The sequence below is a fragment of the Nelumbo nucifera genome, chromosome 7 (assembly GCF_055504915.1).
Source record: "Nelumbo nucifera cultivar China Antique chromosome 7, China Antique-T2T, whole genome shotgun sequence".
Classification (NCBI taxonomy): domain Eukaryota; kingdom Viridiplantae; phylum Streptophyta; class Magnoliopsida; order Proteales; family Nelumbonaceae; genus Nelumbo; species Nelumbo nucifera.
Genome location: NC_142655.1, coordinates 4,357,846 through 4,502,024, shown reverse-complemented (window position 1 = coordinate 4,502,024; position 144,179 = coordinate 4,357,846). Strand labels below are relative to the sequence as shown.

At 40.9% G+C, this 144,179-nt stretch overlaps 2 protein-coding genes and 1 long non-coding RNA gene across 5 annotated transcripts; 1 reads left to right on the top strand and 2 right to left on the bottom strand.

Moving 5' to 3' along the window:
* The first annotated feature begins 2,445 nt into the window (after positions 1 to 2,445).
* GTF2H2 (general transcription factor II H2) lies at positions 2,446 to 13,024 on the top strand. Its single transcript, XM_088891845.1, is given in 8 exon segments — positions 2,446 to 3,468; positions 3,539 to 4,149; positions 4,230 to 4,284; positions 7,762 to 8,108; positions 11,294 to 11,755; positions 11,837 to 12,212; positions 12,443 to 12,556; positions 12,559 to 13,024. Coding segments are annotated over 5 exon segments (1,317 nt in total). The 5' UTR covers positions 2,446 to 3,468; positions 3,539 to 4,149; positions 4,230 to 4,284; positions 7,762 to 7,775; the 3' UTR covers positions 12,591 to 13,024.
* A 2,078-nt stretch (positions 13,025 to 15,102) lies between these two features.
* Positions 15,103 to 52,963, bottom strand: LOC104597478 (uncharacterized). 2 transcript variants are annotated; one of them, XR_016078377.1, is made up of 11 exons: positions 52,699 to 52,963; positions 44,975 to 50,640; positions 37,540 to 37,784; positions 25,587 to 25,805; positions 25,418 to 25,510; positions 25,096 to 25,311; positions 24,767 to 24,999; positions 24,080 to 24,155; positions 23,703 to 23,841; positions 17,096 to 17,366; positions 15,103 to 16,079 (listed from the first exon to the last, which is right to left on the bottom strand). It is a non-coding gene; the product is annotated as an uncharacterized LOC104597478 (long non-coding RNA). The 2 variants fall into 2 exon arrangements; XR_016078378.1 differs by lacking the exons at positions 37,540 to 37,784; positions 44,975 to 50,640 and having other exon boundaries at positions 52,699 to 52,941.
* Positions 52,964 to 68,659: 15,696 nt separating this feature from the next.
* LOC104597479 (phosphatidylinositol deacylase) lies at positions 68,660 to 142,882 on the bottom strand. Of its 2 annotated transcripts, none has more exons than XM_010259045.3 (18): positions 141,895 to 142,882; positions 128,914 to 129,162; positions 103,804 to 103,994; positions 103,541 to 103,712; positions 102,960 to 103,097; positions 102,705 to 102,885; positions 91,786 to 91,925; positions 91,318 to 91,494; positions 87,186 to 87,296; positions 86,625 to 86,744; positions 86,325 to 86,481; positions 84,766 to 84,929; positions 84,557 to 84,643; positions 73,124 to 73,452; positions 71,482 to 71,557; positions 71,178 to 71,317; positions 70,096 to 70,369; positions 68,660 to 69,337 (listed from the first exon to the last, which is right to left on the bottom strand). In XM_010259045.3, exons 1-18 carry the CDS (start codon positions 142,183 to 142,185, stop codon positions 69,008 to 69,010), a joined length of 3,327 nt encoding a protein of 1,108 aa, XP_010257347.2. In that variant the 5' UTR covers positions 142,186 to 142,882; the 3' UTR covers positions 68,660 to 69,007. The 2 variants fall into 2 exon arrangements, with proteins under 2 accessions (XP_010257347.2, XP_010257348.2); XM_010259046.3 differs by having other exon boundaries at positions 70,096 to 70,345.
* Between the last annotated feature and the right edge of the window lie 1,297 nt (positions 142,883 to 144,179).

Sequence of the window (144,179 nt, the reverse complement as noted above, 5' to 3'; positions counted from 1 at the left end):
ATAAACATTCGTGTTGGAGAACAACCCCTGAGAAGTTGTGGAAAAGAGATGCTTTGAGGGAATCCAGCATTAGCACCAACCATTACTAAGATAGGTCCAGCCTCCAGATGATACAGCCAATGAAAAAACCAGAAAATGAGAGCCAAGCAAAGATTCAATTAAGAAGAAAAGATGAATTAACTTGGTTGTTAGAAGAATTCATGGTCTTTAATTTCAATTGTTCAAAGAAAATAAAAGAAAGAATTTATTATCTCTGAAGAGCAGTATCTGCATTACCAACTCTTGAAAGTTGTCCAATCCAATCCAATAAAAAGAAGAAATATTTCTTTGGATAATAATAGGCCCATAATTTCATCCCAGTGGATCAATGGAAAACCCAATCCAGATCACATACTGATGACACAAACAATCCTCTGGATTACCTGTGGAAAACAAAAATAGTTCACAAATCTAATATTTAACGCCAGAAGACACCCGTAGATGACCATATCCCAAGAACATTTGTTTCACCAAACATAATTCCAAGTCAGGCTGGTTTCCCCAAGTCTCAACTGATGGTAATCTCATTATTTTTCACTCTTAAGAAAGCCCAGTCATGAGACTATGGGCCTTACAGTCCATATTTGTGTCTCACATTCAATTGGGCGCATTCTATCAATTTTAACTAATTCAAGTGGAGCCTGTGGGAAGTTCTCTCAATCAAATCAATCAAAGATTTTGGTAAGAGATTGAGAAAAAATTTCAGATTTATATATATTTCAATATTTCATAAAAACTCTTTCTAGAATTAATGGATGAATGAAAGTTGAATTCTTATGGATGCTCCCCTCTAGAGAAACCTAATGGTGTTGATTCTATTAGGACTTATTTTTAATTTACTACAAGTAGCTCATTCATTTGTTTAAGACTTGTTTATTGAATCACTAAGTTATTATTTTAGGTTTATTTTTCTTAATCTACTATTTTTCTTTGTACATTTTTAAATTATATATCTTCAAGTTCTTCATTGCTCTTATTATCTTTCTATCCCTTTTCCTTGTCTCTCCATTCACATTTCTTACCACCAATTATGTGTAATCCTACGTAGTATACAACCATCCCCATCATCCCTCTCTATTACTCAATAAACCCCTTATGCTGTATGAAAGCTCATATGTACACCTGGCTACCCAAGGCATTAGGAGTAGGGCTATCAATGGAGCCCAAATCCGCTTCAATTATTTTAGATTATCTGTTTTCCTAATTCTATTTGAACAAATTTGCATTCAATTTTTTGCACTCTTACCAAACACGACCTAAATTGCGGGGTTTAATTGAAGATTAGGGTTTCCATATTAGGTTAACTCTTCAATCTTCATTATTTTTCCTTTTTTTAGCTTCTCTAATTTTCTTTGGAATTTAAAAGCAAAAGTAAAACTAACCTAAGTGGCTTGTTAAAAACCCAAGAAATCTGAAGGAATTCGAATTCAATTTGATACCTCATAAGTCTGATTGAATTTTGATTGAATTCAGTAGGGTTCTTTCCCTCATCATATTCAGCTCAAATATTCAAGTCTAAATCCATGTGAATTACAGCCCCTACTTGAGAGGGGTGGATTAGATTGAACCCAATTTCCTTGCAAAGAGGCTGTCTCGGACCTGAATTTATGTTCTTATGCTTGTCAGCCCAAGAATTTACTATTGGACCAAGCAATGGGCCCTCACCCCAGAACCTTAGCCCCTGCCATGGTCAGACGAAGCGTCAGACCACCTCCTGATTTTTAGATTTAAGCACTAAACCTTAGAATTAAACTCTAAACTTTTAAATCCTAAACCCTAAATCATGAAATTAGTGGCTATGGCAGAATGCATGTCATCCTAACCTGTAGGAGCCAAGTATTTGGACTCCTAGTACTAATAGATTTGAAGCCCATAAAGCCTATAACACAAGTTCAATTTTGTTTCTGTTTCTCGGCCCATATCAAAGGTCAAGCCCAACCCAAACTTAGGCCCGAGCATTATATATACCCCTGGTCCCCTACTAACAGATTGGAATCGGGTTGAACGGTCCAATAAGTTGTATTGAATTGGACCCGTCCAAATTTTTTGGTCCGATATAATTGACACTTATATGGACACGTCCAATAAACCATAAAACCAATTGAAAGTTTGAAACTATCAAATTATATTATCAAGTAAAACTTCTACTTTAGTACCCTAAACTTTGGGGTACTGTTAAGTTAATACCCAAACTTTCAAACGTGTAGTTGCATTATCCAAAATTTCAAGAAATGTCAAAACTGTTAAGGAACATTAATCATAATGTAAAAAGACAAAAATGGCCTTCATCAATTTTCTTATGATTGGTATCAATTCAATTAGTTCCCGGGAAAGAAAAATGACTCAAACCCAGTATTCCTAATCATGACCTGAGAATTGAGATTACCCGTGACTTGAGAATTGGTGCATCAGTAATGTATGCTGTCAAGGATTCCACGAAATTTTTCTTTGTTTAAATGAAAATGAGATGGGTGACGATGTGATTTATCTGACGTCTTAAGGTGGTACCACTGGGAATTTCATTCAGCAACGGGAGCGGTACTCTCTTTTCTCATTTATTACAGGAGGAAGCATGGTGGAGAGATACGGGAAAACAGGGGAATCGTGCATAGAAGATGGAGGGCCAGAAAGGTGATGGAGGAAGAAGAGATTGTGAGAAATGGAGAGAATCTTCAGAAACGGTGAGAAAAGTAAGAAGAGACATCTTCGTGGAGTCGGTCCACCACACGCTACAATGCCTGCAGAGCCCAAAGATCTCTAGGCTAGACGTCTGATTTGGTTACAGTCTTACAGAACCAGGTATTGTGACTTCGAAAATGAGTGGATCAGCCTCTGCTTGCGAAAGAACATCGAGGAGCTCCACTTTGACTTCTCGGTTGGAGCTTTCCATCGGCTTGACTTCGATCCTTTCAACGAAAGACTCTTCTATCTGTGTGGTTCCGTCCATGCAACGGGCTCCAAATCTCTACGGGTGTTGAGCTTGAGCTTCTGCAATTTGGGTTCCCCCAGTTTCCATGGATTTCCTGCTCTAAAGAACGTATCACTCGCGCGACTCGGATTACAGAAGCAACTAAGGAAGTGATCGAGAATCTGGTAAACAACTGTCTGCTTCTTGAAACTCTGAGTGGAGTGCCGATATTTGGATCACATCAAAATTTCTCACCCACGCTTGCGGCTTAGAAGGCTGATTGTGAGAGACTGCCAACCACTCGCCAAGGGGATACATCTCTATCCTCCTTGTCTTCAATATTTCGAATACTTTGGGCCTGTGGTGTTCTTCCATCTGTACAGGCTAACAAGCCTGGTCGAGGCTGTGTTGGATTTTGGGCTCCAGAGAGGATTTCACAGCATCGCTATGAAGCTAAGCGATCTTCTTCTTGTCGATCTCCACCGAGCGAAGTCTCTGACAGTGTGTGGTTATCTTCTTAGGTAGATATCTTGTTGTATGACTATATCTTTTGCAGCTTATGAAAGTATTCAGGCATGTTTTGGTATGTAGATTCTGCCCACAGAGGATGCGACGTTGTTCCACCAACTTCGTCGGCCACTCCCCCATCTTAATCACTTAACAATGGTGAGATGAGAGAACGAGAGATTGAGAAGAGATCAGGGAAGAAGGAGCTGCATCTGGCGCTGGGTTCAGTCAGTGTCTAGTTTTGACATTTTCAAAATTTTTAAGAAATTGCACATCAGATAATTGACGGTGGATTAATGGCAGGGACCAACTTAACATTTTTGAAAATTTGGGTACTGCTATGACACATTTGAAGTTCAAAGTACTAACTTGACACTACCCAAAATTTAAGGTACTAAAGTGGAGGGTACCATGGGTCGAGGGTTTCAGTAACAGTAAGGGTCTGTTCAGGGTTCGAAAGTTCAGGTCGAGGGTTTCTTCCTGCCATTCTCTGCCATTCTTCACCATTCTCAGGGTCGAAGGTTTCTCTACCATTCTCAGGGTCGGAGGTTTCTCCGCCATTATTTTTCCTCCTCTCTTCTTCGTCTTCTTCCTCCCCCTCGATTACCTTTCTCTTCAGAAAAAAAAAACAGTGCAGACCTCTACTATTGTTCTTTTTATCGGCAAAGACCCTGTATTATTTTTGTGATATTTAGGTAATTAAAAGCTCCGAACCAGGAATTCTCCAGTTAGATGTTTCATGTTTCTTTTCTGATCTAGAATGTGAATTTTGTAGGTTTTAATTTTTGCTACGCTTGGATAAATATTTCCTTCATTACAAGAATTAAGAGGTATGCGGTTTCATTACTTTTTCTACTTATGCTAGTTTTCAATCCTTTACCCTTTTGATAAACAGAGAAACAAAATTCCTGTCTCCAAATTTTTTATATGTATGATCAAGAATATGCATATTCGGTGCTGCTTCCTGGTGATGATTAATGATTTGGGAAATTGATGATCTGAATTTCTATTTACTTACAGATTCGATAATGTAGTATTATTTATTAGGTGAGAGGCATTGTTATTTAGTGAAATTATTGACGTTTGCTAACTCTGTTACATTGTGGACGCTATTCTGACTAGGAAAATAGTTTGGGAGTTCTGAGTTGCTTTTGTCAAATTTCATCATCTAGGCTTCTCTCAACCTCTCCGTTACACCTTGGCAACCATTGTGCGCCAATATACAGACTTTAAGTTAATACAGGATGGTACAAAGCACAAGTCCTTCTAACAGTATGGACAGAACCCAGCACATAGAGCCAAGAAGTTGACCTTACTCCAATGTCTCCTGCTAATACACTCCACACTCCACAGGTTATGGTTAAGTTGTGGTGGAGGTAAGTGCTTGACTATTATTGGGTGGACATCTAGATAGCTTGGGTGACTCTTGTGCTTATATGATCAGTGATTACATTAGAGAGAGCTTCCAAAGTGAATATCTTGTTTAGATGGGTTTCAAGGTTTTGCTAGTTTGTTGGCTGAAAGTCTTCCTTCCTTTTTCTTTTTTTTTTTTATTTTGAGGAATAACTCATGTTTTTAATTAATGAAATTTCCACCATTGGTAATAAAGGTCCTCCAGCTTCTTGTCAGCAAGAGGCTATACTTCCTTTTTCTTTCTTTTCCTATAATATATTTTTTTTATTTCCAATAAAGAAAAATTGGTTGCTCTTTGGAAAGTCCTGGTTCATCAATTATTTGTAAGTTATTACTTGAAAGATATAGTCACAAGGTATTATGTTTGTCCCTTTGAGGCTAGTTGGAAATCTAACCAGAGTTGCACCTAGAACCCCTTTCTAGGTGCTGACTTCACATTCAAAGCATCAATTTAGGCTTTAGCATCTTCGAGTTTAGGCTGAACATGAAAGTTGACTGATAGAATGCCATTTGGTTGAGATGTTGAGTGAACTTCTAAAGGGGGGCTTATGGAGATTAGCTAACATCTATGTCACCTGACAAGGTTTGTCAAGCATGAAACTTAATAAAATAGAAGTTCTTAACATGGATAGGAGCCTCTGTATGTGTATATATAGTAATTTCATAAAAAAACAAAAAAAGAACTTTGAGTTGTATAGAACAACAGGGAGAAATAAGACAATATGAACTTCCAACTCCCAAGAGAGTTTCATGCAGTGTCAATGTGATGAGGCAATGACTAGTTGTTTTGGCCTATGCAGACGATGCAATGACTATTTGGTGCCTTGGTGTTGTTGGTTAGTTGATGAAGTAAGTTAATTTAGACAATATCCATGCAAGAAAAGAATGATATGAATGTTTAGTTTACAGTGTTTCTTTTGCAACCTTGCCTACCAAATGCATCTGCTAGGAAAAATATACATATATCAAACTTAAAAACCTCTACATTAAGGATATTAGACCTTTGGCAATAGAAAATCAACATAACAACGTATAAATAACTATATCAGAAACACTAGTTTGAAAATGAGGGCTTACTTTTATACGAAGAATTCCATGTTCAGTTTCCAAACCAATGATCATACTCTACATGGGGATGGGATTATGGGAATCAAAAAAGGGAAAATGATCAAATCACTTCAGATCTTCAACTGAATCAGAAATCACCTGGAATCAATGGTAGTGGAAAGAATGAAGCCTAAAGAGTGTAACCCGTGATGCATAGGAAATGGAGGCTAAGGGATTTGAGACCAAAATCTATCCTTATTCCCTTTCTCAGTTATCACAACAAAAACCAAAAAATCTCACTGTGTTGCTGTATCTACTCCTTGGAGTCTGGGACTTAATGGGATTTGAGACTGAAATGAGGCTAAGGGAATGTGAAGGTTCACTTGCTTTAGACCTTATTCAGTCTCTTGAGAGTGTCTCCTTTGGCCCATCTGTTCCAGACCAACAAGTGTGGTATCCAATTTCTGTAATTTCTGAATTTTCTGCAATTTTTCTGGTATTTGAATGCATTTTCTGCTATTTTCTGCAAAATTTCTGTATTGTTTTTTTGCAAAGTTTCTGCATTTTCTGTTATTTTTTCTGCAATTTGTATAATTTTCTGCAATTTCTGTATTTTTTTGCAACATTTTTGCATTTTCTGCAATTCATTTGCAAAGTTTCTGCATTTTTGTATTTTTTCTTTTATTTTTATGCGTTTTTTACAATTTTTGGACATAGAGGTTGACCCTACCCGTATTTGTCACGTGACAGTCATGAGATCGAGATGATTATCTTAAAATTGATTTTTGAGTAACGGGTTGACCCAACCTTTATTTGTCATGTGTCGGTCTCAAGAGCGAGGCATTTCTCTTAAATTGGTTTTTACAGATATATGGGTTGACCCAACCCATTTTTTTTCACGTGGCAGTTGTGAGAGAGATGATTCTCTTAAAAAATGGTTTTCAGGTATATGGGTTTATCCAGCCCGTTTCTGTCATGTAGCAGTCTTGAGAGAGATAGTCCTCTAAAAGATTTTTTTGGGTATACGGTTTGACCCGACCCGTTTCTGCATTTATAGGTGAGGGTGGGACCGGTGGGTAAGGGTCAGTATGGATGGGTCAGGGTAGGTCTAGTGATTTAAAAGGCACACCTAGGTGCAAAGGCGAGGCGCATTTTGGGGTGTGCACCTCGCCCAGGTCCTAGGCACACCCCTTTCAAAAGGCGCACGCCTGGTGCGCCTTACGCCTCAGCCCAGGCATGCGCCTTTTTAAAATTTTGCGCTTTTTGCTTCTTTTTTTTTTGAGTCTAACGGCTAGGCCAGGGTCTCTGCCCCCGGACCCCCGACCACACCCCTTGAGGCAAGCCCGAACAAGTCTATGTTAGGGTCTGAAATTCTTATTTCTCACATAAAAAATAATGATTTTATAACTTTCATTCCCTTTTAAAAAGATTTATTGCAATGAATGAATGAACAACATTAGAAAATAGGGTAATCTCAAGTCATAGTTACAGGTGCTATAGGAGAAAAATTGCTTGTAATATGGCAGCATTCCCATGCTTTTCCAGCTTATATCCCCATTCTTAATATTATTCCTGACATCCCAAAAGGAGAACAAATCATGTCAACAATTGGGTTTCTTCTTTTTTTTTTTATTGATCATCAGTAACAGAATATTTGTTAATAAAGCATAGAGGATTGGGTTTCTTCTTCTTCATGGTTGCTATGGAAACTTAACAGTTTATTGATGGAATGTTTTCATTAGTATAACTTGGAACCCTAACCATACATCATCAGCATATTTCTGTTTGTAGAAATTCTTTCATATCAGAGAGTAGCCTAAAAAAGCTTCTTAAATTGTTATTATTAGAAGTAAAAGAAGCAATGAGCAACTTTGGTACTGGAAGTAGATATGAACCCAAGAACACCACTAATGGTGAGGAGAGACAATTGACTGGTGAAGGTGAAGAAGAAGATGAGGAGGATGAGGAGGGAAATGGAAGAGGTATGGCTGCATGGGAGAGAGCTTATGCTGACGAGAGATCATGGGAGAACTTGCAAGAAGATGAGTCTGGCATCCTTCATGCCATTGATAACAAGGTCCTCCATCATGCTCAGTACCGCCGCCGCATCCGCTCCCTCTTCTCTTCTGCTACCACTTCCAGAATTCAGAAAGGCCTCATTCGATACCTCTATATTGTCATTGATCTCTCCAGGGTAATCTCTTGATTCATCTATATCTTCTTTGCTCTTTCTACTATTAGAATTCTTATCTGCAATCTGGTTTTTGGTGGACTATTGTTAGTAGGTTGGAAGTTAGTTGCCACGAGTTTGATTAGCCATAAATTGTTTTGTAGTTTTTTTATTGGTAATAACTGTCATTCTTTGTTAATTCATAGAGAGAATGATATATTTTTAATATGCCAAAACATCTCACAGCATAAACTGAACAAACTCCACCTATCCCTCTTTAACAATAGTACAATACACATCAAACAAGCCCCCTCCCAGCAAAAAAAAGTTCTGTATTCACTCCTTTCTTTTCCAATCTATTGTCTAAAGCATTTTCTGTTCTTCAAACCCAATGGATTATTACCTCTATTTCCATTACTAGACAACTAACTTATCTCATAGCATGCCTATATTGCCATATTGCCAGCTGTTATTCTCCATCCAGCTCACCACTACTTTTGAATTTCCCTCTATCACTAGCTTCCTGAAGTTTATTGACCTTGCCAGTCTTAAACTTTGTAAAATAGCTATTATTCAGCCCTCAAGGAATTTCCATAACCAGCTGGACCTGAATATGTCACTAGTATGTTGCCATCCTCTTTTCTAAAATCTCCATCTACCTGGAAGATCTTGGATTTCTAATGCAATTACCATCAAAGTTTAGCTTAATTAGATCATTGCTAGGCAGTTCCCATTGCATACAAACCACAGTCCTAGTAATTGAGGAACCTGTCACCATTTGCCAACCTTGAGAGAGGTCATCTATAGAGTAAAGAGCAAATAAACTAGGACTTTATTCTTGAACTTTTAAAATTACACTGCAAATTTCTTTTGTTTTTTTCAAGAGCACTTGAAGGTTGACAGAGTCACAGAACTAGGACTTTATTCATAGTACTTAGTAACAGGAAGAAAAAAAGACTTATAAAGAAGCATTTTAGGTTGAAGGGCCAATACTCAGCTAACGTGAAAACCAGACTTAATTGCTATGAACATGACAAGAATGAGCTGAATATAGCATGTAGGCAAGAAAAGGAAAGCACGAGTTCATATAGGGAAGTCATAGGAATTTTCCTGTAGTATGCCTCTGGTTCTGCAACACGAGGGAAATTTAGTTCTTTCAGGTGTAATATGATGATCTTGTCATACCCCTACACGCTACATCGGGTTCTTTAGTGTAATCTAAAGCCAGATTAACCCATGTCCGATCCTTGTCCATCTACACTTTACCCATTTCCTTTGCAATTCAATTTATAAGACATAATCTACTTCGATTGGTAACTTGATGTGGAGGCAGATCAGGTAGAGATGTATTTATTCCGTTGTATCTTTTTTTCCCTCTCATCTGTAATTTGTCTTTTTAGCTCAACAGATATGATCATTAATCAATAGTACCTAAGCTTCATGGAGGCTTTAATCTGATCAATTGTCATACTTCCATGACCATCTACCATATCACAATGCTAAAGTTGTACAAGCGCTTAAGAATGAAAGGACCTATCTGATCAATATCAATAGCTTAGTAGTTGAGCAGTAAAACCTTTTCCTACAGGTTATTGTTGGTTGAACATTGAACATCACTTCTAAGTCTATGTCTATCTTGTAAAATACTAATTGGGCTCACCTCAATAATGGATGCATGGATTAATAATTGCATCCATCATTTATGCATTGTGAGGAAATCATATGCTGATATCATTTCATTCAAATTCTTTATGTAGTTTGAATGTTCAAGTTGTCATCTTTAAATGAAGTGACTACAAGAATGTTTTAGGCCCTGTTTGGATAGACTTTTATAAAGTACATTCATACTTTTGAAAGTACGATATAGTGTTTGTATTGTATACTTTGTACTTCTACTTTCATACTTCTAAGTACGAAAACCCCCAAAAGCACGAAGTCGGCTTTTTATACTTCGTGCTTTTGGCGAAATAGTACTTCCGTTTTTGTGCGAACGGGTGGTCACATGTGACCACCCTCCGGTACAACTCTTGGCCCTACCTCTGCTCGCTGCTACTGGAGTTAGACTGCTGTCGCCGGTCTCAGCCACCAAACCACTGGAAACCGTCATCAGAAGCATGAACGGACGTGCTTTTACCAAACAGGAAATAGTTCTTTTGTTTCCGAAAGCATACTTCACAAAATTTTTTACCCAAATGGTTTTCAAAGCAAAAATACCAAAGTAAAAGCATTTTATGTACTTCGTACTTTGGTACTATTAAAAGTAGAAAAGTAGAAGTCTATCCAAACAGTGCCTTATATGTGAAATATATAAAATAGCTTTTAAGCCCTGGCATGGCATCTTGCTTATTATTGAAAACCTTTTGTCCTTAAGCTTCAGTTGTCAATATTAACCGAACTGTTTGAATGGAAGTTATCTTATCTGGAATTTGGCAAAAAAAAAATCATCATAGGACTTTTTTTAATCAGTAAAAAGAAATTACAGGGGTTACAGTTTATGAGTAGCCTCGGCTACCCCACTACAATGTAATGTATCCACTATTAAATTGATTTTTACTCTTACAGTTGAGCCCAGAAAAAGAGATCCCTGTTCACCCCTTGTTTGGCTAGCTGGTCTGCAAATCCATTTGCTACTCTATGGGTCCACTGAATTGAAAGCTGCATGTCCTTGGAAAGACTTCTAATCTTCTTGATGTCATTTCTGAATATCCAGGGTGTGCTGTCATGTTGTTTTAGCCCAACTGATGGTAACTTTGGAATCCCCTTCCACAACCAGCCTTTCCATCCCCATCTCCTTATCTTTTTGTATCCCATATCCCATATACCATTGCCTTCAGTTCATCTGTAGTGGAATTTCCAATTCCAATGGGACCCAATACAGCCCCAACACATTTCCTCTATTTCCAATTTCCAAATCATCATAGGATTTCAAGAAATAAATCTATTTCTGATGTCAGCTTGGTGAGCCCTTTCTTTGACGATGAACTGTTCAAACACTTAAGAACATATATATTTAATTGGAAGTGTAATGAAGTGATTCTCCCACATGACTTTCAAAACCCATTTATGAAAATGATAAATTGGAACCTTGTAAAGTTATAATCTAATACCTGAATCAAGGTTCTTTATTTTTGAAAGGTTCACTTTCTTTTCTTTCTTTTTCCTATTTCGTCTTACTTGTAATGAATCTAGGTTTTATTGACCATGAGCAGGCAGCTTCGGAGATGGATTTCCGACCAAGTAGAATGGCTGTAGTTGCAAAACATGTGGAGGCTTTCATTAGAGAGTTCTTTGACCAGAATCCACTTAGTCATATTGGCCTTGTAACTATCAAAGATGGGGTTGCCCAATGCTTAACAGATCTAGGTGGCAGTCCCGATTCCCATATAAAGGCATTGATGGGTAAGCTGGAATGCTCAGGTGATTCCTCCCTACAGAATGCTTTAGATCTCGTTCACGGCTATCTGAACCAAATTCCGTCATACGGTCACCGTGAAGTCTTAATCTTATATTCTGCTCTCAGTACCTGTGACCCAGGAGATATAATGGAGACTATTCAGAAATGCAAGAAATCCAAAATAAGGTGTTCAGTTGTTGGTCTCTCAGCTGAAATCTATATATGTAAACATCTCTGCCAAGAAACTGGAGGATCATATACTGTAGCATTGGATGAGGTGAGCCAACTACCTACATATAGATACCTTATCTTTTGAAATATTTTTTGAATGTGTGTTTATTTTTGCTCTTCTCTGCAGTCTCATTTTAAGGAGTTATTGCTAGAGCATGCCCCCCCACCCCCAGCAATAGCAGAGTTTGCTATAGCCAATTTAATCAAAATGGGCTTCCCTCAAAGAGCAGCAGAGGGTGTTGTCTCCATTTGTTCCTGTCACAAGGAAGCTAAGGTTGGTGGTGGCTACACATGTCCAAGATGCAAAGCACGTGTGTGTGAGCTGCCTATCGAATGCCAGATCTGTGGGTTGACGCTCGTTTCTTCTCCCCATTTGGCAAGGTCGTACCATCATCTTTTCCCAATAACACCATTTGTTGAGGTCTCTTCTTCACTAGTGAATAACCCACATCACAGATTGCCAAAAACTTGCTTTGGTTGCCGGCAGACTTTTCTTGCTCCTGGTGAGTGATGATTTAGAAGCTTCAGATTGCAGTGATACATGACTATAATTCTAGGATATTGTTTTTTTAATTGTGATTCACACAGTAATGTTGTAACATCATTTGATATTTTCTATCCTAATTCTAGTTGCCAATGGCCACTATATAATTTTGAATCCACTTGTTTAATTATCTGTAGTGTTTTCTTGCCATTCTTGCTCCTCACTTGTCATTGCTGGTCCTGAACGCAGGAAACAAGTCCAGCTTTCATGTTGCATGCTCCAAGTGCAATCAGCATTTCTGCCTTGACTGTGACATTTATATTCATGAGAGTTTACACAACTGCCCTGGTTGTGAGAGCCGCCGATTTCAAAGCAAGTAAACACCACTGAAGAATGATATTGTAGCAGCAGAGATTTGAATTTGTCTTTGCCTTGGCAGTTAATTCTGAATTCTGCCATAAAAAGTCAAGGCAAGATTTGCAGGAAGGTAAAGGTTGGATGCACAAGCTCATAAAATTTATGACTGTCAGAAGAGACAAACTTCCAAATTAAGTGTGCACCCCTACATGTCTGAGACTCCTATTATTAGTACACATTTGGTCCAGACCAGAATGTAGCTCCAAGAAAGAAATGGAAAGTGAGGTGATTTTGTCTTTCGATTGATAACTTCATAGCCCCTTACATCCTGAGGTTTTGTTGCATGTTGATTTTGAGGCACTACTAATAGCTAACTGGTTTGTGTTAATGAAGTATGAAATGCTCTTTATATCCCTTTTGTGTGCTTTCTTTTGGTTTACACTACAACATTGAAAAGTGGAATTGCGTACTTGTAAATCCATTTTTTTGTTTACTGCTAAACAAAGAAGAAAATGCATACTCGTCAATTTGAAACTCATTTTCTCAGTGGTTGAAGATTCCAAAGAATTGAAATGAATACTTGAATAGGACTGGGACCTTAGCTCAAGGGAAGTATTAGTTTGGTACTTTGGTATGTTCATGTAGATACTGTTGTATGCCTAGGTAGTTGTTACTGTAGTGGCCTCCCGAGTGAAAATCATAAGCACATGATCCACAGGCATCATCAGCTATTCATGTAATGTGCTACAAAATTGGATCATCCTTCCAAGTAACATATGAGCCACAATTTATAGAATGTTTGGATGGTTATCTAACGATTTTAAAATATGTTCCGAGTGATTGTTGCAATTTTATGTGGGAAAATGGAAACCAAGAGAGCTTAGATTTTTATCCTGGTTGCAATAGTGTTCACATCTATTTGCTTACTAAGTTTTAAGATGAAATCTAATTTTGGTCATTCTTTTTTTGTTTTTTGTTGTTTATTAACTATCGATTGGAAGTCCTTTCTCAAGCTATTCTGAAAATGCTAACTAGGTCCAGACAAGGGGCTGTAAACCATTCTTTCCTATAAGTGCATTCTAGGCCTATACCCTAGGTTAGGCTCTTTTTCATCTATTCACTGTAGAAATTGAAATAGTTATTTCAAAACTTTCAGGCAACTTTCAGGCAGAGGGATGTCTGACACCTTCCGACTGTAGTTTTAACCTTTTTTTTTCTATAAAATACATATTTTATGCGTCATTTGATTTTCTTATTATGTTAGTCTTGAAAGTAGGGGTGTCCATGAAAAACCGAACCAAACCGAGAAAACTGAATCAGAAAATGTGGTGGTATTTTTGAAAAATCAAAGAATCGGTTTGGTTTTTGATTAACCTACAAACTGGTGGTTAATCGAACTGACCGATATATATATATTTATATGTATATTATATATATTTTTAATGTTACATATTTTTTATATATTATATTTATAATAATTTATTTATAAATATATTATATATGTTATATATTTTTATAATATTTATAATATATTATATATCATTTATTATTCATAATATAATCTTATACATATATTTATATAATATATAATTATAAATAAAAAAAACCAAAAAACCAAAGAACCGAACCAGTCAAAAACCAAAACCAGCAGAGCAATTAACTTGTACCAATTCGATTTGCAAAAATTGCCCAAACCCCTACTTGAAAGGGTTGAGAAATTTTTTTTTCCGTCTCGGGTCTGAGCTCGATGAACCAGAACCACATAATGAGCGGCAATATATTTACATCAAGGTCGAGGCTTATGCTGAAATGCGCTATAACTAAAATATTAGAATAGATTATGTAAGAGATCTGAGACCTTGTTGTCCATTCAAGATCATCATGCCTCTAAAAATGTCTTTTACTAATTTGATTTGAAGCATAATTTAATAATCAATTAACTTTGCATCTCGGATTTAAAGCATGGCATCTCTGCTCAACTTCATGGAGCCTAGAAAATGGTTTTGGTGGCTTCTGCTGCATTAAAAACATGGTTCTTGTCTTCTTGATTTAAAAAGCACGAAAGTGTTTGGGGTCTATTAGACACCATGCCACCATCTCTGTATATGCATATCAACGAAAAAATGTCATTAGATGTATTTGGGGCATGGTGAGCGTTGTACATGTATTTGGTATTCTGGAATGAGAAACCATTACGAGGCATTGTTTTTAAAACTACGGTTGAACTCGGGTTCCACGTTTTGAATGGTTTGAAGTTTGAACATCACTTTACGTCTTCACCCAGCAAACTACCTGGTTAAACCATTCAAGTATTCAACATGCCGCCCGAGCTGCCTTTTAGGTTATCATCTAAGTTTTTGAACCATTTTTATCAGGAACAGAACTATATCTTCAATCAGCTTCCTCGGGTAGAAGGTGCTAACCGGCTCAGTTGGTATGGTCTCTGATCGGTAATTGGTTGTTGGGGGCGACATGAGACTGATTCCCACCTTCACCATTGCAAGGATCAACCATTGCATTGCATGAGTCCAACATTTATCATAATAAAAAAATAACAGATGATCTAAAACACCTAATTTGTTCTGGAAGGTCCAAGTTGCATTGATTTGTACTACTTTTACCCAAAGGAATCTCAATTCTCAGTCACAGGTAATCCTCACATCAAGCATCGTATATTAATGTATAACAAGAGAGTATACCAAGATGATAACAAGAGAGTATCAGAGGAACAGGCAGGTCCACGAACTTCTTCCGTAGCTTTTAGTTTTAGGCTACATTGTTGCACTAGCTAGATCCACCTTGTTCCAGCCAGTAAACCATCCATGATCCAGTGCCAATGGGCAAGTTCAGATGAATCAAGGTCAAATGAGCTTTAAGGAATCAATCAAAAGTCCAGCTGCTCAGCATTTAGTACTTTATACAACATTTGATTAATTTGTTCGGCAATTGTTATAGAGATTCACCAAACTGATTAAAACAATTAAACAGCTTTTCTGCTTCCCATTTCCCTCATCAATAAACAAGAGTCTAAAATCTAAATTGTGTCAAGGACAAATCTGAGCCGCAAAACCGCTGGAAACCAGGCCATGTCCATTGTTCCCGTTACTGTATCAGCAAATAACTTGACAAAAACATGTACAAGAGAATGTTTACCCACTTCTGTTCTTCAGTGTGCATAGCTATCTGAAGGAAAGCTTCCTCAATGTTTGTGAGAGTGCTTTCGGTTGCCAAAATAGCTATCTGAGGAAAAGCCCTTCCTCTCAATGACCCTCAAAGCAAAAAGAATCACACCAACAGCAGCCATGGCATAAAATGCTCTGTAAGGAGCCAACTCAAGGCCAGAAATGTAGCAATAATACCCAGCGAGCAGATACACAAAGCTCAGACCAATGTCCGGACCAAACAAATGAAGGAATGGGAATGAAAGGGAGTTCACTCCAGGCTTTGAGCCACAAAGCCCATGTAGAATGACACCAATGCAAAGAGCAGAGTCTATGAACCATGGAAAGCTTTCACCCATCCCAATTCTCTGCATGAACAAGGAAGGTTAAGGGTATGAAGTTAATTAATGTAAAGGACTATCCAGAGGCTGTGTGATTCCGTCAAAAGCACATAGCAACATGGCACTAGAAGAATCTAGAAAAGTGAAGAAAGCAGAGAGGATAAAATTGATTATGGTTTATTAACCCCACTCTAGAGACTCCAAGAATTTTTTTTTGGGGGGGAGAGGGGGGTTATGAGTTACTAAATGTAATTGATTTTTTATAGGAAACGGTAACTTTCATTAACTAGAACAACAGAATTACAAGTGTCACCTACAGAAGGAAAAGGTGACCCCCTGAACGTTAATTTAAATTACAATACAGCCTAAAACAAAGAGTCTCTGTTCACCCCTGCTTTGGCTAGTAAGTCAGCTAAAGCATTCGCTGACCTCCTAATCCAATTAACAACCATACCAGCTCCCTTGTAAGGCTCAGAACTTCCCTTACAGCTTCTCTTAGAGGCCAAGTTCCCAAACTATTTGTTTGCAACCAACGTGCTACTAACTTTGAGTCTCCCTCCACTTCTAGCTGTTGCATACCCAATTGCTTAGCCAATCTGAGCCCCTAGAGGAGGGCAAGTACTTCTGCTCTATGCGAATCCCCCAACACCTATTGGGCCATAATACATATCTAGGATTCTTCCTCTCTCAACTTTAAAGACACCCCCAATTCCAGAAGGTCCAGGGTTCCCCAACGAGCTGCCAAGTAAAAATTACAACGGCATATTGGTTTCAATAGGCATGTCCGAGTCATTCATCACCAATTAAAATGTAAGTTTATTCTAAGAAAAATAAACATCATATGATATAAGTACTGGTATTTTACATTCCCCAAGGATGCCACTGTTCTAATATAAACAATTTTATATCCCCAATTTTAAAGTCCACTAGATTTTCTTTGTTTCATGGTAATCCATAATGTCCTTAACCATGCAGGCAAGTACTTTGCTTGGATTATCATTACTATAGTCTTTCCTTTTAGACAAAGAAAGAGAAATTCATACCTGTAAACAAGCCACAAGTGATGGAAAGAACATGAAAGCAGCAAGAAGATGCAATATTAGCATGCCATGGCGGAAATGAAACATTTCCAATTGTGTCAGAAAATCTTTTCCCTGAATTCGAGGTATTAGGACAATTTTCATACACAGGAAGAATTTAATTGAATCCACCACCAGGTTGAGATTGGACAAGTCAGATCCATCCTCACACTCCATTCACAATCAAGTAACTCCTTTTTTCCACACAGGGCCGCGAAATGAAGCCACCAAAAAACTGTTACAGAAAGCAGGAGTGGCATGATTGTTAGGATCAATGCAGTACACTGGAATAAATATTTCACATGATTATTTAATATCCAAACCTCAAATATTAAGGTATGTTTGTAAAACTTCTTTCAGAAGACAATACAATCAAGAATGCTATACATAATTTGTCTTTTGATGAAAGAAGAAAGGCAGTGGAAACATTTATACGTCATTTTCATCAAGTTAACCGGATAAACTAATATTTTCAACATTAATCTATTTCATTTAGATAAAAGTGCAGAGACAAGGGTCAGAATACCACCCCTCATTCTTCATATTTCTTTTTCTTTTTCCATTATTCATTCCTCTGAAGTTTTCTATTTAATAATAGTTTTTCAATTATTAAATTTGGCACCATATGTGGACAAAAAAAAGATGTCATCTGCTCAAATTTAATCCTCAGAATCACCAGGCTTTACAAATTATGTCAACCATAAGCCTTTTCACATGCCTATTTTTGATAAACCATTAGATCCATCTATATAAAACATGACCTAAAGCCGCACCTTGTAAAAGTAAAAAATTACAAATGTATTTGAAAATTTCAGCCTACAAATTCCAGCTTTGTATTAGTCATTGGCACAAGTAGACTTCCATCTCGAGAACGACTGGAAATGGCAAAATAGACAGAAGGGAAAGCTGACATTTTCCTTGCAACATTTTCTTAAAATGAGTCTTGTTAGTGGTGTTAGTGAAGGGGTATTTCAGTCTTTGTACTTGTTGAGTGTGCTGATGTGTACTGTTATGTTAGTTCGAGTGCCTCTTACTTAAAGAAGGGCACTCAAGTCTTTTTCAATAAGTCAATAATATAATAATAGGTCTGGCCGAATCAAGGGATTAACTTTTTTCCCTAATTCGAACCAGCCTTTCTCTCTTTTCTCTCTTCTCTCTTTTCTTCTTTCCTCTCCTACTTCTTGCTGTCTACTTTACTCTACAGTCAACGAACAAGACAGAATTCTATGGCAGGTCAAACTTCAACATGGTATCAGAGCTAGGTTCACCAAATCAGACTTGCTAGAATTCTGCCTTCTGCGCATTCGAATTAGGGTTTCACTTGGGGTTCTCAGTTGTGAGTTGGAGACTGGGAAAAGGGCTGAAAAGGAGTGATCGCCCTCTTCCCTAGGAGGTCTCTATGCCTCCGATTGTGTCGTTGGTGATTGGTTGCTGTGGTTTCTAAGCCCTAGTTAGGGCTGGTACGTGTGGTGCAGTGGTGTCTCAGCCCTTCGTATGGTTGGCCTTCAGGCGATGAGGTAAAGTTTTTTTTTATATATTTTTTTTTTTGTTATGGAATACATGAGAGGTGTAGTACAGTTCGCATGATGGGTTCTCAGATTGCAGTATGCTAGGGTTTATTCTGGTTTGTGTGTGATTCGAATGGCAATAGTGTCTACTTAATGGTGAAGCTTCCTATAGTTGTGGATTAATGTTGGTGGTGTTACAAGTGTGGTTTTCAGCTTTTGATATCGCTGAAATCAGTGTGTAGACCTCGGTGAGTAGGGGTTGTGGTGTTGTAGTTTTCAACATTTAATACTGCTGAAATCAGTGTACAGACTTCGGTGAGTAGGGTTTGTGGTGTTGCAGTTCTCAGCTGTTGAAATCAGTGTGCAGATTTCGATGAAGTGTCTGTGTGTAGTGTGCAGTGTGTAGTGCTCCTAATTCAGTGCTCAGAATTAAGGGAGTTCGGCAATGGCAGATAACAGTGATAGTAAACCTAGTGTCATGATATCTACTGACTACCTGAATGTCCAAATGACCTCCATTAAACTGAATGGAGAGAATTATGTCCCTTGGGCCAAGTCTGTAGAGGTTTTTCTGAAGGCGAAGAAGAAAGTGAAGCATATAAGAGAGGAGAAACCCCCCGCTAATTCTCAGGAGTATGAAGACTGGGAACAGGAAGATGCACAGATCATTACATGGTTGTGGAACAGTATGGAACCCAAAATCAGTGTGAACTTCATGTTTCTTGACACAGCCAAAGAGGTGTGGGATCATGCCAAGAAACTGTATTCAGGTCAGGATAATACCACTAGGGTATATCAACTGTATCAGGAATACTTCAATCTGCAACAAGGAAATCAGAGCCTTGAGGAGTACTATGCCAATGTGAGGAATATCCGTAATGAGTTAAATGTCTATCATCCTCTCACTTCAGATGTCAAAGTTCAACAGCAACAGCGAGAGCAGCTTGATGTAACACGGTTTCTGGTGGGGCTGAAGTCTGAGTATGAACCAGTACGAGCCCAGATACTAGGGGGATCTGCTCTTCCATCTTTAGAGGAGGTGTTTGCTCGTCTTCGGAGGGCTTCCATTGGATCTATGGACTCTAATGTCTCCGATAAATCAGCATTTGCAGTGTCAAGAGGCCGAGGTGGCAGAAGTGGGACTCGAGGAACCCAGCCTGGCAGGAGTGGTAGTGGTGGATCTACACATATCCGTGGTGGTGGTCGTACTGGAGGCAGAGATTCAGGGGGAGCTCGTGGTAGAGGACGTGGCTCGGGTCCACGGAAGTGTACTCACTGTGGTTTGGATGGACATACCATTAACTACTGCTATGACTTACATGGTCCTCCCTCGACGTGGGCCAACCATGCCATGACTAGTGACACCAGTTTCAGCCCTACACAGGAGAAACGGTCAGCTGACCCGATGCCTTCTACTCCCTCAGATGGTCCAGGCAAGGAGATGGTGAGTGTTCCTCGTGATGAGTATGAGAGGTTTGTTCAATCCAAGTCGCAGCAGAACACAGCTTCCTTTGCACACTCAGGTATGGCTTGTTTGGCATCCACACCCAACCCCTGGATTATTGACTCTGGAGCCTCCGATCACATGACGGGAACTCCAGGTGTGTTTTCATCTCTCACTCATTGCTCAACATCACAATCTGTTACCCTTGCTAATGGCTCCACGTCATCTATCTGTGGTGTTGGTAATGTTGACCTAGACCCTGTATCCCTATCCTCTGTTTTATATGTACCTAAGCTTCCATTTAATCTTATGTCTGTTAGTAAGCTGACCAAGTCACTTAAGTGCTCCATCACTTTTTACCCTTCTATGTGTGTTTTTCAGGATCTCAAGACGGGGATGAAGATTGGTGGAGGGCATGAAGCCGGTGGACTGTATTATCTTGATGGTGGTGGACGAACGTCAACGGCTCTTCAGTCATCCATTTCTCCTCTCCAGTGGCACTGTAGATTTGGTCATCCTTCGCTGAAAGTGTTGCAGTCCTTAGTCCCTTCATTGAGTCAACTTTCTGTTTTAGATTGTGAGTCTTGTCAATTTGGGAAACACCATCGTGTTCCCTTTCGTTCTAGGGTCGATAACCGTGTGTCGAGTCTTTTTTCTTTAATTCATTCAGATGTTTGGGGTCCTTATAAAGTGATGTCATATAATGGATACCGATATTTTGTTATTTTTGTTGATGACTGTTCAAGAATGACGTGGCTCTATTTAATGAAAGAAAGAAGTGAATTATTTTCCATCTTCCAGAAATTTTATGCTGAGATCCGCAATCAATTTGGTGTTCACATCAAAATTTTCCGTTCTGATAATGGTCGTGAATACTTGTCTTCATCTTTTCGAGAATACTTGGACCAACATGGCATTATACACCAAACTTCATGTACCTATACTCCGCAACAAAATGGGGTTGCTGAGAGAAAGAACCGCCATCTTGTAGAAACGGCACGCTCCCTCATGCACCACATGAATGTTCCCAAAACTTTTTGGAGCGATGCAATGCTCACCTCTTGTTTCTTAATTAATCGGATGCCCACGTCTATCCTTGATGGTCGTTCTCCTTTTAGTGTCTTATTCCCCAACATGTCTCCGTTTCCGCTTTCTCCTCGGGTATTTGGGTGTGTCTGCTTCGTTCATAATCTGAGTCCCGGGACTGACAAGTTAGATGCACGTTCCATGAAGTGTATCTTCCTTGGTTATTCCCGAACTCAGAAAGGGTACAAGTGTTATCATCCTAGTTCTCGTCGTTCCTTGGTATGTGCTGATGTTACATTCTTTGAGTCTACTCCGTTCTTCGTGGGGTCCGGTGCTGCTGCTTCCCCCACATCACCACCTCCTCTTCCTCTTCCTGTGGCTGATCCACCTCCTTTGGTTCCAGTCATGCCTACGTCCTTGCCTCCGGTGCCACCATTGGTTGACCGTCCACCCATCCGTCACGTGTATACACATCGCCCACGTGTACCGGCTGCAGCTCCTCCAGCTTCATCACCGTCGACAGATCCAGCTCCAGCTTCGACACCAGCCTCCGACCTAGATCTTCCTATTGCCTTACGGAAAGGTAAGCGTACTTGCACCCTTCACCCTATTTCCAATTTTGTTTCACTTACCCACCTCTCCGCTTCCCATCGCCAGTTCATATCTTTGTTATCCTCCGTGGTTGTTCCTAAGGATGTCCAGGAAGCCCTTACCTCTCCAGAGTGGTGCCGTGCTATGGAAGAAGAGCTCTCTGCTTTGCATCATAATCACACTTGGGATCTCACCGCTCTTCCTCCTGGGAAGCAGGCTGTCGGTTGTAAGTGGGTGTATAGTGTTAAGTACTTGCCAGATGGTCGTGTTGAGCGCCTGAAGGCGCGGCTGGTTGCCAAAGGGTACTCCCAAACCTATGGCATTGACTACACGGAGACGTTCTCCCCGGTTGCTAAGATAGGGTCAGTTCGTGTCATCATCTCTCTTGCAGCTATGTCTGGTTGGCCTCTCCATCAGCTCGATATCAAAAATGCCTTTTTGCATGGGGATTTGCTCGAGGAGGTCTACATGGAGCAACCACCTGGGTTTGTTGCTCAGGGGGAGGATGGTAAGGTATGTAGACTTAAGAAGGCTATTTATGGACTTAAACAGTCCCCTCGAGCATGGTTTGGTAGGTTCAGTGAGGTGGTCAAGAAGTTTGGTCTGAAACAGTGCCAAGTTGATCACTCTGTCTTCAGTCTTGACTCTTCGGCAGGTAAAATAATATTGGTGGTGTATGTGGATGATATCGTTGTGACTGGGAATGATAAAATGGGCATTGACAGATTGAAGGCATTCCTACAGGAACACTTTCAGACAAAGGACCTTGGCAAGTTGAAATACTTTTTGGGCATAGAGGTAGCAAGATCTAAGCATGGCATTAATTTGTGCCAGAGGAAATATGTGCTTGATTTACTGGAAGAAACAGGATTGTTGGGTACTAAACCGGCTGAGACACCTATGGAAACAAATACGAGGCTGAGCAGTGATATAGGTGAAGTGTTTGAAGAGCCTGGCAGATACCGACGACTTGTAGGCAAACTAAACTATCTAACCATTACTCGGCCAGATATTTCATTTGCGGTTAGTGTGGTGAGTCAGTTCATGCAGAAACCTTTGGTCCCACATTGGAATGCAGTGCTAAGGATTGTGAGGTATCTGAAAGGAGCTCCTGGTCGTGGTTTGCTGTACAGAAGTGGTGGAAAACTGGTAGTAGAAGGATACACCGATGCTGATTGGGCAGGTTCTATGTCTGATAGACGATCTACCACAGGCTATTGCACCTTTCTGGGGGGTAACCTGGTAACATGGAAAAGTAAGAAGCAAACAGTTGTGGCAAGAAGCAGTGCAGAAGCGGAATATAGGGCCATGGCACATACTGCTTGTGAACTAGTGTGGCTGAGGAACCTTCTACAGGAGATAGGATATGACATCAGTACTCCAATGAAGCTCTACTGTGACAATCAGGCAGCGGTTCATATCTCTTCCAATCCAGTGTTTCATGAAAGAACCAAGCACATCGAAGTTGACTGTCATTTTGTGAGAGAGAAGGTGCTGAATGGGGTGATAGAAACTGCATATGTTAGTACGGGAAACCAGTGGGCAAACTTGTTTACAAAAGGCTTGAGTCGGGGGAGAGTGGACTACATATGTAACAAGCTGGGATTATATGATATATACTCACCAGCTTGAGGGGGAGTGTTAGTGGTGTTAGTGAAGGGGTATTTCAGTCTTTGTACTTGTTGAGTGTGCTGATGTGTACTGTTATGTTAGTTCGAGTGCCTCTTACTTAAAGAAGGGCACTCAAGTCTTTTTCAATAAGTCAATAATATAATAATAGGTCTGGCCGAATCAAGGGATTAACTTTTTTCCCTAATTCGAACCAGCCTTTCTCTCTTTTCTCTCTTCTCTCTTTTCTTCTTTCCTCTCCTACTTCTTGCTGTCTACTTTACTCTACAGTCAACGAACAAGACAGAATTCTATGGCAGGTCAAACTTCAACAAGTCTCTAACTAGTCGAAAGGGAAAAAAGCCTGGAAGAAAGCAGGAATATTAATACGAACCTGCAGAGAGCAGTATGACAGCATAAAGCATGAGATAGGAGCAGTACAAAGAGACCTTGTGCTCGATGAACAAAACACACCAAATTAATGCAACAAATGCGGTAGCAAGAGTTGAATTGCCTCTGAGAATCTTTGGTGCCTGTTTCATGAATGGATCGAGTTAGAGTGAAATCAAGCTGTACACACACACACATACAGATGTGCAAAAGAGAGGGAAGATGAGGAGCAGGAGATTTTGAAGAAGAAACCATCTGGAAAGAAATGCATAAATGTTAGAGTTCAAGATGAGCAGAAAAAATATTATAACTTTAGTTTTTTTTTTTTTGTGGGAAAACTGAGGTAAGTTTTGCTCAAGAGCATCTTAACGGAGAGTTTACCTTAAATGAAAATAAACTGGAGAAAATATCAATGAACCAATGGATAAAGCAAAAATTTTCCACCCACAATTGCCACCTGCAAAAAATTACCCCCCATCAATACTTTTTACTGAATTTCTGCCAATAAATATGAAGAATAAAATCATCCCCAGCTTTAGATTCTGAAGCAGCTGAGTGATCAAGCAAATTTTGAAAGAAGATAGGATTTCAAAAGCCCATTTATGAAAATGATAAAATGCAACCATGTAAAGTTATTATAATCTAATTAAAATTTGCCATTGCTGGTACTGAACAGGAAACAAGTCCACAGCTTCCATGTTGCATGTCCCAAGAGCAATCAGCACTTCTGCCTTGACTTTGACATTTATATTCATGAGAGTTTACACAACTGCCCTGGTTGTGAGAGCCACCAATTTTCACAGCCAGTAAACACCACTGAAGAATGATTCTGTATAAAGCTGGCCTGCACCGGCAGTCATGACCGCCAGCATAGGAAAACAGTTTTAAATGAAATATGCCTACAGAGATAAATTCAAGCAAATTTCAAGCAAAGAGTCAATAAAGATAATCTGTCCACAAAATTTAGCTTGAAATCTCCATAAGAATGAACTTTTTCAATTCGAAAAGAAGCAGTTAATAGATGAATTATTAAGACTGCAAGAACTCCGCTAAATTTATTCGACTAACCTCAAGATTGATGAAGCGGTTTACTGCCCCTCATATCTTTGCACCTTGCTCCATAGGGGTGCAATCACAGACTCTAGCAATCTAACTTTTTCTGTTAGCCATACAACTAATTCGCTATGGTCCATTGACTGAGATGGAGCATTAGATGTTTTGGAAGAAGAGGTATACTTTCCCGGGCAACGGACTCTTCCCTTCTTTTCTGGTCTTCTTTGTACCCCATCATTTGCTTGGGTCTAACATCATAGTGAAATCAATTAAATAATAAATTTTTCACAAAATTGCTTTAATTGAAAAAAGAGGAACAAAATAAACTTTAATGCACATATCACCTCCTCCTCAATGGACCTTCTTTGCATCTTGCTCCATAGGGCTACAAGCAAAGACTCTAGCACTCTAACTTTTTCTGTTAGCCCTACAACTAATTCGTCATGATCCATAGACTGAGATGGAGCATTAGATGTTTTGGAAGAAGAGGGATGCTTTCCCGGGCAATGGACTCTTCCCTTCTTTTCTGGTCCTCTTCGCACCCCATTATTTGCTTGGGTCTAACATCATAGTGAAATCAATTAAATAATAAATTTGTAAAATTTGTCACAAAATTGCTTTAATTAAAAAAAGAGGAACAAAATAAAGCTTTAATGCACATATCACCTCCTCCTCAATGGACCTTGGAAACGATTTTGTTCCCATGCAGTGAGGCTCGTCTAGTTTTGCCCGATTTTCCTTGTTTATCTTGCTAATTCTCTACAACAATAAAAGAAAGCAAATTAAATGAAGCAAATATAACAAGTGAAAGCACACAGTAAGATCTAGTCTATACCTTTCCTTTGTCGGAGTTTCAGTAATCAACTAAACGACCCCATTGATCTTTATCTACACGGGAATCTGGAACGTAGGCCTTTATTTCTTCTACAGAAGTGTCGGCATCATAACCTCTAGACTTAATTTCATTCTTCCACTGCCTCCACTTAGTAGACATCTCATAGTTTATTAGCTTTTTAGTCTTTTCAGCACAGGATGGCAGAAAAACAAATTTAGACTGCATTTTAAAGCATTATATTAGTATGTTGTTGTATAAAAGGTGGTGACATGTAAGTAGGATTCAAATTAAACTGGAAATAAACAATATTAAATACACTACAAGAGAAGGGGTCTCTAGAATTTTGTTCCATAAATCCAAAGTGACTTTTTGTTGTTTCATGATCTAAGCAAGCCATAATGTGATAAGTAGTAAGACAACAACATGCAAAGAGATTGAGATGGGAATGCCATTATGAGGTATGTAATTGGCTACTAGAATTCAATGTGTCATTTTAGAGATTGAAGAGTATGCTCTAGTTTATTTGCTTCTACTGCTCCTACCAAATGAACATTTCCTTTGTTTAATTATTAAGAAACCAAATCTAGTGGGTTCCTCAATGGATGATTTACTAATTTATTTAACATGTCCAATTTTAAAGGTCCCAGGAAGAACAACACCACCAGTAGCTTCATTTTCCATTGACCCAAATTCAAACCTATTAGGTTTAGTGTTTCAACATATATACATGTTCACATGCTACTGGTGGTTGTCAACAAGTTCGGCTCAGATCCTAATTGAATTTTATCTGTCAGATTCAGATCAGACTTTGATAAAAAATTGGGGATTGCAAGGGAATGCTGCTACCAGGCATTCCCCTACTTTACCAATCAGTCATTCAATTTGTAGACAATTTTGGAGCTTTGGTGGCTTGGGTACATCCCACTCATTCAAAGATGAGGAAGACAAATAGCTCCATTTCAATGAACTTCAGAAAAATCTAGAATTATATTACTTTTAATCCATATGTTGGTTCAAAACAAATCATACTATTGGGAAGGTTTTTTTCAATATATCCTTTTTTCGAAGAGTAAGCTATCCAAATATGAAGAGCAAGCTTTTGTAGACAATTTTGAAGAGTAAGCTTTTTTCAATATATCAAATATGAAAAAATAGAACCTCCAAATGAAATTTGCCAAGTGGAAGGAGACAAACAAGTGGAGTACAGATTCCTCGTCTTAGCTAGCCAAGCAACGCCCCCCCCCCCCTTTTAGATGGTCTTTAGTGTGGCTACTGTCCATTGCAGTAAGCCAAGAAAAAGCTTCAAATTCTAAGGGGAACTGGATTTCCCTGTAATTCACTTATCTGACTATCGGAGGCACAGTCCTTACTAAGGACTGGTAAAATGATTTCACTGTGAGCCTTCCATCTCTGCACTCCTTCCACCACAGACCATCTTCATTAGATGTAGAGGTTCTGGAAAGCTCCAATTTGTCTAGCAAAATGAGGCATTCCTACAACTCTTGGTCACGCAAAGGTCTTCTAAACTTAGGACTCCAGATCACCTTCTCACCGCTGACTTCATAATATTGGGCTACAGAGGCACGATTATCAGTCAGCTACAATATTGGGCACCAATCGCACAACTTCCCAATCATCCTCCCAAAACCTTACTTTGAACCCAGCTCCTACATTAAAACTAACCAGGCCTCTAAAATCCTGGTTAAAACTCATTATACCCTTCCAAACACCCACCCCATAGGAATTTGAAACTTCCCTTGGCTCCCACCCAAATCTCACCACCCCATATTTCCCTACCACCACTCTTCTCCATAATGAATACCTTTCCCTCTCTATTCCAAACCTCCATATTTATATAATGTAGATTGGAATGTGCCAATCTCAAATCATGTTGTTTGCTAATTTTAAGTTAGCTTATATGGTTAAAAAAAATAGATTTTGTAGAGGAGATGGGCCGAGTGGCCCATAGACTGTTATTTCATGTTATGTTTATGTTTCCCTCTGTAATGGGCCTTATTCTGGGCCCATACTCTGTAATGTTCTGTTTTTGTAATTTCTTGCCCTCTCAAGGGCCTCTCTGTAATATTTCAAAGATTAACTTAATAAAATGATTAGAGTGTTAGAGGGAGGTTTAGTTTTGAACCTCTCACTCTCTAACTCTCATTGCCGCCAGCTCTCTCTCTCTCTCTCAACTTCTTAATCTTCTCGTTCATTTTTCTGGTTTTGCATCTAATCTCAAGCAGTCCTATACTTCAAGAGGACTGTTTTCAACTTGGTATCAGAGAGGACCAGAGCTTGGCGTGACCCTCATGTGGTTCTAGTCCAGCCAACTGCATGAGGATGTTCTAGGGCTGGAAGTTTAAAGTCATTCACCTGGTTCTTGGAGGTCATTGGAGGGTGCCCAAGTCTCTACACACTTGGAGAATAGTTCGGTGACCAGGAAGAATCAGAGAGCAAGGTGTTCATCCTGATTTGAAATCAGAGAGAATGGTGTTCAGCCTGGTTTGAAGTTCAAATCAGAGATTCACTTACTGTAAGTTATCTCAGTTATTGCTGGGTTATTTTCGTTGCTTGGGAGGGCTATTAAAGTATTCGAAACCCTCCTCCATTCTGCCCTACTGTTCGGTTGTTGCTGGACTGATTCAACTCAGAGATTTCTGGGTTGTTTTGGAGTGCAGTTCGGCTGTTGTTGGACTGTCAAGTTGCTGAAACTGATTTGGACTCAATGGTACTAGTCCAAAAATCTGTCCAGCCTTGTTTTGGACCTATACAAAACATTATTGAAGTGGTTCCTACTAGTTAACAGTAGGGTGTTAACTACTGCAAACAGAGTGTTTGTCAAAAGGCCTCTTAAGGGCTGTGGACTGTTATTTCTTCTCTTTGGGACAACGGTTGTTGGGGACCTGAAATACTGTGTTTGGAGGTCTACTGGTTGTCTCTTGAAGGCTGAAATAGTATTTCTTACTCTAGAAAGTGTTGTCACCAAGCTGGACTGTCACGGTTATCAAGACTGAACTGTTTTTTGTGAGCTGGTTGTTGTTGCCGATTCAGCTCAAACTAAGTTCATCAAGATTCCCTGTACCTTGGAAAACTTATTAAAACCCTAATTGGAGTCTTTGCATGATGGATTCCTCGAACCTTGAAAGCAAGAGTGCTGCTGAATATGGATAGACTTTGGGAACCCCAGCCGATTCTATATTGGCTGTAATTACAGTTAAACTTGATGGGACCAACTACTTGGCATGGTCACAGTCAGTGAAAATCCATATTTGTAGCAGAGGAAAATGGGGGTTTATTTCTGAGAGCAAGAAAGCCCCCCCAGAGAATGATCCATCTTATGAGAGATGGATGCAAGAGAACTACACAGTGATTGGGTGGCTTGTGAATTCAATGCAGCCACAGATTAGTCAACACTATCTTTGGATGACCTCGGCTAAGTAAATCTAGGATAGTGTTGCAGAAACCTACTCCCAAAAATTGAATGTTACTAGAGCCTATAAACTGAAGAGTGATATGAAGAATCTAAGGTAGGGGGAGAAATCACTTGCAGCATACTTCTCAACCCTGAAATCTCTATGGCAAGAGATTGATATGATAGAGGCTGTGGCATGGGATACCCCCAATGATGCTGAAACGTACAGGAAATTAGTTGAAAGGAACAGGATCTTTGAGTTCCTAACAGGGCTGAATCCTGAATATGATATCACAAAGCAGAACATTTTGTCTAAGGAAAGTGTTTCATTGTCACAAGCATATGCTTTGGTCAGCAGTGAAGAGAGTAGAAGGCAAGTACAGGTTCAAGGAGTCAGCACCAATGATCATTTTGCAAATATGGGGGTTAAACCCAAAGGGATTATAGGAGCTCCCAGTGGTTGTGAATATTGCAAGAAGCCGAAACACACCAAAGACAAGTGCTGGAAATTGCATCCCAGTCTTGTCCCTATCCGATTCCAGAAGAAAAATGATAGTAGAAAGACAGGAAGTGCACATGCAGCCACAGGTACAGATACAGAGGTTGAGTCTGTCTGTCCACAGTTGACAGCCATGAAAGCTGAGTATGAGAAGTTTGGAAAGATGATCAACCAGCTTGAAGGTGTAACTTCATCATCCAACCTTTCTGGAAGTTCAGTCACCACCGCATTTGCTCACTCAGGTATAAGAGCTTATACTAACCATGCATCCACCTCAGGTAATCCCAAAACCCCTTGGATCATAGATTCAGGTGCTTCTGATCACATGACCAACCTTTCCACTCTGTTTGTTTCGTATGATTTTCTTCCTGGTCGTGACAAAATCACCTTAGTTGATGGTTCTCTTGCCTCTATTTCTGGCAAGGGAACTATCAAGCCTACAGACTCCTTACTCCTATCTTCCACTCTTCATGTACCTAAATTGAATACCAATTTATTATCTGTTAGTAGCTTGACCGAGTCATTGAATTGTTGTGTAACATTTTTTCCTTCTCACTGTGTGTTTCAGGATCTGGAATCTCAGAAGGTGATTGGAAGTGGTCGTGAAGCGAATGGAATATACTTGCTCGACACTCCTGGCCAATGCCTTGGTCATCCCAAGAATGCTGCCTTTGGTTCTACTTCTTCAGAGTCTGTCAGTCAAATTATGTTGAGTCATTGTCGTTTTGGTCATTTACCTTTTTCTACTTTGAGTCATTTACTTCCCGAATTGTTTAAGGGAGTCGGTGTGTCCAGTCTCAATTGTGAGTCATGTCAGTTGTCAAAGCATTGCAGAAACAATTACCCTGTAAGAAATAAAAGAGCTTCTTTTCCTTTTCATATTGTGCACTCTGATGTGTGGGGGCCTTACCACTTATCTTCTATGGGGGGCTATAGATATTTCATCCTATTTATTGATGACTTTTCTAGATTCACTTGGATATACTTAATGAAATCCCGTGATGAAGTCCCAAGACTTGTGAGGCAATTTCATGAGCTTGTTTTAACCCAATTTGATACTAGAATTAAAGTTTTCAGATCTGACAATGCAAAAGAGTACTTTGAGAAGAGCTTATCCTTGTATCTCTCTGACATGGGGGTTATTCATCAAAGCTCTTGTGTTAGAACCCCTGAACAAAATGGAGTTGCTGAAAGGAAAAATAGACATATTGTTGAAGTTGCAAGAAGCCTTTTGTTTGCCTCACATGTTCCTACAAGATTTTGGGGTGATGCTGTTCTTACCGCTACCTATCTTATAAACCATATGCCATCCAGGGTTTTAGGGTTTAAATCCCCCTTCAGTCTTCTTCATCCAGACAATGATCTTTTTCTTATTCCTCTTCGTGTGTTTGGTTGTACTTGTTATGTTCACATTCCAAGTGCCCAGAGGCATAAGTTTGAACCAAAATCCCACAAGTGCATCTTCCTTGGTTATTCCCCCACACAAAAGGGTTATTGTTGTTTTGATCCAAAGACTAGCACTCGATATGTCTCTATGGATGTTACCTTTGATGAGCTTTCTCCTTTTTATGGTTCCTCTCAGGAAGGACATTGTCAACAGGGGGAGAGTTTGTCACAAGTATTTGCTCTTCCTCTTCCTGTCCCGGTTGAGTTACTTGACAAGCCTGTATCCTCACAAAATGAATCAAAGGAGGGTCAACCACTTCATTCATCTTGCCCTAGTGCTCCTATTTCTTTACCTCCTCGTCCTACCCATAATCCCAAGGTGTATCAAAGGCAAAGATCCAAGAATGAGCAAGTTGTTTCCCTTACAACAGATGAGGCTCATACACTCCCAATCACAAATGAGATAACAAGTATTGCTTCAGCCCCTTTGGAACCATCATTCCCAGATCTTGATGTCCCCATTGCTGTTAGGAAAGGAAAGCGGAAGTGCATTGCACACTGCATTTTCAAACATCTTTCTTATGATCTACTTTCTCCTTCATACTTTGCTTACCTCTCTTCAGTTGCTTCTAACCCCATTCCTAGGTCTGTGTCATAAGTTCTTGGGATTCCAGAATGGAGAGATGCCATGAAGTCTGAAATGGATGCTTTACACAAGAATGATACTTGGGAGGTGGTGGATTTGCCTGAAGGGAAGGATCCAGTTGGGTGCAAGTGGGTCTTTACCATTATATACAGGGCTGATGGGACTATTGAGAGGTACAAGGTCAGACTTGTTGCAAAAGGCTACACACAGACATATGGGATTGACTACCTGGAGACCTTTGCCCCTGTTGCCAAGATGACATCTGTGAGGGTTCTTTTATCTCTGGAAGCTCACTTTGATCGGCCTCTTTATCAGTTAGATGTAAAGAATGCATTTCTGAATGGTGACTTACATGAGGAGGTCTACATGTGTCTTCCTCCAGGAATGTTTGAGAAAGATATGCAAGGAAAGGTATGCAAATTGAAGAAATCACTTTATGGCCTCAAACAATCTCCTAGAGCCTGGTTTGAGAGATTTAGAGCTGCACTTGTTAAATTCGGCTATGTTCAGACACAGTCAGATCATACTCTCTTTGTGAAGAAAAGTGGATCTCTAGCAGTGTATCTCATTGTGTATGTTGATGACATTATAGTGACTGGTGATGATGCCTCAGGCATTCGGGCCCTTAAGTCTTTCCTCCGTACAGAATTTGAGATTAAGGACTTGGGGGAGTTGAGATACTTCCTTGGCATAGAAGTTGCTAGATCCAAGGATGGGATTCTTATTTCCCAGAGGAAATATGTCCTTGATTTGTTGTCTGAAACTGGAAAAATGGGTGCTAGACCAGCTGTAACTCCCATTGATATGAGTCACAAACTTTCAGCTTCGGATGGAACATTATTGGAAGACAAAGGGGTCTTTCAGAGACTTCTTGGGAAGCTTCTGTACCTGTGCATGACTAGGCCAGATATTGCGTATGCTGTCAGTTGTATTAGTCAGTTCATGCATGCTCCTAGAGATACTCATATGGCAGCAACAGAACGGATTTTGTGCTATCTGAAAGGCTCTTCAGGAAAAGGAATTCTATTCACCAAGCATGGTCATCTGAAACTTGAAGCCTATACTGATGTTGATTGGACTGGAAATATTGATGATAGAAGATCTACTTTAGGGTATTGCAGTCTGGTGGCTGGTAATGTTGTCTCTTGGCACATGAAGTTTTGGAATTGTTGTGGCTAAGGTCCTTAATGGAAGAACTTGGGATTGATCATGACAAACCCATGATGTTGTACTGTGATAATCAGGAAGAACTTGGGATTGATCATGACAAACCCATGATGTTGTACTGTGATAATCAGGCTGCCATCAACATTGCTCACAACCCACTACAACATGATAGAACCAAACATATTGAGGTTGATAGACACTTTATTCGAGAAAGAGTCTCTTCTGATGAAGTGTGTCTTCCATTCATTACTTCGGAAGGACAATTGGCAGATTTCCTCACCAAGGGTATTTCCAAGGCAAGGCTTCAACATGACACTGGCAAGCTGGGCATATTTAACATCTATGCTCAGCTTGAGGGGGAGTGTAGAGGAGATAGGCCGAATGGCCCATAGACTGTTATTTCATGTTATGTTTATGTTTCCCTCTGTAATGGGCCTTATTCTGGGCTCATACTCTGTAATGTTCTGTTTTTGTAATTTCTTGCCCTCTCAAGGGCCTCTCTGTAATATTTCAAAGATTAACTTAATAAAATGTTTAGAGTGTTAGAGGGAGGTTTAGTTTTGAACCTCTCACTCTCTAACTCCCATTGCCGCCGGCTCTCTTTCTCTCTCTCAACTTCTTAATCTTCTCTTGTTCATTTTTCTGGTTTTGCATCTAATCTCAAGCAGTCCTATACTTCAAGAGGACTGTTTTCAACTGATTTGATTCCAATGCAATGTCTGTCAGCTTCAATATTTAATCTTTTTGGATTCTTGAAGAATTAAGTTTTGTTTAGCCTAACCCATAAAAAACTAATCAGCATAAAGGTCTTCAAGTTGTTACATTTCAGTGGCTCCCATTCTTCTAGATAAAGTAAATTATCTAATTATAAATTATAATTAATTTAGGTTGTGTTTAGATAAGCTTAAGGATTTGTGGTTTCAAAGCTCAAAAGCATAAAACCCCAATTTTAGGCTTTGAGATTTGAGGCTTGAAGGCGGTTGGGCTTTAGACTACAACATTTTTAAAGGCAACTCTTATCAACCCATCAAAACATTTTATGGCTCACTTTTCTTTTTCACAGCCCAAAGCTAAAAGCAAAAGCTTATCCAAACCGAGCTTGTCTCCTAAGTGAAGTAAAAAACTGAACTTGAATGCATCCAGATTTACAGATTGGATATGCATGGATCTCATAGTACAATGACATGCACTTTCCCAGTACCAAATTTGGGTTCATTAACTAGTACAAGAAATAGTTTTTATTGCTTATCATAGACTTCATAGTACATTAGCCAGCACAGGGAAACAATAATCAGATCAGACTGTCCATACAGGGACCAATTCAGTGGATAACTATACTTGATTTGCATCATTTTAAATGGTAACCTTCTCCAATATAGTTTTCTCTAATAGTTTTAAAGGTTTGGAAGTTAATCCATCTTATTCTCTCTGCTGAAAAGAATCCTCTCTCTCTCTCTCTCTCCCTCAGATATGCTTGGTTTCATGAAAGGTGTGTTTGGTTTGGAAGTTAATCCATCTTAATTTGCTTCATAAGTACTGCAATCAAACAAAATAAGCTGAAATTTGAAACAACAATAGGCCAGAATTTACACTCAAATCATTTGCACTGTCATGGTTTTGCATCAGTACAAATTTATTTGCATTGCAACCAAACACAGCCTAAACTTCAGTTGTCAAAAAAAGAAAGGAAGTTATCTTAGGGCATGTTTGATTTGAAAGAAAAGGTGCGGAAAGGAAGGGAATGGTAGGGAAACCCATACAAGTTATCTAAGGCGTTCAATAAGCAGTAGGTCCAATACAAGGTGGGGATATGCTAAGGTTCTGGAAAGATGTCCAAATGAGCTCTGCTTGGTGAAAATTTTGGACTAGTCACCAATCACCATGTCTCTCCATCTGGTTGAAAGATAAAGGAGAATACAATAGTATTCTAAAACAAAATCCTTTTGTTTATAATTTATTGGCATATGTTCCTTCTATTCATTGATTTATAGTTATCTTCAACAAATGAAATCTAGATAGAGAGTAGATAACTTTGTTTGCAAGAGGGTATCACCAGAAACTACAATCACAAGCCCAACATGCACACACAGATTTGGAGATCTAAACCAATTCAATTTTAGCCAAAAGTTGACAATTTACACTCTAAGCTGCTCAAAACATGCCTCGAGTTTTGAATCTCCAATACTAGCAGAGAGAGAGAGAGAGAGAGAGAGAGATCCCAGATGATGCTTAGCTTCTGAGCACCCGCCAAGCACTTTCTTTTCTCCTTATCCAATACCAAATGTCCAAGAACGATGCCCCATCTCATTGAGATCAAGAACCAGCCCTGAATCAAAACCATTCAATCTTTTGACTAGCTAGATTTTAATCGTAACCACCAATGGCCATGCAATGTCTGCAACTCTGCAATGTCAGAGACTTAATCCGTTATGCATGCATTGCCCAGGTGACATCATTTAACTATTTAAGGCTCCCCACAGTCACAAACCTGGAATGTGTACAAGAAGAGAGTGACAATCAAGCTCTTTCTGAATCTAAAGAAAGAACAAACGAGTGAGTCATCTGGTGTCATCAAAGTCTTCAGCCCCATTTCTATATATCCCAGATGGTCACACTTAGCCTTATCTTTGGCCTGGGTAAGGGATTCTATCGAGATTAGACCAAGAATGGTGATTGGGTAGCAAAAAAAATTGAAGTAACAATAATTAATATTTATGAGATACAATTCCAAAGCTCTTGCCTGTCTCCCTAAAGAAGTACCATTTTGGTTACACAAGAGAAAAAAAAACGAAGAGAAATGCCAGTGTTATTCCTATGCACAAGTCTAATGTTCAGCTGGTTACTAATATAAGGGTGGCTTGAAAATAAGTGTTTGATGGTTTAGTCTTTCTATTAATGGTCAAAGAGAGTAGGCTTCCCTAATTTGAAGCTTGAGGTTCTAGAACTCTGGAAAAACAACATAGTTAGAGAGTTTGCATCTAATATGCATATCATATAAGCACATAAATAAGTTCTTTTTTGAGAACAAAAAAGAATTTAGCATTTTTGTATTCCAAAAAAATGTGGAAAGAAATAAATTGTCAAATAAAAAGGTAGAAAACACAAATAATGTGGATATATTTATAATAAATAAAATTATTATTTTGGATAAATAACGCAGACATATACATAAGTGCAAGTATTCTATAAACTAAACATATTTATCTATGAAGTATGAAAGATTTTCGTTCTCGATTTTACTTAAACCTAACAAACACAAAAACGCCTTTATCCGTTCTTTTCAAGTAGGATGTTTGTTAGGCTGAACTCCTCACCATACACCAAAAGAAGCTACATCTTTCAAAAAACCACCATCAAAATTAGCTTTTAACTAGCCTGACTCCAGTGGGATCCAAAAAGATTGATGGGGACTGGAACTGCCACTAGCAGTTACTGGGGTTGTAGAAGGAATACTCCGATAAATTGCAACCCTTCAAATCTTCAGAACTAAGGGAGTCAACCCAAACCCTCCATCAGTTCCTCAAATTACCAGAGTTACTAATGTCATCCACTCTCAAACCCAAATTACTAAACCAAGAGCACCTTGCATGTTACAGAGGAAAAGCACATCATGATTGTTTCTTGCTCATAACCACATAAAACATAGGAAGGACCACCAAACACCCCCTCTGTTATATCCAACTGGGCCCAAAAAACTAAGCAAACATTATCATAAAGTCATTTGCATCTCTCACTATGCCTTCTACACCTGACTCCCCCCTGGAATCCCGAAACAGCACCCATCAAAGCTAAATTTGACCCTTCCAGCAGTTGGGAACCACTCCATCAGTCTTTTCTGTCTGGTAGCTTGAAAGCAGGATGTAAATTGCCACCCTCTTAGTAAATCATTCACTGAACCGCTTTTGATCTCCTCACATACCGTTGTCCAATGTGTCACTCTTATCAAGGTAAGCTCGTAAAACTCCTCAATCCTCTTGTACTTTTCTTCAGAAGTTTTAGCATTCCTCTCACACCACAGTCCCCATAAAACAGATCCCCTCAAATACTTCCACAATATTTTGTCTTTGAGAGAAGCACTTCAACCAATTTGGGGTGAACAGATCCAAGACAACGTTTCGGTTGGGGCTACCCAATCACTTCCTTCTAAGGAAAATGGTTTAAGCAGTGAAAATGTTATTATTAAATGTTTTTCAAAGAAAAGATAATAGACAAGGTTGAATTGCAATGAAAATGTTTGATTTTGGAAAAAAAATCATTGTATAAGGATATAGTATTAAGCATGCGATTTTGTATTCATGATTCAGGCAAATCTAATCTGGCTCCATGGTTTAATTTTTGTTCAATTGGAGATCCAACACTTACCAAGCATGGAGCATAGTTGTCAAGGCGACGCCTAGGCAACAAGGCGCCCTTTGAGGCTCGCCTCGCCTAATCGCCAAGAAGTTTTCTACTTCCTACTGTAAAATACTTTTTTATTCATTCTTTTTTGAGATTATAATTATAAAATAGACATTATTAAACTGAAATAATCATTTTATGTGTTTATATACTAATTTATTTTTATTATTTTCTTATTTATTAGGGTTTAATCTACACAAACATTGCTAAATTCTGTATTGAACCCTCAAAGTATTAAAACCTGAACTTAAAATTTTATCTAATCAGCGCATTTTCTACTACTACTACTACTACCACCTAGCCTCACCTTGGCACCTTGAAAACTATGGCACAGAGAATAGTTTTAGTGGTATTATTCATCTTCTTTCTTAAATAAACAAACTAAAATGAACATAAAAAATAGTTCAAACCAGACTTAAGCCTTGAGCATTATAACTTATCATACCTCAACAACTTTTCTCATTGCTTCCTTGTGTGCATCTGGCATATTGTACCAAGATATCTAGTTGATGGGTGTCATACACGACATCCTCACCATGGTTCCGATAAAGTGAGTGAAAGTGCTTGCTGCATCACCAATTGGTTTCCCATCTTCATTCAATTCGACAATGACTCGGTAATCTTTGGGGAAATTCCACAAATCTTCCAAACGTGTCTGACCACGAGTCTTTCGAGGTTGCATGGAACCCTCTATAAAATTGTGTATAATGTTAAAATTTTAGTAGTTTATAAGGTTAGCAAGAATATGGTAAAAAAATTATGACTGCCATCATATATACCTGGCATGGCTTCTGGTTCTGTTTGAGATTGTGATGATGTAGCAATCGGTGAGGTCACAACTGTTTGAGGCTGCTCACGTGGTTCAGGTTGGATGTGATCGGAACTAGAACTGATGTAACCGTTTCTGGTCACGTACCAATTTTTTTTGTGATGTACCAACTTTTGGGCTAAGTACCTCGTCATTTGACCTGCTCCCAGGTGGCCTATGACTCAGAGGATGATGGAGCTCCCTGGTGGCGAACTGCCTGGTGACGAGCTCCCTGGTGGAGAGTTACCTGGTGGAGAGCTACTTGGTGACGAGCCCTGGTGGAGAGCTACCTGGTGACGAGCTCCCTAGTGGAGAGCTACTTGGTGACGAGCTCCCTGGTGGAGAGCCACCTAGTGACGAGCTCCTTGGTGGAGAGCTACCTGGTGGCGAGCTCCCTGGTGGAGAGCTACTTGGTGACGAGCTCCCTGGTGGAGAGCTACCTAGTGACGAGCTCCCTGGTGGAGAGCTACCTGGTGGTGAGCTCCCTGGTGGAGAGCTACTTGGTGACGAGCTCCCTGGTGGAGAGCAACTTGGTGACGAGCTCCCTGATGGAAAGCTACTTGGTGACGAGCTCCCTGGTGGAGAGCTACCTAGTGACGAGCTCCCTGGTGGAGAGCTACCTGGTGGCGAGCTCCCTGGTGGAGAGCTACTTGGTGACAAGCTCCCTGGTGGAAAGCTACTTGGTGACAAGCTCCCTGGTGGAGAGCTACCTAGTGACGAGCTCCCTGGTGGAGAGCTACCTGGTGGCGAGCTCCCTGGTGGAGAGCTACTTAGTGACGAGCTCCCTGGTGGCCTATGACTCAGAGGATGATGGAGTTCCCTGGTGTAGCGCAACCCGATTGCCCTCTGCATGAGGTGATCTCCTCTCCTTTGTAGGCGGCGGGAGCTGAGGGACCTGCGAGAACTCCATCTTTTCCTCTTCTTTGTAGGCAGCGGGAGCTGAGGAACCTGCGAGAACTGAATCAGAGGACCCGGGGGTATTTTCCCAGTGGGGACTCTCCGATGCCTAAGTTAGCATTATGATTGTAGGGAGCTTGGAGAGAAATGAGAGAGCTAGAGAGCAAGGATTACCTCCATTTTTTCATCCTCTCCCCTTTGTCTTTGGGGGTCAAAGTCCTTATATAGTGGTGTCCTATCAAATCAGGTGTAACAGCCTCTGTCAAGTCAGGCGTAACTACCTCTGTCTATCTGCCGCAACCGTTACTGCCAGAGTTGAGGTGGCGGGTGCAGGCGGCTGCTACAGAGTACGGCTCTGCTAGTCAAGGGACAGCTCTCAGGACTAGCAGGCACTGCGCCGCCTAGTGAGAGACGTGGGCGCAGGCCTCCGGATCTGTCAGGTACGGTTGTCAGGCAGGAGATCTTCCTGCGATACGCCGAGCTGCCCCTAAGTGCCGAACTACCTATGCCGAGCTGCCCTTAAGTGGCGAGCTCTTCGTAAGACGCCAAGCTGCCTGCGGAGTGGCCAGCTGCCTGTGGCGAGCTGCCTATGCCGAGCTACCTGTAAGTGCCGAGCTGCCCCTAAGTGGCAAGCTCTCCGTAAGACGCCAGGCTGCCTGCGGAGTGGCCAGCTGCCTGTGGCGAGCTGCCTATGCCGAGTTGCCCCTAGCTATACCGAGCTCCCCGAGCTATGCCGAGTTGCCCGAGCTATGCCGAGCTGTGCCGAGTTGCCCAGTTGTCAAGAGGCTGCACTTGGTTTGCATGAGGTGCCAGGTGTCACAATTTCACTAGAGGGCCAAATCTGCCCTCATCATTTGCCCCCCACTCCCGAGCTGAGAGTAACTCAGCGAAGGGAGTAGATTTCTTCTTTTGGCCCGTAAGTCGACGAGCTAGTAAGTGTTGATCCTCCTTAGGCTTTGGGAGCTGCCTATATGTGGCAAGCTGCCTGTAAGGTGAGGAGATCTCCGCCAGTTCAGTAGTGTAGCCCTTAGGCTCTGGGGGCAACTTATAGTTCACTTTTGCTGATTTTGCTCATGCTGAGGAAGCGGCTGGGTATTTAGCAATAGTGTGGCTCATAGGCTTTGGGAGCGACTCGTAGTCCACTCTTCTTGACTTTGCCCATGCCGAAGAGGCGACTGGGTCTTAAGCAGTAATGTGGCCCGTAGGCTTTGGGAGCGACTTGTAGTCCACTCTTCTTTGACTTTGCCCGTGCCGAAGAGGCGACTGGGTCTTAAGTAGTAATGTGGCCCGTAGGCTTTGCCTGTGAGGTGCCGAACTGACCAGGCGCTAAGCTACCAGTGAGGTGCCGAGCTGACCAGGTGCTGAGCTGCATGCGAGGTGCTGAGCTGACCAGGTGCCGAGCTACCAGTGAGGTGCCGAGCTGACCAGGTGCCAAGCTACCTGTAAGGTGCCGAGCTGACCAGGTGGGTGCCTTAGAGCTATGATTGCGCTGCATCAGCTTCGTAATGCCGGTCACCCACTCCTACAAGAAGCTACTAGGAGCTCGACCTTCGGGGGCAGCACTACTAACTTTAGGTCGCCAGCTCACACGGGAGGCTTGGAATGCTCGACCGGTAAGGGCGCCTATGTAGTCTGTTGGCAGCCAACTCCTGCGAAAGCCACAAAGAGCTCATCTTTGTAGGGGGGGCCTTGCGAAGAGGACTGATGAGGCTTTATCCGAATTCAAGGTAAAGTTACTTAGTCTGTTAGCTCCCTGCATAGTCTTTGAGTTCAAAAAATGTAAACTATAGAGCGAGAGCTTCAATTTCTAAAAAGTGAGGACTTAGCTTTTTGGGAGAAGAGGACTTAGCTTTTATAAGATGAGAACTTAGGTTTTGTAGGATGAGAACTTAGCTTTCTGTAGCGTTTTCCCACAGACGGCACCAATTGATGTAACCATTTCTGGTCACGTACCAATTTTTTTTGTGATGTACCAATTTTTGGGTTTAGTACCTCGTCATTTGACCTGCTCCCAGGTGGCCTATGACTCAGAGGATGATGGAGCTCCCTAGTGGCGAATTGCCTGGTGACGAGCTCCCTGGTGGAGAGCTACTTGGTGACAAGCTCCCTGGTGGAGAGCTACCTGGTGACGAGCTCCCTGGTGGAGAGCTACTTGGTGACGAGCTCCCTGGTGGAGAGCTACTTGGTGACGAGCTCCCTGGTGGAGAGCTACCTGGTGGCGAGCCCCCTGGTGGAGAGCTACTTGGTGACGAGCTCCCTGGTGGAGAGCTACTTGGTGACAAGCTCCCTGGTGCTACCTGGTGACGAGCTCCCTGGAGAGCTACCTGGTGGCGAGCTCCCTAGTGGAGAGCTACCTGGTGACGAGCTCCCTGGTGGAGAGCTACCTAGTGACGAGCTCCCTGGTGGAGAGCTACTTGGTGACGAGCTCCCTGGTGGAGAGCTACCTAGTGACGAGCTCCCTGGTGGAGAGCTACCTGGTGGCGAGCTCCCTGGTGGAGAGCTACTTGGTGGCGAGCTCCCTGGTGGAGAGCTACTTGGTGACGAGCTCCCTGGTGGAGAGCTCCCTGGTGGAGAGCTACCTGGTGGCGAGCTCCCTGGTGGAGAGCTACCTAGTGACGAGCTCCCTGGTGGAGAGCTACCTGGTGACGAGCTCCCTGGTGGAGAGCTACCTGGTGGCGAGCTCCCTAGTGGAGAGCTACCTGGTGACGAGCTCCCTGGTGGAGAGCTACCTAGTGACGAGCTCCCTGGTGGAGAGCTACCTGGTGGCGAGCTCCCTGGTGGAGAGCTACTTGGTGACAAGCTCCCTGGTGGAGAGCTACTTGGTGATGAGCTCCCTGGTGAAGAGCTACCTTGTGACGAGCTCCCTGGTGGAGAGCTACCTGGTGGTGAGCTCCCTGGTGGAGAGCTACTTGGTGACAAGCTCCCTGGTGGAGAGCTACTTGGTGACGAGCTCCCTGGTGGCCTATGACTCAAAGGATGATGGAGCTCCCTGGTGTAGCGCAACCCGACTGCCCTCTGCATGAGGTGATCTCCTCTCCTTTGTAGGCGGCGGGAGCTGAGGGACCTGCGAGAACTCCATCTTTTCCTCTTCTTTGTAGGCGGCGGGAGCTGAGGAACCTGCGAGAACTGAATCAGAGGACCCGAGGGTATTTTCTCGGCGAGGACTCTCCGATGCCTAAATTAGCATTATGATTGTAGGGAGCTTGGAGAGAAATGAGAGAGCTAGAGAGCAAGGATTACCTCCATTTTTTCATCCTCTCTCCCCTTTGTCTTTGGGGGTCGGAGTCCTTATATAGTGGTGTCCTGTCAAATCAGGTGTAACAGCCTCTGTCAAGTCAGGCGTAATTGCCTTTGTCTATGTGCCGCAGCCGTTACTGCCAGAGCTGAGGTGGCGGCTGCTGTAGAGTACGGCTCTGCCAGTCAAGGGACAACTCTCAAGACTAGCAGGCACTGCGCCGACTAGCGAGAGACGTGGGCGCAGGCCTCCGAATCTGTCAGGTACGGTTGTCAGGCAGGAGATCTTCCTGCGATACGCCGAGCTGCCCCTAAGTGTCGAACTACCTATGCCGAGCTACCTGTAAGTGCCGAGCTGCCCCTAAGTGGCGAGCTCTTCGTAAGACGCCAGGCTGCCTGCGGAGTGGCCAGCTGCCTGTGGCGAGCTGCCTATGCCGAGCTACCTGTAAGTGCCGAGCTGCCCCTAAGTGGCAAGCTCTTCGTAAGACGCCAAGCTGCCTGTGGAGTGGCCAGCTGCTTGTGGCGAGTTGCCTATGCCGAGCTCCCCGAGCTATGCCGAGCTGCCCGAGCTGTGCCGAGCTGCCCGAGCTACCCAGTTGTCAAGAGGCTGCACTTGGTTTGCATGAGGTGCCAGGTGTCACAATTTCACTGGAGGGCCAAATCCGCCCTCATCAAGAACGAATGTTAATTCGTTTAGGTCTCGCCATTATACGGACAAAAAAGTTATTATTGCAATAAGAAAAAGAATTTAATTTAATATAACTTTAAAATAACCTAGCAATCAAAAATAAAATCAAATTTCAGCCAAGACCTATATACAAAATGGTGAAAGAGGCAAACAATTGTTCTACAACTTAATTAAAATTACCTTGTATCTCAACAAATGAACCAACAGAAATTAATTTTTTTTCTCCCTACTTGCTACAAATGAACAAGCAACAATAAAATCCTCAAAAGATACTTGAATAAGGGGGAAAATCAATTAACCACTATAAGCATATAAATGGAAAAAACACACAAACTGGAAACTATAGATACACAAAAGGCAATTACCATTAACTTTAATTATTTAGAACTGAACAACATTTATTAGCCATTAAGCACCAAAAGTAGTTTTAATACATAACTAGTGGAGACCTGGAACTAATTTTCTGGAGTTACACATCAAATATAGATAATTAAAACATTTCTTCCTCAATTTCAGCATCTTGGTTTTGCCTGATAAACTTTTGTAGGATAGACCAACACTTTGTACCTTCACTGATGGTAGGTAGGTCTTTCATTCATTTGGCTAGATCCATATGACTAGTTAGATGCCAAAAATTTTGCTATCATTTAAGGGCAGCACAATGTAAAATAGTTGTCCTTCACAGAGCTGTGGATTAGAAAAGGTTCAAGCTTATTATAATGGGGTTAAATAATTGGTGTACAAATTGTAGATAATAGGTCATGATTGTCCATGACTAGGCCCAAGGAGAAAGGGAATTAAGAATAGTAGCCAGTAGTATCAGAAAGTAAAATCTGACATCACAATACACCTTTACACTCCATGCATATTAAGAACAAAGAAAATATTAAACAAAGGAAAAGAAATGATAAAATAAAGCATGGTTTATAAGAACTATCTAGGAAAGCATTAGAATTCAAAGTGTGTTAGCTGGAAGTAATAGAACTTTTGCCAAACTCTTTATGGTCATGGATCCTATGGCAAAACAGGATTCATGTAGCTAACCCCATATAGTTGGGTTAAGGGTTAGATGATGATGATGGATTCTGTAAATGCAGTAACCATGACAATTTAAAGTTATCAAAAATTATTTAACTGAACTGAACAATTGAATTCCATCTTAGTAGGTGAACCAGATGCAGAGAGTGTTAGTGCAGTTTCCATGCTGTTGAAGTCACACAAGAGTATCAAGATACAAAGCAACAACCAAAGAAGAGATGGGTTCAAGTCCAAAAGAATGGAGCAAAACCATAGACTGGAAATGGATATGGAATTCTTAGAGCTCTGAAAACAGATTGTTTCGCAAAACGAAAACACAAAAAGTGATCATTGAACTGTGGTGATCATTGAGAGGGTGATGGAGACCTGATCGACAAAGAGTGACAGTGAGGAGGGGAGAGATTTGGAGATAGATGGTGCTGAAAAAGTTGTCTCAAGGGGAGGAGGAAAAAGATGGGGGACAGTAAGGAGGAGGAAGACTTGAGAACCATCACCCCCACCCAGGCCACCAGAAAGAAACCAAAGTGAGGAAAAGGAGAAACGCTGATTTTTCCAACAACGGAAAAAGTGGGAATGAAGACAAGAAAGCTCGAGAGAATGGAGTAATCATTACTCTTGGACCTAATAGGACTTCTACGGGAAGCGCAACAATGCAGAAAATTTCAAATACGCCAGATGATGTGATGGTCAAAGATCTATCCACAGAAAGAGCCTCCCGTTCAGCTCCCGCCCAAAGGGTAACAAAGAAAAAACTCATTGGAATCCAAATGGCAACACAGTGGAGAAAGTCGAGAGAGGTGTAATCTCAAGGACTAAAAGGAATGAGAATGCAGAAGAGTATTTAAACTCAGATTCAAATTTAAATTGCCCCCTGAAAGTCATGAATGCAACGAAGGGAAAAAAAAGTCCATCAAAAGCCTACAGCTATTGAAGGAGGGAATATCAAAATTCCGGCGAGAAGTTATTACCATCCAAGAAAAGAAGATACTTCAGACGATCAATTCAAACACACCTCACCTACCAATCTCTGGAAAAGGGCAAGAAGGGGTATAAATATGCACAGATGCGAGAAGACAACATACAAGCCTGGTGTTTACAAAATACGAAGAAAGAAAGAGGGAAGATGAGAGGAGAACAACGTAAATCCAGGAAATCACTATTGAGTCCTTCAATAGGGAAAAAGATGGGAGAAAGAAGGAGGTTTTCATAGACAACCTGAAAAGGGATTGGAGGTGCACTGCTGAAAGGGGATCTTGAAGGTCAACAATGATCTGAGCAAATGGGCCCTGTGCTTGCAAACGAAAGTGCTTGGAGAAAAAGTGGCGATAAATGACATCACCCAGAGAGCCAAGAACTCGTGGAATATCACCAGTAGACTATGCATTAAAACCCTAGGTAATGGATTTTTTTTACTTGCTTTTGCTGAGAAAGAGGACTATGAGTACGCCCTAAATGGGAATTACTTAATTCTCGCAAAATGGAAAGTGGGCCTTAATCCCTACACTTCCCAACAAAGTTTGGCCACCATCACACTGACAGGTCAACAATAAAGTGCGGAGAAAGAAACACTAAATTCTTTCACACTACTACATTAACAAGAAGCAGGAATCGAATATGGGGTCTGAAAGACAAGAACAATAACTGGATTATAGACCCCGACAGCGTTAAAAAAAAATGCTAACTGAAAGCTTCTCTGAAAGACTATATACTGGAGGAACCCAAGAACGTAGTTTGTTTTTAAGCACTATAAACCCTTCAATTTCAGAAGAAGACAAATGTACCCTCATAAAAGATATTGAGGATAAAGAAATTTGGGATGCCCTCACCTCCACTGGAGACTTAAAAGCTCCTGGACCTAATGGCTTAAACGCAGGCTTTTTCAAAAAATCTGGAGAATTACCAGAGAATGAACCATAAATACAGTCAAAGCCTTCTTTCATGATAGCAGAATGACTAAGGAACTGAATAAGATTTTTCTAGCTCTCATCCCCCAAAAGAAAGGAATGTTTGACTTCTCTGGTAATTCTACAGATGGTGCACCGACAAACAGCTTACATGGATTGGATGGGTGATGGAATGTTTGACTTCTGTAAGTTACCAAATCCTAGTAAATGGTGTGACAACAAACAGCTTCAAGCCAAGTAAAGGACTCATTCAGGGAGACCTCCTGTCCCCCTGTCATTTTGTAATTTGCAATGAGGCCAGATATCTATAGAGAAAAGCACATGAAAAAACCTCTCATCTAGGAATTAACATAACAAGAGAAGGCCCTAAAATTCCTAGATTACATCTTGCAGATGACTGCCTAATTTTTGCGAAAGAAAACCTTGACACTTGCTATGAAATTAAAGATATGCTGGGAAAATTCACACTGGCCTCAGGGAAAAAGCCAAACTTCCAAAAATCCTCGATGATCTTCTCAAAAAATGTGCCCCAATGATTTCAAAGATTACTAGCTCGAGCGGCGAGGATACCTTGACAATAGAAAGGAAACCTACCTGAGTGCCCCTATCATTAATAAAAGGGTCACAAAGAGCACCTTCAAAGATCTTCTGGAAAGAATTAAGAAAAAGTTGGAGAGGTGGAAGAGCAAAATGTTATCCTTAGGAGGAAAAGTTACACTCCTCAAATCGGTAGTGGGCAGTATGGCCCAATACCAGCTGACCATGTTCAGGATCCCCTTATAAACTACAAAAGAGATGGACAAAGCCCAAAGAAATTTCCTATGGGGAACAAAACAAAACAACAAACTTTTGCTATAATAAATTGGGACTCGGTATGTGCAAAAAAGAATAATAGAGGGCTAGGAATTAGAAAGTTTAAACAAATAAATCAAGCCAACTGCCAACCGAATGAAATTGACATGGACAATTCTAGCCAACCAAGACAACCTCTGGGTCCAAGTAGTTAAAAACAAATACCTAAGACAAACGGACTTCCTAAATCACAAAGCCCCAAAAGCAAGCTGTTGGGTTTGGAAAAAAATTAACCAAGCTAAAGAACCAGTGAAGAAGGGGACCAGATGGATCATAGGAAATGGATCGCGTTGCAATTTTTTGTCAGACAACTGGGTATTGGACAAACCTCTAAGAGATGTAATCCTAAATAGGGACTGGACTGAAGAGAACTTTAACCTAAAAGTAGGGGAAGTCATAAACCTAATCACTAAGCAATGGCACATAAATAAGATACCGAGACCAGTGCCCTTGGAAATAATGGAAAAAATTAAGGCAATGCATATTCCAACTCGTAAGTAGAAGATAGAATGATATGGGGAAATAGCCCGAATGTAAAGATCAGCATACAATCTCATGAGAAACAACATGATTCCCAACCAAACAACATTAAAGATAATAAAAAAAAACAAGAAATATGATGTCTGGAAAAGATCAAAATATTCATGTGGCTTCTGGTGAGAAACAATATCCCAACTAGGAAAAATCTTAACAAAAGAGGTAGAAATACCCCCTGGACTGTGCTTTCTGTGGGGAGGAGGACAGAGATCATATTTTTACAAGATGCCAATTGGCACACGAGGTCTGGACCTTATGGGATTCGAATAACTCATTTAAGTTAAGGGATAACCAATGGAATTTAATTGACTGGTGGAAGGACATGATGGAGGAAAAAGTAGAGGAAAGAGTACTTTGGTTTTGGGAGAAGGTCTTGACCATCTTCTAGCACTTACGGAAAAACAGAATGACAAAATACTTAACAATAAATTCCTTCCTCCATTGGAAATATTAAAAATAATTTGGGCCTATACGAAGGAGTTCATCAATGCAAATGTCAACCCAACCGACCAATCGAAAGGATGACAAAAACAATAAGTTGGATCACATGTGTGAGCATCGGAAAACCGGCTCACTTGCCACTTGGGTTGGGAATGGAGTCGCCACCCATCAGCTATGGAAATGGAGGTGAAGGGACCTCTGAGAATGGCGTCAAAAATATTTTGGTTCGATAGTGACTACAAGACCCAAGGCACTAACTACACCAATCCAAGTAAGACTCGGATGGGAGAGGGAAGGGGTTAGGCACCCCTCTCCCGGGTCCAATAGGTGGGGCCCACATGAAAAACCCAAACAAGCATAAAGCGAAAAGGCAAATAATCAATCAACAATCAGGATAATGATAGAGAAAGCAACCAATCAACAAAAGAAAACCACATATTTTATTTATTATTATTCTTTTAATGTCTTGTATCCATCAACATTTTTTTATTTCATCCCGCTGTTTATTTATTTATTTTGATTATATAATTTACTTTTTATTCTTTATATTTTCTATTTTTTTGTTTTTATTTATTTATTTATATATTTTTTTGTTATTTTTCTTATGCAACCCAATTTGTTTATTTGCTTTATTATTATTTTTTAGTATATTTTTTTAATCTTTTATATTTCCATATATTTTTATTCTATTTTATTGTTTATTATTATTATTATTATTATTTTGACTTTTCCCTTTTCTTTTTGCTTTTTTATGACTCTTTTTTTACCTTATTTTATTATTATCTTCATTCCAAATATACTCTAATCTATCATGCCCAAACACCAAGTTCTGTAGCATCCCCCTTAATTTTCTCGATCAGCATAGAGATCTAATCCCCTCTAACGTCTTCCTTGTTCTTCTCCATCTTTTTTATTCTTTCTTATAACCCTTTTTTTATTTCTTTTAATGACAAATCATTTATTCACTTAACCCTTAACTTTCGACTAAACACTATCCACCCAAGGGTTCAGATTAGTCACATTCTCCAACTCCGGTGTCCTAGCATTTACCAACTAAACAACCACCTCTCAGGGTGCAAAAACAAATAATTACCATTCCAAATAACTAAATAATAAAAACCGAACTACCCAGCAATCACTTCATCAAATTAGAGTCAAAGCAACACCATCGACAATATTCATCAAATCGGAGATTCAAATTAGAGATTCAGAAGTTGATTTCACGAAATAGCGATGGTTCTATCTCCAAGAAAATATAATTTAACTTCTTTGTACATTGGCCTGAATTCAATGGACGACACAGGGGAAACACCGAGTTGTTGTAATTTGTAACCAATAGCTTAAATGAGGAATGCGTCAAGAGGAGGGACACAGGCAGTGGAAGGAATTGAGATAGGCGACGAGGATGATGCCAAGATCCGTGAAAATGATGAGAAAATCACAAAATATTTGATGGGAGGTTGATTCAGATGCTGCTGGTATGAGAAACTTCAACTAATCGATCTACCGCCGCCGCTGGAAATTTAAATACAAATTAGAAGATTCAAAACTCAGAACAGCAAGAGAAGCCAACAGCAAATACCAGAAGAGCAAGAGGCAGAAATCTGGACAGAAATGAAAAACATTGCTACTAAATTGTTTTCGGATCTGTTCAAAGAAAGTTGGGTTACAAGACCTGTACCAGAAGATATTAATTAAGAGACTTTCAGCTGATCATCAAAGGGAGCTGGAAGCCCCCTTCTCAGAGGATGAAATCTGGCAAGTGGTAAAAAATCTGGGAATAGATAAATCTCCAGGTCTGGATGGACTCAACAACATTTTATACAAACAATGTTTGGAGGTAGTGAAAGGGGATTTACTGAAGGTTTTCCAAGATTTCCATCAAAGTTCCTCGATGGAAAGACGTCTGAATAACAAATTTATCTCCCTCATCCCAAAGGTGGAAGGTGCAACCAACATTAAGGGTTTCAGACCAATCAGTTTACTAAGTAGTTTCTACAAAATCCTAGAAAGGTCCTAGAAGAGAGGCTCAAGAAGGTGCTAAATGTTGTAATAGAAAAGAATGGGTTTGCATTTTTGTCAGGTAGGCAAATGCTAGACAGTGTGCTAGCAGCAAATGAATTGATAGACTCTAGGCAAAGGTAAGGCAGGCCAGGGCTATTATGTAAGCTTAACTTGGAAAAGGCTTACGGTCATGTTAACCGGAAATGTTTGGATTTCTTTTTGAGAAAGAATGAATTTCGGCCAAAAATGGAGAAATTGGATAAAGGTTTGTATCACTTCCCCAAAATTCTCAGTCTTTATGAATGGACAATCGGTGGGCTTCTTCAAAAGTTTCAAAGGATTAAGACAAGGGGACCCCCTTTCCCCTCTTCTTTTCATCTATGTGATAGAAATTTTAACCCTTTTTATCCATAGAGTGGATGAAGAGGGCTTGTGGAATGGATTTGAAGTCACTACTGGTGGGAAGGGGCCCAGCTCCTTCAATTTGCCAATGATAGCCTTTGCTTCATTGATGCTGATGTGGATCAGCTTGGTGTGCTGCTAGGGTTCTTAGCTGGTTTGAAGTAGTGTCGGGTTTGAAAGTTAATTGGTCGAAAAGCAGATTAATCCCCATGGGAAGGGTCGAGAATTTAGAAGAACTAGCAGAGGTGTTAGCCTACCGGATTGGTTTTCCACCTACTATTTATTTAGGTCTCCCTCTGGGAGCTAAATGTACATCCTCTTTGGTGTGAGATCCTGTCGTGGAGCGTGTGAAAAGGAAGCTTACTTCTTGGAAAGCCAAATATCTTTCCCTGGTGGGAAAATTCACCCTCCTAAAGAGTTTCCTAGCCAACCTTCCCCCCTGCTTCCTCTCATTGACCCCAATTCCGTCAAAGGTGGCTCACAGAATTGAAATGTTACAAAGACACTTCCTTTGGAGAGGGTGGGAGGAGGAGAAAGAGATCCACCATGTCCATTGGAACTAAGTTTGTGCTCCCAAGGAGAACAGGCGCAAGGGGTCAAGAAATTGAAGTTATTTAATGTGGATCTTTTGGGAAAGTGGAACTGGAGGTTTGAAAAAGTTCATCATCAACCAGTCCTTTTTGTTTCTTCTGTTTCTTCATGGAATGATGGAAATTAATTAGCTAATTTGAAGAGCGGTACCTACAACATTTGATCAAAATTATAGGTGCAATTACAGTATAATTTTTGTTGCTAAAACAAAAGTAAAGGAATGTCATGTCTACAGACAGCACCAACTGCAGATGCTTCTTCTGGTTTCTTTAACAAGTTAGGCTTTTCCTTTCTAGGTTCATACAATTACCTTATAATCTGTTGTCATAGTTGAAAAGAACACTTTGAGTTCAAAAAGAAAAAAAAAAATACTGTGTGGAAGCTTCACAATATTTATAAGTTTTGAGTTAAAAAAATAACATATGAAATCTTCACAATATTTATAAGCTTTTAATTAAAAAAAAATAGCATATGAAAGCTTCACAATATTTATAACCTTCTGCTCAAAATATGGAACACAAAACTATTAGTAAGTAGGTTACAAAACTTCTAATAAACTCTGCTTCTCTGCGCAAACTCTTAATAAACTCAGCACTAACCTTGCATTTTATCATTATTATTTTTCTCTTTTCTCTTTTTTTTTATATACTTTTTTACTTCATTCATTTTTTATATATTATTATATTATTTCTCCTTTCAATTGCTTTTCTTCCTCTCTTACTCCTAGTTCTATTGCTGCACCCTATTTGCAAAATGTGTACATATTTATTTATTATATTTTTTTGATCAAACAATTCAACCCTGTTCTGTCCTCTCTCATTTCGGATCTGTAATGGGAGAAACTCCTGAGCTCTTCCCGGACTTCTTCATAGTCACCCTTCCCTCCCACTTTCTTTTACTGTGTTAATTTCATTTAGAAACCTGCAACTTATTGATGAAAAAGGGATCCAGTGACTAGGATAGAATAACATACATCTCCAATTCCGGTTTTATTTAATAAGTGAATGATGGATCCAATTTCAGATAAACCCCAGCACAGACACAAAAGGAAGCAAATGCGCTCGGTACAGCCGAGACAAGAAGAGTCAAAATGTATAAATAGATTACTAGTACCGAAACATAAGAGTTTTCATGCCCACCAATCTTAAATTCAAAGAACGGAAAACAAACCCAAATAAACACATCGATACCGAAGGATAACAGCAATAAGAGAAGAGATAACAATCATATTACAAAAATAACTACTAAACGAGCATCAACAAAAACCGGGAAATGGGGTCACTGTAACTTTGGAGGAGAAGCTTTGAGGCGCGTCTGAAGACACTGTCTTTAGAATGTTATTTGCCCCCACTCAGTTTCACTGAGTTTGCTGTTGGGTTACAGGCAAATTCGTTCCCAAGATATAATAGAACCTTGGGCAAGAATCTACAACCAACAAAGATGAAGAATCTCCAAAGAAACCTTCTGTGAGACTGTAGCAAACCGGACTGAGAGAGAGAGAAAGTGAATTTCAAAAATGTGTGTTTTTTAAGTCTGATTCATGCTCCTTAAATAGTTTATGAAAAGGTATGAAGAAAAGGTAGGTGCTGGTTCAGAGAAGGCACCTTGAACAGTCACAATGTTTGAAATTGTGACTGTTCAGAGAAGGCACCAAAGCCGTCCTTCACGAGCCATGTGGGTGCGAGCAAAGTGCGCCTCATTGCACCGCACACGCACATGCTTTGCGCGGTATCAAACCCCATACTCTCCTGAGTAGTGTAAAAAGCTCCTATTAAAATAGTGAAAACAAAGCTTATAATTTTCTAAAGTGGGACAAACCGACGGTGATCAACGGTCAACATCGCACCAAAACCAAAGCCGTTCACGAGCCACGCGAGTGCGAGCAAAGTGCGTCTCATTGCGCCGCACATGCGTGCTTTGCGCGGTATCAAACCCCATACAAAGATTACAAGTTCAAAACTGGGTTTTGTAAGAGAAAAGCTAATTTTACAATCAAGTGTGTAGCAGATGCAATTTCTCATGTAATTAACCAATCAAACCCATTATCCAACAAAAGCAATGACAAGTCATGACGGAGACGAGATCATCCAAAAACCTGCTCAGAGAGCGATTCTGTAGTAGATCGTCTCTACCTCCACCGATAGTAGTAGAGAAGAAAGAAAAATAAAATAGACTAAAAACAGAGATGTAAATTAGAAAGAAACTTACCTGGGTTATTTTATAGCATGCAATAGCAAATTCACTTCGTTTCGAATTGACCTCTCGGACAGCAACGATGAGATTCGATCTTGCTCAACCGGACTGTGGGAACAGGGAGGTTTCAGATGCTATCGTCGGGAGTTTGAACGTTCGAAGCTCCTAGTCTGGCCCTGACTGATGCCGGTGAACAGAATTTCAGCTCGCCTGGGTGGGGGTTTTGTACGAGACTGGGGAAGAAGGCGGCTGTTAGGAAAGACAAAAATTTGTAACTGATTTTGCCCACGTGACAATCAAATTGACATGTTATCATACCACCGACCGTGTAATGAAAGAGACCGAATCTGCTCCTCACCCTTGGCGCCTCACCGGCTCCTCACACTCACATCCTACCGCATGGTGAATGTGCATGTGAGGCACCCATTTGTGAGGAGAAGATCCCATCTCGCATCGGGAACGTCTCACTTATAAATTATATTATTCACGCCTAATGTACGGTGGATGTGCCTATGAGGTGCCCATGTGTGAGGAGTAGATCCAGTTCTCGATGCCGGTAAACATAGTTTCAGCACAAAACAACCATCTCTTGGGTGGAGACGGGATCTGCTCGAGTGCCTCACATGCACATCCACCGTGCATTTGGAACATCTCCCATAAATAATAACTAATAAGTGCGGGAAATGTTCCCAATGCATGGTAGGGTGTGCGTGTGAGGCGCCAGGTGTGAGGAGCAAATTCGGTCTCGCCTGGGTGGAGTTTGGTGTGATTGGGAAGAAGGCAGCCGCAAGGATCGGGTATTGATATGATTTCTACTTAGCCAATGCAGAGAACAAGGGGGGTTCGTTGATTGTTTATGGAAAGCCTTGAATGATGGAGAGGGGAAGAGAAGTGGCACAAGAAGATGGAATTGGGCTACGGTTGAGATATAGGCCAAAGTTGAGTGAGAATGCTCGGAGAGTACCACCACTGGAAATTCCTTGTTCTCATTGAGAAGGCAATGAACAGGACTGGCCAAAGGTGGAAGAAGAAGAAGGAGAGGAAAAAGGGAGAGAGAGAGAAAGAAAGACAGAGATAGATAGATAGAGAGAGAGATCTGTGTAGGGAGGGTTTGTTGCCAAATTGCCGCCAGTCTGATTTTGCGCTCAAAGGAAGAAGATGTTGGAATGGAATCTTTGTTTGATGGAAGGACAAATGGGGGAATCCAGGGTTGAAACTTTATTGGCAGGTGTTTTGATGTATCTAGAGTTTAATGGTGTGGTTTGATTGGTTCGGATGTGTTAATATAAAGGGGATCTGGGTTCTAAATGTTTAGACTAACGAGAGGCGTTGGAATGAAATCTTCGCTTATGAAGGGGTAAACGGGGGGATTTTGGGTTGAAATTTCATGGGTAGGTGTTTTGGAGGTCTTGGGTCTGATAGTTGTATCGGATCTAGTGATCGAGGTGTTGATAGGGATTGACCAAGGCCACCGAACCAGTTTCGGGCAGGTTTAATAGTGGATATGAAGGCCCTCTAGGCAAAATTCGGGCTTTTTGGGTTTCCGAGTGTTTCAGAGAAATCGGGAGCAGCCGATCAGGAATCTGGGGGAATTGGGGTTTAGATGATGTATCGGACAAAATTCAGGTGCTGACATTAGGGAACCCCAAATTAGCTCCTTTGGTTGTGCAGTAGGTTTCAAGGCCAAATCGTCTGATTGTCCCAGTCAATGATGGTTTGCAAAACCATGCTACCCCTCCCCTACCCTGATTCTTGTTAGGGAAAAAAATTTAACCTCCATCCTTGGTCCGCGATGAAGATGGGTTCTCTATCTCTATCCTCGTCCTAAGGGCCGAATGGTACATTGTCTAATTATTTCTGCCAACAATTTTTTTTGTCCTACCCCTAAATGCTACATTGCGTTCTTTAATGTAATCTAAAGCCAGATTAACCCATGTCTGATCCTTGTCCATCTACACTTCCCCGTTTCCTTTGCAATTTAATTTATAAGACATAATCCACTTCAATTACTAATTTGACGTGGAGGCAGATCAGGTAGTTATTCCGTTGTATCGTTTTTGCCCTTCCATTTGTAATTTGTCATCTTAGCTCGAAAGATATGATCATTAATCAATATTACCTATGCTTCATGGGAGTGTAAATGTAAAAAAAGTAAATTCTCGTTTAATTTCGTCTTTGATTTTACTTTATTCTGCTTCATGTCTTAATTTAATTCATTTATACTGAAATTAAATAAAATAAGTTAAAATTTAAAACAAAAATAGATCAGAATTTACACTCAAATCATTTGTACTACCATAATTTTGCATCAGTGCAAATTTATTTGCATTGCAACCAAACACAGCCTAGTTGTCAAAATTAAATAATTAACTGAACCGTTTGAATGGAAGTTATATGGAATGTGGCAAAAAAAGAAAAAAATAATTATCATAGGATTTCAAGAGCCCATTTATGAAAATGATAAATTGGGACCATGTAAAGTTGCATGCCCCAAATGTAATCAGCATTTCTGCCTTGATTGTGACATTTATATTCATGAGAGTTTACACAACTGCCTGGTTGTGAGAGCCGCCGGTTTCAAAGCCAATAAACACCATTGAAGAATGATAATTTGAGCCACAAAGCCCATGTAGAATGACACCAATGCAAAGAGCAGAGTCTATGAACCATGGAAAGCTTTCACCCATCCCAATTCTCTGCATGAACAAGGAAGATTGAGGGTGTGGAATTAATTAATACAAAGGACTATCCAGAGGCTGTGTGCTTCCATCAAAAGCACATATCAACATGGCACTAGAATAATTTAAAAAAGTGAAGAAAGCAGAGAGGAGAAAAATGATTATGGTTTACTAACCCTGCTTTAGAGACTCAAAGCTTATTTTATTTCTTTTTTTTTGTGTGTGTGGGGTGGGGGGTCATGAGTTACATTTTGCCAAGTAAAGATGCATGAACAAGAGGGGAGAACATGAATCAAAATTTCCACATGATATATGATTGATGTATGTATGGAATGCACAGATGAGCAAAGAAACGGATACAAAGCCCCAAACATAAAGAATTCACTTAGTTATTATTAAATGTAGGCTGCGTTTGGCAAGTCTTTCCACATGGGTTTCGGGCTGTTTAGAAGCCTAGAAGCCTGAATTCTTGACTTTTTTCATTTGGCAATAGAATGATTTATTCGGGAAAAACTACAGCCCACAAAAGACGTCGGAAGTCCAAATTTGAGCTTTTTCATGAAGCTTCAAATGAAGTTTTACAATCTTTTAGCGCCCCGTCTTCTTCAAACATGTGGTACGATGCATATGCTTGGAAGAAAATGAGTTATCTTTCCAAAAAAACTATTTGAATGTGTAAGTGGGACCTACCAATGGTACGTGGGGCCCATCTTGAAAATGTATGTGGGGCCCACATTAGGTATTATGTGGGACCCACCTTGTAAAATGTATGTGGGGCCTACATAAATGTCCACACATGGACCCACATGCATATCCACCAATGGCATGTGGGCCCCACATACATGTCCACACATGGACCTACATGCATATCCACCGATGGCATGTGGGGCCCACCTTGAAAAATGTATGTGGGCTCCACATACATGTCCACACATGGACCCACATGCATGTCCACCAATGGCATGTCGGGCCCACCTTGTAAAATGTATGTGGGCCCCACATACATGTCGACACATAGACCCCACATGCATGTCCAGCAATGGTATGTCAGGGCCACCTTGTAAAATGTACGTGGGCTCCACATACATGTCCACCAATGGTATATGGGTCTCACCTTAGAAAATGTGTGTAGGTCCACATTTTAAATGAAAGGTTTATTGGCCCATACAGAAGACATTCACATTACCAAACGGTCTTCTAGTTTTTATGATCTTTTGTGAGATCTATGTAAAATATTTCAAACAAAATCTTTGATCTTTCAAGATCTATTTGCAAAAGCTCACTCTGTCTTTTAACCATCAGATATTGTAACAGATCTTTTGGAAAAGACTTGCCAAACAGGCACGTATAAAAGTGAAGAAAGCTCGTTGTAAAGGTTTTTTTGTCAATAATTATTAGATCTGATTACTGCGCTGATACTCTGAATGGTCTTCACTCGGATGTTTTGTGGAAATGTTTTGAGATTGTAGACAAAATTCTCTTTCTAAGAAAAACCTTAAATCACGTTTCTTTTGTTTTTGTAAATAGAACTTTATTCATGTCTGCTCATGTTATGGCTAGGGAGGCCAAGTCTTTTCGTAGAGATTTGTGTTGGACCTTTTATGTATTAGTGGTTTTAGATAATGAATTGTTTTCTTAGCTATAAAAAGAAAATTCTTAATGTTGTGAAAACCACTACATCCCAAGTGCTATCCCCATCTCCACCTAGATTCTATTATTACAAAACTCCCGTATGTTTATTCGCACCTCTACAACAATACTACAATTCTTTTCCATCTCAATCCAGATCAAAATTTTAAATTTAAAATCTAGGGTGATGGGGCTAAGCTTGAAATTACACCTCAAGCCTGAAAATGCACGCATTTGCATTGAAAATGCTAGAATCTCATCCAAAGTCACATGTTCCTCATTCACATTCCAAATCCCTATTGCAAATCTCTTTTCTTACTGTACTCATTGTAATTGCCATAGATTTTAATGCAACAATGGCATGAGAAACACTTGACCTAGCACCTTGTTTATTCCTCCCATGGATGATTGCTAAAGCAGTGTCTTGAAAAGCTACATGTTCTGCAGTTTTACCATTCAATTCATCCATTTGCATTAAATATAAGGTTTTAAAGCTTGGTTCATCAACACCAATAGTTGCCATTTTGTAAAATACATCAAACCTGATCAAGGGAAATTTGGCCCGACCTCGCGATCGCCCAACACGTGGCAAAGGCAAGCAGCTCAGGACAGTAGAGCACCCAAAGCGAACATCGGAAGCAAATCCAAACTCACTACCGAGCCCGAACTCCAGACCGCTGTACTTAGTCCGAGCTCCTTGTTAAGAGCGAGCTCCCTGTCAAAGGTCCGAGCTCCCTAAGTCCGAGCTCGGTACTAGGAGCCCAAGCTCTCTAAGAACCCGAGCTCCCTAAATCCGAGCTCCCTACTAGGAGCCTGAGCTCCCTATCAAAGGTCCGAGCTCCCTAAAACCTAAGCTCCCCAAGTCCGAGCTCGGTACTAGGAGCCCGAGCTCCCTAAGAACCCGAGCTCCCTAAATCCGAGCTCCCTACTAGGAGCCCGAGCTCCCTGTTAAGAGCAAGCTCCCTGTTAAGGGTCCGAGCTCCCCAAGTAAGAACCCGAGCTCCCTAAAAACCGAGCTCCCTATTAAGAACAAACTCCCTACTGGGAGTCCGAGCTCGCTATTAAGAGCGAGCTCCCTACTGAGAACCCGAGCTCCCTGCAAGGAGCACGAACCATACTGGGCCCCAAGCCTCACAAAGCTGACCCGAGCTGACCCGTGGCAGCTCGGAACACTCCAAATCGAACTCAAGGCACCTCGCTCGCCACTCCACTTCACTTCCAAAGCACCAGGCCAGCCAAACGTACCCGACACCAAGGACGTCTTTATCCAAGGGCGACGTACCTGACTGACTTGGGATCTGACGCCTGACAGCCGCATTTCAAACGGCTTCCTGCCACCGCCACTTGCAACCGTCGTCACTAGCCGCAGAGACGGCTCCGACAAAAGGAACAGTGGCGGTTCTGTCCGACCAGAGGAAATGACACCCGAACTGGCAGGAGTTCAGAAGTAATCATGCCCGACCTGACGGAGGCCTGGAAGTGAGTGCGCGAGGTGGTTATAAAAGGCTTCTACTCCCCCCAGGGACGAGGTATGCTAACTTTCGCGCTATCTGGTTATTCTTGCCTTTGAAGGATTCTAACTTGAGCTTCGGAGCCCTTACGCCGGGTTCTCCCCGGAGCTTTTCCTCTCCTCCCGTTTCAGGTCCCTGTTACTCAGTTCAGAGGCAAGATCATCGACAGCTAAGACCGGCCAGATTGTGCATCATCAATTGGCGCCGTCTGTGGGAATCGCTTCAAAAAGCCTCCCTCCAAAACTTTCATACCCTTTCCTTCTCTGAAAAACTCATTACTCATGGCCTCATCCAGCAACGCCGGACGCGGCACAGAGACAAACACCACCGGGGAACAGCTCCAAGTTCCCGTGGTGTGTGTTGGGCAGTTCACCATCCCCCTCACGGTGGATGGGATCCCCAATCTGACTACGCCACAAGCAGTGGCACCTGTAAGCCTACCTTCCGCAAGCATCCCCTTCCCTCTTCCCATCGAGACTACCTTCACTGAACCAACCGCCGTCCCCCTGGCAGCTAGCCAAAATCGGTTGGACGACTTAATGCAATGCATGCGGGCAATGCAAGCCCAGATGCAGCAGTTCCAGCAACACCAGCTTCACCAGCACCAAGTGTTGCACAACCTCTCCCAATACCACTATCAGCAGCAGTTTCCCCAACTGACACCGAACCAACCACTACTTCCACCTCGCCACCCTGCCCCGAAGCCAGTAAAGGCCTCTCCGCAGGATGGGCGCCTCCACCAAGGAAAGGCCTCCAGGCCCCAGAATCCCCCAAACAGCCAGGCCTCGTCCCCAGGCCGGAGAGAAAGAAAAGTCATCCCCGCCTCGCGGCTCGCAGGCGGATCAGGAACCTCGCCCGCGAGGTCAGCACCTCGGGTCTCCAAACCGGAGTCCCCACTGGTGGGAAACCGATTCGGCGCACTGGCAGCAGCGGACTACCAGCACTCCGAGCCCATCGAGCTCGGCAACACAGAGGCCAGCAGCGCCAACACAAGGCCCACTCAGCAGCGAAGACGCCGTCGAAGTCGACGAACCGCCACCCGCGTCTTATCCGAGCTCAGAGGCAAAGGCGAGACGAGCTTGGACGAGGTAGGAGTCGCCCCGATTCTCTCAGTTCCTTCCCCCCTAGCCTCAGAACTCCTGGCAATCCCCTTGCCTAGAGATTTCAAGCTCCCGCCCCTAGACGAGTACGACGGATCCTTCGACCCCAATGACCACGTGGACGCTTTCCAGTCCCAAATGCACCTCGCCAGGGCCAGCGAATCATGCATGTGCGTGGCCTTCACCACCACCCTCAAGGGGGTAGCCCGCACTTGGTACATGAACCTGGCTCCCGGATCAATAAAGTGTTGGGCTCAGTTCGTGCAGGTCTTCACTGCACACTTTGTCACTAGCAAACGGTGCCCCAGAGCAGAGGAAAGCATCTTCGGAGTAGTCCAAAGGGAAGGAGAACCCATACGGGGCTACATCAAACGATTCAACGAGGCATGCTTACAGATACCTCGGTTAGACCCCGCGGTACAGCTCGCCGCAGCAAAAAGAGGGGTGACGCACAAGGAATTCAAGTGGCACATGGTAGCTAACTAGCCCGCGACCGTGGCCGAGTTCCTCAAGCTCGCGGACAAGTTCATGAGGACGGAGGAGGAAATCAACCAAAGAACCGAGGGCGGAAACGAGAAAAGAAAGAGGGACGGCGAGCCCTCTAGCTCGGCCGACCGAAAAACCCGGCCCGGGACCCAAAACCGAACCAATCGTTCCGAGCTCCCCTGCCAGCTCGGACGGATTACACGCCACTGAACACGAGGCAGACCGAGATCCTAATGACGATCAAGGACGCCCCCTTCGTGAAATGGCCACCTCGCCTAAAGGGAAATCCGAACGAAAGAAACAAGAATTTGTATTGTAGTTTCCATAGGGACCACGGTCACAGTACTGAGCAATGTAATAACCTCCGAGACGAGATAGAGGGGCTCATCCGTCGCGGATACTTAAGAAACTTTGTACAGCACAACAATAATAGCAATAAAGCGGATTAGCCGGGCGAACACTTAGTAAATGGGAATTAGTCAGAACTTCACATCGGTCGCACACCCGCAGGCAAATGGCCAAACAGAAGTAATGAACAGAGCCATCCTCCGCGGACTGAAAGCGCGATTGGACCGAGCCAAAGGTTTGTGGGCAGACAAACTACCAAGTGTTTTATGGGCACACCGAACCACGGAAAAGACCGCTACGGGTGAGACCCCCTTTAACCTCACCTATGGCACCGAAGCAGTGATCCCGGCGGAAATCGAAGTGCCTACGTTGCGACTAGAAGCATACGACGAACGGACAAACGAGGGCGAGTTACGCACCAACCTCGACCTACTGGACGAAGTGAGAGACCTCGCGCACATCCGAACTACGACTTACCAACAAAAGGTAGCTCGGTACTACAACGCGCGAGTAAAAAAGAGGAATTTCCGCATCGGCGACCTGGTTCTCCGTAAGGTCATGGTGCCCGAACCCGGCGTAGGGAAACTTGGACCGAACTGGGAAGGACCCTACAGAGTAATGAAAACACTCGGTGGGGGAGCATACGAGCTCGGAACCCTAGAAGGGAAACAAGTACCCCGAGCATGGAACGTTGTCAACTTGAGAAGGTACTATCTATAGGCCACCAAGGCAAGTACGCCGAAGTCATTTCATAAAACGAACTGAAGGACCGAAATGGTCAGTTCTGCAAAAGAATATAGCTCGAAGACACCAGTACATGAACAAAAAGACATTTCATTTCAAAATAGGTGTGTACATTTAAAAAAAAAAGTGTACATTCACAAGCCCGGGGCTACTTCATCGTTATCAGAAGCCTCTCCGACAACGCCCGAAGGACCTGCCTCCCCCTCGGAGTCTGGTTCAGCATCCGCAGCATTAGCCATCTCCGGAGTGATGCGTGAAGTGGATATGGCGCTGGTATCGAGGTCGGGGTACGTATTCCGGATCATCCACCGACTTAGCTTGAAACCCCTCCTGTATGAGTCTACCATCAGGTCATCGAAATCTGGCGAAGCAATGTAATCGTTGCCAGCCTTCTTCTTCGCATCTTCGATGCCTTGAGAGAAGATCTAAGTCCTCTCCCTGATATCCTCCTGAAGATACTCGACCTGGTGCTCCAAGTCCAGCTTCATTTCCGCCATGCGCTGCACCACCACTCCCATGGCCTCGGCATCCCTCTGAGACCTCGCCTGCCTAGACCGCGCACGGCGAGCAGCAGCATCAGCAGCACGAGCATTCTCCTCGGCAGCTCGCGCCTGCCGCGAGCATTTCTCCACCTGGTTCGCCAAGGCGTGAATGGAGGAGTTCACCTATCAAAGGAAAACGAGATTAGAGAAACGAATAAAAGAATAGAAGCCGAGCTCTAAAGAAGGGATCACTTACCACCATGGCATGAGTAACGGCACGGCAGGCCACTTGGTGCAGAGGGAGCTCGGTCCACGCCGCAACATCCTCAGGAAACATCGCCTCCTTACTCCGTTGAAGAGCATGCACAGGCGACAGCACGCTCCTAAAGTCCCCCGGGGCCTCCGAGCCCGACGGCCCAGCTCGCATATGAGCGGACTCGGAATAGGCGGGAGCCCCCGTGTGTGTGGTTTCGGCATAAGGAGCCCCCGCCGGATCCTGCATAGGAGGAACCATCTCGGGCTCCTCTGCCGGATAATCCGGCACCTCGGGCTCCGCAGCTCGGGATGGCTCGGCGCGAGCTCGCTTGGCCACCCGCTTTCTCCTCTTCATCCCCTCGAACAAGTGCGCACCTCGGGACCCTCGAGAATCCATTGTACCTGCGAAAAGGAGTTTGGCATCAGTAAGACGTAAAAGAAGAGCAAGATAAGATCACTAGGGAAAGAACCTACCCGAACTCAGGCCCGCAGCAATAAGCTTGGCCTCCGTCAGATACCATTGGCAATCCAGCCCAAGCCGCGCCCATTGCCGGAGGCCCTTCGCCGTCTCCTCATCAAGTGTGATGCCGGAATCAGGAGCGGCCACCCCCCAGCCGGTCTGAAACGGCCACCCCATCGCACTTCGCACCCCGAAATAGTCCCGCTTCCACGCCGGGACCTTATTGGGGAGTCCGCGTAAGAGCTTGAAGCCCGGACGAGGGGACAGGTAGTATGCCCGCCTACGCCCAGGAAGGGGACCCACTTGCTTTTTCAGCATTAAGATAGAAAAAATCTCCAGATCCAGAGGGAAGTTCTCGTCGCAAAATAAAGAGATCGTTCCCACTAAGTTCCTAATAGAATTCGGATGAAGCTGGCCAACCGTCACACCGAAGTGGTTTAGGACCTCGACAAGAAGAGGGTGGAAGGGCAGTCGCAGCCCCGCCGCGAGCTGTTCCCGGAAAATCACCATCTCATCAGGACCGTGTTCCCAAGGAAAGCTGCCCGAAGGAATAAAGTACCCGTACTCACTGGGCAAGTTGTAGTAGTCTACGAGGGTTTGAAGTTCCTCAAGCGTCATAGTCGAAGGGCCGAACTGATCTACAACCCGGCCACGACAGGAGGTGGATGCCGACCTACCCGAAGCACCTCGGGTGGTAGGCCCGACCCCTTCCTCAGGACCTACATCGGGCTCACTTGAACTACCGTGAGACGCAAACTGGTTCGTAGAACCCACATCAGACTCGCTTGAACAGTCTGAACCCCCCAAACCAGACATCGTGAAACGGAACGGGATTCCAAAAACACTCACCCAGGAAGAAGACTGAAGCAGACCGCGAGAACTCGAACAAGCAAGAAGACCTGGGACGCGAGCTGAAAAGCCTGGACGCGAGCTGAAACTTAAGGCGCGAGCTCAAGATGTACAACAGTAGCAAGGACGGGTCCCCCCCCCCCGCGCACTATTTATATCCACAGCGTACGGAAAGCGACGGCCCAGATCGAAGCCAATCCAACGGCCCGCAGCCGCGCTAAGCCGCACGTCTTCCAGGACCAATCAGCGCACGTCTTTCCGAAACTGACGGAACGTTGCGCACGTCTTGTCAAAGGACAGGTGTCGGCACGCGTCTTCCCGAAACTGACGGGGTAACGGTGCACGTCTCCTCGCAATAAAAGCGTCTGCAGCGCAACTCCCGAACAACCGCCGTCACGACTTCCAAATGCACGCCCTTTTTTGAAAATCAAATTAGAGCAAGCGCGCTCAGCACGGACCAAAACCCTCCTGCTACCTTGCAAACTCCCCGCGCCAAGACGGAACCGTTGTCACAGGGAGTGGGGGGCAATTGATGAAGGGAAATTTAGCCCGACCTCGTGATTGCTCGACACGTGGCAAAGGCAAGCAGCTCGGGACAGTAGAGCACCCAAAGCGAACATCGGAAGCAAGTCCAAACTCACTACCGAGCCCGAACTCCAGACCGCTGTACTTAGTCTGAGCTCCTTGTTAAGAGCGAGCTCCCTAAAACCCAAGCTCCCTAAGTCCGAGCTCGGTACTAGGAGCCCGAGCTCTCTAAGAACCCGAGCTCCCTAAATCCGAGCTCCCTACTAGGAGCCTGAGCTCCCTGATTGATAGCGAGCTCCCTATCAAAGGTCCGAGCTCCCTAAAACCTGAGCTCCCCAAGTCCGAGCTCGGTACTAGGAGCCCGAGCTCCCTAAGAACCCGAGCTCCCTAAATCCGAGCTCCCTACTAGGAGCCCGAGCTCCCTGTTAAGGGTCCGAGCTCCCCAAGTAAGAACCCGAGCTCCCTAAAAACCGAGCTCCCTATTAAGAACAAACTCCCTACTGGGAGTCCGAGCTCGCTATTAAGAGCGAGCTCCCTACTGAGAACCCGAGCTCCCTGCAAGGAGCACGAACCATACTGGGCCCCAAGCCTCACAAAGCTGACCCGAGCTGACCCGTGGCAGCTCAGAACACTCCAAACCGAACTCAAGGCACCTCGCTCGCCACTCCAACACTTCACTTCCAAAGCACCAGGCCAGCCAAACGTACCCGACACCAAGGACATCTTTATCCAAGGGCGACGTACCTGACTGACTTGGGATCTGATGCCTGACAGCCGCATTTCAAACGGCTTCCTGCCACCGCCACCGCCACCTGCAACCGTCGTCACTAGCCGCAGAGACGGCTCCGACAAAAGGAACAGTGGCGGTTCTGTCCGACCAGAGGAAATGACACCCGAACTGGCAGGAGTTCAGAAGTAATCATGCCCGACCTAACGGAGGCCTGGAAGTGAGTGCGCGAGGTGGTTATAAAAGGCTTCTACCCCCCCAGGGACGAGGTATGCTAACTTTCGCGCTATCTGGTTATTCTTGCCTTTGAAGGATTCTAACTTGAGCTTCGGAGCCCTTACGCCGGGTTCTCCCCGGAGCTTCTCCTCTCCTCCCGTTTCAGGTCCCTGTTACTCAGTTTAGAGGCAAGATCATCGACAGCTAAGACCGGCCAGATTGTGCATCATCAAAACCCACTCAAGGATTTCCGTGAGGGAAGAATCATTGGTTTTGAGATCTGCATTGCAAGTTTTGGGTTTTTTTTTCTTGAGACTTCAATGTATAGAGGGTTCAAGACAGCTAAGTAACCACTATCTCTTATTGTCAACACTCAATTTTTGCTCGGTTCACTACATGAAGCTCCAATTTACGCCAAACACCTGATCAGACCCATCCAACATCTCTGAAACGCCCCAAAACCCAACTTTCAGCCCAAAAGCCCTTGAATCCACCATTAAACGTATATGATACTAATCCAATGGCTTCGACCAACTCCTCGTTTACACCTCGACCATTACATCAGGCACAATTGTCAGACCCAAAAGGCCAAAACCTTCTAAATTACCTACTAGAAAATCTCAAATCAAAATTCCTCTGTTTACCCTATCATCAAGCAAAGATTCCATTTTGACCCATTCCTCAGCCTAAAACACCTACAATCCAAATCCTCTTGATACAAACACATCTGATCCAATCAAACCATATAATTGAGCCATAGACACACCAAAACACCTGCCCATAATGTTTCAATCCAAGATTCTCCCGTTTACCCTTCCATCAAACCAAGATTTTGTTCCTAATCCTATAATTGACTAAAATTCTCACAATCTTGACACCTCCAAACCGATTAGACATTACTACCAAATCACCAATACTCTAAAATACCCACCTGTAAAACTTCATCTCAAAATACCCATATTTACCACTATATCACAACAAGATTCTATTTCAAAGCTTTAGATTGACTGAATTAAGACCTTTCCAAATCCACTTAATATGGGTCCAATTGGGCCAATCTAACCCCACCTTTCAACCTAGAATGCTCATAAACTCACCCTGTCAAATTTCAACAAAAAATACCCTTGTTTACCCATCCATCTAAAAAGATTTCATTTTGGTTAATCTCGTTAGCCCACACATGCAAAACCACCCTATGCACTCAGATCCATCTCAACCCTTCACATTTTGACCCAAAATCTCAATCATCCGTCTAGAATCTTGGTTTGACCTCCCTTAGACCCTGTTTGGCCAAACTTTCTCGAAAATACAAAAATGCCCTTAGATTTCCCTAAATTTACCAAAATACCATTAACCCTACATATAAAACCCAACCTAACTCTTATTCGGATACATTATTCTATGTTAAACAATCTGGTTGCCAATAGGGTTATCTTTACGTGTCATGTTACTTCACCCAACAATACATTAAGTATGACCAATAATTTCGTTACCTGATGAGAACTTTGTCACGGCCCGTAAGAGAAGTGAAGGAAAGGTTGGAGCCTCATTATGACTGTCGTTCTTCCCTTGTGGAGAAACCAGTGGTAGTTCTGATAAATCTTATTTGTCATCATCTTTTACCCTTTGCACAGGCCAACTTCGTGGGTTTGCTTGTGGTCGACCCATTTTAAGCAACAACCAATCCGACGATGAGGAGGATGATGACTATTACAGAAGTTATCTTCTATAACTTCGGTTGAGAAAACATTTTCCAACAGGAGAAGCGAAGGATGGTGGGAAGAAAAGAAAAGAAAGAAAAAAAAGAAGACTAAAATGTGGGTTTGACACATGAAGGTAGGTTTAAGAGAAAAGGGCAATGAAAAGAAAATAAAGAATGTTTAAATGGGTATTTTGGTAATTTAACACATTCCGTTATCTGACTTAACGACTAAGGGGTCTTTGTCTAACGACCAAGGTTTATGGGGGTCTTTATCACAAAAAAAAGTATAGAGGGGGGGGGGTTCTTTATCACTGACCCCGTAGTACAAGGGAAAACAGTCAAAACTATTGTTCTGGTTGAACGAGGTCAGCAGTTTGACTATCTGGGTTAGCAGGTCATTGACCATGCCAACAATTTTTGGAAAAACAATGGTTATGGGGTAAGACGGAACTGGTTGCGTGGTAGGTTTCGAGGCCGAATGGTCTGATTGTCCCAATCAATGATGGTTTGCAAAGCCATGCTCCCCCTCCCTTACCCTGATTCTTGTTAGGGAAAAAAAAATTTAACCTCCATCCCCGGTCTGCGACAAAGATGGGTTCTCTATCTCCATCCTCATCTCAAGGGCCGAAAGGTACATTGTCTCATTATTTTTGCCAAAATAACTTTTTCGTCCTACCCCTAAATGCTACATTGCGTTCTTTAGTGTAATCTAAAGCCAGATTAATCCATGTCTGATCCCTGTCCATCTACACTTTCCCCGTTTCCTTTGCATTTTAATTTATAAGACCTAATCCACTTCAATTCAATCGATAACTTGGCATGGAGGCAGATCAGGTAGTTATTCCATTGTATCGTTTTTGCCCTCTCATTTGTAATTTGTCATTTTAGCTCGACACATGATCATTAATCAGTAGTGCCAATGCTTCATGGAGGCTTTAGTCTGATCAATTGTCATACTTCCATGACCATCTAACATATCACATTCTGAAAGCGCTTAAAACCTTTTCTTATAGATTATTGTTGGTTGAACATTGAGCATCACTTGTAAGTCTGTCTATCTTGTCAAATACTAATAGGGATCACCTCAAATAGATGCATGGCTCAACAATTGCATCCATCATTTCATTCAAGTTAAGCTAAAATTGTCATCTTTAAATGAAATGACTAAAAGAATGTTTCATATGTGAAATAAATAATATAACTTTTAATCCCTGGCATGGCATCCTTTTATAATTGTTGTCCTTAAAACTTCAGTTGTCAAAATTAAGTAATTAACTGAACCGTTTGAATGGAAGCTATCTTATCTGGAATGTGGCAAAAAAAAAAGAAAAAAATAATTATCATAGGATTTCAAGAGCCCATTTATGAAAATGATAAATTAGAACCATGTAAAGTTATAAAATAATTACAACTTGTCATTGCTGGTCCTGAACGCAGGAAACAAGTCCAGCTTTCAAGTTGCATGCCCCAAATGCAATCAGCATTTCTGCCTTGACCGTGACATTTATATTCATGAGAATTTACACAACTGCCCTGGTTGTGAGAGCCAACGGTTTCAAAGCCAGTAAACACCACTGAAGAATGATTTTGTAGCAGCAGAGATTTGAATGTCATTGCCATGGCAGTTAATTCTGATTACCGCCATCAAAAGTCAAAGCAAGATTTTCAGGAAGGTAAAGGTTGGGTGGTTTGAACATTTCACTTTACGTCTTGGCCCTGCAAACTGCCTGGTCAACATGCCGCCCGAGCTGCCTTTTAGGTTATCATCTAAGTTTCTGAAACATTTTTATCAGGAACAGAACTATATCTTCAATCAGCTTCCTCGGGTAGAAGGTGCTAACCGGCTCAGTTGGTATGGTCTCTGATCGGTAATTGGTTGTTGGGGGAGACATGAGACTGATTCCCACCTTCACCATTGCAAGGATCAACCATTGCATTGCATGAGTCCATTTATCATAATAAAAAAATAACAGATGATCTAAAACACCTAATTTGTTCTGGAAGGTCCAAGTTGCATTGATTTGTACTACTTTTACCCAAAGGAATCTCAATTCTCAGTCACAGGTAATCCTCACATCAAGCATCGTATATTAATGTATAACAAGAGAGTATACCAAGATGATAACGAGAGTATCAGAGGAACAGGCAGGTCCACGAACTTCTTCCGTAGCTTTTAGTTTTAGGCTACATTGTTGCACTAGCTAGATCCACCTTGTTCCAGCCAGCAAACCATCCATGATCCAGTGCCAATGGGCAAGTTCAGATGAATCAAGGTCAAATGAGCTTTAAGGAATCAATCAAAAGTCCAGCTGCTCAGCATTTAGTACTTTATACAACATTTGATTAATTTGTTCGGCAATTGTTATAGAGATTCACCAAACTGATTAAAACAATTAAACAGCTTTTCTGCTTCCCATTTCCCTCATCAATAAACAAGAGTCTAAAATCTAAATTGTGTCAAGGACAAATCTGAGCCGCAAAACCGCTGGAAACCAGGCCATGTCCATTGTTCCCGTTACTGTATCAGCAAATAACTTGACAAAAACATGTACAAGAGAATGTTTACCCACTTCTGTTCTTCAGTGTGCATAGCTATCTGAAGGAAAGCTTCCTCAATGTTTGTGAGAGTGCTTTCGGTTGCCAAAATAGCTATCTGAGGAAAAGCCCTTCCTCTCAATGACCCTCAAAGCAAAAAGAACCACACCAACAGCAGCCATGGCATAAAATGCTCTGTAAGGAGCCAACTCAAGGCCAGAAATGTAGCAATAATACCCAGCGAGCAGATACACAAAGCTCAGACCAATGTCCGGACCAAACAAATGAAGGAATGGGAATGAAAGGGAGTTCACTCCAGGCTTTGAGCCACAAAGCCCATGTAGAATGACACCAATGCAAAGAGCAGAGTCTATGAACCATGGAAAGCTTTCACCCATCCCAATTCTCTGCATGAACAAGGAAGGTTAAGGGTATGAAGTTAATTAATGTAAAGGACTATCCAGAGGCTGTGTGATTCCGTCAAAAGCACATAGCAACATGGCACTAGAAGAATCTAGAAAAGTGAAGAAAGCAGAGAGGATAAAATTGATTATGGTTTATTAACCCTGCTTTAGACACTCCAAGATTTTTTTATTTTTTTGGAGGGGGTGGGGGGGGGGGGGGCGGTCATGAGTTACAATTTGCCAAGTAAAGATGCATGAGCAAGAGAAGGGAGAACATGAATCAAATTTTCCACTTGATATACGATTGATGTATGCATGGAATGCACAGATGAGCAAAAAAATGGATACAAAGCCAAAAACATAAAGAATTCGCCTAGTTATTACTAAATGTAATTGAATTTATCAAAGAAAACCAGAATATACCTCATCAAATCATACGCTAAGAGGACAAAGAACTCATATCCAATCTTACAAGAGCTAAACAATCAGCCAAGTAAAATTACAAAGGCAAACTGGTTTCAATAGGGTTGTCTGAGTCATCCACCACCAATTAAAATGTAAGTTTATTCTAAGAAAAATAAACAAAATTATATGATATTCATCTACCTTAATATAAACAATTTTATATCCACAATTGTCAAGTCCACTAAATTCTCTTTGTTTCATGGTATTCCATTGTCCTTAATCATGCAGGCAAGTACTTTGCTTGGATTATCATTACTAAAATATTTCCTTTTAGACAAAGAAAGAGAAATCCATACCTGCAACCAAGCTACAAGTGATGGAAAGAACATGAAAGCCGCAAGAAGATGCAATATTAGCATGCCATGGCGGTAATGAAACATTTCCAATTGTGTGTCAGAAAAGCTTTTCCCTGAATTCGGGGTATTAGGACAATTTTCATCCACAGGAAGAATTTGATTGAATCCACCACCAGATTTGAATTTGGACTCATCAGATCCATCCTCACCCTCCCGTTTGCAATCAACTAACTCCTTTTTCCATGCATGACTGCGAAATGAAGCCGCCAAAAAACTGTTACAGAAAGCAGGAGTGGCACTTAGGATTGATGCAGTACACTGGAATAAACGCTTCACATGATTATTTAATATCCAAGCATCAAATATTAAGGTAAATTTGTAAAACTTCTTTCAGAAGATAATGCAACCAATAATGTAGATAATTTGCCTTTTCATGAAAGAAGAAATGCAGAGGAAACATTTATGAGTCATATGGTCCAATAATCACAGATAGAAAAGGAAAAATGCTTTCAGACTTTTAATCAAGTTAACCGGATGAACTAATATTTTCAGCATTCATCTTTTTCATTTAGATAAAGTGCACAGATAAGGGTCAGAAGACTACCCTTCATTCTTCATATTTGTTTTTCTTTTTCCATTATTTTTTCCTCTGCAGTTTTCTCTTTAGTCAGAGTTTCTAGTTCTCTAATTATTAAATTTGGCACCAGATGTGAACAAAATAAAAGATGTCATCTGCTCAAATTTAATCCTCAGAATCACCAGTCTGTACAAATTATATCAACCATAAGCCTTTTCACATGCTTATCTTTCATACACCATTAGATCCATCTATATAAAACATGACCTAGAGGCATGCCTTGTAAAAGTAAAACATTACAAATATATATGAAAAATTCAGCCTACAAACTCAAGCTTTGTATTACTTAATGGCACAAGTAAGCTTCCATCTGGAGAACCACTGGAAATGGAAAAATAGACAGATGGGGAAGCAGACATTTCCCTGACAGCATTTTCTTAAAATGAGTCTCTAACTAGTGGAAAGGGAAAAAAGCCTGGAAGAAAGCAGGAATATTAAGACAAACCTGCAGAGAGCAGTATGACAGCATAAAGAATGAGATAGCAGCAGTATAAAGAGACCTAACGCTGGATGAACAAAACACACCAAAATAACTGCTACAAATGCTATAACAAAAGTTGAATTGCCTCTGAGAATCCTTAGTGCCTGTTTCATGAATGGATCAAGTTAGAGTGGAATCAAGCTGTATACACACACAGACGTGCATAAGATGGTACATAGGTTTTGAGCAGAAAAATATTATAACTTAACTTTTTTTGTGGGAAAGCTGAGGTAAGTTTTACTCAAGAACATCTTAACTGAGACTTTACCTTAAATGAAAACAAACTGGAGAAAAGATCAAGGAACCAATGGATGAAGCGTAACTTTTCCTCCCACAATTGCCACCTGTAAAAAATTACCCGACATGAATACTTTTTACTGAAAATTTCTGCCAATGAAAGTTATCCCCGGTTTTAGATTCTGAAGCAGCTGAGTGATCAAGCACATTTTGAAAGATTCTAGCCAGAGTCTCTTTCTTGTTGCCTCTGAAGCTTCTGTTCATTTAAGTTGAATGGCAAGGGTTTGGAGTCTAGTGATGAGAGTTTTGTTGTCATTTTGTTAGCAGTGTGATGAGATATATTGTGTAGTATTTATTTGTGTTTTTTTTTTTATTTTCCATTTCAGTTTAATGGGTGTTGCCAATGTGTTTTATGTTGAGCTTTCGTAGGAGTGCTTGGGGGTGTCATTGGTTGAAGAGGTTGTATTTGTTTCATGGGTGATATCTTATAATCTGTTTGTATCCTTCTTCATTCTTTTGATTTTTGATGAATGATCTCCTTCTTCATTCTTTCTTAATAAATTTTCATTTTTATTTATTACCCAAAAAAATCTGCCAATGAATTAAGTGTGCACACTAGCTGCAAACCCAGACTAAGCTCAATTTTGCTTCATGAACCATCTCTAAGCACTTTTACCAAAAAAAATACCATCTCTAAGTCAGTTCCCTTGGGGTAAGTAGAAGCTCAAGACTGTAATCAGTCTTGAATCCTAATAGATTTTAGGTTTACAAAAGTAGAAGAAAAAAGAGAGAAAGGAGAAGGAAGAGAAGAGAAACAGGAGAACACAAGGAGTTGAAAGGAGGGACAGATTCTAACACATCTGCCGCCGCCACTCTCTTAGCATTTATAGGTTATGTTCAGTACATAATGGAAAGGACAGATCTGCCCTTAGTACTTACATGATAAATAAAGTAAATAAAAACTGAAATAAATAATAGCTGAATTAACAAACTGACCCAAACTGACACTACTATAACTGAAAGCAAATAACTACACATGCTGTCCTATGAACACAGTGGGGACCACTGATGTGGGGCCCACATCAGTGTTCTCTACAGGGTACATTTGGTTTGGTTGTACACCTATTTTACTAATAAAACAGATGTTTTGGGGAAGTTGGTGATGCATACCTAACTTTGTATAAATTGATGAGGAACATAGGGTAAGATAGCAATGCCTAGCAATCTAAGGACATATAGGGTGCTTAGAACATTAACATTGTAAATATGCCACATTTATTTTTTCCATCAACCAATAAAATAGAAGAGAAAAAGTAATTATATAGCACAACATAGATTAGGTAGCAAGGGGTAGCCTATCAAAAGGAGTGCTTAGCATTTATTGTGTTTTGTACATTCTTTTTAAACAAATCAATGAAATTCCATTCTAGGTCCAAATGCAATTGAAACTAAAAACAAGATGACTCAATTTCACATTGAGGCACATGAAGAAATTCCAATAGCTGCTAAAAAGGAAAACCTGAGATTTCAGAGATAATCTTTTGGCAACACAATGCATATCTTTCACTTTCTTCTTTCATTGTTTCTTTTCTGTGTGTGTGGGGGGGGGGGGGGGGGGGTTGGACTAGAAACAAATAAAATTTGCCATAATGAAAAAGAACACTCTAACTAACCGTGTCTTGATGAAAACATGTACAATAGCAGCCACATAGAAGATGAATTGGGTGATCAAAATCAGAACAATCACCGATCCATTTGCAAATGAATAGCAAACTATGGAAATGATAATGAAGCTGGCAAGTGGAGGAAATTTCTGGGATGTTAGCAAAGAAAGGACCAAAGACACCAAAATGGGTACTACAGATAGAAGGAGATATGGCAGAGGCATTCTCAAATTGGATTCCACAGCTGCCAGCATGGAAGGTAGAGGCAGATCAAGCTCCCAAGCACGTGCTTGTCGCATCAAAGCAAATAAGATGACCGCTAAGGAGAAACCAATTATCTGCACAAAAGCAATCAAATAGCATGAAAAGACTGGAAAGAATCTCATAAATATTCAAGAATCATCTAATCACATCTGAAATAAGCAATCAAAGTACAAATATGCAAACAAAAATAACCTAAGCCAAGTTGCTATTCAACCAAAATGGCATCATCTAAAACTTTACAGCAAAAGCTGAACATGCCTTGTGGTTAAACTTTCCCATCAATCACAAGGCCACAAATGCACCAAGTACCACCACAATGAACAGACCACCACCTACCATAGAAAATACAAAAGTTTCCCCTCCCTTGCAAAACACAACTAAGAAGGTGATATAAAAGAAATATACAAGGAAGTCCACCAATTCCATCTTACAAATAGTCAACACAATCCCCACCCAAATAACACAAAAAGTTGCCACAACCCCATGCAAACAAAAGGATGCAGCCACTCTTCAAAATTCCATCTCCTCAAAGGCATCCTATAATGACTCAACCCAGAAGCGGGCTACCAACTTTTTGTTGAAGCTCTACATCTCTAATAGCACTTTTCCCCCCAAAAGGAAGTCCATTAAATTGCCACAAATTCTTACTGATCAACAATTTTGTATCCACATCTATTTTCTATAAGCAAAGAGGTGGCTTTGTTTGTTTTTTTGTTTTTGTTTTTTTTAAGGATCAAAAGGAAACTTTATTAAAATTGAAAAAGAAAGCAGTACATCTCCGAAAAATGGTTGTCTAGATGACAAACCGACTACTTAAGAAATTACATTGTAAATGACTCCAAATTACAGGTATTCAACTCTATGGTACTCCAGAAATTCTCTATCAGATCTGACTTGTTCACTTGGTCGAGCTCTGGAAGACTGAGAACCCAGGCTGCAAACGAATTGCTCACCCCAGCTAAAAAGTATTCGACATTCTGGTTTTTCTTCTTGAAGTAATACCCCACTGGTTTGATACTTCTAAAAAAAAATTCTATCTCCCTTCTTCTTCTTCCTTCCTTCACTCCCCTCACTTTCCATCTAAGGATCCTCATCTTCCCCCCTCCTCCCCCTGTCTCCCCCGACCCCTAAATTTCACTCAATCTCGTCCAGCCCCTCCTCCTCTCCCCCTTCCTCGTCCCACCTCTTATATTTTTCAAGGTATTCTTCCCTTTTTTTCCTCTTCTCTTTTCTTTTTTTTTTCAAATTTCTCAAAAGCTATTCTTGCAAAATCTTCCCCTCCCCAGAAGACTAAGCCTAGAGACTAACCTATCTCGACCTCCCTCTTCACGAGTTTGTTAATATTCACCTTCACGTTCTGTACTATCTCCGAAGCTTCTTGATCCCCTTGGGTCTGATCAGCTCTTCCTCTTTCTCTATTCTTGTCCCCCGACTCCAAGGCCTCTCCCTCTTCCCCTTGCTTCTCTCCTTCTGGCCTCTGATTGGAAATTAAAAGCCTTCCCTTTCTATTATATACCTTATCTCAGATTCCACTTTCCCCCTCCTCCTCCCAAGACTTTCTTTCTTTCTTTTTGTTATCTTCTCCCCCGCCTCTTCCTCTGAGCTCCTTTCTTCCCCTCTCTCCCTGTTTGTGACTTCCAAGGCAAAACCACTTGGTGAACAAGATTGACTCACCTCATCATTTCTGTACGGAGGTACCAGGATATCCTCATCGCGTCTTACTTGTGTTTCTTTCTTGTTTCCTTCTAGTAACACTGTTGTTTTTTCTATGGTGCTTGAAATCTGGTTGCCAAAACATCTCTTCTCCTCTGGAACAATCAGCCTCCCGGGCAACCCTTCTCTTCTGTGCCCCTTTCCGCCCCTGACCGTAACTCCCTTTCTTTCAGCCTATTTGAGAATTCTCTGTTTCTCTGGTTTATTGTTCTTTTGCTTCTTATTGAATCTCCAGACACTTCTTCTGCTACAGATTTCTGTGAATCTACTTCCACCATCAAACTTGTAAATCTCTTCTCTTTTACCTCACCTCCCAAGAAATTGATCTTTTTTTCTGTTTTCATACTTGGTCACCACCCAAATCCAGCTATCTTCTTCCTTTTTCTTGTGATCTCTGCGAATGGTTTTCCTGGAACTCGAACGGTCGGACCTGGTCTTCTTAAAAAATAAAGTTCTTTTTCAGTTTTTCCATGTCTGCCCCTCCCGGTCACTGACTTTTTAACTCTCAAAACCTTTTTGCAGTTTATCGCTAACTTACTAAAGTGGTAAACCTTTTTTAGGCCTACCTTCTTATTACCAGCTATCACCTTTTCCTCTCCCCTTCTATTAACCTCCTCCTTTTTAAAACCATCTCCCCCTAAAGGCCCAGGCCCATCAACCTCCATTTCTCCCCCTTCTCAATCTGCCATCTCACTCCCTCCTCAAAATGCCACAAACTCATCATCATCATCTTCTTCTCCCCTTCGTCTCTTCAACTCCCTCTTCTTCTCCAACTCCTCTCCCCTGTGTTTCCACCTGCCCCTTCTCCTTCCTCCATCCTCCTTCCTCCTTCCTCTTTACTCTTCTCATTCAAGTTCTTCTTTGCTCATTCTTCCTTATCTGCACTGTGATATGTGCCATCTGTTCCCTCAACAAACAGCCTCAAAACATATTGTTCTCCTGCAAATAACAGACTCATCTGCTTTGGTTTACCTGGCATATGTTTTACTTTGGCTAGTAACCTCACCATGTCCATTTTCTCCCATTTTCGATTCCTATCATCCAATCGAATGAGTCTTCAATAAGATGCTGCTATTTCCTCGAACGTATTGATGCACCATGCCTGCAATGGAATCCCCACTATATCTATCCATGCCGCACAAGTCTGTCTGCCTTCTACCAGTTCTCTGACTGTCAGCAACCACCAATCCAGCCTTAAGTCGAAATCTCTTTCCTTTGATTTCTCCTCCTCCAGAACCTGTTCTGCAAATTCTCTATTCTGGAACATTATTAGTAAAAGCTCTGCTTGCAGTTTCCTTACTCCCAGGACCTTTTCTCTTCCCCATTCTAAGATCGTCCAACTTTCTAACTCCTTTATTTCAACTTCTCTCCCAACTATTCTGCCTATCAAACTTGCTCAAAGAACATTCAATCTCTCCTCCAACTTCCCTGCTTTTCTTACTTCCACTAAAGGCATTTTCTTCTACAGATCTACTCCGCCATTAGAAGATTTCTTACTTCCACTAAAGGACAAATCTGCTAATGTGATGTTAAACATTATGCATTCCCGATTCTACAAGCCACCTTTGTACCAAGCCCCTCAAGACAAGCCCAAACAAGAAGGAGATACGAACTACATCCTTAAGAAGTAGTTCATATTTTTTGTTTCCCTCTAGGAGAAGTTTATACTACATTCTTAAGAAATTTCTCAAATGACCATCTTTCTATATTGATATCAAAGCCAAAATATTTTGGGGTGCCATTACTTTCACCGTTTGTTAGGGGATATAAAGAGAGAACAGAAGGATCTTTTAGACTTCTGCCTGCAAATGTAGGTTATTCTTGACTGAATTTGGTCCTTCCAGAATTTGAAGATGTAGATAGAATATCCTTAGGAGGGATTTTTTTTTAGCACCTGAGATTTTGTCAACGATGTTTCATAATAAATTTGTCTATATGTATAAACATTTGCTAGCAATGTCTTGAGGGACATCTTTCAGTAAACCTTGGTTTCATATCAACACCTCATACCATGTACATTCTTTAGATGAGATGACATCACATAACCCTCTACAGCACTTGGGATTAGCCCTTGATGACCAGAGCTTGCTCCACTCATTGCTAAGCATAACTACTAGTTTAAAAAGTGAAGACAAAAAAAGAATCAACCAGAAGCAGCAGTTGGAGGGATTTCTGAATTGGTGGAATTACTAGGCACCCTTATCAGGTTCTCGGAGGGTGATAAAGACTGTTAAGGAGAATGGAACGGGAGGAGAGAAACTTCCGGTCGGTGGGGAAGTGGAGGTTGGAGCTGGGCATTGAAGCTAAACACTTTCTGTTTGAACAGGGAGGGACAAGAGGTAAGGCTTATCTGAAAATCAGGGAAGGTTGTAGGGCCACGCTACTATTACCAGAGGAGGCTTGCTAATGACCGAAAGGCTTTGTTGATGGAACAGTAAACTCTATCAAGGTAGAAGGGTGGAAAAACTCAGTGGTATGTTGTGGGAAAAGTTATGAATCGGTTCTGAGAAGGAATGAGAGAGGATGGTTTATCATGGTAACAGAATACTTTGGTACTAACAAGAAACAAGTATTATGCATACCGGAAGGTCTGAGGGGTCAAGGCTGGACTTCCTTCGCCAATAATATCCAGGCCTTTCTCTTGGAATTTGAAAGGAAGGCTGTAGGAGGATTGGATAACAGATCGGTTGAAGATGCTCCTTTAAGCTGTGGTACCCCGGAGCAGAGCAAGAAGCAAAGTCCCTGCTGTCAAGAGACTTTGATAGCAAGTTCATTTGGTATCCGAAAGTTAGCACTTGAAGAAGGGAGAGGCAAATGGGAATACAGAATGGTGTTAATGGCTGATAGGGTTGTAAGGGATTGGACGAAAGTGCTAGATGCAGTTGCAGAAAGACTGGGTTTAGAAGGTGATGCAGTAGTTCTACCGTTTGATGAGAAGAAAGCCATCCTCCATACAGGTGATGAAAAACTGATTTTCAATCAGTCCAAGTAGATGGAGGACTGATACAAATACAAAAATGGGTTCGGTTATGCAACGAAGTTGTGCTAAAGGACTGCAACTTCTGGATCAAATTCTTAGGACTCCCTTTTAATCTCTGGAATGAACAGACCTTAGGAAGAATCGTTAGATTCCTAGGGGGTGTTCTTCTGGAGCTGAACTTGAGAAACTTGTGTGCTGCGGAGATCAGAGTTGCAGGGCTGAAGCCGGAGAGCTTGCCTCGTGCTCTCGAAATTCTTTCAGATGGAGCCTGGTATAAGATTTGGCTGGCGACGGAAGTTGAGGCGTCTCTTTGGGGGAGACGACCAGAGGTAGGGGATGATGACGTGGCAGCGGGATGGAGCACACGTGGCACCCAAGGAGTAGAGAAGCAACCTTCTGCGCGTGACAGAGTAATTAGAGAAAATGAACAGTCGCAGGGTTTTTTTTCCACCTCTCGCAGCCTTCCTTTAAAAGCAATTAATTCAAATTTTTTTGAATTAAATTCAAGAGTTTTAGGTAGCCCTTCCTATGCTGACGTGGCCAGAAGAGATTGTAACTCGGCAGGTCTTAACAGGGCCACCACTTCTGAACCGGGTGTAAGATTGGCCGAGCCATCTTTTGTTCCACTCACCACTTGTAGCGGGCCACGTGACGACTTAAGTCATCACGTGGGGCGGGACAAGCTCTATTCGACTGTAGACGGAAACGTCCGTCTATCTTCTTCCAGAAAAGAGGAGCCCGATCTGTTTGCTTCTCGAGGCTATCAGAAATCGCGAACAGGCGGAGGAAGGTGCCCCCTAAGCTGGAATCTTCGTCCAGACTGTGGCGAGCAGGCTTCCAGTGTAGAAGGTCGCCCAAACCCACACTACAGTAGGGGTAAAATAGAAGAGAGAGGAGGAAGATAGAGGTTGGATAAGTTGCAGCACGGAGAGTGATGAAGAGGGGATTTCAGATGACTGTGCAAGTTTGGATGGCTCTACACAGGAAGATTCCCAGGCAGGACAGATCAGAGATGAGTTAGAGCAGCTCTTTCTTGAAAATCCGATGGGTGTACAGAAGACAAATTTGGAGACTCCGGTAAACTTGAACAGGGTAGACCAAAGCTCAATTTCGGAGAAGCCTCTACCAAGGTTCGGCCCCTTGCAAGTAGCCGTTAAGGTGGTAGGTCATGCTTACCCAGATCTGAACAAGAGTACGTCACAGAGCGGTGGACAACTGGGTAGACAAAAAGGTATTTGTGTAAACCAGTTGACGGGGAATAGTTCCCTCCAACCCGAGGAGAAAAAAAGCTCCAATTGTTCTTTACAGGGTTTGAAAACCAACCACCCTCCTCTGCCCCTTTCCTACAACCCTCAGTTGGAACCAGGTAACTCTGTCAATTCAGTTTGTGCTACTGATGAGTGTTCTATGTCCATTGTTCCAGATTCCTTTCCAACCAAGAGTCAAAGGCCCATGGACAGGAAGCCGCAATGAGATTACAAGGGGAGGAGGGGGAGACAATAGTAGGATTACAGGGCAGGGATAAAAAGATATGGGGTATCATTGAGAGGATAATGGGTGAAGTGGAGAGGAATGATTTGCAAAGGGAGGGTAGAAATGGGACAGAAAGATTGCCTAGTGGAGAGAAAGAGAAAAGGAATGAGGAGAGGGGTAGACGTTCCAACTAGATAAAAAGGAGAATTGTAGGGAAGATTCAGTGGCAGAATTTGTGGGAAAGCTAGGGTGTAAACTAAAAAACCCAAATGATTTAAAAGCATTTCTACGAAAAAAGGAGGATAGAAAGTTCAAAAAAAGAAAATTGAGTGAGGTTGAGAGATTAAAAAGAGATATTGAGGTGGATAAGAAGTTTGGGGCCAGAGGGGACAGAAGGAAAGGGCCCAAGTAGATTTTGGTGGTGATAGGGTAGATTCTTGCAAAATTGTGATGAGAATCATAAGTTGGAATGTGAGGGGGCTAGGTAGTGTTAGAAAGAGAGCAACAATCAAAGAGGCGTTTAAGAAGTTCAATCCAGATGTGGTATTACTTCAGGAATCCAAAAGAATGGATTTTGACTATAGGTGGACGAGAAGTGTCTGGAGAGCTAATGGGATTAAGCGGGCGGCTGCTCCGTCGTGGGGGTCCTCAGGTGGTATTGTGACTTTGTGGAAAGAAGATGTGCTTACAGGACCGGAGGAGTTGATAGGGGATCATTCTGTTTCTTTGAAGTTTAGGCAGGTGGAAGATGGTTTCGAATGGGTTCTAACAAATGTTTATGGGCCCAATACTATAGGCAGAGAAAGAAACTGTGGGAAGAGTTGAGTGATATTAGGGGCCTTTGGGAAGGACCATGGTGTCTGGGAGGGGATTTTAATGTAGTGAGACTCACAGAGGAAACCAACAACCCTAGACAGAGAGTCACAACAAGTATGAGGAGCTTCAATCAGTTTGTGGATTCGTTTGAGCTTAAAGAACTCCCAATGCTTAACAATACCTTCACCTGGTCCAACCTCCAATCAAGCCCAATTTGCTTTAAGCTGGACAGGTTTCTCTTTTCTACAGATTGGGAGGCACATTGGGGTAACTTAACATCTAGGGTGCTCCCGAGGCTTACCTCAAACCACTGGCCTATAGTAATGTGTAAGGAGGATTTGAGAGGTGATGGTCCTGCCCCGTTTAGGTTTGAAAACATGTGGTTGACCCACCCGGGCTTCATTGAGAAAATCAAGGAATGGTGGCAGCACTATAATCCGCCAATACAATGGGAAGGAATGAGGTTCCATAAAAAGCTTCAGTTCTTAAAATCCCAAATAAAGGAGTGGAACAGGTTGGAGTTTGGGAGAGTTGAGGAAAGGAAACAGGTGTTGGTAGAGCATATAGAAGAGCTGGATATGAAGGAAGGAAGGGGTCTTTTTGGTGAAGAAGACAGAGAAAGGAGATGGAGTGTAAAGAAGCAATTGGAGGATCTTTTGATTAAAGAGGAAATAAGCTGGAGGCAGAAATCTAGGTGCAAGTGGTTGAAGGAGGGGGATAGAAACACCGGGTTCTTTCACTCAGTGGAAAACGGTAGAAGAAGGAAGAATTTCATTTCAAAGTTGGAAGTCGAAGGAACAATTATTTCCCACCCGGTAGAAATAGCAGAAACCTTTGTTGGTCATTTCAAATCTATTTTCAGAAGACCTTTAAATGAAGGGATCCGGTTAGAGGGTTTAGATTGGCCGACTCTAAGTCCAGAAAACAGAGAGTGGTTAGAAAGGAGATTTGATTTGGAGGAGATAAAGGAAGCAATCTTTTCAATGGATAGAACAAAAGCTCCAGGTCCAGACGGGTTCACAATGGCTTTTTATCAAGATTGTTGGGGTATTGTGGAGGAAGATATTGAGTCAGTGTTCGAGGAGTTCCACAGAAGGGGAATAATCAACCTGGGCTTGAACTCCACTTTCATTGCTCTGGTTCCTAAGAAGAAAGAGGCTTCACTGGACTTCAGACCTATTAGTTTAGTGAACAGTTTGTACAAAATAATCGCAAAAGTGTTGTCTCTAAGGTTAAAGAAGGTTCTTCCTTCTATAATTGCACCTAACCAAGGTGCTTTTGTGATGGGAAGACAAATTACTGATCAAATCTTGATTGCAAATAAGAGTCTGGAGAGTTTTAGGAAATCCAAGAAGAAAGGAGTGGTGTGTAAACTAGACTTGGAGAAGACTTATGACTTAGTTGATTGGTCCTTCTTGTTGGAGGTGTTGAAAAGTTTTGGCTTTGGAGACAGTTGGTGTAATTGGATTTGGGGTTGTATTAGAAGTTGCCACTACTCAAACTTGGTGAATGGAACTGTGGTGGATTTCTTCCCTGCCTCGAGAGGAATAAGACAAGGTGATCCACTATCCCCTTTCCTATTCACTCTGATTGCTGATGTACTTGGGAGATTGATTCAGAGAGCAGATTCAAGGAATTTAATAAAAGGATGGAGAGTAGGAAGGGAGGAGATACCTCTTACTCATCTACAGTTCGCAGATGACACTATCCTTTTCTGTGAAGGTGGGGACATTGAGTGGATTCGGAACCTAAAGTTGGCAATACAACTCTTTGAGCGGGTATCCAATCTCAAGGTGAATTTGGATAAAAGTAGTTTAGCGGGTGTGAATCTGGAGGAAAGGGAGCTTAGAGAGTATGCAGATGTCTTAGGGTGTGCAACCTCGAATTGGCCGATGGCTTACTTAGGCCGCCCCCTGGGGGATAACCCTAAGAAGGTAAGCTTTTGGAACCCGGTGGTGGAGAGATTTGGGAAAAGGTTTGCCTCTTGGAGGAAAAATTATCTTTCCTTGGGGGGGAGAATCACTTTGATTAGATCAACCCTAGCTAATCTTCCTGTGTACTTCCTATCTGTGTTTAAGATCCCCACAAAGGTCTCTAACACTTTGGAAAAGCTTATGAGGGATTTCTTGTGGGAGCCTGGAGAGGAGTAGCGGGACCATAGGGTGAGTTGGGAGGTGGTAACTAGAGGTAAAAAGCTAGGAGGTCTTGGGGTTGGGAATCTTAGGAAGAGGAACATGGCATTGTTGGGGAAATGGCTATGGAGGTTTCCGTTGGAAAGAGACAAGTTGTGGACAAAGATTGCGGCTAGTATACATGGGTTGGAAGACAATGGTTGGGAACCTGGAATCTTGGCAAGGACTACAGCCGCTTCTCCTTGGTCAGCCATACACAAACTGCTTCCGGTATTCTCCCCTTGTATCAGGTATGGTCTTAACTCCGGTAATAAAATAAAATTTTGGGAACAACTTTGGGTCAGGGACTCACCTCTAATGGACCAATTCCCCTTTTTGTATGCTCTTTCTAATTTGAAAAATGAACCCATTTCTTCCTTCTTAACCCCCTCAGACTCTCCTTCAGGGTTTGGGTGGAACCTAGGGCTGAGAAGGGCAATTAGGGACATAGACTTGGACCACATTTTGTCTTTGTTAGCCATCCTTGAAAATGTTTTCTTGGATCCCATTAAGGAGGACACCAGATTTTGGGTTCCCTCCTCTTCAGGTGTTTTCTCTTGTGCCTCATTTTTTGAGACTTTAACTCAACCTTATGATCCCATTGGGTTGTCTTTCCCGGTTAAAAAAATTTGGAGTAGGTCCATTCCTCCTCGGGTTGGTAGTTTTTGTTGGGAAACCTTCTTGGAAAGAATTCACACAAATGACCTACTTCAGAAAAAGAGACCCAACTATTGTTTACTTCCTAATAGATGTACTCTCTGTAAAGCTGATGAGGAAACTGGTTACCACCTTATGGTCACTTGTTCGGTTGCTAAATCAGTTTGGGAGTGAGTCTTTTCCCTTTTGGGGTGTGTTCGGATTCCCCCTAGGAGTGTCCAAAGCTTGTTCTCTCCATCTTTTTTCAGATGGCCGAAGAAGAGAGGGAAGACTATGTGGAGAAGCATTAGGGCTGCAGTGCGTTGGTCTCTATGGGAAGAAAGAAACTCACGAATATTTTTAGATAAGGAAAGAACCATTGGAAACTTATTAGATCTAATCTTGTTAAGGGTGGCACATTGGTTGAAAACTATGGAATTGTTCTCAGATTATTCTGTGGATGATGTGGTGAGAAATTGGTAGGAGATAGCCTCCTCTGCCCTCTGTAAGAGGACCTGTAGTCCTTCGTGATCCCCTCCTCCTTCTGGGTTCATAAAATTGAATTTTGATGGTAGCTGTATAAGGAACCCAGGGCCTTCTGGGATTGGGGGAGTATTCAGGAATGAGGCGGGAGCTATTATTGCTATGTTCTCAGGCCCAATTGGGGAAGGAGACTCTTAGGGCTGAGATCCTCGCAGCCCTAGAAGGTATCCAAAGAGCAAGGGAGTTGAACATCAGATGTTTGGTTCTTGAAGGTGACTCAAAGGTGGTGATTAGGTGGCTAAAGGGGGGAGGCAGCGGATTATGGAGTTATAACAATGAGAAGAATAAATTTAACTGGCTGAGTAGGGATATTGTGGTTCATTACAACTGGGTGAAAAGGACTGCTAATTCTTTTGTTGATGGGTTAGCAAAGCAAGGGGTGGATAGGGTTTCGACTTTTTGGGCTAATTTTTTTAATTTTCCTTGTATTCTTTGGTGGGGAGATAAGTCTTTTTACCTCCCCTTTGTACCTAAGCTTCACACAGTTTCATATCTTTAATAAAGTTTCTTGTTATTGATAAAAAAAAAAAAGAAGCAGTTGGAGGGCATGAGTCAATGAATCTCAAACAAGGATATTTGTGCACTAATTGCCAATCACTTAAGGGAATGAACATGTGTTAGCATGCATCATCATCATCACCAATGTTGCATGCAATAAATATGTTTGAACAGATAATGAAAATCACATTTTCCTCTCCCAGTCAATAGCATGACTCTGAGTCCACATAGATGATTGCTCACTGGAAAGAAAATTGTAAGTTACGAAAATCTAACAGTTTTTGAAAACCTACCAGTTCAAAATAAAAGAAACCCTCAGTATACACAACAAACCCTATAAATGATCACCTGTGAACAGTATAAGAGAAAAAATCTACTGGCAGCAGCAGTGACAGAGACAATAGCACTAATCTTATACGAGCAATGTGGATCTACCTGCACAAGAACACAAAATTTAAAGAATTTAATGGACTGAAATTGCAAAGACATTGATAGAATCCCTATTGATTTGATACAAGTACATAGTCTGATGAATAACCAATAACTTGGCATCATACCAGTAACAAAAGTGTGGTCTTATCTGACCCTTGAGTTGAATCCCAAAGTGCTGGTGCAGAATCAACCATAATTGTTTCAGAATACAAATTTGGAATTATTTGAAGGCCTGATATAGTATCCCAAGCAATGGCAACAGGTGGGAAACAACGCAGTTTGCAAAGCCCTGAGATACAAGATGTGAAGTAAATAGGTAAAGAAAACGAGCATTGTCCAATCTTTTGAAAGGTAAGCATCAGTTGGTGAAAATAAAATCAGCATTTTTTTTAGGAAAAATTCAATCCTTCATAAAAACTAAAGAAAAAATTAAATTAATTAAACAAGTCCTATATGAGAATGATACAGAAGACAAGAAACCATCTAGGAAGATGGAATTTCAGTTGTTTAGCAATATGAATCAACACTTACTTTATGAGTGAAAAGTACCACAACTAACATGCCTTTGGTACATAAAAATGAGGTGAAGGAACATCTAATTATCATCAATCAAAACAAAAACATCTAATTATAAATGAATCCAAATGGAAGATAGGAAAAACCACTTGATCCTTCTTTATGTGGACTTTTTTAAATGGACAATTCTTAAGGGTCCATTTAGAAAGCCTTTCCCTGTAAATGGACCACAATGGCGCATAGAATTCTTCCCTAGATGATCTCACTTACAACAACCATGTGGAGGGATGATATGGCAAATTCAAACAATTCATCAGATAGAAAGCCCTCTGGATTGGCCTTTTCTTCACCTTCCCAGTTTACATCGGTTTATGACTCCATTATTAGGTCATTGTCTAATAGGATAATAGACCCAAATTTCTAATTTTAATAAAAAAATGTCCATAGAAAGAAGGACCTTTTGTCACATGATAGATCTGCTCAAGCAAAACCATGGTTTAAAATGTCCATATATTTCTTAATATTTCCACGACATATTTCCAATTCCATGGGTACCAACACTTAATTTTACTAGAATCAATATACTCCCCAGTTAAAATTAATGTGGAGAACAAGAGATGGTACTACAACATAAGTTGGGTACAATACTGTGGATATGTGGACTAGGCGACTAGCAGTCTTATTGCCCACCTTATTGGAATATCGTTGGATACATAGACAATTCCAAGGTTGCCAAGATTTCTCTAATCTTTACTAGATAACTCCTTTAGAAAACCCACCCCCTTACAATTCTTTCAATCATACATTAACTTATGGATAAGTTAGCATGAGATTATGAGCATTGAAATTAAAAACAAGAAAAAGTGATAGGTTCTAGCATTGCTTGATCACTGCAGTTTCCACACAAAAAAAAAAAAAAAAAAAAAGATCTTTGGAAATAAAATTACTCTGGCCTTAATTGATCAAGGAGATACTAGCATTGCTTATTAATGTATGATCAGGAATTTCCAAAATAATGCTATGAACTTATAGTCCAATGAGATACTTCCAGTGCCCCAATTCTCCCATTTCAACTTCAAGTATGAGAATATACATGCCTTTTGGTTAATTTTGATAGTTGTCCATGAAACAGATAAGCAGAAAAGAAAAATAAACAAGAAATTCTTACTGCTATGCTCCACATCTCCAGCTTCTTCAACAGGGAGCCCAGAATTTTTGATTCCACAGCCTGCTGTTTTTACAGACAAAGTAATAGGCAAAAGGCCTAAGCTTATAGAGAACGATAGATTCAACACAAGAGGATGATCCTCCTTCAATAGTATTTCCTGCATGAAATCCAAAGCATGCAATGAGGAAAATATGGTCCTCATATGGGTAACAAGTGAAACTAAAACATACTGATTACATCGTATGCTTACAAAATTTTACATCCCAGCAAACAAACTGATTAGTTCTTGAAAATATTAACCTCTTGAGCATAAGGTGAAAGTAGCAATGACAAAGGAGAGAATTCTATCTCCCCTTCCTCTGGATTAAAGAACTGTCCAACTCCCATTGAAGCTGCTGGCGGGGGCCTACCTGAGACAGTCTGAGCAGAAAAAGGCCATGTCACATGTACATTCCTCAACTTAAATCACTTCTAAAAAGGCAAGATGATGATCATCACATTCACCAAGAAAATAGCAACATTAAATAATTCTAGGGAAGGCAGGTTGACATGTAAATAATAAAGTCTATAAAAGAGATGAATCAATTTTTCATCGATCCAAATTTCAACAAATTTTAGTAAGGAAATGTGCCAGAAATTTCCATAATCATTGAGGGCTCTACCATGAATGTCAACAATAAATCACTAAGTATACAAAGTGAGATGTTTCTTTCAATCAGATCAGAATAGAAAATTGAGGAACAAATTCACAATCTTCAAAAAGTTTACAACAAAAGGCTTATAAGTGCTGGCACACACTACTTACTACAATGACAAAGATTAATATCAAAGACTCATAAAGAATATTAAAGAAAACTGTACCGGACGAGGTGCAACTGAGATGGTCAGGAATCTGAAACCACGCATATCCTCAGGACCTAACCAAAATACAGCAGATGGAGGTGCTTGTTCAGTTTGGCTACCTGGTTCAATCTGGTCAATAAGCAGAATACCAAGAAGATCAGCAATAAGCACAAGCAATGAGAGAATCTTTTTTTTTTTGAAGGATAAAGAAAAAAAATAAATACAACAGAGAGGTGATAAGGCATCACCAGAAGAAAACAGCCTCAAGACCCCCAAACAGACCCGCAAACCTCACACTTTACAAACATGAGGTAACCCCTCCCAATCCAAGCTAAGATCAAAGCAAAGTCCCCCAACAAGAGAAACAGACCCCAAACAGACCCGCAAGCCTCACGCTTTACAAGCATGAGGTAACCCCTCCCAATCCAAGCTAAGATCAAAGCAAAGTCTCCCAACAAGAGAAACCCAAAAATACAAAGGCCCTTAACCCAACCACTGACCCTGATCTAAACCCCTGCCCAACCAAGCCTTCAGTCTTCATCTGTGAATGGATCTTCCTGGTCTGAAAATCCCTCATCCAACGACTTAGCTCCTTCCCAACAGGCTTTCTTGAACTTCTCTTCCTTTTTTTTCTTTCGAATTCCTCAAAGCACTTCTCGCAAACTCCTCACCACACCAAAAGCACAAACCCAGGATTTTACCAATGGTAACCTCTCTTTCCTTTAGTTTTTGGATACTCACTTCACCTAAATCCCCCTTATTTTCACCATTATTTTTCTGCAAACAGTTCATATCAGGCTCAGGACCCACACCACTTAACTTGTCTTCCTGTTGTTCTTTCTCTGAGAGAGAAAGACCGAAGGCTGCACTTGCGTCAATGTCCCCCTACGATCAGAGGCAGGTGTCCTGTTTCCTCTAAAAACTTTTCCTCCTGTAGATCCATTTGTAATTTTTTTGTAGGTCCTACCCTTGCCAAGCCGAGTTTAAGCCTAGAGAAAATCTTTATGACGTGCACAATATTTTGATTTCTTGAGCTGCACAGTTTCCTACTGCCTGTCCCAGCAATTTGTTCCCCTTCTATCTCTTCAGGGTTATTTCTATGACCCAAATCTACACCCAACCTTTCCGATCCTCACCTCTTCGAAGCGTGGTACATTCCCTACGTAGTCAGCCTGTTCACCGGTGACTTTCCTGGCACCTGAAGCCTCCTTGTCTTTATTTGCAACCTCAGCCTCGTCACTGCTACTCCTTTTTCCAACTTCCTCCCCCCCCCCCCCCGCCTTCCATCCTCTCTGGACCAACTGAAACATCCTTGTCCAAAGTCAGAAGCCCTGCGTTTTCACTACCACAGTTGGCAGTAACAGAGTCCACAGACTTGGAGGAGACGTAAATCCCATCCGTGCTATTTCTTTCTTGCCCTTCACCTAAAACACCCCCAGTCTCCAAAGCAGGCAAGCAAATGTCGAAGCTCACTCCTGAACTACCAACAATCCTCTTCTTGCCACCATTATCAAACTATGCATTCACTTCATCGCCCATATCCATCTATCTCCCTTTCTATCCCTAATCTCCGTCAAGGCACTCCTACCTACAGTTCCGCTTCTCTTAAAATCAAAAGGTAGATTTTAAATTCTTTTTAAATATTATGTCCTTCTATTTCACAAGGTTCTTTATGCAATAGTGTTGTTGTCTTAACATGCACTTGAATTTTGTTTCAAGTTTACCTGATATGTCATTTTCTTTCATTGAATGTATGGAACACTGCACTCCATAAATGAAGGTCCAAGATCTCTTTAAGAGTTTATAAACTATTCAACATGTAGGGAGGGGGGAAAAAGGCTGAATCTTTGTTGCTAACCAGCCTAACTTATTATCCACCTATGCTAAAACTTTCTTCTGCATCATTTCCATTTGGCACTTAGGAGCCTGAGGCTCTGATGTCCATTCGAAGTTCATAGATCCTAAATTCCATCCAAAGATTCCTATTGATAAGAACCATCAAGAATTAAAAGAACCCCTATTTCCAATTTCATATCCTTTACAATTTTGATCTCCTATTTTCTCTCCATTTACTTTTTCCTCTTTATATTTGTATTATTTCCTTCTCATCTTTGGTCTGTACCAAGTCGAGAGTGGGCATCCCTTGTTGATTACATCAGAGCCATGTATACATCTATCTGCAGCCAAATTAGGAGGAATTTTACATGCAATCATTCATTTATTAGGACAAGTCAGATTACTTTCTTAGGCCCATATGATCTGATATGGATTTCTTACACTATACAACGAAGGTATTAGTATGTTCACCAAAAATTACATCTATAGTTAAATCCATTAAATCATAGGAACAGTTTATGGCCTTAGACTATATTTTATAGATAAAAATTACTTCTCATCTAAGTTATAATATACGATAACTTTTTTTATTAGTAACTGTAAATTTTATGCATTCTCAAAAAGAACATACCATACAAAATGCCATAGCATCCCTTTAGGGGCCAACTAGAACCCAACCCTCTAATTTCTTTTACCATAGTGCCGAGTACAATTGTACCCTATGGACCCATGTTTGGCCAATGCATCAGCCAAACCATTAGATTATCTTTTAACCCACTGAAACATCACATTCATCTCCCTTAACTGCCTGATTTCCCACATAGCATGTCTGTATTTCCACAACGTTTCACTGTTATTGGTACTATTTTTTTGAAAAGTAAATATAAAATTTTATTAATAAGAAAAACGGATACAAGCTGTTCAGGTGTCAAGATGACACCTATCTCAAAGCAAAAACATACATCAAGAGTTTCAGTTTAGACTAAACTGATTCATATTACAGCTTTGAAATTGAATCTCTAAGGTATTCCAGAAATTATCCACAAAATCTGAGGGAGTAGATTGTTCAAATTCTGGGAGACAAAACCCAGCTCGTGATGAGTTTGCCAACTGAAGCCACAATCACTTCAGTGCTCCTTTCCTTTCCTTCAAACAGCATCCTATTTCTTTCCCCCCACAGAGTCCAACATGCTGCAAAAGGAATGCAGCTCCAGACAATTTTAGCCTTCAATCTTCCTCTGAATTTTGGCCATAAGGAAAAGATTTCTGCTGAGGATGAAGACTGAAAAATGGGCATCCCAAACAGGAAGCAATAGAAACCCCAAATGAAGTTTGCTAAGTGGCAGGAAAAAAACAAATGGTGAACAGTTTCCTCCTCCAGCTTGCACATGTAGCAGTAGCTAGCCAAGCAAAACCCTCTTCTTTTTAGGTGATCTGATGTGAGGATACTATCCATTGCAACCAACCATGCAAAAGCTTCAATTCTTGGTGGAACTGGATTTCCCCAAACTCCACACAGTCGATCACTAACTACCCAATCCTTAACAAGGGCCATGTAAAATGATTTCACTGTAAATTTCCCATTCCTGCACTCCTTCCACCACTGGCCATCTTCACACGCAGTAGAAATATTGATCTGCTCCAATCTATTCAATAACATAACACATTCCTCCAGCTCTTGATCCCGCAAAGGTCTTCTAAACTTGGGGCTCCAAACCACCTTGTCACCTCTAACTTCATAGCATTGAACCACTGTAACCTGATGATCTGTCAGCCTGTACAATCTTGGGCACACATCACATAACTTCCCAACCCCGCTCCATTCATTTTCCCAAAACCTCACTCTAGATCCAGCCCCTACATTAAAGATGACCAGCCCTCTGAAATCCTGGTTAAAGCTCATTATCCCCTTCCACACACCCACCCCATAGGAATTGGATACCTCCCTTGGTTCCCACCCTAATCTCACCACCCTGTACTTCCCTGCCACCACTCTTCTCCATAATGATTCTCTTTCCTTTTCTAGCCCAAACCTCCATAACCACTTCCCCATCAAAGCTTTATTGAATAATTTTATCCTTTTGAAACCCAAACCCCCTAAAGCTTTCGGCCTACAAACCTTCACTGTTATTGGTACTATAACAGCATGGTATAAGATACTATAACTTAATACCATTTCATATAAAGAAAAAATAGAATAAACCAGCAAAAGAAGTTGTACAGATAGGAATATATGTTAAAAGCAATTCATATTAAGCTTAGTGCCTGACCACCTTTTACGAACAACAAACTAATTTACAACAATGTCTAGTACCTGCCTTGGTGCTGGTCCTGCAGGAATATTCACCATCTTGGATGTCACCTCTAAAACTCTTTCACTTGGTGGCACGTCAGAAGCACTTTTTCCCTTCTCAGGCCAGAGATGAAGTCTAACACCAGAACATGGAGCAAGATTTGTAACAAACATAAAATGGCTTTTTCCATTTGACCCCTAAAACACACAGGTCAAACTGTTAACTACAAAATATTGGCTAGCAGTCCATACACAAAAGCATTACAAACAAATATATCAGAAATCAGATTGTATGCACATTTGATGCAAAATCCTGAATAGCTGACCAAGCAGTGAATTAAACATGAAGGAAATATCTTAAGAGCAATAACTGACAAAAGAGAAATTAATGGTGTTTTAAGCATCCATAATAACAACGATAATGATAAGATAATATAATACAATAGAACTATAGAATGAAGATGATGATAACAGATTCAGCAAGCCTACCAGTTTATGTATGTCCATCCACCGCCTTCTACCATCCATTGCTAAAACAGAAACAGTATTAGTCTGAATGTACAGGTCCCTCTCAAGGGTATCATCACTCCAATGAACATATCGGGGGCAAGGCTTCTGTACAGAAGATTCTGCAAGCATTACATAAAGAGTTTGAATGTTACCTTAACTTTTCCAGTTCAAAAGGTAATAAAAGACAATTAATTTCATGTGGAGAGCTGGACTGAAAAGACTGAAGATATTCCTATTCTTCTATGTTTCATATTGAATGCTAGTGGAACTGAATTGAACAAATTTCCATGTTTCAAAAGGTAATAAAAGACAGCTAATTTCATGCGGAGAGCTGGACTGAAAAGACTGAAGATATTTCCATTCTATGTTTCATACAGAATGTTTGTGGAACTGAATAGAAGAAATTCCATGTTTCATACTGAAGCCAGCTAACTTCATGTGGAGAAACTGTAAATTCTGAAAAGGTCAATGCAATTGCTATTGCAACTTGAGATAGCCAATTCTAGCAAAATAGTTTTTCTTCCAGGTCACAAATGCAGGTAATAAAGGTCAAAGCAATTGCAACTTCAAATTTTTGCAAGCAATGGATTCTTTTATAGTAAAATAAAATTTTTTGTTAACAAAACAAAAACGTATGCAAAGTATACATATCCAAATTGTGTGGTCAATGGCTCAGGTCAGGTCAGGTCAGGGTAGACCAGGTCCCAACCTGATAAGTAAATGTGCAAAACCAGTTTTGAACCAAACCCTATAGTCTGTTGTTGGGACTGTCAGGTCGGACCTGATAAGACTAATTGACTATACTCTTAACCTGTAATTTGGCAATAAACCTACTTATTATTAAATTGACACATTTGGACATTCTAACATGATAATATTACAAGTATATCATGAGAAAAATAGGTATTAGACTGGGGGTATCTTTGTAATATGCCAATATATATATATATATATACACACACACACATATTATTGATATGTGTAATTATAAATACAATTATACAGATAGTCAGTTTGAGCCCTAATTGGTTTGGAGCAACCAAAGCTAATAAAGATCCAATTGTAATCCGGACATGTAATGCATAACCATAATAGGGTCAGGTCAGCTTTAGTTTGTCAGGTCTGCCCCCTAGGTCCAAAGACCCAATAGCAATTTCATGTGTATTAATCAGTGTTTTAAAAGGTGTGGGTGGCATACACCTGGAGGTGTGCCTCCAGGCGAGCCTCCTCCTTCCACCTCATCCCCATCCTCTTAAGGTGTGTTCGGGAGGTACGTTCTGAACGCGCCTCTAGGTAGTGGAACGCCTCACGTCACACGTCCATATTTTAAAACATTGGTATTAATGCATCCTCTCATATTACTTGTGCTTTGTTTTAGGATTTTAATATAGAAACATAAAAGACAAAAGTGTTCCCAGAAGAGAAAAAGAATGAGTGAATGATAAAAAAATTGTTTCTACTTTTTTCTATAATTACCCTCTTGCATTAAATAGAAAAGAGGCTCCAACCCTTCTTTTTCTCTTTCAGTTACACTCTTACCAAAAATTTTTATTAATATAAAATTATAACCCTCTTTTTGTAGTTAATAATCACTTTACATGCAATTGTTCTAACCCTCATTGGATCACAAGTTAGACATTAATTCTCTTCTTTTTGTATTTTAGCCATTTCCATCATTAATAACTATAACTTTTATTTCCTATACATAATTTTGTTAAATATGAAAAATATATTATACTCGAGACATGCCCAATTTTCTACAAATTTTATGGAATTTTCTATATTTTCTATATGTTCTCTATTTTTATTATTTAATTTATGACATCACAGTTTTGACTTGTTTGACCCAGATGGCTGAATAGCTAACCTGCCACCTAGGGAAATGTAGATCCAATTATTTTTTAAACATTGTTTTTTATGTCATTTCAACCCATGATCAAATCAAATGATCAGACTGGACGACTTGTCACCAACTAGGATCTAGGTCCATTTCACCACCAAACAGCTTGCTCTACAAAAATATGTTGATTTGGTCAACAACTTAATGATGAACTGTTTAACCCAATTGGCAAGGTTAGGTTAGATATTAATTCTTTTTTTAAAGATAAGGTAATTATCATTTATCACACTTTGTTTAATATAGTGAGTATATAAATTAGATTAGCACCAAAATTTTCTATAACTTGTTTATATTTTTTATGTTTGTATTTTATCTATTTTAATTTATAGTATTTAATTATGACATCATGGGTTGATTCATTTGACTCAAATGGTTGGACTGCTGACCCACCACCCGGACTGAAAAACAACTTCACTTCTGGGTTGGTTTTTATACCATTAAATTTATAGGATATAGAGTTTCTTAGTGGAATTTAATGGTGAGAAAAATAAAAGCTTTAAATATAGGAGTTAATGAGAAAGAATGGGAATTAACACATTAAATATAAGAGTTATGAGAGAGAGGGTAGGATGAATTGAAAAGTAGTAGTTCAAAATAGAGAAGAGCCAAATTCAGAAATAAGAGTATTTTGGTCAAGCAAAAGTCTAAAAACACTTAAGGTCCATTCCCACTTCTTATAGTGGAATAGATATGGATTATAATGTTTTATTTGAAATGCTAAAAGTAACAGATTTGAACTACCATTTTCTCCTTAGGAATGATAACTTTCATTAAATTAACATAAAAAGCACAACGATCAACCACCCAATGAAAGGATGTTGATCCCTCAAAGTATCTCAAAATTACAACCAGGCCCAGAACAGTTCCACCCTGGTAACCCCTCGCTTTGCTAGAGATACCCCAATCTCCCTTGCCAGGCACCTGATTTCTCCTATAACCTAAGGGTCCAGATTCCCAAGTTGTTTGTTTGCATCCACCCTATTATCAACTTGGAACCCCCTCCACCTAAATTTGTTGTACACCTACCTGCTTAGCCAATCTCAATCCTTGGAGTAGGGCCAATGCTTTGGCTCTTAGTGAATCACTCACCCCTATTGGTCCTGAAAATAGAGCCAATATTCTTCCTTCTTCACGTCTTAACACACCCCTAAGACCAGAAGGACTTGGATTTCCAACGGAACTTCCATCAATATTTAATTTCACCCTTTGCCATTCCAATGGGAGACAAAGACAACTTTCTTGAAAAGCAGGTTTTGAGGACGACAAGCCAGCAACTGCAGTCCAACCTCTAGTTATGTAATCAACTGAAAAATCCTTGAATAAATCAAGTGTTTTCAACCAATGTACAACCTTGATGGTCATGCCTTCAATAACTACCTTTGGATTTTTCCTGTCCTTGAAAAATTCTGTTTTTTCTTTCTTCCCAAACTGACCACAAAATAGCTGCTCTTGTAATTCTCCACATTATTCTTCCCCTCTTCTTCAGTTGTCTAAAGAAGCTTGAGTCAAAAAGCTCACCATATCTATGAGATGTGTCCATCTACAACCAAAGAAAGAGGAGAACTAATCCCAAAAATAAGACACAAAAAAACAGGAGATTAATAGGTATATTCCTGTTTCACCACAACCCAAGCAAAGGTTACAAATATGAGGTGAAAGCAGTGTTTTAAAAGTGCAAGGCGCAAAAAAAGCGCAAGGTCCAATTTGCACCTGAGGCGCAAGGCGAGGTGTGCGCCTTTTTAAGAAAGGCGCAAAATTACAAAAAAAAAAAAGGTAAACAATAAAAAAATGTCAGAAAATCCAAAAACAAAACTGCCAAAAATTTTTAAAAATGCAAAAATTCAAAAAATATTAAGCATAATGTTAATAAAAACAGAAACTTAAATTTTAAAATAAATGTTTTAAAAAACCTATTATCTAAAATTAAAATACATAAACATAACATGTAAAGCCTATTCAAATGAAAATTCAAAAATAAAAGCAAACATATAAAGCATTTTCAAGTATGTAAAACCCACAATCTCTTTTTCTCCTTAATTGCATTGCTTCAAGTAGCTAATGTGATGTAAAAAATATTGCATTCTTGATTCTATGAGTCGCCTTTGTACCACGCCCCTCGAGGCAAGCCCGAACAAGTCTAAGTTAGGGTCTGAAATTCTTATTTCTCACATAAAAAAATAATGACTTTATAACTTTCATTGCCTTTTAAGAAGATATTTTATTGCAATGAATGAATGAACAACATTAGCAAAAAAGCACAAAAATTTAAAAAGGCACACACCTGGGCTGAGGCGCAAGGCGCATCAGGCGCACGCCTAGGCACACCAGGCATGCGCCTTTGGAAAGGGGTGTGCCTAGGACCTGGGTGAGGCGCATACTCCAAAATGCTTCTCGCCTGTGCACCTAGGCGCGCCTTTTAAATCATTGGGTGAAAGACACCAATTTCGCCTTCTTTTTTGAAGCACATCCATGATGTTGATTTTTTAAAGAGCCACCTCCTAGCAGAAGGCCCAAATCTTTGGAGGCACAAGATTGCACCACACTTCATTCACTGGAAAGGACCCTACTAGGTTACCTAAAAGAAGAACATTGAGGAAAGAACAAGTCAAAGAACTTGAAGGGGGACTGGCCAAATTCTATTATCCAACTAAGAATAATCCAAAAACACTGTGTTTAGTAGAGAAATGAGTTCATCAGCAGCACTCATTTCAGTTTCCCTCAGTCCTCTCAGCCCCAAGTCTCAAGAATCCCCATTAACACAGATAGAGGAAATGACTTTGAACTTATTTAATAAATGGGGAATAGATAGTCCTTAACAGAGGTTTCCCCAAGCCAAACATCATCCCAAAAAAGCACTTTGTTACCCAAACAGCTTTCCAAGGAGAGGGCCAATACATCCTAGGGTTGAGACCAGCATCCCATTCATTAGCTGCCAAACCATGTATGTTAACTATCACCTTGTACCACAAACTATCCTACTCCAGAGGTAGAGGTAGTATCCATAACCACTTCCCCTACAAGGCTAAGTTTCTTACTTTTATATTTCCAATGCCCAGTCCCCCTTGATCTCTAGTTCTCTACTCCCACCAAATGAGACTCTGTACATTAGGCTTCATGTTTGCAAAGGAAAATTATTTTTTTACCAATAACTGCACATTTCATTAATACTAAAGACAGATTACATAAAAATCAAAGAACAAAAGAGGAAAATCTCTTAACTCGCCTCAAAGTCTAAAAGAAGTAACAATTGAACCCAAAATAATTGATTTCTACCCACCCCTTGCTTTGCTAAAGCAACGGCAGAGGCATTTGCAGTTCCTTAATCAAATTTAATCTCACATCCGTGCCTCATGTCAACCATTTGAATTTCTTTCCTTCACTATTGTAATTCCAAAATCCAATTTCTTCCTTTTGCATTCATCCCACTGCCAGCTTTGAGACACCCTTTATGACCAACTTCCTAATGTTCATGTCCTTGCCCTTTGCACATCTTCCATTACAGCCATAATTTCAGCCCTCAAAGGATCCCCTTCACCTATTGTCCCTAAAAATAAACCAATAATTCTGCCTTCCTCATTACTGAAAACATCTCTAATACCTGATGGACCTTCATTAATCATTACTTGCACTATTGCCATCAAAATTAATCTTAATGAAGCCAAGAACTGGTGAAGACCATATGAGGCTTGTATTAGACTTAATGTCAATTTGAACAAGCCACCTCCTTCCAATTTCTCATAATGTCACATGTTGAAAAATTAGCAAAGAACTCCAAAAGATTAATCCACTGAACCACCCTAACCGTAATGGTCTCAATAATTGCCTCTCCTTTCCTTATCTAAGAATATTATTGAGTTCCTACCCTCCCAAATGGTCCAACTCAAAGCAGCCCTTAGGCATCTCCACATTGTTCTTCCCTTCTTTTTTAACCAACTAAAAAATGTAGAGGCAAACAAGCTTTACACATTTGGCAGTGTATTCCACCTATGATTACCAATTAAACTTTTTCTTTGGAATAAATCACAAGCATTTATTTTTTCCAGGAACACCTCCCAGTAGAAACCTCCAATCATGGGAGGGATAGGTTTACTCCAAACCACCTTAGCAGGGAAAGGTTGCCCCAAAGGCCCAAACTATTGGACAGTTGAATTAAGGCCTTAAAGAAAGCCCCTTCAAGGATATAAAGGAACAAGGAACAAGAAAACCCCTTGAAAGGATCCAATTTGTCTGTCAGACTTTGAAGGTACCAGTGGGGGAAAGAGTTCAAATTGAATATCAAACTTGGAAGGGTCCAAGAAAACCCCTTCAAGGATATGAAACAAAGCCAAGACATTGTTTAGTTCTGAATACCTTAGTCCCCTTCTTAAACCCAAACCCCAATCAAAACCAATTCTTGAACTAGAAGGAACAAGGAAAGTGTAGATGGGCTCATCTTTATACCTTGAGAGGGCAAACAAAGAAGGGGATTGATCTTTCAAAGCAAGGTCACCCACCCAGACATGTTCCCAAAATCTTTCAAATTTCTAGACCACAAGCCATACCTAATAAACTATAGGAAAGAGGGTAAAATAGCACGGATGGCCTTCCAATTAAAATCTCTTCTAGCCCTAGTCAATACTCCAGCATCCCAACCATTCGCTGCAAGCCCTTGAATACTTACAACTACCTTTGCCCATAATTTGTCTCCACCTGCAGGTAGTCTCCAAAGCAATTTGCCCAATAAAGCCACATTTCTCTCCTGCAAATCCTTGCTTCTGCTAACTACCTCCCAAATAACTCTATGATCGCTTTTCTCCTCACTTTTTTTATCAATAACAATAAACTTTATTAATGATGTTGAAGCTTTGTTAAACTTTAATTACAAAAGGGGGAGGTAAAATGTCTTAACTCCCCACCAACAGAATACAATGGAAGAAAATTAAAAATTGGCCCAAAACAGAGATTCCCTATTCACCCCTTGCTTGGTTAACCCATCTACAAAGGAGTTAGCAATCCTCTTCACCCAGCTGTATTGCACCTCAATGTCCCTACTCAGCCAATTGAATTTTTTCCTTTCATTGTTGTAGCTCCACAAACCAATGTTATCTTCCTTTAGCCATCTAACCACCACCTCCGAGTCACCTTCAAGGACCAAACGTCTAATGTTCAGTTCTCTTGCTCTTTGGATTCCTTCTAGAACAGCAAAAATCTCAGCCTCAGCCCTAAGAGAGTCTCCTTCTCCAATTGGGCCTGAAAACATGGCAGTAATAACCCCATCCTCATTCCTGAACACTCCCCCATTCCCAGAAGGCCCTGGATTCCATAAGCTACTACCATCAAAACTGAGTTTTATGAATCCAGAGGGAGGAGGGGACCAAGAGGGGCTAAGAGTCCTCATACATTGGACAGAGGTAGAGCTATCTCTTTCCAATTTCTTAACAAGTCAGCCATGGAATAAACTGAGAACAGCTCCATAGATTTCAGCCAGCAGGCTACCGTTAGGAGTATCAGATCTAATAAGTTTTCCAGGGTTCTTTCCTTGTCTGAAAAAATTCGTGAGTTTCTTTCTTCCCACAGGGACCAACACACTGCTGCCCTAATGCTTCTCCACATAGTCTTCCCTCTCTTCTTAGGCCATCTAAAAAACGGAGAGAGCAAACTTTGCACACTCACGGGGGGATTCCAAATACACCCAAAAAGGGAGAAAGCCCACTCTCATACAGTTTTAGCAACCGAACATGTAACCATAAGGTGGTAACCAGTTTCCCCATCAACTTTTTAGAGAGTACACCTACTAGGAAGTAAACAAGAATTGGGTCTCTTTTTCTGAAGCAGATCATTTGTGTTAATTCTTTCTAGGAAAGTTTCCCAACAAAAACTACCACCCAAGGAGGAATGGGCTTGCTCCAAATTTCTTTAACCAGGAAGGACAACCCAAGAGGAATATGATGCTGAATTAAAGTTTCAAAAAACGAAGCACAAGCGAAAGTACATGAGGAAGGGGTCCAAAATCTAGTGTCCTCCTTATTAGGGTACAAGAAAACATTTTCAAGGATAGCTAACAGAGACAAAATATAGACCAAGTTAGTATCCCTAATTGCCCTTCTCAGGCCTAGGTTCCACCCAAAACTAGAAGTAGATTCTAAAGGACCAAAGAAAGATGAGATAGGTTCATTTTTTAGTCTAACAAAGCATACAATGAGGGAACTTGGTCCATCAGAGGTGAGTCTCCAACCCAATGTTGTTCCCGAAACTTTATTCTATTACCTGAGTTAAGGCCATACTTGATCCAAGGGGAGAAAACTGGAAGCAGATCATGAATGGCTTTCCAAGGAGAAGCAGTTGTAGCCCTTGCCATAATTCCAAGATCCCAACTGTTGTCTTCCAGCCCATGTATGCTAGCCACAATCTTTGTCCACAATTTGTCTCTTTCTAAGGGAAACCTCCACAACCATTTCCCCAGCAATGCCATGTTCCTTTTCCTGATATTCCCAATCCCAAGACCTCCTAGCTTCTTACATCTAGTTACCAACTCCCAACTAACCCTATGATCCCTCTTCTCCTCTCTTGGCTCCCACAAAAAATCCCTCATTAACTTTCCCAAAATGTTAGAGACCTTTGTGGGGATCTTAAACACTGACAGGAAGTAAATAGGTAGGTTAGCTAGGGTAGACCTAATCAAAGTGACTTTCCCCCCCAAGGAAAGATAATTTTTCCTCCAAGAAGCAAGCCTTTTCTCAAATCTCTCCATTACCGGGTCCATAAGCTTTCATTCTTGGGATTATCTCCTAAGGGCAGGCCTAAGTAAATCAACCGCCAATCCGAGATTGCACAGCCCAACACACCTGCATATTTACTTAATTCCCTCTCCTCCAAATTCACTCCCACCATATAACTCTTATCAAAGTTCACCTTGAGGTTAGACATCTGCTCAAAGAGTTGTTTTTCCAATTTTAAATTCCCGATCCAATTTATGTCCCCACCTTCACAGAACAGGATTGTGTCATCTGCAAACTACAGATGTGTAAGTGGTACCTCCTCCCTTCCTACTCCCCACCCTTTTATTAAATTCCTCGAATCAGCTCTATGGATCAATCTCCCAAGGACATCTACAATCAGAGTGAATAGAAAGGGGAAAAGTGGGCCTCCTTGTCTTATTCCTCTCAAGGTGGGAAAGAAGTCAACCACAATTCCATTCACCAAGATAGAATAGTGGCAACTCCTAACATAGCCCCAAATCCATTTACACCAACTGTCTCCAAAGCCAAAACTTCTCAACAACTCCAACAAGAAAGACCAATCAACTAGGTCATAAGCCCTCTCTAAGTCTAGTTTGCATACCACTCCCTTCTTGAATTTCCTAAAGCTCTCCAAACTCTCATTTGCAATCAAGATTTGATCGGTGATCTATCTACCCTTCACAAAAGCTCCTTGGTTGGGTGCAATAATGGTAGGAAGAACCTTCATTATCCTTAGAGACAACACTTTTGCAATTATTTTATACAAACTATTCCCCATGCTAATAAGTTTAAAATCCCTTGGTTGTGATGCCTCTTTCTTCTTTGGGACCAAAGCAATGAATGTGGAGTTCAAACCTAGATTAACTATTCCCCTTCTATGAAACTCCTCAAAACTGACCCAAGATCCTTCTCCATTGTGAAACTGACCCAATGAATGTGAAACTATTCCCCATTGTGAAGACTACTTCCTTTATCTCCTCCAGATCAAATCTCTTTTCTAACCACTCTCTGTTCATTGCACTTAGAGTTGGCCACTCCAAACCCTCTCATTTAAAGGCCTTCTAAAAATAGATTTGAAATGATTTACAAAGGCCTCTGCTATTTCTATTGGATGGGATATGACTGCTCCTACTTCCAATTTTGATACGAAATTCTTTTTTCTCCTACCATTTGCCACTGGATGGAAAAACCTAGTGTTTTTATCTCCCTCCTTTGACCATTCACACCTAGATTTCGGTCTCCAGCTTATTTCCTCCTTACGCAAGAGATCCTCCATCTGCCTCCTCAAACTCCATCTCGTCTCCCTATCTTCCTCTCCAAAGGATCCCCTTTCTTCCTTCAAATCTAATTCCTCTATCTACTCAGCAAGATTTGTTTTCTTTCCTCCACTCTTCCAAACTCCAACCTGCTCCAATCCTTTATTTGGGATTTTAGGAATTGAAGCTTCTTGTAGAATCTCATACCCTCCCACTCTACTGACGGGTTAAATTGCTCCCACCACTCTGATTTTCTCAATAAAGCATGGATGGATCAACCACATGTTCTCAAACCTGAAAGGGGCAGGTCCATCACCTCTCATTTCCACCTTACACGTCACTATAGGCTACTGATCTGAAGTAAGTCTAGGAAGTCCCCTAGATGTTAGATTACCCCAATGTTCCTCCCAATCTGTTGGAAACAAAAACATGTCCAACTTAGAGCATATTGGACTTGATTGAAGTTTGGACCAGGTGGAGTTATTATTTAGGAGTGGAAATTCTTTAAGCTCAAAAGTATCCACAAACTGGTTGAATTTTCTCATACTGGTTGTCACTCTCTGTCTAGGGTTGTTGGTTTCCTCTGTGAATCTCACTACATTGAAATCCCCTTTTCTCCTCACTTGACTCCTGTAAGAAATCCCTCATCATCTTTTTCATATTCTTTCCCACCCCCTCTGACATCTTAAATACAGATATATATAAATAATACACAAGTAGGTTAGCTAGGGCGGATCTGATCAAAGTAATCCTACCTCGTAAGGAGAGGTAACTTTTCTTACCTTTGCAAAGGAAAATTAATGTAATTAGTAAACAGCATACCTATTTTTTCAATTTATATCCATATTGTTTGGTAATATAAAAATAGAGAGCTAAACAAGAATTTAGTTTTTTTTTTCTTTGTAAGTTTGTATTGCCTAGCGCACCTAGGCAACCAGGCATTTAGCCTAGAATTTCCTATATGCCTTGACAGCCATGATAGTTAATCCAAGCAGCAAAGGGAAAAGGGAAAACAGAAAATACCTGAAGCAATTTTTCCATTTTCACTTGTCGAAATCTTAGATGGTTGTAACTGCCCCACCCATTTAAAACTCTGTGGTATTCCACTTCGAAGCATTTTGGTGAATACAGCTAGTCTTTTTCCTGTGCTATGAAAAGGATAACCCGTTTCGGAATCTATCAAGCTAAGAAGAGTATGGGACACCTGCAAAAGGAATGTAAGCAATTCACCAGCATCTCCACTAAACTAAAGCATAGATTAGGAAACCTTTTGCCAACCTGTACAACTAATTGATTACACCATAAAATTGCCTGGTGTTCCATTGAAACCCACACATTCTTCATACTTGAGCTCCCTATCATAAAGCCATGAGTTGGGGGCACGATACCATCAAGGGTTTCCAACTTTGACCGAACCTGGAATTGAAAAAAATTGAGTCAACATACACAAAATACATTTGTTTTAGTTTGCAAAAGAAACCAATCAGGAAATGTAACATCTATGATCTACTGACACAGCTCTAGAAAATTGACTTTGTGAAGTTAAAATATAAAATATATACATCACTGGTCAATGTTTGCTACATCAACTACGTTTTATTTTAAGTTCTATACAGATGGGGAGAATTCTCAGACTCTGATTAATTGGACTAATAGTATGGTTAAAGGGTTGTGAGGTCTTCACATCATCTTAGAAACACTTGGGACTTTGGCTTCCATGGGGAACATCTCATTCTAATGGGTCCCTAGTTAAGCTAATGGACTAGCTCAATCCTTGGCTAAAGGTGTAAGGAGGAGCAAATTGTTTTGGGTTTGGCCCTTCCAGAAAATAATTGTAGTGCAGACCAAACAAAATTAACCTGATAATCACGGATGCCGCCAGAAATGGAGATAACAGCAACATGAGATAGTGTTGGACTAGAAACCAAGCGACCTGTGTTGGTGGTTTGGACCTCATATCCCTTCCTCCAATCTTCATTTACACGTGAGAAGTAATGACCTAAGGATGGTTGCAATGCCACAGGAGGGGACCTGCATGAAGTAGTTCAATGTCATCAAGCAATAGATAGATGCATAATAGTTGAGAATTACAAAGTTTTGTTCAAGAAACAAAAATGCTTACTGATGTGGGCTTGAAAGAGTTACTACAGTTTCAATGGCTGACTTCCTCAAATTTGGGTGGACAACTGCAGCTCTGGCAACAAAACCACCCATGGAGTGTCCAACCAATATGACACTTCTAGGCAAACTTCGAGAGCTTTCTGCACCTTCTTTCAACCGGGCATCACGAGATTCTTTATATTGATCTAAAACCTACAAGAACAATAACATAAGCAACAAATTTGATGAATAGAAGGAAGAACAATTAAAAAAATATATGGAACAAGAAATCAACAAGGTGAGACAGATAAAACATTGTAGAGAATATAGCATCAAGAGATAAGTGGTTCAGTATTGATAAATTGTAAGAAAAATTCATATTCAAATATTCAGCATCTTATCAAAGGATGAAGTACCATGTTCTTTATAAATCTTTAGATTTGTAAAAGTAATGAAAGGGCAGAAGCACAAATTACAAAAAGATGTACATGGTTAATAAGAGCAAGTACTATGCACAAACATATACAACAATTCCTTTCATACATAAAAACAAGAATCAATCAGTGTATTCCCCCATTGGTTCCTAATTGCTCATGAGAGAACTGAGAAGCCTTTAAAAGATACAGCGACTGGTCTGAGGACGAAGGAAGTGATGTATCAGGCTCTGATGACACAGTCGGTTTGGGTAGTGTTGATCTGCATCAAAAAGTGAAGTTCATGGAAAAGGAAAGCTTTAATACAGAAACTTTATTTCTGGAAGAAGATAAAGGGGATGGAGATAGAGAGTGTGGATCGATTGCCTGGGTCTGATGCTGCGCACTCCATTTCTCCTTCCATCGAGGGGGCTGTTCCAACCTCTCAGTTTTGTCAAGAAGTTAGCAAAGGGGAGAAGGACACTACAAAGGAAATCTGCAAGGATAGCCCAGAAAGGACAATACAGGGACAGACGTTTTCAGCAAATAGACTAGCCAAGGGAGACTACTTGTCCTATCAAACGAGGGGAATAGCAGCTACGTCCTCTTGTTCTAATCCCCATCTAAAAAGCTTCTGTACTCCTCAGTCAGCCCCTGCCTCTCCAGGTATTATTTTCCCTTTGGTTTTTGGTACTGACATGCGTGTTGAGCCTGTTGCAGATACTCCAGCATCCCATTTTGTAAGGGGTAGAGGTGGTATGTGGAAAAGGAAAGTGGGGGGATCTGAAAAGGTTAAAGAAAAGAATGGAGCAGCAGTATGCAAGGAGCAGGAAGAGGAGGTGGAAAGGTTCTGGAGATTGATTTGTGAAGAATTGGAGGAGCTTAGGAGAAGGGAAGGATGTGGGGAAGATAATGTTCAGAGGGAGGACTTGAGTAGTAAACAGGAAGAGGAGGTGGAAAAAGGAGATAGTGAGGGGACTGGTCTACTTCCAAAACCTGAAGGTAGAAACCGAACTGATGGATTAGGTAAAGAAGAGGGTGGAGAGGAAATGTTTCAGAGGAAGGTGGAGGAAAAAAAGAAAAAGAAAAAGAAAAGAAGTCTGAAGTGGAAAGGTTAATCTTTGACATTGAGGGTGATCTAGAGTTCAGTGGGAGGGGAGAGAGGAGGAAGAACATCAGGTAAGAAATGGTAAGGGCAGGCATAGGGGGTGTGATTAGAAATCATCAGGGTGTGGTGGTGGCACTCTTCTCAGGACCAATAGGTATTGGTGACTCAATACAGGCTGAATCTCTAGCCCTACTTCAAGGTCTAAAGATGGCTGAGCAGATAGGAATAACAGACTTAGAAATAGAAGGAGACTCACTACTGGTCATTTCTTGGGCTAAAAACATCGCTTCAGTACCTTGGAAGCTCAAATTTATCTTTAGAGAAATTGACATACTTACAAGGAGGATCAACTCTCAGTTTGGTTGGGTCAAACGGAGCGCAAATGGGATGGCGGATACCCTAGTAATACAAGGGGCAAATAGATCTACATTGTACTGGGCAGAACTGTAACTGATTCTGATTGTTTGTGGGTGCATATTAGATTAATGCTTTTCTGCTACCTATAACTTTTGTAACTGATTGTAACCTTTGCTAGTTTATTAATAAAATTTCTTGCTGATCAAAAAATAAAAAAAAAACATCAGTTAAGAAATAGGGTCAAGTAGGGTCATTGATTGAAATGTATCTATGAAAAAAATTATAAGTTGGAATGTGAGAGGGTTGGGGAGTGCAAGAAAGAGGAGAACTATAAAGGACTTACTGAAGAGGGAAAAACCTGAAATTGTGATGTTGCAAGAGACAAAATTGTCAGAAATGGAGGGAAGTTGGGTTAGAAGTTTTTGGAGATCAAGGGGAGTAAGCTGGTCTTCAGCTCCATCACGGGGAGCATCAGGGGGTATTGTCACAGTGTGGAATGATGAGGTAGTGGAACCAGTGGAACAAATGATAGGTAGGTTCTCGGTCTCAATCAAATTTAAGAATATGAAGGATGGATTCATTTGGATGTTAACTAATGTTTATGGCCCTAACAATTATAGAGAAAGAAATGAACAGTGGGAGGAGTTGTCTGCTATACAAGGTTTATGGGATGGTCCTTGGTGCCTGGGAGGGGATTTTAATGTCATAAGATTCTCTGAGGAAACAAGTAACCCTTCTCAGTCAACTACAACAAGCATGAGGAAGTTCAATGATCTTGTAGAAGAGTGTGAACTAAAGGATATCCCTCTGTTGCAAGCTAGGTTCACTTGGTCTAACTTTCAAGAAAACCCCTTATGCTTAAAATTGGACAGATTCCTTTTCAACCTAGCTTGGGAAGGTCACTGGGGAACCTTGGTGTCCAGAGCCCTGCCTAGGGTCACTTCTGACCATTGCCCTATTAAGATAGGTGTGGAGTCATTTGTTAATGGGCCTAGACCATTTAGATTTGAAAACATGTGGTTAAGATTTCATAAGAAGCTACAAAGGTTAAGATCCAAGCTGGAGTGGAATAGGGACCATTTTGGTAGAATTGAGGAACAGAAATTGAGTTTAATATCTCGGATTGACAAATTGGATGAGAAGGAAGCTCAAAGGATAATGAATGCACATGGCAGGGAGATAAGAAGTCAATTGAAGTTGGAATTAGAGGTTGTCTTGCTTAGAGAGGAAATTTGTTGGAGGCAAAAGTCAAGACACCGGTGGATTAAGGAAGGTGATGGAAACACTAGATTCTTCCATGATCTGGCAAGTGGAAGAATGCGGAAAAACTTTGTGGCCAAATTAGAGGTAGAAGGGGAGGTGATTACAAATCAGGACGAAATAGTCAGAACCTTTGTGACCCACTTTAAGTCCATTAATAAAAGGCCTTTGAATGAAAGATTGTCTATGGAAGGGTTGGATTGGCCATGTTTGGGAGAAGAGAAGGTGAGGTGATTGGAAAGAAGCTTTGAAGAAGCTGAAATGAAGAAGGCAGTGTTCCTGATGGATAGATCTAAGGCACCTGGACCAGATGGATTTACTATGGCATTTTACCAAGATTATTGGGAAGTACTAAAGGATGATTTGGTTGAGGTTTTTAAGGAATTTGCAGATAATCACATAGTGAGCAGGGGTGTCAATGCCACGTTTTTGGCCCTAGTCCCTAAGAAACCTGATGCTATTCATCCGAAGGATTTCAGACCAATTAGCTTGGTGATGAGCATTTACAAAATTCTAGCTAAGGTTCTATCTCTGAGGCTTAAAGAAGTTACCCCCTCCTTAGTCAGCCAAACCCAAGGGCCTATTAAAAAACTGCTAATTCTTTAAGTATAGTACCGCAGGGGTACTATTGTAACTTTCTCCTTTTATTTTTTATATTCTATCGCCCTAGTATAAATACTAATAGTTGGCGCCGCCAACAACACTTTTGGCTCTCAAATATCTCTTCTTTCTTCTTCTTCTCTCTCTCTCTCTCCTCTCTTCCTCCCTTCTTCTCTCCTGCGTAACATGGTATCAGAGCGGAACTATCAAATCTGAAAGGAGAGATCGAGTGAACTGTTTCCTTCGCACCAGATTTCTAGATCTGCCGTCCTCATCTACTGTTCGGGTGACTGAAGATCCAGTTTTCTCATGCACTGAAGTAATCTCTCTCCTTCTCTTTCTTTCTGGTCATGCGCCAGAGCAGAACCTGTACTAGGTCTGCTAGTTGGATGTGAGGTGATCAGCACCTCTTTCTTTCATTTTTTGTGGGGTCAACTGATCCCTGTAAAAAACTGTAGGTCAGTGAAGACCTTTTGTGTGCTGCAATAGCAGCTTTTATGGTGAACCTGAAGGTCAGAGAGTGACCTGTACATGCTTTAACAGCATCTCTGTTTGATGTGTAGGTCACGAGGTGACCTGTATGCACTGTGACAGCAACCAGTTTTGATTCTGTAGGTCAAGGGATGACCTGTTAGTGCTGTAACAGCACCTGTGTTTAACAAAAAAAAAGGGGTTCCTTTCTCCCTAGGTATTAGACTTTTTTAAAGGCTTTGTGCCCACTTTAAGAGCCTTTTGAATCCCGTAACCATGAGCGGTGAAGATTCTGCTACATCTGATGTTTTTTCAAAGCAGAATGGAATGAGTGGGGGTGTGGACCTATCCTTTCCCATGGCTGTTATTCCCCTCAATGGCTTAAATTATTTACAGTGGTCAAGAGGGATCAAGTTATACATTACTGCAAGGGGAAAGATAGGATATATAAATGGGAGAATCAAAGAACCCAAATCTGGGAGTGCTGAATATGACAAATGGAACCAAGAAAACAGCATGGTCATGTCCTGGCTTTTAGTGTCTATGCAACCTCAAATAAGAAGGAATTTTATGTGGGCTGAAACGGCAAATGAGATATGGGAACAAGCAAAATCAACCTATTATGAGTTGCGTCACTATGCAAAAATTTACCAGTTACAGGCAGAATCGTCCACTTGTAAACAAGGGGAGAGATGCTTTTCTGTGTACTATTCAGACTTGACCTCTATCCAGAAGGAGTTAGATCATTATCAGAGTGTGGACTGGAAGTGTGATGAAGATGCAAAATTGTACAAGAAACTTGTTTCCCAGCAAAGAGTGTTTGCTTTCCTCCATAGCTTGAATCCTACATATGAATCTATCAGAGTCCAAATCCTAGGTAGCAAGGATCTTCCATTTGTCCAGCAAGTTTATGCTCTACTACAATCAGAAGAAAGTAGAAGGAATTTGATGAACAATTCTGGAGGGGATGCAGTTGTGTTGGCAGTGAAATGAAGTGTTACTACAAGTGGGGGAAATACCTTTAAGAATGGGGACTTTCAGAAAAGGGTGGATGACAAAGACAAACTGTGGTGTACTCATTGCTAGAAACCCCAACACACCCGAGATAATATGCTGGGATCTTCATGGGAAGACGAAATGGGCTCAATATTTGAGTAAGAAGCAAGGTTCAGATCTAAATAAAAAGTCAGGACAGCAAGGTACAAGAAAGCACACTATGGCAAACATGACTACTCAAGAGGATCGGCCCCCCATTACTACTGTGACTCAGATACATGTCTCTGGATCTCACCCAAGGGAGGATATTATTAATTCCTTCCATGACCATTTAGAGCTCTATGGTAGAGCAATTCGTTAGATGGACGCTCCTCCCTCAACTTCATTTGCGTCTACATCAAGTAACTCTACCAAAGCTTTCCATGTAGCATCCCATTCCCCTGACACTCCTTGGATCATTGATTCTGGAGCGTCTAAACACATGACTGGTAAGTCCTTTTACTTTCAAACCTATCACCTCCTTTTTGAAAGAGACAAGGTGAGACTAGCTGATGGATCATATTCTACCCTAGCTGGTCAAGGAACCATTTCTCTTCCTTTTGGCCTTACCCTGTCTAACGTTTGCATGTCCTGAAATTTTCCATTAATTTGCTCTCTGTTAATAATATTACTAATTCCTTAAACTGCTCAGTGACCTTTTTCCCTTCTTACTATGTGATCTAGGATCTGGCCTCAGGGAAGACAATTGGTAGAGGAAGTATGGTGGATGGGCTTTACATGCTAGAGAATAAGACTGGTCTTACAACCACTGAGTCTAAGAGTTAGTCTTGAAAGATTTTGGTCTATTTATAGCATAGTCGTCTTGGTCATTTATCTTTTGAGTCTTTAAAAATGGTGTTTCCAAAGTTGTTTAAGTCAGTGTCAATATCAGAATTTACTTGTCAAACTTGTCAATTGAGTAAGCAGTGTAGAACTCACTTTTCTTCAAAGAATAATAAATCTGAATTTCCTTTCCACATTGTTCATTCTGATGTTTGGGGCCCTGTTATTTTACCAACTGAGAGTGGCTACAAGTATTTTATTACCATTATCGATGATTACTCCAGATATACATGGATATATCCTATGTGAACCAGGGATGAAGTACCCAAAATTATTCAAGATTTTTAGCAGATGATCTTCATCCGATTTCAAACTAAAATCCAAATTTTTCAATTAGATAATGCCAAAGAATATTTTCATAGTGATCTCACGGAGTTTTTTGCTTTGCATGGTTCACTTCACCATAGCTCTTGTGCCCGAACACCACAACAAAATGGTGTTGTTGAAAGAAAGAACTGACACCTCCTTGAAGTGGACCGAGGGTTAATAATTCATATGAATGTCTTGAAACGTTTTTGGCTTGAGATTGTCCTTTGTGCTACCTATCTCATCAATCATATGCCCTCTCGTTGGTTAGAGTGCAAAGCCCCACATCAGCTTCTTTTTCCTAAGGCTCCCCTTCTTTCCATTCCTCCTCGTGTGTTTGGTTGTCGTTGTTTTGCTCAAAATCTGTCACCCACTCGTGGAAAATTGGATCCCCGTGCTATTCCTTACATCTTCATGGGGTACTCTTTCACTCAAAAGGGATACTAGTGCTTTGATCCTGTCTCTCGGAGGTTTTATGTTTCTATGGATGTCTCTTTTTTTGAGAGTGAGCCTTTCTTCCCTGTTTCTCCTCAGGGGGAGTATAGGAATGAGGAGAAACTAGTGGTTCAACTCCCTCCTCTTTCTGATCCTCCTCCCTTTCGTATCTTCTTTCATCGTCACAAAGGACAACCATGTTCAAGAGCTGTGGAGCACCTAAAAGCTATACCACCAATGCCATCAAACTCTCCGGGGGCAGATCATACCCAATCAGGTACCTTGGTTCCTGTTGATGTTTGACCCTATTGCTATTGACACTCCTATTGCTAATGACCTTGACCTTCCTATTGCTCACCGGAAAGGTGTTAGATCTTGCACCACTAAACACCCCATTTCCCACTTTGTTTCCTATGAAAACATTTCACCCTCCTTTCGGGCCTTTCTCTCTTCCATTGACAGTGTTCCTATCCCTAAGAATGTGGTAGCTCTTTCGGTGCCTGAATGGACAAATGCTATGAAGGAAGAAATTAATGATTTACATAAAAATGGTACATGGGGGCTAGTAGATCTTCCTGAAGGGAAATATCCAATGGGATGTAAATGGGTTTTCATAGTAAAACATCGGGTTGATGGCACGGCGGAGCGGTATAAAGCTTGTTTAGTGGCAAAGGGGTTTACACAAGTGTATGGAGTAGATTATGCAAAAACTTTTGCACCGGTTGCTAAGATGAACTCTATTAGGGTCCTTTTCTCCCTAGCTACTAATCTTGATTGGGATCTTCATCAGCTTGACATCAAGAATTCCTTTCTAAATGGTGACCTTGAAGAGGAAGTATACATGGTACAACCCCCTGGTTTCCAGGCTCAACGTAATGAACAGAAAGTGTGCAAGTTAAAGAAATCATTATACGGGCTGAAACAATCACCGAGAGCCTGGTTCAGTAGGTTCCATGTAGCAATTCAACAAAGAGGATACAAGTGGTGTCAATCTGATCACACATTGTTTGTGAAAAGAGGGGAAGGAAAAATTGCAGCACTGATAGTATATGTTGATGATATAGTTATCACTAGTGATTGGAAGGAAGAAATTCAAAAGTTGAAGAATTGTCTTGCTACCCAGTTTGAAGGATTTAGGTCCTCGACGGTACTTCCTTGGGATTGAAGTGACCCGCTCACAAAAGGGTATCTTCATTTCCCAAAGAAAGTATGTCCTAGATCTACTCCAGGATACAGGAAAATTGGGAGTGAAACCAGTTGTCAAGGTGAACCCATCAAGGATGTGAAACAATTTCAGAGACTTGTAGGAAGATTGTTATATCTTTCTATGACTCGACCAGACATTGCTTATGCAGTGGGTGTTCTTAGCCAGTTCATGCATGCCCCTAAGACCACCCACCTTGAAGCAACAAAAAGAGTTCTCAGATATCTTAAGTTCTCAGGTGCAGGCTTGTTGTCTCAAAAGAGCAGGCATTTGAAAGTTGGGCAGGATCCCTGAATGATAGAAAGTCAACTAGCGGCTACTGTACCTTTGTAGGAGGGAATCTAGTTACCTGGAGAAGTAAAAAGCAGAATGTGGTAGCTAGATCTAGTGTTGAAGCTGAATATCGAGCTATGTCTCATAGAGTGGCTGAAATTATGTGGCTAAAAAGTTTGTTGAGTGAGTTGGGCATTCCAGTTGACGGACCCATGACCCTATTCTGTGATAACAAAGCAGCCACAAACATTGCTGCTAATCTAGTGCTGCATGATAGAACTAAACACATCAAAGTCGACAAACACTTTATCAAAGAAAAGGTCGCCACAGGGGAAGTGTGTACTCCTTATGTTAGCTCTGAAGATCAACTTGCAGACATCTTAACAAAAGGGTTACATCACTCACGACATCATGATTTATGTGGCAAGTTGGGCATGATTGACATCTATGTCCCAACTTGAAGGGGAGTGTTAAAAAACTGTTAATTCTTTAAGTATAGTACCGCAGGGGTACTATTGTAACTTTCTCCTTTTATTTTTTATATTTTGTCGCCCTAGTATAAATACTAATAGTTGGCACCGCCAGCAACACTTTTGGCTCTCAAATATCTCTTCTTTCTTTTTCTCTCCCTTCTCTCTTCCTCTCTTCTTCTCTCCTGCATAATAGGGCCTTTGTACAAGGAAGACAAATAACTGACCAAATATTGATTGCCAATGAAAGTGTGAAGGATTTGCGGAGATCTAATAGGAAAGGCTTTGTGTGTAAGTTGGATGTTGAAAAGGCTTACGACATGGTGGACTGGAAGTTCCTTAGTGAAGTCTTAAGAAACTATGGTTTTGGTGAAAAGTGGTGTAATTGGATCCTAGGTTGTGTTAGTTCCTATCGCTATTCAATCCTGGTGAACGGGAGTGGTGAAGGATTTTTTCTCAGCTAGCAAGGGGACCCTCTCTCACCTTTTCTGTTCACCTTAGTTGCTGATGTGCTTAGTCATTTAATCTCTAAGGCTGATAGAGAAAGTGTAGTTAGAGGGTGGAGAGTGGGTAGAAATGAGACCCAGTTACCCATCTCCAGTTCACGGATGACATATTAATCTTTTGTGAGGGGGCTGAGATTGAGAGGATGAGAAGTTTAAAGGTGCTGATTAGAAAATTTAAAAGTATTTCCAACTTGAAAATAAACTTTGAAAAGAGTTGTGTTGCAGGGGTTAATTTGGAGTCAAGAGAAGTGGAGGCTATTGCTGAGTGCTTAGAGTGTTCTATCTCTACTTGGCCTTTGACCTATTTGGGGCTTCCTTTAGGAGAAAATCCTCGGGAGAGTAGATTCTGGTGCCCAGTTGTGGAGAAGTTTGAGAAGAGATTGGCTTCATAGAAAAAGAACTACATCTCTCTAGGGGAAAGAATCACCTTAATAAGAGCTACACTTGCAAACCTTCCAACTTACTATCTCTTTGTCTTTAGGATCCCAACTAGGAAAGCTAAGAAATTGGAAAAATTAATGAGAGACTTTCTTTGGGAGCCAGGGAAAATAGGAAAGGCCATTTAATTAAGTGGAAGGTGGTGTGTAGGAGTAAAGAGGAAGGGGGCTTGGGACTAGGGAACTTAATTCAGAAAAATACAGCCTTACTAGGGAAGTGATTGTGGAGGTGGCTGTTAGAGAGAGTCATATTGTGGCATGAGGTGATCGGAAGCATACATGGATGTTCAAGGAATAGATGGGGTGCTGGTGTATCAAGGCAGGCAACTTCGGCAACTCCTTGGAAGGCAGTGCACAATATTCTCCCTCAGTTCCTCAGCCATATCAGGTATGATGTGTGTGATGGCAACTCCGTCCACTTTTGGGAGGACATTTGGGTTGGAGATGTTCCCCTGAAACCCCATTTTCCCCTCCCTGTTCTCAGTTTCTCGATACAAAAAAGAGGTTGTTTCCAAATTTTGCTCCTCATTGGAAACCCCTTGGGCTCCTACTTGGGATTTTGGATTACGTAGAGGCTTAAGGGATGAGGAGATTGAGTGCTTAGTCAGTTTACTCTGCCTCCTTGAAAAAGTTTGTTTGAACCCCTTTGAACCTGACAAAAGAATTTGGATACCTCGATCGGAAGGATCTTTCTCTTGTGCTTCTTTTTTCAAATCCCTTTGCTGTTCTAATCCTCAGCAGGCTTTTCCCTGTTAAAGAAGTTTGGTGCAGACCTGTTCCCCCTAGGATTTTGGCATTCTGTTGGGAAGTGTACTATGGGAAAGTAAATACCTTGGATAATCTACAAAAGAGAAGACCTCTTCTCTGCATTTCCCCCAACTGGTGCATCCTGGGCAGATCTCAGAGTGAGGACTGCTATCATTTGTTAATTTCTTGCTCATTAACTGCAGAGTTATGGGATTGGCTTCTCTCTTTGTTTGGGAGCAATTGGAACTTGCCAGCAGATTTAAGACTGCTTTTTGATCCATCTACTTTTGTTTGGCAATAGAAAAGGGATAAAACCATGTGGAGGTGTGCAAGAGCTGCATTGATATGGACAATCTGGAAGAAAGGAATGCTGGAACTTTTTTGGAGAAGGAAAGGAACCTTCAAGAGATAAAGGACTGCGTCTTGGTTAGGGTGATTCATTGGCTGAAATCTTTGGACTTGTTCCACCAATTCTCCTTTAATGACATTTGGAGGAATTGGGCAGTAGTGGCAAGTTGTTCCTTTTCCAAGACTAAAGTGGGAACAAACTGGTCATCACCTCCTGCAGGCTTCTTGAAGTTGAATTTTGACAGAAGCAGTCTAGGAAACCCAGGTCCTTCTGGGTTAAGTGGGGTATTGAGGAACGAAGTCGGGAATGTGATACATATCTTCTCTGGTCCTATAGGAGTGGGAGACTCTACTAGAGCAGAAATGTTTGCTGTCCTGCAAGGCGTACAGTTTGCAGCTCAATTAGGGGTGAACCAGCTAATAGTTGAAGGTGACTCAAAGGTTGTAATAAGCTGGTTGCAGGACCCAGACTCAGTAGTGTGGTGCTTCAGGAATGAAATTAAAAAGTTTAAGGTTCTGACAAGAAACATGGACCTAAGAATACAATGGGTGGGGAGATCAGCAAATGATATGGCGGACTGTCTAGCCAAGCAAGGGGCAGCTAGGGAAGTTTTGTATTGGGCACAACTGTAACTTATTACTTTTGTTTTCTTCTTTAGTGGAGAAATCGCAGCTCGCGCCTCTCCAAGGGTTGCTTGTATGTGCTAATAATATTTCCAAATTAATAAAAAGTTCATTTATTTATCAAAGAAATGTTTAAAAGATACAAAGGCCAACCCTTTTTAACAAGGGATTTCAACCCCAACAGTATACAATTACAATTCAGACCAAAACAATTCTCTCCTGTTTGTCCCTTGTTTCGCTAGAGAGTCAACCAAACCATTTGCTGATCTTCTAGCCCATCAAGCCCATCACACAAATCTCTCTTAAAAGGCTTGTAATCTCCCTCATGCTGTCTATGAGTCCAAATCCCCAAGTTACCTGTTTGCAACCACCCTATCACCAATTTCGAGTCCCCTTCCACTTCAATCTGTTGAAACCCCAACTGTTTCACCAGTCTCAGCCCTTGAAGGAGGGTTAATACTTCTGCCCTTAGGGAGTCTCCCATTCCTATTGGTCAAAAGAACATTGCCACAACCTTTCCTTCTCCATCTCTCACCACCCCACCTATGTTTTTCTCCTTTTTCTTTACTACATAAATATTGTTTTTAAGCAAATGCCCTAGAACTTTTATTAGCAAGTGTACTGTGTACTGTGATTTAAAAAAAAAAGGAAAAAAGAAAAATCTAGCGGCAAGTATTTTCCGTCCATCTACTTAAAAAAAAAAAAAAAGAAAAAAAAAACTCCAATACTTAAACCTTGAACAGAACAAAATTCCACAATAGTAGAGGTCTTTGGGATATCCCATCATGTTTTAGTGGCGATTTTGATGTAATGTAGTTTTCTGAAGAGAACAAAAGGGGCAATTCCAGAATTACCATAAGCATGAGGAAATTTAGCAAAATTGTGAATGACCTTCTGTTGCTTAGTGTGAATTCCACATGGTCAAAAATGCAGCAAACCCAATTTGCTCAAGATCGGACAGATTCCTTATTACAACAAGCTAGGAAGATCACCTTAGAGGGGTCAATCAAATTCTGAAATTCTGATAATTATCAAAAGAAGATCACTTTATAGGGACCCATCAAACAACTTTAGTCAAGTCTTATCTGACTACTACTCAGTGATTTAAAAGGCGCGCCTGAGCGCACAGGCGAGGCACATTTCAGGGTATGCACCTCGCCTAGGTCCTAGGCGCAGCCCTTTCAAAAGGAACAGGCCCGATGCGCCTTGCGCCTCAGCCCAGGCATGCACCTTTTGAAAATTTGACGCTTTTTTGCTTTTTTTGAACATAGCAGCTGGGCCGGGGGCGGAGCCCCCAGACCCCATGCCACGCCCCTCAAGGCAAGCCCAAACAAGTCCACATTAGGTCTTAAATTTCACTCGCTTTGCTTTCTCACCGAAGCTCCAAGAACCCCCAATTTGGTAATGTTGTTCATTCATTCATCCTAATAAAATGTCTTCTTAAAAAGCAATTAAAACTATAAAATCATTGTTTTTTGTGTGAAGAGTAAGAACTTAAGACCTAATGTGGACTCGTTTGGGCTTTCCTCGAGGGGCGTGGCACAAAAGCGACTCATAGAATCAGGAATGTAATATGTTTTACATTACATTAGCTACTTGAAGTAATGCAATCGAGTGAAAAAAGATATTAGAGGTTTTACATGCTTGAAAATGTTTTATATGTTTGATTTTATTTTTAAATTCTCATTTGAATATGCTTTACATCTTATGTTTATGTATTTGAATTTTAGATAATAGGTTTTTTAAAACATTATTTTAAATTTTAAGTTTCTTTTTTTTTTGAATTTTTGGCATTTTTTGAATTTTCTGACTTTTTTTATTTTTTTAGCATTTTTTTTGTATTTTTGCGCCTTGCTTCAAAAAGGCGCACGCCTCACCTTGCGCCTCAGGTGCAAATTGACCCATGCGCCTTGCGCTTTTAAAACACTGCTACTACTCAGTACTTTTTTTTGATAATTGAATTGAATTTATTAATCAGCAAAGATAAATAGTACAAGGTCACCAAGGAGAGGCACGAGATGCAACCTCTCCAAGCTAATTAAGTACAGCTTTCCAATTTACTAGAACAAGTTACAATGTAGCACAAAAAAGACCTTCCCTGGAAACCCCCTGTTTGGCCAAAGAATCAGCCATAGTATTAGCCACCAGATTACCCATTTAACCTCAACTCTCATATTACTAGTTAACCACTTCACTTTTTTGAGGAGGTCTTTGTAGCCCCAAATGGCAGCATCCAGTCCTTATTCTAAGGACTGGTGGGAGTGGGGGACTCTACAAGGGCAGAAATACTAGCTGCTGTACAAGGGATCCAGATTACCAACCAGCTTCAGGTGGAACATCTCCTAATTGAAGGACTACTACTCAGTACTTCTTAACATAGAATACTTTAGAAGTAACTGACCCACCCACCCACCCTTTTTTTGATGAATGAATATAATTTATTAAAACAGAAATATGAGGCAATACAGGAGACCCAAGAGAAGGCACGAATTGTTACCTCTTCTAGCAAGTATTACATCAAATTAAAAAACAGAAATAGCCAGAAATAAAATTACAGAGCAGCCCAAAATAAATGTTCCCTTGAAGCCCCTTGCTTAGCTAACCCATCCGCTAAGGTATTTGCTGATCTTCCCACCCAAAGAGAGGTAACAGTCATGTTTCTTGTGAGCCAGTTGACTTTCCTTAACAGGTCTCTGTGTCGCCACATAGCTGAAGCTAGGTCTATCAGCCATCCCACAACAATCTTAGAGTCCCCTTCAACTACCAAGTGCTGAACTCCTAATTGTTCTGCAATCTGAATACCTTGTACCGCCGCTAACATCTCAGCTCTATTGGAGTCTCCTATTCCCATGGGGCCTTAAAACAATGTTAATATGTTGCTCTTCTTATCTCTCAGCACCCCCTCCTATCCCCGATGGGCCTGGGTTTCCTTGGCTGCTTCCATCAAAGTTCAGCTTTACCCATCCTTTAGGTGGAGGCATCCACACTACAGATTCCCTATCATTCCTTGTATGGCTGTTAGCCACCGCTATCCATTTTCTCCAAATATCATCAAAGGAGAATGTGTGAAATAAGTCCATAGTTCTTAACCAATGAATAGCCCTAGTCAAGATACAGTCCTCAACAGCCTGAATGCTTCTTTCCTTTTCCTTGAATACCCTTGCATTCCTTTCTTCCCAAATTCTCCACAAGGCGGCTGCTCTAATACATCTCCACATCATTTTTCTTTTTTTTGTAGGCCACACAAAAAAGGAAGGATCGAACAGGTGACTTAAATCTGTGGACAGATTCCACCTGCACCCAAACAAAGAAAAAATCCAACTCCAAATAGCACTAGAAAAGGAACAAGATACAAGTAAGTGAGAGCAATCGTCACCACTAGCCCTGCAGTGTACACACCAGTTAGATGACAAATACAAAGAAGGCATTTTCTTCTGCAAGCAGTCCATGGTATTAATCTTTCTATAAAACACCTCCCAGCAGAAAATAATAACTTTAGGTGGAACCGGTCTAGGCCATATCTCCTTGGTTGGAAAACCCCACAGTCCCTGGGAAGAGCAAAGGGATTTAAAAAAGGAAGCACAAGTGAAGTAGCCTTTTGAGTGAGGGGACCATAATCTCATATCCAAACTAAGAGGATCCAAAAAGACACTGCCAAGAAGGAACAACAGATCTGAAACACTGTTAAGTTCATCATCCCTCAAACCTCTCCAAAAGCCAAAGTCCCAACTTAAGGAGGGGGGTGAATTAGGAAATGGGAGAAAATGAAAGATAGCATTTTCCTTATAAAGGGAAATAGAATAGAGAGACGGGAATTGGTCCTTAAGAGCAACGATACCCACCCAAGTGTCTTCCCAGAATAAAACAAAGATACCGGAATTGACATCATACCTGACAAAGTTGAGAAACTGAGGGAGGATACTCTGGATTACTTTCCAATGAGATGCCAACTAGGGGTGTAAATGGAGCGAATTCAAATCGGATCAGGCAATATCCGAATTCGAATCCGATTAATCTTTGAATATTCGATTCAAATTCGATTAATTAATTATTTTAGATAATTAATGAATATATAAAATAAATAATTTATTGATATAAAGTATATAAATATATAAATTATCTATATAACTTAATTATTATATATAAATTATATAAAATGTTTTATATATTATATATAAGAATTAAATAATCGGTTGAATTCAGATATTTATCGAATCGAATCAGGTCATATCCGAATTCGAATCCGATTAACTATTCGGTAAGAATAGGATATCCGAATTCGATCAATTATATATTCAAATTATCTGAATTCGATTCGATTATGTCGAATATTGAATTTGAAATCGGATTTTCGAATACCGCTGACACCCCTAATGCCAACATAGTTTGACGTGATACACCCGCATCCCATCCATTTTCCAGTCTACCATGTATACTAGCTATCACTTCATGCCACAACCTCTCCCTTTCTCTAGGCCATCACCACAACCATTTTCCTAAGAGAGCTTTATTCTTGAGAGTTAACCTTCCTAATCCCAAGCCACCTTCCTCTTTACTCCTACAAACTATTTCCCAGTTGATTTGGTGGTCTTTCTTTTCCTCCCTTGGCTCCCAAAGGAAATTTCACATTAATCTCTCAAACTTCTTAGCTTCCCTATTAGGAATCCTATAAACGGAGAGAAAATAGACCGGTAGGTTTGCTAGGATAGCTCTCAACAAAGTCACTCTATCCCCTATAGAAATGTAGTTCTTTTTCCAATAAATTAATCTTTTCTCAAACTTCTCCAAAACTGGGGTCCAAAAACTACTCTCTTTTGGGTTAGGCCCTAGAAGGAGACCTAGGTACTACAATGGCCAAGAAGAGACGGAACAACCTAAACAATCTACCACAGACTGAATAATCCCCTCATTCATATTAACACCTACCACACAACTCTTATCCAGGTTTATCTTCAAATTGGAGACCTCAAAGTGTTGTAGCAATGCTCTGAGATTCCCCACTTTTTGTCTGTCACCCCCTTCACAAAATATTATGATATCATCAGCAAACTATAGGTGGGTTACCTAAATATTGTTCCTTCCTGTCCTCCAGCCACTCACTTCCACTTCCCTATCTGCCTTAGAGATTAATCTACTGAAGACGTCTACAACTAAGGTGAAAAGAAACGGGAAGGGTGGGTCACCTTGTCTAAGGACTCTACAAGCTGGGAAAAAATCTTTGACCACCCCATTCACCAAGACTGTGTAATGATAGGAGCTAATACAGCCCTTTACCCAGTTGCACCATCTATCTCCAAAACCACAGCACCCAAGGACCTCTAGTAAAAAACTCCAATCCACAAGATCATAAGCCTTCTCTAAGTCTAACTTACATACAAAACCTTGATTCCCCGACTTTCTAATGTCCTCCACACACTCATTTGCTATTAGGATCTGATCTGTTATTTGCCTTCTTTGCACGAAAGCACCTTCTGCTTGACTAATGATGGATCTGACCCACCCCCTTTTTAAGTGTTTGTAGTTGACACATCCTTCATTCCAAAATAATATGGCTAAGTTGACCCAGGTCAATGAACAGGAAGCTAAATTACTTGTGAATTGTGATCAGCTAAGTAATAAGAGAGGGAGAAAATACAGCTGTGTAGGGACATTGAGATACAATACAGTTGGGTGAAGAGGAGTGCCAACTCATTTGCGGATGGGTTGTCCAAGCAAGGAGTGAATAGGAAGTCGATCTTTTGGGCTAATTTGTAATTTTTTCACTTTGTATTCTGTTAATGGGGAGCTAAGATATTTTATCTCCCCTCTTGTATTCATAATCTCTTTTTTCTCTTAATATTAATGAAGCTGTTGTTATTGATCGAAAAAAAATAAGAGGGAGAAAAGATGAAGGAGAAGAAAGAAGTGGGGGAGAATTGGTTGTCAACTAGAAAATTTTGCCTTAGTCAACTAGTTGTCCTCTTTTGTATAAATAACAGTAGAAAATTTGTTATGCCCTTGGTTATATAGAAAACATGTAATTGACCCCCCCCCCTCAAGCTCACCATATATGTTAGCCATGCCCAACTTGAAAAATACACCCATAAGCTCCATCTTAGAAACTCTCATTGTAAATACATCACCAAGTTAAAACTTAGACTTTAGAAAAGGAAAACAAACTTCTCCCAACAAGACCTTTTTTCCTTGCCAATGTCCATCCACTTCTATATATTTAATGTGGCCAAGTTTGACAGGATCATGTGCTATATTAGTAACTGCTTGATTATCAAAATAGAATTTCAAAGGTCCTTCAAACTGTACTCCAAGATCATACAGAACAATCTTCATACGAAGTAGCTTGGACACTCCATATTCCATGACACCATATTATGCCTCAATACTAGAACATGCTACGATAAATTGTTTCTTGCTCCCCTAGGGTATTAGATTACCTCCCATAAAGGTACAACACCCTAAAGATTAGCATATAGTATACCTTTTCCGATATATATTTATTTGATTATACCCACCAATTGCTGCTAAGCGAGGAGTACAAGGTTGGTGCATGTACTAATTCAGAACACTCACTACATATGAAATATACAGCCTAGTCAATCACAAATAGAATAGCTTCCCTATCAATCTTTGGAACATACCTTTGTCCTCTAAGAATTAACCATCATTTGCTATTAGACAATGATTAGGATCAATTGGAGTATCCATTGGCCTGACACCTAACTTTCATGTTTCCTTCTGTTAGCGTAGGGGTGTTTCTGTCTTTATACCTTGATTAATGTTGCTGATCTGTAATGTTGTGTTGGAACAAGTGCTCTTAACTTAAGTAAGGGCACATAGGTCTTTTCAGTTATGTTTTAATAATAATATAAATACTTACTGGCCGACTGGGAGAAGTCAAGTTGACTCTTTCAGTTCGAACCAGAATTCTCTCTCTCTCTCTCTCTCTCTCTCTCTATCACCTTTTCTTCTTCTACATAACTGAACTCAGTCAGGCCGAATTCTAAGGCAGACCTGAATTCAATCATGGTATCAGAGCTTCTTGAATCTGCCTAGATTTCTGCTTGCCTAGAGTTCATTCTCTGCGCACCCTATCTAGGGTTTTCTTTTTTTTTCTGTGTTCGATTAGAGATAAGGGAAAGGGCTGAAAAGGAGTGATCGCCCTCTTCCCTTGGAGGTCTCTATGCCTCCAGTCAGGTCGTATGTGGTCGGTTGCTGTGATTTCTGAGATCGCCCTCTCCTAGTAGAGGAAGAATAGAGGGCCGAACTGTGTGGGCAGTGGCTGTTGTGTGTGCAGCGGCTGTTGTGTGTGGACTGCTTTCCTGCTCGTATGGGTGTTACTTCAGCGACAAGGTAAGAGATTTCAGTGCATGATATCTGTTATGGATTAACTAGGAGGTGTGTTTCAGACCATATGCTAGGGTTTCGGCCAGTAAGTGCTAGGGTTTATGCTGGTTTCTTTGTGCATTTTGAAGGAAGAGATAATGATCATATAGTGGTGAGATTTCAGATAGTTGTAGGAGTAGGGTTTGTGGTGTGAGCACACTTTTCAGCAACAACAAGTGCTGAAATCAATGTGACAGGTGTGACCTAGTGGTGTGTAGTGTGCAGATCTCAGTGATAATAGAATTCAGCAAGTGTGCAGAATCGGTGATAACATAATGGGAGACAATAATGATTATAAACCTAGTGTGATGGTGCCTATAGACTACCTGAATGTTCAGATGACCTCCTTTAAATTAAATGGAGAGAATTATGTGCCTTGGGCTAAATCCGTTGAAGTCTTTCTGAAGGCAAAGAAGGTAAAACACATCAGAGAGGAGAAACCCTCCTCTGACTCTCACGAGTATGAAGACTGGGAGCAAGAGGATGCTCAGATCATCACATGGTTGTGGAACAGTATGGAACCCAGGATTAATGTGAACTTCATGTTCCTTGATACTGCCAAAGATGTGTGGGACCATGCGAAGAAATTGTATTTGGGGCAGGACAATACAACCAGAGTTTATCAGCTTTATCAAGAGTACTTTAACCTGCAACAGGGCAATCAGAGTCTTGAGGAGTACTATGCCAACATGAGGAACATACGTAATGAGTTGAATGTCTATCATCCTCTCACTTCTGATGTCAAGATTCAGTAACAACAGAGAGAGCAGCTTGATGTGACTAGATTTTTGGTGGGACTAAAGTCTGAATATGAACCAGTACGGGCTCAGATATTAGGGGGATCAGCTCTTCCATCCCTAGAAGAGGTATTTGCTCGACTCCGGAGGATTTCTATTAGATCTACTGAGAACTCTAATATCTCAGATAGATCTGCCTTTGCTGCATCGAGAGGCCGTGGTGTTAGAGGTGGAGCTCGGGGAGCTCAGTCTAGCTGTGGTGGTGGTAGTGGTTCTGCATATGGCCGAAGTGGCAATGGTTGGTCTACTCATAATCGTGGTGGTGGTCGTACTGGGAGCAGAGATTTAGGGGGAGCCCGTGGTAGAGGACGTAGCTCAGGCCCGAGGAAGTGCACTCATTGTGGTATGGATGGACATACCATCAACTATTGTTATGATCTACATGGTCCTCCCTCAACCTGGGCCAATCATGCCGCGACTGGTGACTCAAGTTCCAACTTTAGACAGGAGAATCGTTCATCTGACCAAATGCCTCCTACATCCACAGATGGTCCCATGAAGGAGATGGTGAGTGTTCCCCGTGATGAATATGAGAGGTTTATCCAATCACAGTAGAATACGGCGACTTTTGCTCACTCAGGTATGGCTTGTCTGGCATCTACACCCAATCCCTAGATCATTGACTCTGGAGCCTCCGATCATATGACTGGAACTCCAGGTGTGTTTTCCTCCTTATCTCATTGCTCAACATCACAATCTGTCACCCTTGCTAATGGTTTCACATCCTCAATTTGTGGTGTTGGTAATGTTGACCTAGATCCTGTATCCCTCTCATCAGTTCTATATGTTCCTAAATTGCCTTATAACCTTATGTCTGTTAGTAAGCTGACCAAATCACTTAACTGCCCTATTACCTTTTATCCTTCTATGTGTGTTTTTCAGGATCTCAAGGCGGGGATGAAGATTGGTGGAGGGCATGAAGCAGGTGGACTGTATTATCTTGACAGTGGTGGTGGTAGAACTTCAACAGCTCTCCAGTCATCTCTTTCTCCTCTCCAGTGACACTGCCGATTTGGTCATCCGTCGCTAAAAGTCTTGAAGTCCTTGGTTCCATCCTTGAGTCAGCTTTCTGTTTTGGATTGTGAGTCGTGTCAGTTTGGGAAACACCATCGTGTTCCCTTTAATTCTAGGGTTGATAACCGTGTGTCGAGTCCTTTTTCTTTAGTTCATTCAGATGTTTGGGGTCCTTATAAAGTGATGTCATATAATGGATACAAATATTTTGTCATTTTTGTGGATGATTTTTCAAGGATGATGTGGCTCTATTTAATGAAAGAAAGAAGTGAATTGTTTACCATTTTTCAAAAATTTTATGCTGAGATTCGTAACCAATTTGGTACCCACATCAAAGTTTTTCGTTCTGATAATGGCCGCGAATATTTATCCTCATCATTTCAGGAATACCTGGACCAACACGGCATTATACATCAGACCTCGTGTACCTACACCCCACAACAAAACGAGGTGGCTGAGAGAAAGAATCGCCATCTCCTTGAAACAGCAAGATCCCTAATGCATCACATGCATGTTCCCAAACCTTTTTGGAGTGATGCAGTGCTTACCTCTTGTTTTCTGATTAATCGGATGCCCACGTTCATCCTTGATGGTCATTCTCCGTTTTAGGCCTTGTTTCCCACTTTGTCTTCGTTCCCTCTTACGCCAAGAGTTTTTGGGTGTGTCTACTTCGTCCATAATCTAGGTCCCGGGAACGACAAGTTCGATGCCCGTTCTCTCAAGTGCATCTTCCTTGGTTATTCTCGGACCTAGAAAGGGTATAGATGTTACTATCCTGGTTCTCGACGGTCCTTTGTGTGTGCTAATGTCAGTTTCTTTGAGTCTACTCCGTTCTTTTTGGGGTCTGGTGATGCTTCTTCCTCCTCATCACCTCCTCCTCTTCCACTTCCCGTTGTCGATCCTCCTTCCTTTGTTCCAGTCGTGACCAAATCCTTGCCTCCGGTGCCACCACCTATTGAACACCCACCTATCCGTCATGTGTATACACATCGCCCACGTGCACCAGCTACTACTCCTCCGGCTAAATCTTCGTCGACGGATCTGGCACCAGACCCGCACTTAGCATCTGAGATTGATCTACCCATTGCTTTGCGGAAAGGTAAACGGACTTGCACCCTTCATCCCATTTCTAATTATGTTTCTCTTACTCACCTTTCCGCTTCCCATCGCCAGTTTGTTACCTTGTTATCATCAGTTATTGTTCCTAAAGATGTCCAGGAAGCCCTTGCCTCTCCAGGGTGGTGCCGTGCCATGGAAGAACTCTCATCCCTTCATCATAATCATACTTGGGACATCACTGCTCTCCCTCCTGGGAAGCAAGCTGTTGGTTGTAAATGGGTTTATACGGTTAAGTATCTGCCTGATGGTAGTGTTGAACGCCTGAAAGCGCGATTAGTTGCAAAAGGGTACTCCCAAACCTATGGTATTGACTACACAGAGACCTTCTCACCGGTTGCTAAGATAGGGTCAGTTCGTGTTGTGATCTCTCTTGCAGCCATGTATGAGTAGCCACTATATCAGCTTGATATCAAGAATGCCTTTTTGCATGGTGACTTACTCGAGGAGGTCTACATGGAGCAACCTCCAGGGTTTGTTGTTCAGGGGGAGGATGGTAAGGTGTGCAGACTAAGGAAGGCTATATATGGGCTTAAACAGTCTCCTCGAGCATGGTTTGGAAGGTTCAGTGAGGTGGTAAAAAAGTTTGGTATGAAACAGTGCAAAGTTAACCATTCTGTATTTAGTCATGACTCTCCGAGATAAAAAATATTGTTGGTGGTGTATGTAGATGATATTGTTATTACTGGGAATGATAACACTGGTATTGACAGGCTGAAGACTTATCTGCAAGATCACTTTCAGACAAAGGATCTGGATAAACTGAAATACTTCTTGGGGATAGAGGTAGCGAGATCCAAGTATGGGATTAACCTGTGCCAGAGGAAGTATATGCTTGATTTGCTGGAAGAAACAGACCAGTTGGGTGCCAAACCAGCTGAAACACCCATGGACACAAATACCAAGCTAAGCAGTGATATGGGTGAAGTGTTTGAAGACCCTGGCAGATACCGACGACTTGTGGCCAAACTGAACTACCTAACCATTACCAGACCAGACATCTCATTTGCAGTTAGTGTGGTAAGCCAGTTCATGCAAAAACCTCTGATTCCTCATTGGAATGCAGTTCTGAGAATTGTGAAGTATCTAAAAGGGGCTCCAGGTCGCGGTCTGATATACAAGAGTGGGGGAAAACTTGAAATAGAAGGGTATTCTGATGCTAATTGGGCCGGTTCTATGTCTGATAGGCAATCTACTACAGGCTATTGCACGTTTCTAGGAGGTAACCTGGTGACATGGAAAAGTAAGAAGCAGACGGTTGTGGCAAGAAGCAGTGCAGAAGCAGAATATAGAGCTATGGCGCACACCGCTTGTGAATTAGTGTGGCTAAGGAACCTTCTACAGGAAGTAGGGTACAACATTAACACTCCAATGAAGCTCTATTGTGATAATCAGGCTGCAATTCATATCTCCTCTAATCCAGTGTTTCATGAAAGAACTAAGCACATTGAGGTTGACTGTCACTTTGTGAGGGAGAAGGTGCTGAATGGAGAGCTAGACACTACACATGTTAATACGGGAAATCAGTGGGCTGACTTATTTACAAAAGGCTTGAGTCGGGGAAAAGTGGACTACATATGTAACAAGCTGGGAGTATATGATATATACTCACCAGCTTGAGGGGGAGTGTTAGCGTAGGGGTATTTATGTCTTTATACCTTGATTAATGTTGTTGATCTGTAATGTTGTGTTGGAACAAGTGCTCTTAACTTAAGTAATGCCTGAGTTAGAGAATGCAAATCACTTATTCCTTTATTGCTCATTCACATCTAAGGTATGGAACCAGTATTCCCCTCTTCTTGGTTTTGTTTAGAATGTATCATTGAATAAATTGATTTATTTCCCTCTCAATTGATTCTTTGCTCACTAAGAGAGGGAAGACCATGTGGGAATGCACCAGAGCAGCTATATTTTGGAGTATTTGGTGCCAGAGGGGCTAGATGTTAACATTCTCATAGATAGTGAGAGTAGCAAATTGAGTGTTGACAAAAGAAAGTTTCAAAGGGGTCTTAATGGATTCTATATTGAGAGGATGGCTTATGGTGATTGGCCATCTCAATGGGCCATTACTTGGTGTAAGGGTAAAATTCGAGGCTGCCAAGTGTGAGAACACAGGTTCAATCATGAGAGGTGCCACTTTGTGTGGAAAAAAAAAATCCCAAATATTAGGAACATATCCAGTCTACCCCTCCCAAGACCCCCAAGGTAGCTGGGACCAACATTGGATAATGGCCTTTTAGTGGCCTATAGTGACTAGCGCCACCCCATTAAAACAGCAGGCCAATAGCATTATGGACAGCACAAGCCATAGGAAGGAATACAACTTAATTCTGATGGTGTGGACTTTCAGGGATTAGAGCATCTTTAAAAACCGGGCTGGAAGCACCATACTTTGCTACTATGGTTCAGCAGGTGAGGGAACCTCTTTGAGGGTTGAAATGATTTTTATGATCAAAAACTGGCCTATTCATTAGACAAACAATTGATTTTGAAGGGTGATTGCCAGGTTGTTATGGAAGCACCATACTTTGCTACTATGGTTCAGCAGGTGAAGAAACCTCATTGATTTTGAAGGATAGTCATCCTCAAGCTACTTGATAAAGGAAGCAAAGGCATTGGCAGCCAACATGAACTGTTCATTCAATTGGGCCCTTAAACCTGCCAATAGCATTGCAAATTCTCCAGCAAGGGCAGAGGTGAATAGCAATGAATTGGTTTGGAGGACAACAGAACTGGGAAAGAACACTTCAGTTATACGATAATATGACTGTTTATGCATGTTTGTGTGAGCCATTGGCTGTTCTCCATTAGTCTCCTTTCCAACTTTCCTGGAATGGAGGACTTTATCTCTATTTTACTAAAATCCTCACACTTGATGTTGCCGATAAAGAAACTCTTGAACAAAATATAACCAAGACAAAAATACTTACAGTAAATTGCCCAGCCCCGTAGAGATGACAAGACCATCTTCAAAATAGATCCACCATACTTAGTAAACGAAGACAGGAAGTTGCAAGATGGACAGGGATTCTTCTCTTTAAGATAACTTTTGCAAGTAGATTTAAAATTCATGGTAAGTTGTAGAGATTGAAACTATTACTGGAGTTACAAGACCCTCCCACCACTGGTTGCAGAGCTGAAGCCTGAAACTCATTTTCAAGCAGCCCAGCAGGAAAATAAAACGAAAAGGAATATTGTTCTCTGTGGTTGTGGTTTCATAGAAAGGGAGAAAAAACAAATAAAGACTCATTAGTCAATGTCCTAATGTTAAAAGGTTTTTTTAAGCTACAAACAAAATTTATTTCTATGGAATATTTCCAAGTAACGTAAGAGGAGTAAAGATATATCAAACCCCATTTATTGATCAAAAAAAAAAGATATACCATACCCTATGAATAGCATATACAACATAGTCAGTATGTTCTTCAAGAATCCGGCCATCCATCGCAGAGTGTTCCCCCTCAAGATCCACAGCAAACCAGTCCAACATGTAAGTGTACTGATTTGGTACTTTAAATCCATCCACATCCATATTCCCCCCTCCCTCCTCAGGAGTGAGAAAAGCATCCTGATAAAACATACGCTCAAGTGGACCTCCTTGATATGCCCTATCAGATTCTGCTGCCAAGGAGCGTACCTGAAGGGGACAACAGAAAAGAATATACGGCAGGAAAGAAATAAGAGACTTTAAGATATTGCAGATTATCAGCTATACTGGATAAAATTTACATCAGATATTACAAGGCATACAAGTTAATTGGTTTAAAAAGTATATTCTTGTGAGCAACAGTCCAAATTATTGATTTAAGGGAAAATGAATAGTATATGATGGTATATTTACAAGCATTACAATCAGGAAATCCTTTTTCTGTTAGGCTAGCATCTGCTACCTACTAGTTACAACTTACAATTTCAGCCTTCATACCTGTTCACCCCCCTGCTTAGCCAAGGCATCAGCCAAGCTGTTTGCTTATCTGTAAACCCACTTGAAGCCAGTCTTTACCTCTCTTATCAATTGTCTACAGTGTGTGTTTTAAAAACACAAGGTGCAAGGGACAAGGCAAGGCTCTTTTTTTTTTTTTTGAAGCAAGGTGCAAAATGTTTAAAAAGTTCAAAAAATAGAAATGTAAAAAAACAAAATAAATCAAGAAAATATTAAAAATAATGATAATTGAAAAATGCAAACTTTAATTTTAAATTAAATGTTTTGAAAAGCCTATTAGCCCAAATTAAAATACATAAACATAACATATAAAACATATTCAAAGTGAAAATGCAAAAACAAAACCAAACACTAGCATATAAACATATCCAAGCATTCAAACTTTCAATTTTCTTTATTTCTTTCTCAATCGCATTATTTCAAATAGCTAATGTGATGTTAAACATCTTTCATTTCTAAGTCCACGAGCCCCCTTTGTACCAAGCCCCTTGAGGCAAACCTAAACAAGTCCATTTTAGGGTCTTAAATTCTTAATCCCTACAAAAAATGGTTTTATAATTAAATTATCTTTTCAAAACTGTCTTGTATTAAGAAGAATGAATGAACAACATTAGCAAATAGTCTCTATATGTTATGCTTCATATGCTATGTTTTCATATATTGATCTAGCAAAATACAACAATAGTATTGACTGTAAAGTTTTCCTGTTTATTTTTTTGAAACTGCAAGTAATTCATTAATCAAAAGGTCAAAATGCAAAAGAGCCCCTTTACAATGAGAAACTGAACAGAGGATGTACAATCTGCCTAATACAGCCAAACCCACAAACAAAAGGAAAAACTCTCTGCTCCTTACAAAAAGGAAATCAAAATCAAAAAAAGAACAAGTATGTCTTTTTTCTGAATAAAGGGTGATTTTCCAACCATGAGTGAACCATCCCCAGAATTCTGCTAGGGACCTCTTCCTTTGAAGTTTGACTCCCTTCGAAAATTCTACTATTTCTTTCACACCATATCGCCCAGAAGATTGCTGAGGGGAGGATGCTCCACACTACCTTTCCAGCCCTGCTTAAGCCTCCTAGGAACCATGCCCCTATGAATCCCTTCACATCAGATGGGATGCATAGTTTAACACCAAACAAGCCCAACAGTCTTGCCAAAACCCAGTAAGTAAACTCACAGTGTATCAGCAAATAGCTAGATGACTCCACATTTCCATTACATAAAGGACAAGCCATATCCGCCACCTCTAAGCTTCTTTTGGTTAGATTGACCTTGGTTAGGATCTTGTCCAGCACCGCTGACCAGACAAAAAAAAAGCCAGTCTGATCCATATCCTGTCACTTGGAAAGGGAGAGGTATCCTCCCTTGACAAGCATATAAAGAAAGATTTCACAGAAAAAGAACCCGGTTTCTCAATTAGCCATGTACTCAGGTCCTATTCAGCATGGTGATGAGGTGAGATCAGAACTGATGGCAGCAGTGTGTGGTGTTGAAAAAGTTAAAGAAATGGGGATAAACAGGCTGATTATTGAAGGGGACTCAAAGGTTGTTGTAAACTGGCTAAAGAAGGGGAAAGGAGTAATATGGAAGCTAAGGAATGAGCTCAGGCACTTCAAGCAGATATCTAAAGACTTTTTTTTTATGAATGAATAGGTAGTTTTATTAAAGAGAACAAAAGAGAGTACTATCAGCATTGGAGGAGGCGTGAGGTGCTACCTCCCCTTTAGGGAGAGTATAGACCCAAGTCTTAACAAAAACAGAACAGAACTATAGATAAGCTGGAGACAAAAATCAAAATGCAAGTGATAATACAAGATTTTTCCATAGCTTGGCAAATGGAAGAAAGAGAACATAATGGAAAGTTTGGAAAGGAATGGGGCAAAGTTGACAAGAGAGGAAGAGATAGCAAAAGCTTTTGTGGAGCATTTTAAATCCATTTATGACAGCCCCAGTAGAGTAAGAGAGACTCTAACCAACTTTGAGTGGCATGTTGGAGAAAGGGAATTGTTGGAACCCCTGGAAAGACCATTTGAGGCTCAAGAAATAAAAGAGGTAGTTTTCTCTATAGAAAGATCAAAAGCCCCGGGTTGGAACCCCTGGAAAGACCATTTGAGGCTCAAGAAATAAAGGAGGTAGTTTTCTCTATAGAAAGATCAAAAGCCCCGGGCCCGAATGGATTCACTATGGCTTTTTATCAAGACTGTTGGGACATCTTAGGTGATGACCTAGTGGAGGTCTTCTTGGAATTCTTTGAAAGAGGAAAAATAAATGTGGGTGCAAATGCTACTTTCATAGCTTTGATCCCTAAGAAGGTGCCTGCAGTTCAGCCCAAGGATTTTAGACCGATCAGTCTGATTGGGAGTCTATATAAGATCATTTCTAAAGTTCTTGCACTAAGACTCAAGAAGGTCCTTCCTTAATCTCACCGAATCAAGGGGCCTTTGTGAAAGGGAGACAAATTATTGATCAGATTTTAATAGCCAATGAATGTGTGGATTACAAAAAAAAAAAAAAAAAAGAAAGAAAAGGAGAAAAGGGTTTGACCTGTAATTTGACTTAGAAAAGGCTTATGATTTAGTGGATTGGGATTTCTTGCTAGAAGTTTTGAAGAATAGAGGCTTTGGGGAGAGATGGTGTAAGTGGATGAAGGGTTGTATTACCTCTTGTCACTTCTCAATCTTAGTGAATGGAGTAGCTAGGGACTTCTTTCCTGCAAAGAGGGGCCTTAGACAAGGAGACCCTTTGTAACCTTTCCTCTCACCGTAGTAGTGGATGTCCTAAGTGTCTTGATTTCTAGGGCTGATTCAAGAAATCCACTGAAAGGTTGGAGAGTTGGGAGGCAACAAGTGATTGTCACTTACCTACAATTTGCGGATGATATCATTCTCTTTTATGAAGGGGGAATTGAGGAGACCGATAATTTGAGATTGGTGGTGATGCATTTTGAGAGAGTCTTCAATCTAAAAATCAATTAGAACAAGAGTTGTGTAGCGGGGGTGAATTTACGGGATGATGAAGTGCAGTTGGTGGCTAGGGCTTTAGGTTAGTTTTAGAAAGATTCACTAAGAAGCTAGCAGGGTGGAAGAGAAATTATATCTCACTAGGGGGTAGAATCACTTTAATCAAGTCCACTCTGGCCAACCTTCCGGTGTATTTTCTGTCTACCTTTAAGCTTCCTGCCAAGGTTGCCAGCTCATGAGAGATTTTCTATGGGAACCGGGTGACTCAAAAAAGGACCATTTAGTGAAGTGGGAAGTAGTTTCTAGGAAAAAGGAAACGAGGGGTCTAGGATTGGCAATATCAGATTAAGAAATGTAGCTTTGTTAGGAAAGTGGTTGTGGAGATTTTCTTTGGAGCAGGACAGCTTGTGGCACTTGGTGGTGGAAAGTATTCATGGGATGGCAGCTAATGGATGGGATGTTGGCATCAACCCTAGGGCTTCTCATTTCTCCCCTTGGAAAGCAATTCTTGGAGTCTTGTCTTCCTTTCAGCCTTTCATCAGATTTGATGTGTGCTCAGGTAATAAAATTTTGTTTTGTGAGGACCTTTGGCTTGGGAACACCCCCCTTAAGGATAGATTCTCGGCAATGTATTCTCTTTCCCTAAATAAATTCAAAATCATCTCCTCACTTCGTGTATCTGAGGGGACTTGGGATTTGGGTTTGAGAAGAGGGTTGAGAGATTCAGAATTGACTTCTGTAGATGAGTTATTCACTGTGTTGAATTCATTTTTCTTGCTCAGATAGTAGAATTTGGAAAGAGACCTCTTCAGAGACTTCCTCTTGTTCATCTTTTTTCAATGCCTTAGTTCAGTCTTCTTCTATGTCTGTCTCTTTTCCCACTAAAGAAATCTGGTATTCTCCTATGCCAGACTATGGATGTACTTAAAAGAAAAAGGCCAGACTAGAGCCTTTCCCCACGTCTGTTACCTTTGCTTAAGAAATGGTGAGATGACAACTCATCTTTTGATTTCTTGTCCTTTTGCCTATTATTTGTGGGATTGGTTCTCTTCTTTGTTTGGTTACAGATGGAACCCCCCTTGGGTGTCCTGAACCTTTTTGACTCTAGCTTCTTTCGACAACCAAGGAAAAGGGGCAGGGTAATGTGGAGAATAACAAGAGCTGCCATCCTATGGTCAATTTGGGAAGAGAGAAACAATAGGATCTTCCTAGGGCAAGAAAAATCTAAGGAAGCACTTGTGGAGGTTGTCACCATCAAGGTTATGCCGTTATGCACTAGCTGAAAGTACATCATCTCTTCAAGGATTTCTCCTTAGTGGACTTAATTAGAAATTGGAGTGCTATAACTATTTCCTCGCCTTCCTCCCTTGTGGTACAAGATTGTTGGGTACCACCGCCTCAGTTCAAGGTGAAGCTAAACTTTGATGGAAGCTCCTTGGGTAATCCAGGTCAGTCGAGAGTTGGGGGTGTGTATAGAAACGAGGGAGGAAAAGTCTTGGCCCTTTACTCGGGCCCAATTGGGGTGGGAGATTCATTAAGGACAGAAGTAATGGCCTTACTTCAAGGTTTGAAAGTGGCGAAACAATGGGGAATACAGCAATTAGAAGTGGAAGGAGACTCCAAACTCGTAATAGGGTGGATGCATACTAGAAACCTGGGAGTGTGGTCTCTTAGACAGCATCTAAGAGAGATTATTAGCTTAGCAAAGGAGATTGGGGTGCATTTTAATTGGGTAAGAAGGTCAGCAAATGGAATGGCTGACACTTTAGCTAAGCAAGGAGTTACTAGGGGGGGCTTTGTTTCGGGCCTATTTGTAAGTTTTTTATTTTCTTTTCCATCCATTTTGTGGGTGGTAAGCCTGTAATCTTTTCAATTATCTAACAAAAGTTACCGTTTCCTATCAAAAAAAAAAGAAGCCTGAGAAACCCCTTTTTTGACTAGAGAGTCTGCCAAAGCATTTGCTGATCTGCCAGGAAATTGACTGACATATTCCTTGTGACCCATTTTACTTGTTTCAGGAGATCTCTGTAGCCCCAAACAGCACTAATCGGATTCAGCAGCCAGCCCACTACCGCCTTGGAGTCATCTTCTACCAATAGGTTCTGCACCCCAAGTTGGTTAGCAATTTATAGGCCTTGTACAGCTGCAAGTATTTCAGCCCTTGTTGAATCTCCAATTCCCACTGGACCTGAGAATAAAGAGATAATGTTTTTTTTTTAAAGAAGGTAAGGTAACTTTTATTGATGAAAGAACAGCATACAAATTACAAAGGGCCTTTCCACTGAAGCCCAAAACCAAGAGTACAAAGAAAGTTAGATCTCCCCAACCAGCAGCTGGGCTCCTAAAGCCCTTGGTTGAAGACCTTTTCACAGCAGCAATCCAAGATATTAGTTTTCCAAACGTATAGGAGATAAGCTGGTCCACTTCATTATATTTGTTTTGGAAAATTCTGTTGTTCCTTTCAGCCCAAATAGTGCTTAAAACCGCAGCTGGGATGGAAGACCAAACACTCTTTGTGATCTTGGACTGTCCCTTAAGCTCCCAACACCATAAAAGATCACACAGTCACTGGCATGACCCAGTGGAGCTGCCAAACAGACAAGAAATGGCTCCAGATCGCATAAGACACAGAGCAGTGCAGAAAAAGGTGGTTGTTCTCCTCTTCCACTTGATTGCAAGTTCTGGAGCTGGATTCCTCTCCTTACCAGATTCTTTTTGGTGAAACATTTGTCTAAAGCCACAGCCCAGAGTAGATTGTTTATCTTTGAAGGGAGAACCTGATTCCAGACTTTCTCTGCAGGAAAATCAGCTTGAGGGCCTGTAGCTAACTTACTAGCAAAAGAACTCACAGAGAAAACTCCAGCTCCATGTGTCCTCATCCAGTAAATCCAGGTTTTGATTAGACAACAGCTCCAATAGATTAGAAATCAATTCTATTTCCCAGTCCTGAAAATGTCTCCTGAAAGAAGGGCACCAAATCTGTAAATTGTCTCAAAACTCACAGCAGTTAGCCACCATGGCCTCTTGATTCTCTGCAATCTGATAAAGCTGAGGGAATAACTCTGCTAAAGGCAAGTTGCTGCACCAAATATCTTTCCACAAACTTACCCTTTGACCATTTCCAAATTACACCAAAAGGCCCCTCATTATCAGAGGGAAAATCTCCATGATTTTCTTCCAGATAGAGCATCCCAATGAGGTAACAGAAGTGGTTGTCACCCCTACCAGTGTTGTATTTGGCTGCAATCAAGCTTCTCCACCAGTTACCTCTCTCTTTGCCAAATCTCCAGATCCATTTCCCCAGGAGAACCTTACTAAAGTTTCTCATTTTCCTGACCCCAAGGCCTCCCTTTTGTTTAGGAGCACAAACTTGATCCCAGCTAACCAAGTGAATCTTCTTCTCTTCTTCCCATCCTCTCCACAAGAAATCTCTTTGCAGTTTTTCCACTTTTAGAGCCACTTTCCTAGGCATTGGGAATAGTGACAGGAAGTAGGACGGCAGACTCGATAAGGAACTTTTTAACAGAGTAATTCTGCCTCCAAAGGAAAGATATTTTGACTTCCGGGAAGCCAACTTCTTTTCTAACCTCTCCATTACCGAATCCCATATTGCTGAATAAGTACATCTAGCTCCCAAAGAGAGACCCAGATAGATGGTTGGTAGGAAACCAACTTGACAGGCCAAATTTTCAGCTAAATCATCTATATTCTCTACTTTTCCCACAGGAATTAATCTGTTTTTAGCCCAATTGACTTTCAGCCCTGTAACTATCTCAAACCAGCAAAGGACCCCAAAAAGCACTTCCAATTGATTTCTATCAGCATTAATGAAACAAATTGTAACATCAGTAAATTGTAGCAATTGGACTTTTTCTCCCCCCGGAGTGGTTTCAAAGCATTGCCATATACCTTCACTTCCTACCCTATTCACAAAGGCTGTTAATAACTCAATTACACAGATGAAGAGGAGAAGAGAGAGGGGGTCGCCTTGCCAGAGACCTCTAGAGCTCTTGAAGAAACCAGCCGATTGTCCATTTACTAGGACTGAGAATTTAGGAGAAGTACAGACCTTTATCCAGTTCCTCCATCTTTGCCCAAAATCCATTCTATATAAGACAAAGTTCAAGCATCTCCAGTTAATATGGTCATAGGCCTTTTCCAAGTCCAGTTTACAGATCAGCCCAGGTTTTCCTTCCGTCTGCCTTGAATCAATCAGTTCATTCTCCACCAAAACACTATTTAACATTTGTCTGTTCGGCACAAAAGCAAACTGATTTTTTGCAATCACTGAACTCAGGACCTTCTTCATTCTCTCTGTTAAGACCTTGGCAAGGATCTTGTAGAAGCTATTTAGCAGACTTATTGGTCTGAAATCTCTTATATTTGTTGCTCCCTCGACCTTAGGAATTAAAGAGATGAATGTAGCATTTAGACTTCTTTCAAGGGCAGAAATAGAGTGGAAATCCTGAAACACCTTCATCAGATCCACCTTGATCACCTCCCAGCACTTTTTATAGAAGATGTTTGTGAGTCCATTTGGCCCTGGGATTTGTCCATTTCCAAGTTTTTTATCACATGCCACACCTCTTCCTCAATGAAAGGGGCTTCTAGATCTCTTTGTTGGGCCTCTGAATTCCTCTTCAACTCCAAGTTAATAGGGAGGGGTCTCCTCTTCCACCTCTCCTTGAACAGATTGGAAAAGTATTGGGTTGCTATGCTTTTCAAATCAGTCCAAGTGTCACCCACCTGGCCATCAAGCTCCAATCTTTCTATTTGATTCACCCTTCTTCTAGCATTTGCCATCCTGTGAAAAAAGCCAGAGTTTTTGTCACCTACTTTCAACCAATTTACTTTTGCTCTTTGTCTCCATTCTAGTCCATCCCTATAGGCTAGCTTATCTAGAATCAGCTTAGCTTCCAGCCTCTTTTTCCTCTCTTCTTCTGAAATAGAACCAACCTCTTCGGCCAAGTCACTTTCTTTAATTAAATTCAGACAGTTCCTTTTTTCTAATTCTGGCTGTTCTTTAAAACCTTGCTTCCAAGATTTTATGAAATCTTTGAACAAACTAAGTTTCTTATCAAGGATATGAGAGCTAGAACCCAGAAAATCAGATTCTGACCACACTGAAGATAACAACGGTCCCAGGCTGTCTTCATCAAGCCAGGCATTCTCCATTTTGAATGGGCATTTTCTTGATTCCTGCATCCCACACAAGAGCTGAATAGGGGCACGATCTGAAACAGGTATTGGGAGAATGACCTGCTTCACTTGTTGGAAGGCTTCTTCCCAATGCCTAAGGGCCCTGGGTTGCCTTGGTTGCTACCATCAAAGTTCAGCTTTACAACCCCTTCTAGAGGGGGTGACCACCTTATTTGTGTCGTAATCTTCTTAGAGACTACAGAAACCACCATTACCCAACCCCTCCAAAAAATGGTCCTTGTTAAAATACTCTCCTTAACTTCCTCAAGACTCCTTTCTTTTCCTTAGAATATTCTGGCATTCCATTCTTCCCAAATAGTCCATACCGTAGCTGCTCTTATGCATTTCTACATCAGTTTTTCTCTCTTCGTTGGCCACCGAAAAGTTAACGGATCAAAGAGTATTTTTACTTCAGAAAGCAAGTTCCACCTACACCCAAGTAAAGAGAAGGCTCAAGTTCAAATATCTGCAGCAAGAAAACAAGATAGTAGCAAATGGTAACAGTCCTCATTTTGCACTTTACACATTGGGCACCAGTTTGGGAATATACACAAATAAGGTCTCTTCTTTTGCAGGTTATCCAAAGTATCAATCTTCCCATGATAAATCTCCCAACAAAAGGGAGCTATTGTGGTGGGGTAGGCCTAGACCAAATTTCTTTCACCGGGAAAACCCAATGAGAAGAAAAAAAGCAAAGGAACTTAAAAAAAGAAGCACAAATAAAGGATTCATTCGATACCATGATCCAAATTCTTTTATCTGGATTGAGGGGATCCAAGCAAGCAGAATCCAACAATAATAAAAGCTTAGAGACACAAGCAAATTCCTCATCATTTAGGCCTCTATGGAACCTGAGATCCCAGGCAAGAGACAAAGGGAGAGCTTGGGGATGAAGAAACCTCGAAACAAGCTCCTTCTTAAAGAGGGAGATAGAATAAAGAGAGGGAAAAAGATCTTTTAGAGGTTGATTACCCACCCAAACATCTTCCCAAAAAATAACAGAGTTACTTGAGCAAACATCATACCTTACAAACTTGAGGAATTTAGGGAGAATGCTAGAAATTGCTTTCCAAGGAGTAATGAGTCGAGCCCGTTGAGATATCCCAGCATCCCATCCAGTTTCAGAGAAGCCATGGACACTAGCCACCAGTTCATGCCAAGCCTCTCTCTTTCCACAGGCCACCTCCAGAGCCATTTGCCTAAAAGAGCTTCTTTCTGTTAACTAATTTCCCTAATCCTAATCCCCCTTCTTCCTTACAACAGAGATGGATTGGGATATCAGCTAATAGCATGGCTGATAGACTGGATAAACAAGGGATTCAAAGACAAACTATGTTCTGGGCTGGTTTGTAATTAGTGGGATATTTCTTTTGGGCTTCTTTTCTGCCCACAACTTCTTGTTGTATATGCTTCTTTAATCCAGTGAATAAGTTCTGGGTTGCTGATCAAAAAAAAAAACCTCAAAAAGCCATTTCCTTTTATCCTTCCCTACTCCAGTTGTCTTTAAGTCATATAGAATCTGAAGCAAGCTGATTAAAGAAGCCACCTCCCAGTCATTTAAGTTCCTCCTGAATTGAGGGTTCCAAATACAATGTCCATTTTGCCTTTCCAAACAATCAGCCACTGTTGCATTCTTGTTTATGGCAATTTCAAATAGATCAGGGAATAAGGTCATCAGAGGACCCTCCCCACACCAGTTGTCCTTCCAAATAAACACCCTCTGACCATTGCCCACTTCATATATTATGCCCTTCAAAAATTGAGGCTGTATTTTCTGAATTGCCTTCCGATTTGAACACCCGTAGGAATACTTCTTCTGTTTCCCACTCCCTGCTGCTGGATCCATATTTTGCTAATGGCCTCCATAGGTTCTTTTGCACTTTCCCTGCCAATGGTGCCTGTGAATGTTCTTCTTTCTTTCTCATGTTTCTCTAGCATGTTCATATCTATTGATAAAAATAAAAAAGGCTAGATAGCACCAATTCTGCAAATAAGACCAAAAAGGAGTAAAAGTTCAATTTTCTTTTCATACTTCTCTGGTTAGTTAATTGACCAATTTAAAGGGCATCAGCAACCCCACTACAAAAATTTGAGATGGAATCTGAATACTTGAAGAGTAGAAATCTGCTGAATTAAAAAATATGAAAGAAAAGTAGTTTCTTGAAGAGAGAAGGAGAAGAAGAGAAGTTGAAAAGAAAAGAGAGCAATAATCTGGACACCCCCTTCACTTATTATTTATACTAAAAATAATAGAGCAGTACAAAGACAACTATGCCCTTATGGGGTGGCAAAACATAAAATAGCATATATAAGACTCGAAAACATAATAAAATTTGGACTCATATAACTACTGTGGTCCCCACCTCCTATCTAACAACTAACATAAAACATCTACTCAGAAAAACATCATAAAACTGATTAATCTTCAACAGGAAGAACCACACTAAGTATTCAGATGTGCAACTTTATCCTTTCTTTCTTTTTAGTTTCTCATGTTAATCGTGTTTTTCTTTATAGTTCCATAATGCTTCAACCTGACAGTACATGGCTTCCCCAGACACAATAAAGATCATGGGAGAGCGAACACATCTCAAAACTAAAAATACTCCAACAATCTTCCAACTCCTAGCTTCCCATTTAAAAGGAGTTGGCACACCTATGGTTCTGTAACAACACACAGGAACGATGCCAAATGGGGCCTTATATGACTTACCTTTCCTGCCTAGGACTGAGAAGCACGGTTGAGGTGCTTCAATTTCGAGTACACCTTCAAACTCCAATGCTATACAGTCTAAAATTTCTAGTGGAACATCTATCAAAACTAAGTTTGATTTTGTTGTCAGGAAGATCACTGCTCACAACCTCATATATAGACAGCTGACTTACTAAGATCCATCTTTTTTTTGGAGGATAACAATGAAAATTTTATTAAAATATAAAAAAAAAAAGTAAATCTCAACAAATGGTTGTCAAGTTGACAAACCACATACAGATCAGATCAAACTGAAAAAGAATCAAAGCTATATGGATTCAGCTCCAAAGTGCCCCAGAAATTCTCAATCAAATCAGATTCAAATTCCTCACTAACTCCCTCCTCCTCCCTTCCCTCAAACCCCTCACGTTCCAGCTAAGTATCCTCATCTTCTCCCCCTCCCCCTCGCTTTACCCAACCCCCAAAAATCACTCAATATCGTCCAGACTCTCCTCTTCTTCCCCTTCCCCGTCCCACCCCTTATTTTTCTCTCGAATTTCTTCCCTTCTCTTCTTCTCTTCTCTTCTCTTTTTCTCAAACTTAGCTATTTCGCAAAGCCTTCCCCTTCCCATCTCTAGGAAAGTAATCAAAAGAAAAGCCCCTGGAAATCGCAAAGATGAACACTGATCTGTCATTTATTTATCCTCCTTTCCAGGCCTCCTACTAACTACCGTCTATCTGTCTTCTAGCAGGGGTACGATGGAAAAATCTCATGATCTTAAACTCCTAACTTAGCACAAAAAAAAAGGCTTTTTATAGATACCTTTCAAAAGAAAATAGTTTATACCAGTGAATTTTTCCCAATCTAGCAATTTACTGTTTTGAGTTTTCTCTGCTGCTTAGATGACCATTATTGTTTTACCAAATAAAAAAATTAAAAAAAAAAAAAAGATGACCATTATTGCATAACCAATCTTTCTCATTTCCCCTTCCATTGAGGCAGTCAATTTCATTATATAAATATAATTCATTCACTGTGATTTCCATCTGACCAAACACCTTATTCCTCCAGAATATCGAGACCTTCGTGAACGGATTTGGACAGTAATTGAAAAAAGATTGCTACCAGGCATTCAAATGCACCTTATCTTCGGATTTAAAGCAGTGTCTTTAAATCTCTTTCCCACACAAAATGATAATAAAGTATCCCCCAGACAACACACTAATTTGTCTTTAAATCTGCAAGCTCTTCATAGACACCATCATTCAGTTCCCACCCAACCTCTAGCCAAGGAAACATTATCAAGTTTTTTTTTTTTGGAGGGAGGTGCCAAGGAATATCAATATCTCAATTGCTTAAGTCATCTTAATCAAAATTCTTATGTTTGCATCCTTGTGTTTAAGTTTGCGTCTTGCGCATGCATATCAACTATTGTATGCCGTTATCTATTAAGGTCTAAGGAAAGCAATTCTAGAAGATCGACAAGGGAACATATCTGAGTACAGGTCACAAATTATTGCATAAGACACGAACAATTTTCAAACAACTGGAGAAATAAAAAAGAGACATTGCCTGTTTGTAGCTACCACCATTGCCCGGGATGAAAAGCACGGGAACACCATTGAGCTTCTTTAGATGCTCCGTGTAATCAATCTTTTTCCATCCTTCATGGTACAAGAACAAGCCGTATTTTGCAGAGGAGACATTCTCTGGTGTAGAAATGGGAATATATGTAGGATACATGTATGTCATGATACAACCATTTGGAACGGGTTTTAATAGCCCGTACAGAGCAGCAAGACCAAGACATACCGAAAGAATAACCACGATTGCAACTCTACAATTAGCTTTAAAACCCTGCATTGTCGAATCCAACTTGCACCGCAGAGCTCTCGCTTAGCAAAAACGAGTATTTCCTCTTTAGTTTACTTGTCTTCAAATCAATAAGCGTATAACAGCAAATCCAGTACGATTTGGGAAAACGTCGAGATCATTGGACAGTAGAATTCCAAATACTAGATTGAATGACAAACCCCGTAAACGCTGAACAGCCTAATTTACAGATTCAAAGAACCAAATGAACGAACACCTCCAGCCCCGATTATTGAATTGAACATGGAACTTGAAAAATGAAATCTTCCTACAAGCAGTCGATGCACAGCCTACGTACGATCACATCTGGAACATTTACGGCAAAAATACACTGAACCTCGATCAAAATCCTCCTTAACCCAAGCTCTTTCAGAGTCGAGCAGCAGTTCCAAATCGACCAAATGGCCTCGGCCTCAAAGAAACTCTATCCTTCCCACCTACTTGACAATCAACAAAAATCTCTGCAAACCGTTGGCGGGATCTGAAGTTGAGCCGACTGTGTTACAAACTAATTTGACGGAGAATTTCAATTTTAGATCAAGCAAAAACGCTCGTTAGGATCCAACCAGCTTTATTTACGATGAAATCAATGGATCTCAAGCTCGTTCAGATGATGAGGGATACAGAACCGGTAGCCTATTGTTTTCGACATATAAAAAGGAGACAGAACGCTGAATCCCGGCAGAAACGAGAAGACCAGAAGTAATTAAGCGGTATTTGTCTTGTTTATTTTTATTCTTTCGTTTTTCCCTCTTAATTGGACCGGATGTGCACTGTATGATCCTACCATCAAAACGGAGATTTGATATTTCGGTATTTCCTCATCGAATAGGAGAGTTCCACACCTCCCACGGGTGGCCCACTTCTACAATTGAAGCCAGATCAAGACCCTCCGATGCGAGGACGCAGCAAAAAACCTTATTGATGAAAGACTTCTGCTTATGGATGTTAATGGATCGGGTTAAACAGTAATCCGGCTTAGGGTTACGCTTAGTTCAGGTGTAGGTGCAGGGTCGAATTAGGGTTTTGGTTCTTTAACCCGACTCTGGTTTGGGTTTAGCAGCTTTGGCTGATTGATTGACCTGCCCGGGAGGTCATGATACCTCGATATGTAAATATGATATTCTTTGTAATTTGAAATGGTTTCTCACTGTATAGCTTTTGTGCTTGGTTTGAAGGAAAAGGAGGGAAATATAAAAAAATATAGGAAAATTTATACATATTTTTTTACACTTTCCTTTTTTCACTGTATTTTTCTTTAAGGTCCCGTTTCCTTTTTGGTAAGTTACTTATCTGGGTAGATGCACTTACTCAGGTAAATCTTTATTATTTTCCATGCAAACAAGACAATGACCATTTTAGCCATAAAAATCTATTATTACAAGGGGCATTTTTGTTCCATTCAAGTATTGGCAACTTTCATCCTGGGTGGAAAAGTTATTTATCCATGTAGGAGATGGCTCGGCTTGGAAATAGCACAAACATATATATATTATACAAGGTTTTGCATTCTACAAATCTGTATTTGTGCTTTCTCAAATTAAGCCTAGAGTTTAAAAGTTTGTTTTTTTTCATAATTAATTTTGTTTCTTATTTTTTTGCTAGTAGTAACACCTCAAAACCCAAAACTTAAATCCAGATCTTTTAGACTTTCAAAATGTATCATGGGAAATTTTATGATGTCGGAAACACTTGTTTGGATAACATGTTTATACACTCGAAAGTGTTGAGCTCGGAGACGGGGGAAGAGTTTGACGTCGATTCAACCTTTATTTTGTGTTTGGTTTGAAGGAAAAAAATTATAGAAGTGAAGGAAAAGTTAGGAAAGCCTTTGCAAACCTTATATAGATTTCTCTATATTTGCCTTTTGTTCGCTACCTTTTCCTTCAAATCAAACATGGCATCAGGGTAAATCAAGTGGGAACATTGGAAGGTGGGGACAAAGTTGTGCTATACTTAACCTAGCCTGTTCACATTCCTAATTT

Coding starts and splice junctions, on each gene's coding strand:
- LOC104597479 (XM_010259045.3), bottom strand. CDS start 142,185: ATGCAGGGTTTTAAAGCTAATTGTAGAGTTGCAATCGTGGTTATTCTT. Junction 102,886..102,959: donor GTAATCAATTAGTTGTACAG/GTTGGCAAAAGG, acceptor TTCCTTTTGCAG/GTGTCCCATACTCTTCTTAG. Junction 69,338..70,095: donor CACTTGTAGCTTGGTTGCAG/GTATGGATTTCT, acceptor TTGTTCATGCAG/AGAATTGGGATGGGTGAAAG.